The following is a 144179-nucleotide window of genomic DNA, read 5'->3' as shown; positions in this document are numbered from 1 at the left end:
CCGTCTACTTTTTCTCCTCTCCCCCCCCCCCCCCTCTCTCTATTTCTGCCTCTCTTAACCATTAAACCTAGTGATAACATAACCTGTTTTGCAGCTCTTTATTCTTACTTTTTCCTTCCTTATTCTTAAGTAGTTAAATTTTGTGATTTGTTTTGGCACATAATAGTGTACCTATCAGTGTTATCAGACATGAAAGGGTAATATTTCGAAGGGGCTATAAACAATGATCTCAATTTACATCCCTGCACATCCGATTACACATGTTTGGGGGAAATCATGTTAAGAAAATTATCAAAGGTACACGTACATAGTAAAAAATGATTATACAATACATGAATGCTTGAATAGAGAGAGAAGGAATGAAATGCCCCACCCTATGCACCCCAACATAGCCCTTCAAAGAATTTATATTTGGAATAATATAAACTTTGTCATCCAGACTTTTTTAATAAATACAGAATTTATTGAGATGATAAATAGGCCTATAATTATGATTATCAAAATGAGCCTCAAGTATAATTAAAAAAGAATATAATGTAAGAAGTATTAGACAGACGTTAACATATCAAATAGGGAAGTTATATGCTTTAAATTTTACGGTTTCGAATCAACAAAATGAAAGTACCAATATCAATTACATACACATTTTAAGTTTACACTTGTTGTTTTACAAACTGCTTCAATTACGAAGATGATAAGGTTAAAGACATCATACGGACAAAAACATATCAAACCAACAAATGAAAGTACTAAATGCTACTATCAATGCATACAAATTTATTTGGCATTTGATGTTTTACAAACTGCTTTAATTATAAAGAAGAAATGTGGGAAATAACAAACGGACATACATCTTTGCTTTAGATGTTTATAGTTTTGAATCCAACATATGAAAGTACTATTATGTTGTTAATTATGTACACACCTGTAAATATATTCCGCACACTGTAATCTTAATTGGCACGAGTTATACAATTTGCTTACACAATTTGATAGAGTACACACAGGTCTACAAACATAAAAAATGATTAATACCTAATATATTTACTATATTGTATCCATTACGATATTATATCCATATTCTAAAGTGCCTAAATTATTACATCAATATTTTTTTTTCGATTCACAACTAAACGGGCGCTACACTTGACAAGAAACAAAGCAGGCTTAAATAAACGATTTATACAATCTATTTCCATAAGTCTTTTTCGTGTTTATCCCAAATGGTATTTCAACACTATTCACTATGGCGGTCTGTCTGATTCACCGAGGCCATTTTCGTCTAGATGAAATATAATATACCTGCATGGAACCTATATTTTTTAAGCAAATAGTACATTGACATGTTCTATTTTTCATAGTAAACAGAAGTAATCTGTCCGTGATTGCAGGGTTAACACATTAAGTTTCACAACAATTCACCAACTATAACCGTATCACCAAGGTAAACATGCTAAAAAAATATTTCCTTATGAAATTAATTCCTTTTTATTTGCTTTTTGTTTCATTTTTTTACTTATGAGCAATGAGCAATTAAAAAACAACCAGGAACTCAGTTGCACGCATCTCTATCAAATAGAAATTGTGATTTTTTTTCTTTTGGTTACAGGACCCCATAACATAAAACTGAGAGGTTGATTGTAGGGCTGGTTTATACGATTGATTGCATTGATTATTGCATAATGATCTATTTTAAAGACAAGCCCCGCGATTGATCGCTAATCTTTATATTACATGACCTAGAAAAAAGTCCTATTCATTTTCCCACGGATACAGATGGTAATTCATCCTGGTTATAACAAAAATAGTCATTTATAGTCATGATTGTCATTGCCAATATCATGCAAAATAACAATATACATAGATTTATTTATCAGTAAACTCTGTATGGGTGTTGTGAGGGTGTGTTTGTGTGGATGTGTTGGTTCGGGTGTAATGTGTATGTGTGTGGGATATATGTGAAATGTATGTAGGATTTATGTGTGTGTAAGGGTGTGTTTGGATGTATGTTTGGGTAAATGGATGAGAAATAGATGTGTGTATGGGATTTTTTTGTTTGTTTTGTGGGTGTGTATGTGCATGTGCGTTTGGATTGGGAGTGACAAATTAAACTTATTACTCAGCTTAAAAAGTAAAGATAATTCACCTTACAAAATTCAATTTCTTTGTTTAGTATTTTTTACCCTAATCGGCAAGATTAAGATCGAAAGACTCAGCACCTGCAATATTTATCTTTGAGACCAATGACAGTTGCCTTGCAATCTTTTCTGAATCGTTTGTTGATGAACCCGTACACGAATGGGTTGATGATGTGATTTATGGTGATTAGGCTTCGAACGAAGGCGAAGACTTCGTAGCCAGTCTTATGATTGATTTTGAACTTTATCAAGCTGGCTTTGGGGGTGAGGATGGTGGCGAACTGAGGCAAGAATGAGACAAAGTACACCACGGTAACAATAAGCAACATCTTCGTCGTACTGTCCATCGAACTGGACTTGGATTTCGAGCTGGATTTCCTTTTCTTCCTTGACACTTTCTCGACGCCATCTTTAGCTAGCTGTCCCTTTACAGATGAAATGTTCTTATTGTTGTCAGTTTCCATCTTTGGTTGGGCAGCAACCACACCCTCATTTCCTATTTCTGTAAGGACTATCCCTTCTTTTCGTAGGCCACTGCTTGTGTCTTCACTCTCCTGGGATCGACTGGGAAACGATGTCTTAGCGGTTACACGGTTTGACGATGAAGTCGTAGTTGCATCTTCGGTAGACAGGATGACAGCAGACTGCCCTCCCTGCATTCGTTCTCGAAGGCGCATCTGTCTCCTGATGACCAGATATATTTTGGCATAACAGACGACAACGACAAGAAGACCTCCGAGGAATGTGATCGGAAAGCTCACCTTCAATGTCCATTTGATAGCGGGATCGGACTTGTCGGGGGAGCAGATCGTACGTTCACCGGGTAGTTCTTTGGTACGGAAGGCAACAGCGATTGGAATCGTCAGGATGTACCCGATGGGAACACACAACGCCGCGATCACGACAGCGTACTTCGGCGGAATTCTCCTCGACATCGGCTTGCAGACGGCGAGGTATCGCTCGATAGCCACGGCGATCGTAAGAAACCGCGAAACGTAAATCAACCCATGGTTGGTGTAGTAGCGAAACTTGCAGAAGGAATTGCTGGGGTAGTTGTAGTACTCTACGTAGTTGTAGATGACGACGGGGCTCATAAGACACACGCCGAGATCGGCTAAAGCCAGGGCGATGATAAAGACCCCGCTGCTGGTTCGTTGCGGTCTTTTCCAGTATGTTAATATAATGAGGAGATTGCCAGGAACACCGACCACGAACAAGATTGATTGATAACAAATCGAAATAATATGTGCGGTTGATATTATAGTTATCGTCATGATGTCCGAGATATATGCTGCACAAGATGTTTCAGTAAAGCAAATTTGTTAGCAAGGTAACAGAATGACGATCACAAGCACGTTTATACCAACCAACTATAGGCTAAACCAATTTTTCGTAGCTGTCAAGATTTCGATAAATGAGAGAGAATGTGTGAATTTCCTTGCTTATATATAAAATAAAATACGTAGGAGGAAGTTCGTTTTTAGGTATTGCATTACCACGTGACTTCGGTTGGGTGTTATGTTTGTATGAACCTCTTTCGTGTCATAAATCAGAATCGGTATTTTCATAACTTTTTGTCTAAATCCCCGTTGGGGATGACAAGCAGAATATACAAAGCGACCTCTTGCTTCCCGTGTCAACAAATTATCGTATTCCATTTGTCGGCTTGATGCATGATGAAGTAATTCATTTCGCTATTAGGGTGAATAAACAAAATTGTTGTTTTCAATATTTTTGTTTAATCCAAAATTTATCCCAGTTTTCATGAAGTACATGACGGCTACTAAGAATGGCCGGCCTCGGTCACATATACCTATCCCACAAAAAAAAATACAGCCAGGGACGCCAAATCCAGGAATTTCTATATTGAAAGGCACCCCAGTGGCGAAATTAACCAAAGATGAGGAAGCCAGGGGCCCGTTTGATAAAGAGTTTAAACTGCTATAACTTTGCCATTATGGCAACTATCATGATGACCTTGAGTTTGATTGGCTGCTGAGCCCCGTTGCCACGGTAGTTGCCTAATGACAAAGTTACAACAGTTTTAACTCTTTATGAAACAGGCCCCAGATATGGCGTGTCAGGTGAAATTTATAAAAAAAAAAGTTGTGAGTGAGCGACATTTTAGTTACAAAAATCAAATTTTGTGAAATATCTTGACATAATTATTCAATATTCAGAAAATAATACATTTCACCTTTCTTTCTTTCCTTGGTCGTTATTTTATCTTTTATTATTATTATTATTTTTTGGGGGGAGGGTAGCAAGCACGAAATTATTATCTCTTCTTCTGCTTTCAACAGGTGATTTTCCAAACTTTAGTTTCACCTCCCCAAGATGTGCACCCCCCCCCCCGCATTATTTAGTTCCACCTCCCCAGGATGTCCACCTCCCCATGCTCAATCCAGCCTAGCTACGCTCTTGTGACAAGACCTTTCCTAAAACGTTCCTCCTCGTGTTCCTACAAAGTCTGATCAATACACTCTGTGGCCATAACCACTTGAATATTTTTTTTTGCGTTTGTTTATGTTGTGACCCTCCCCCCCCCTCCTGAACATAACAAATACATGTCAATAAATTTTACCACCTCACTCAGCAACTAAAAATACTAATGTCATAATGTCTCTTCAAGGAACATATATCATTCCTTGGAGATGTAAACATCCAGTTTAGGCATACATCGATGATGAGGTCATGACGATCAGCTGACAGATCGTATGATTCAGAATTTCAGATCAATGTCATTTTTAAAGGACCATGGAACCTTGTAAATTCCCGTGACAAAATATGCATCGATCGTCACACACAAACTCAATATATTTCGCTCGGCCGCATATTCAACTAACACATCACCCCCACGCACAAGAAAGTGACCATGGGTCGTGTGGTTTAGTGGTTAGAGCATTGAACTCAAAATCGCAAGGTTGTGTGTTCGAATCCCCACTCTGCCATTGTCTCCACTTTGATGAAAATACCCGAGAGTAGTATCTGTCGTCTATGACGTCAGCCCCTATGAATGATTAACCTGGATGTAAAATGTTTCCTATAATCATGATAATTGGTTATATACCAGCTTGGCGTTTACCAGCAAAACGCAGTCCTGTCGAGTTCCTACGGAAGTTACCATGAACAGAAACAGACCAGTCAAATTGTTGAAGATAAAATCTGTGAAAATATGATCCATATTTTGCTGCACTAAGCACAGGGGGTGGATTACTTGAATCGATCTGTTGTTGCAAGTAATGTAATATGTCCGACCCATAAAAAATGGTCAATATCGATGGAAAATATGCAAGTTCTTAACAATAAATAACATTGGTCGATTTTGACCATTTATGTCGGCCAAACACAATCATGTCAACCAAACACTTTGTTAACTTTGACAAATCCTTTATATTAAGTGTGAGATAAAATGGCCGGATGTTTATCGTGTACCATTAAACAGGCAACTGGATAATCGGCGCCCTATAAAATGCTTTACATAATTATCCTATCGCATTTTAGATACAGTTGACAATAAATGAAATCTATGCAAGAATTTTATTATTGTAGAAAAGAGAGAGAGAGAGAGAGAGAGAGAGAGAGATGAACAGTCTCCGGTGATGAGAAGGTCGTTGAGTTGTTGCCTACACAGATCGACATTTGAGTCTGGGTAAGCAAAAAGGCAGTTTATAATCACTCGCGTCGCGTGCGGGTTCGTAATCACTCGCGTTTTGAATTTTTGGCGATTTTTTTTTATTTCGGTGCGATTTTTTTTAACGGTGTCTTCAATGGGACAGACATGCAGGGAAAATAAAATGAAATTGAAATTCGAGTTTCGTTTTAAGCCGGCAATTAAGTGCCTTAAAATAAAATGTACTCGACTACTGTTTTAACATAACAAACAAGCAAATCAGCCATGTGGCTCAACTAACTTAGAATAGATCCGGACTTCTACTGTGTCTTATACGAGGACTCCGAGTCGGAACTTGCCATATCTGCCACATCGATATTACATCGTATCATTCCCATATGCGGACATGCCTGCATGCAATGGCCCCAAGGTGGCCGGACTCGGCCGCGGTCGAACACGACGTGCATCGGTAGCATGGAGCAAGCTAACGTGAGTCGAGCTGAGTTAGATCCCACGTTATATATGAGGCGCCGATTGTACCAATATTATATAGAACAATTATTTGTTATATAATCATTATTCATTAAATAATAACTATTATTTATATATAATTTACATTCTATTTATAAATAATTACTATTATATAAAATAACATTTCTAGTTATTTATATATAATTCCAAGTAATACTTCATTACTTGTAAATAATAATAGTTCGACATTCCATTATTTATAAATAATGATTATTTGTTTTTCATTATCTATGAATAATAATTTTTGTGTTTCATTATTTATAAATAATGACACTGCATACTTCATTATTTATGAATAATTGCAATTCGTTTTTTTATTATTTATAAATAAGTTTGTCGAGTTTTCTATTATTTGTAAATGATAATTATCTATTAACAATGCCAGTGCACATTTCTTTATTTATAAATAATTTGTTGAGTTTCCCATTATTTATAAATAATGAAAATTCATCGTGTTTCATTATTTATAAATAACATTTTTGTTTGAATATCCCATTATTTATAAATATTCATTATTTATAAACGATTTTTACAGTTTGCCATTATATACAAATAATCGTTGTTTATATACAAATAACCATTATTTATAAATAATGAAAAAAAAATCATTACTTATAAATAATGAAAAACAAATTATCATCATTCATAAATAATGAAAAAAAATAATCATTATTTACAAATAATTAAAAAGAAATAATCATTATTTATAAATAATGAAAAACAAATAATAAGTATTTATAAATAATGAAAAACAAATAATCATTATTTATAAATAATAGAATGTCGAACTATTATTATTTACAAATAATGAAGTATTACTTGGAATTACATATAAATAATTAGAAATGTTATTTTATATAATAGTAATTGCGAGAATAAATACAGATCGAACATGAAATTGCCGTTTCTCAACTTTATTGCCTCTGGGGGATTTTACCAGAATCATTAAAACGACATTTACAATATTTTAACAAGTACACAGTTTCTAAACAATATTCATCAAGCCACAATCAACCAGATTTTAAGGGGGAAACCGGGTCACGTGACCTCCCAGAAGGAAGAGATCCAACGGGATCCCAGGACAGGTATTTCCTGGGGTGCGGATTCCCCTCTTTACATTTATCATCTATTCAATACAAGATTATCTCATGTGTGAAATAAAATTGGGGGAGAGGCTTCAAGACCAGAACGTGAATTCTTGGAAGGGGAACCTGCCGGAAGACATCCAGCCGGACTTCCAAACCAGGAGACTTTGGAAAGTTGGGTTCCCCTGTCCCGATTTTCTTGACATAATTAGTATACAGTGCCTCCCCCTGGTGTTGAAATTTGACCGATATAAGAAAAAATACTCAGTAATCAGGCCAAACACCAAAACAAGCCCATCCTACCAGCCAAAACAAGCCCATCCAACCAACCATATCAAGCCCGACCAACCAACCATAACAAGCCCGACCAACCAACCATAACAAGCCCGACCAACCAACCATAACAAGCCCATCCAACCATCCAACCATGTAAAGCCAATCTAACTAGCCAAACGAGTTTAAGTTCACCTTGTACATCATTACCACATACAAACATAAATCAATTATAAATGATGATGCATAAACAATGACAATACATATCAATTGTAATTACAAGTCAACTACGGACACAAATTCAATATTTGTACAATAGTATTATCAGCTTGGTTGAAACTGAGGGGATCTTTCTAAAGGATCTGCTGATAGAGCGTGGATCGATATGATCATAACCAATCAACTAATCATAACAAGCCCAAACATCCAACCAATGTTAGCCCATCCAACCAAACAAAACAAGTTCCTTTTGAACTTCCGTCATGTACATCACAAAAAATTACGGTACCAATCAATATGCATCAAATGCATTAACACAAATACACATCAATTATAATTCCAAATCAACTGCAAATTATGAAAATTTGTGCAATTGTAGTCAACCAGAACAAGCCCAGCCAACCAACCATATAAAGCCACCAAACAAATTTCAGTTCATCTTGTACATCATTACCAAATACAAACACGAATTAAATATGCATCATAGTGCGCATAAACAATTTGCAAATACATATAAATTGTAATTGCCGGTCCACTACAGACAAAATTTTAAAATTTGTACAAAAGTATTAATAGCTTGGTTGGAAATGAGGGGATCCACTAAAATAACTACTTGGAGAGCGTGAATCCCTATGATCATTATAACCAACCAACCAATCATAGCAAGCCCATCCACCCAACCAGCGCAAGCACATCCAACCGAATAAAAACGAGTTCATTTTGAACTTCCGTCATGTACATCATAAAAAATCACGGTACAAATCAAATATGCACTAAATGCATAAACACAAATACACAACAATTGTAATTACAAATCAACTATAGACAAATTATGAAAATTTGGGCAATTGTATTAACAAGAACTTGTTTGGAAATGAGGGGATCCACTAAAAGCCTTGCTTGTAGAGCGTGGATCCTGGCTTATGATAATAAACAACCAAACATATCGCCCAACCAACCAATGCAAGTCTATCCGACCAACAAGCCAATCAAGCCCATTCAGTCAACTAATACAAGCCTATGCAACCAATGCAATTCTATCCAAACACATGCCCAGCCAACCAACCAAAATAAATCCATGTTATCTATCAACAGTATAACCAACCAAAATATAAGGTTATTTCAATCAACTGTAACCGGCACAACTTGCACTTAAACAGGCTCATTGAGCAATCTCGAGCCCCGTCTTTAAAATTCGCTATTACCACATTTAGATTAATTAGCACAATCGCCTTTGACAGATTTGAGTATAAACAAAAATCACGACAGAATTATTAACAACCATGTATTATATCATCCAATCTTTTTTCATAACATGTGTACCACATTTTTGGAGGCAGAAACAATACCCTCCGACCCTGACAATATTATAACCAACCACTCACAACCATTATTAAGGACGTTCCACAGTTAAAGTGAAATCCATGTCATTTTCACCAAACTTTGCACATAGATACTCTAGAACCTTAATATTCGAAATATGCAAAAATTAACATAGGTCCATGTGCTTGATTTTTTGCTATAGAACTTCAGAGTTCACCCAAATTGATGTTCTTAAGAATTGCGCATTCAAAAGAATTTGGCATTTTTAGACCGCCCAAGATTACTACAATGAGTTTAAACCTGTATTACTCAATCAAAATACAAGAAAAAGTCATCAAATTTCGCAAGAGAGTTAATAATTGTATCGTTAGAATGGAGAATATATTTATAGTGCTATTTGTTTGCAATTTTAAGTTTAACAGCACTGTCAGCTTTAAAAAATGGCGTAAGAGATAACAAAATCCCAATCTAAAAAATGTGAAATTTCAGTAACAAACTACAAAAGTACAATAAATGCTGGACTTTATTCAAAATCCATGTCATTTTCACCAAAATTTGTAGAGTTGTAGAGGAAGGTATACCTTAGAGGAACAAACATTAAAAAATAGGGGTTCATGTGCTTGTTTTTAAACTATCCGTATTTTTATTAGAGCAAATGTGCTTTTTAAAACACAAAAAATGCGCCGAATGCTTTGTATCTATGTGAAGAAAAAATCAAAACCACTCTACCATTTATTCAAACTCGGGGTAATATTCGTGATTCTTGGCAGCACTGCAGAGTAAAGTATTTTGAAATTGTAGAGAATCTTTTTTTGAATGGTCCATGGAATAATTCAATTTTTTAGCTTCATGAAATAACGCATCGGATCTGCAGTTAAAGTGCACAAGATGAGAAAAGTCAGCACATACCCGCAGCTAATTAATCACCTGTTCATCAATTGTGACGTCAGCGCGCAGAGTGTAAACTATGCGCAGATCATAATGCGCACAAACATAACTGTGGAACGTCCTTAAATGGGCGGGAGGGAGGGCAAATTAACGTCTTGCATCCCCCAGAGCTTAGTTGAGAATGAACATGTGCTTCCAAATCTGTCGCGTATTGCGCACGTCCCTGAATTCTTTCAATGCATTTCATTGGTTCTTTTTAGCGTAGAGGCTGTGCCCCCGTTGCCGTTGCCTGGCTGTCACCAAGGGCGCTGTGTAACGGCGCCATCCATGACATGCCCAGCCAATCACAGACATGTTGCTGGGGGCGTGTCCTTGGAGAATTCCCGCGGAATCGCAGGGGCGCGCTTTGTTTTCGCGGGCCGTGTATGGCTTGCCAATAATTGGTTTTTTGAGAAGACCTGTCTTCTCTCGCAAACTATCTTCTTCGCTTATTCGAATAATCTTATTGCGAGAATAAATACAGATCGAACATGAAATTGCCGTTTCTCAACTTTATTGCCTCTGGGGGATTTTACCAGAATCATTAAAACGACATTTACAATATTTTAACAAGTACACAGTTTCTAAACAATATTCATCAAGCCACAATCAACCAGATTTTAAGGGGGAAACCGGGTCACGTGACCTCCCAGAAGGAAGAGATCCAACGGGATCCCAGGACAGGTATTTCCTGGGGTGCGGATTCCCCTCTTTACATTTATCATCTATTCAATACAAGATTATCTCATGTGTGAAATAAAATTGGGGGAGAGGCTTCAAGACCAGAACGTGAATTCTTGGAAGGGGAACCTGCCGGAAGACATCCAGCCGGACTTCCAAACCAGGAGACTTTGGAAAGTTGGGTTCCCCTGTCCCGATTTTCTTGACATAATTAGTATACAGTGCCTCCCCCTGGTGTTGAAATTTGACCGATATAAGAAAAAATACCCACAAAAAAGCGAAAGCCCCAAATAATCATTTTTTTTTTTTTTTTTTTTTTTTTTTTGCCGTGACACTTGGCAAACACTATTGGATTTTGGGAGTCCCTTCATGTCAAGGCCATCCCTCCCAAACCATCGCGTCTGGTTTCCTGGTTGCAACTCATGGTTTCGGAAACCCATAAATTATGCTCTCTCTCCCTTGTCCTCTGCACTAGGACCAAAATATATACTATGAGCGTCATCTTCTTTTGTCATGTAATTATACTCGTACTTCAATAATGTCGCCATTATACTAGTATGAGAATTCTATTCTCTTCCAAAGCACCCCCGATATCATGACTAAGGTAGGATTTGGTCCCATATTCTGCCTCCTCGGCGGCGACCCTAAATGGTAGAATAGAGGGCCGTGCATCGGTGCCGTCGACTTTAAATTATCAAACCATTGCCTCCCCTGGAAAGCTGATGTCAAAGCTACCGATAATAATCAGTCGGTAATTCTGTAACCAAGCCCAACCAAGCCATAAGTTCAAAAGTGAGTTTTCACGCTCGACAACCCAGCCAATTCAATAATCAAGGACAACAACAACTAAGTTAATGATCAATAAACCATGCCAGCCATCGGAATGGATAGTCAACAATCAAAAAATTATTCCATACAAAGCAATCTCATGCGATCAACGAATGGACGCATCATATACCATACTCTTCGTCTACACCTCCAAGTTGTTATAAATATCTCTACATCAATTGGACATTGGCCAACCATTCTCACTCTAAACCATTAACAAGCTTGACAACATCGCATCCTTGCTTATTTCATTCCCCCTGCGAGTGAATGTTGTTCGCAAGTTTAAGCCCTCGTTGCACTAAACATAACTCATGCAACGAGAGCTGAAACCAATTCCACGTCAAGTAGGTCCAGGGTAAAAAACCAGAGATAAAACTCGGTGAGAAGAAACTCTGGAAAACCTTCGGATCCACTTTTGCGGAAATGTGAAACAACAAATCAACAAATGTCTTGGCACACCTTAAAAAGGAGTACCCTTCTTTCAACTAATTTCAACTTAATGTCAATTAGGGGGTCATCGAAGTGACTCTAACATGAAATAATTTGAGGCCAAAGATATATCAAATTAATGTATAGCCAAACCATGCTAGTAATTCTATCATTATTGTACAACTCAACTGTTTGATGAAATGCCATACAAAATCAATCTCCACAACTATTTGATAAATGTGTATTTCTTTTCAAGTGAACAAACTGTGGCCTCCATAACCGTTAAATAAGACCATTGAATTTCATCATCCCTGGTAACAGTTCATGCATTAGGAAATTTTGCATGATTTTCTCATGTGTAATGTTTATGTAGGAATGCCTTCCTTCAAGCTAAGAACCGGGATTTTTTTTTTTTTTTTTTTTTTTTTTTTTTTTTTTTTCGTTTTTGGTCACCAGTGTGAATCGAAACAAATAATATCCATTCCACATCGATTAATGAAGTTAAATGGGGGCATAAAAATCAAGGCGTGCATTCCCACATTCAAGTTGGCTTCATATATGAGATCGCCTCTTACAACAGGTGAGGTTATGTCTTAAAGGAAGAGACATATATAAGCACATAAATGCACCAGAGGGACATGCCTCACAGTTTTTGTTTATATTCTTGGTTATCGATGCTTCAACCGACTTTGCTGGCTGCCCAGAATTGCAAATAGATACGAACTGAAGGTGTTCCCATAATGCCCCTTTTTTCCAAGGTTTTTTAGTTTTCTCCGAAAGGGTTATACTTCTCAACAACTTCGAGATTATTCATGTTTCCTCTTCAAGTCTGGACTTAAGGATCTTGATCACTGCATTTCTCAACCTCTCGTCTATTTAGAGCATTACGTTAAACCATAAATCCGGCATCTTCAAATAAATCCGGATTTCTCATCTTGCAGTGTGAAAACCTTTGCAACCACTGTCATCCAATGTGAACCATAGTAAGCCAAGTCTAAGCCCTGTCCCTTCGTACACCAGTCCAGGTCAAGCTTAGCTAAGTCTCCTCGTACATCAGTCTGGGTCTAGGCTTGATCATTTGTGCCCTGGCCAATTAACTTCAGACTCCACGTCCCTGGAGAGGTAAAAAACAAACAAATCTTCCGGCAGAGTATTGTTCAACACAACGTGACAAGAATGTGTGCAAGGAATTCCATACCTGTTCCCTTATACTTTCCACAACTAATCGCCTTAACTTGCAACGCTCCAGAATTGCAATAAAAGGGGATTTTCCAAGGCGCCCTTTTAAAAAGTATGCCAATGAACTTGTGAATCCCGCACTCGTTCCCTTCACTTTTCACAACTAGGGGCCGAACCTACAGCGTTGGATAAGCTTTAACATGGCAATAAATGGGGTTTTCCAGGGCTCTTTTGAGCATTTCGGGGGGGGGGGGAACAAACGCCCTCAACTTCCCCTCCTCACCCGGAATGATACAATCGACGTATATTTTATTGTGGTTATGTTTTATCTTTACGCCATCTTATAAACTCGAGGCCGGCGAGAAGGGATAAGTGGTACGGACACTGGGCATACATTGACTACATTTCCGAACTGAAATTTGGTAATAGAGGTCTATAAAAATGACGTATCTTAGCATTCCCCAACCTCATCAAGCAACTAAGCTGCCAGTTAATTCATGTAGGTCCAGAACAGGATGAAGTTGACCAAGCAAATAACTATTATTACACACGCCCAATGGACAGCAAAATACGGATTACGGTACATCGACCTATACCTCTACCATCTATCTCAATGAATAATATCGTTTTAGTACCGGTAGGCGAATGCAGTTTATTTCATCATATTTATCGTATCCCTGTTCACACCAAAGGCAGCCACCCCAGTTTCATTTATAGCCCCTATCCTGTTCATTTTAGGGAATTTGGTTACAAAATGCCAGCTGATCAATGGGCTCAAATTATCGTGGGATCCAGCTTGGTGTATGGAGCATCGTTTATTTCTTTTTTGTTTATTTTGTAGCATGAGCCGGGACTCAGCTGGCGAAACAGAATGTTGATCCTTTAATTAGATCCAATACAAAAAACTCATATTGTGATAGGTTTTGACCTAATATTTGATAATTCAACTCAGTCCACTGTTCAACGCTGCCTTTCCGAGTGGGGCGCGACGCCAAGCCCTCTGATTCGACCCTTACCAACGCTCTCATAAAGTCATATTGAATCAACTTAACTCATGGAGCAACTCAACTCCAGTCGCAAACCAAGCCGAGTCGAAGCTAGCCTAGGTCCTTCAGTTTCCATTTATCCTGCATTCCCGCAACCACATTAGAAATATATTGAAAAATGTTCGGTCCTATTAGGCCCTAGATCGATATCGTATATCATAGTTGGCCCTAGAACCAAAGCCAAAGGGGTTATAGGGATAGATCCAGGCCCAGAGAACATTTAGTCTGAGTTGGAACTTTGAATTTGGTCAATAGATATAGGCCTAGATCTAGTATCACAAGTTATAACGTTAGAGTTCCGGGCCCCAAGTTAAGTAATAGCTATACTATAGCGGCCGGTTCAGGCCAAATTCATTTAAGGTCTAGGTCCAGATGTGCAACTACAAGTACAAACATGGATCCAAACACTCACCGGGTCAATATACACTGTGGTCCGGGCCCTAACTCCACTCCATTCGCATCAACAATCAATTAGATCCAGCTCCATCGAACTCGAAGCATCGCCGGCAGTTTTATCACAGGCACAGCCTCAAAAGACAATCGGCCTAGTTGTACTCATAGGAGAACAACTCCGGCAAATATCCTCATTCACGGCATTGGTCAGAGCTTCCGTTTGACTGAAAGTACTTATTATTCCTGTGGAAGCTGATGTATATTCCAACTCTGCAGTCTCACCGATAGACCGTGGCAAAATAGCGGTCGATCTAACGTTAGACCTCTAACGAGAACGGTGATCCCGGCCTAACTGAGATAGTCCCTGTAGGGGTTCGGTAATTCAGCGTTGTATCCGTCCATCCCTTCACTGCACTCTGCAGCTCCACCAGCGTGTCGTCAGCGAGATCTGGACGGCTAGCCATTCATAATGTTGATAAAAACGCTGAGAATTAATTTTCCCGGGATCCATTTTATCCTGACATCCCTGTGACCTGGGATGAGCAATACTAGTACTTGAATTGTTTGTATTAGCCTGCTAAAGTGAGGCCTAAACTATGATGATCTAAGAACGGTTTCATAGCGAACTACGAATTAACGTCTTGCATCCCCCAGAGCTTAGTTGAGAATGAACATGTGCTTCCAAATCTGTCGCGTATTGCGCACGTCCCTGAATTCTTTCAATGCATTTCATTGGTTCTTTTTAGCGTAGAGGCTGTGCCCCCGTTGCCGTTGCCTGGCTGTCACCAAGGGCGCTGTGTAACGGCGCCATCCATGACATGCCCAGCCAATCACAGACATGTTGCTGGGGGCGTGTCCTTGGAGAATTCCCGCGGAATCGCAGGGGCGCGCTTTGTTTTCGCGGGCCGTGTATGGCTTGCCAATAATTGGTTTTTTGAGAAGACCTGTCTTCTCTCGCAAACTATCTTCTTCGCTTATTCGAATAATCTTATTATTTACAAATAGAATGTAAATTATATATAAATAATAGTTATTATTAATAGTTATTATTTAATGAATAATGATTATGTAACAAATAATTGTTCTATATAATATTGGTACAATCGGCGCCTCATATATAACGTGGGATCTAACTCAGCTCGACTCACGTTAGCTTGCTCCATGCTACCGATGCACGTCGTGTCCGACCGCGGCCGGGTCCGGCCGCCTTGGGGCCATTGCATGCAGGCATGTCCGCATATGGGAATGATACGATGTAATATCGACGTGGCAGATATGGCAAGTTCCGACTCGGAGTCCTCGTATAAGACATAGTAGAAGTCCGGATCTATTCTAAGTTAGTTGAGCCACATGGCTGATTTGCTTGTTTGTTATGTTAAAACAGTAGTCGAGTACATCTTATTTAAGGCACTTGCCGGCTTAAAACGAAACTCGAATTTCAATTTCATTTTATTTTCCCCAGCGTGTTTGTCCCATTGAAGACACCGTTAGAAAAAAAATCGCACCGAAATGAAAAAAAAATCGCCATAAATCAAAAACGCGTGTGATTACCAACGCGACGCGAGAGATTACGAACGCGAGTGAATATAATAAGCCAGCAAAAATGATAAATGAAAAAAAATTATACGTCCAGAATAACTCAAAATTTCAATAATGATAGCACGAAGCTGAAATCGAGTTTAATGAGAGTTTTTTGCCAGGAGTGGCTATCTGTTTAAAAAAAGCTAAACAGGTACTAAAACACACGTCTAAAACCAAATTAAATTGATTAATTAAATTAATAACATTATAAATTCATATAGATTGTAAGGGTTGTTATAAATACATCGCTTGTAAATACCACACCAAAACAATATGTCCTTAGCGGTCACCACCCATCCCATCGTTATTTTTTTTCATGCAAGCGCGTGCATTGTTGCGTCACTCCCTATACGCGCATGCGTTATCAGCTCACTGTTTGATAGTCAATGCGTTGCTATCAACTAATCACAATTTTTTCAAGCTTCTCATCGATCGGAACAAGGAACAAACGTTGAGTTCAGCATGTAAATTCGCTAGAAAATCAAGTGAATAAAGCTGATTTACCGGAAGATCGACTATGGAACTTGGAAAATTCTTCGTGCTGGTTTTGGCCTGCATTTTGCTCGTTTCGGGCAATGCAGATGCCAAATTCAAACGCGGGGAAATCTCTACGGAACAGGTGAATTACAAAAGAAATATGATTGAGGAAGAAGGGAAGGGGGGTAGTTTTGAGGTGGGTAGGATGATCGTTCTGAATACTAGGATGAGTTTAGATGCTTGCCTGGACACTTATGAAAGGAAACAACAACAAATCAATCTTCTCTGTTTGGATTTAATAATAAAAATAATGATGTGACTTGATGTGTGATTTTACAAAATCATTAAAAAGTCTGATGATTATTATTTTTTGTCTTGTATAACCCAAACCCAGAATCTAAATCGTAAATAATATCGATTGCAAGTAGAATTCATCAAAATGCCAACTTTTTACGACGTACCTTCTGTTTAGAAAAACATACATACATCGACTATAATATTTTCTTATGAAGAATGTTAGTAGCCAGGAATACCTGGCCTTTTTTTTCGATATATATACTTCTCGTATTATTAAATTATTTGAAATATGAATGAAATGAAAATCTTAATGAATGAATAATAATATTATAATAAAAAAGAATAATCAAGAGAATGAGATACATAGAGAAAGGGTCAAAGAGTCTATGAGAGACCGATGTACATGATGAACCTGAAACCGGGCATGAACAACGTGTTCTTTTTTCTGAACATCCCCTTTCCAAACAGTATATATTTTGAACTTCACCAAAAAAAAACCTTTTTGAGAGTTATGCCTCCAAAGTAATTACCTTTCAAACTTATATAAGATTTTTAATGAATTATGAACTTACTAAAACAAATCAAGGTAAACTTATTTCAAATTCATTTTTTTTTAATGACAAAAATACAATAACGAATCGATCGATATGTAAAACATTAGCATAAAAAACAGAAACCAAAGTGTAAAGAATTGCAATGTATTTTTATATAAAAGAAAGAAGGTGAATAATGCAATTTAACACAAATATTTGGAAAGCATTGAATTGAAAATAACATCATCTCATAATGAAGAAAACTATAATCGTCCCATTTACATTATTTACAGTAGGGCCTATTATGTACAGTCCTATTTGCCTATAGTAGTGTTTGAAATAGAAAAATATCGATTTTTGAACATTTCCTAAATAATTTATATTTCTCTTCTGCATTGAATTTTATACGCTTTTTAATGTCTTCCCTCTCTCCCCCTCCCTCCCCCTCCCTCCCCCTCTCTTTCTCCCCCCCCCCCCATATCCAATAGGACATTGCCTTCATGGATAGTTTTTACTTCCGAAACAGTGAAGACAACGTTCTAAACTTTACAATTATGTATCCTGCTGTAAGTAATTCCCTTTTCAAAAAAGAATACTAGATTAATCTCAATTTTAGATTCATGTAAATTCATTTATTTTTCTAAGGAACGCTTTTAGCATTCCTGGTCTCAAAATTTAGATAGATCGAAGAAATTTTAAATATCATTTTTATTTTGATAGATAATATTTATATCTTCCTTTTAATATATAATACAGCCTTGAGTTGATGATTGCAAACTCATTGTCTTGTTTTTACTTACGTTTTGTTTTAAAGTTTGTATGTTGAATGTTCTAGAGGTTAATCAAACATTCAAAATCAACCGAGGAATGGTATAATCGCAAATTATCTATCATATATCATTTTTTATCATAAATTGTTTTACCATTTCATATGAAAATATAACCTCTTTATCGGACCAATACTGTTATCAACTCCTCATATTCGATTTAACACCAACCGAGGAATGGTGAAATTACTAAATTACTATTGTCTATTTTTTTTAATAAATTGTTTTGATATTTCATACTTATGAAATTATATCATTTTTATTTATAGGACCAATGCTGCTATCGACTCGTCATATTCGATGAAAGCTATGGACAGTGGGGAAGCATACGACCGAACGAAGATAGACTGGTAATTAAGCATTTAATTTGTTTGGGGTTTTTTTGGTTAAAAATCTGAATTCTTATCACTTTGATTGATTTAATATTTTACCTGTGTACAATGATAAAACAGTATAATTATTGCATTCATGATCCGAAGGCTCTAAAGCTATCTGTTTGTGTTTTCTTATCTCATTTTTCTTCTTTACATTCAATAAATATTGAAATGATTAACAAGAGTCAGTATGAACCTGTTATCTTTTGTTGTTAGATGATATTTTGATATCCTCCTTTTTATCTTGAAAAGATTACACGAATGTCTAAGTTGTAAAAAAGGAATATCACATTTTCAAACGGAGAAACAATGAAACAATCATGGTTATTTACACTAATATTTTATGGTAAGCCCGTAAAGAAAAAATTAAAACGCGTTGCAATAAACTATTCAATAAACCGTATAAGTTTAAGTAAAATATCCTTCAACTTGCCCCCTCCCCCGGAAAAAAACTCGGAATATCTTATTTGGTTTTTAAGTATTATGTATATGGTACATTGCAGAAAACGTACTAGATCTTATTTCATCTTACTTATTTGGATCCTTCGTTAACTTTGCACTATATTTTCAACGTAAAATTGGGCCGGAAAATCACTGCTTCCATTATAAAATACGATCTTTTTTTTTTTTTTACATTTTTTCGTTTCTTTTCTTATAGACCTGTCGGGGGAAGATCGATAAGGTTAAAGATCTTGAGTTTAAAATCAAATTGACTGGTCTTGATCCTGTTTGTCACGTGACTACTGATGACAATGGTTTCAAAGTGAGTATACGGCGTAACACTCTTAAAAATTGAGTAAATTCTATTGGGCAACATATCTTGGTAGAATTGCACCCTACATGGTAAAAAACCACTGACCAATGTAAATGAAATGATGCTCAAGTGAGAAAGAACACAGGTTGGTCAATTCAGGCCCTATCTTATCATTACTATAGTAGAAGTATAGTAGTAGTAGTAGTAGTAGTAGTAGTAGTAGTAGTAGTAGTAGTAGAAGTAGTTAGTACTAGTAATAGCAGCATGGTAGTAATAGTGGTATGGTGGTAGTAGTAATATAGTAGTAGTAGTAGTAGTAGTAGTAGTAGTAGTAGTAGTAGTAGTAGTAGAGGTAGTAGTAGTATAGTTAGTACTAGTAATAGCAGCATGGTAGTAATAATGGTATGGTGGTAGTAGTAGTAGTATAGTAGTAGTAGTAGTATAGTAGTCGCAGTCATAGGAGTAGTAGTAGTAGTAGTAGTAGTAGTAGTAGTAGTAGCAGCAGCAGCAGCAGTAGTAATAGTATTACGATTAATTGTGGTAATATAGTTCCTACTTATAGTCCTTTTCTAATCAATCCATAATGACACCATTGTGATGGGACATATAAAATCAGACCATTTTTTAGAATTAATTATTCATATCCTTCTAAGATTTCAGCTTATGATGCTCCACTCATGTATGAATGATTATACTAATATGATATGTAATGTTTAAAATGATGTATGTATATATATATGAATAAAAGCAAAATCAAATCAAATCACATATAAAAGCAGACTAGATTTTTAAAATTATTTTAGATATCCTTCTAAGATTTCAGTAGGTTGTTATTTCTATTATAATTTTGGATACTAATTGCCTCATAAATAATTTCATATATCTTTCTACTCTCTTCATTCAGTGGCTGGTTTGTCAAGGTACCATCGACTTCGAATCCCGACAGCGCCCACAGTACTATTTCGTTCACCTGACTAATTGCAGATCCAACCGGAAAGGGTTGAGGAATGTCTCGTTTTCTTTGCACATGACAAATGGAAACAATCGTCTCAAAGAATTCGCTGAAAATCAGAAATGTAAGATTTTGCGTTATTGTACTAAAATATGTATATCCTTTTTATTAAATGGTACAGAGGAATGGAAATATAATGAACGAGCTTAACAAGTTTAGTAATCAGCATGACAATAAAAAGAAAAGCCACATGTCTGATTTTGGATTTGATTTGATAGAATAATCCTAATTACTGAAAGGATATCAACGTAAACAGCTACAGAGTTATTGATAGCTTGGTAGGTGTATCGTCGATTAATTGCTCGAGGTTCATTTGGATGTACATAATTGTCTTTTAAAGAAATAAAAATTAAATTAATGTATTTCCTCTTATAATATAGATATATATATATTATTTCTTAATTTGTACCTTCCCTTTAGTCATGATGGAGACTGACTTGGCCTTCTTTCTTGGATACGTGGTGATGACTATCGTGGCTTCTCGATTCAGATGTAAGTTTGTAATTTTCAATCCGTTATTCATTAATCATGCTAAATATAATTCATTCATCCCGTTGAAGTTTTGCTTATATATATATATTTCTTATACTAAACCTTGAGAGTTTGAGGATTTCTTTTTTTTCACTTTCAAAGTTTATAATTATCTTTACAAAACATTTATAACTACGGAGGCATTTAGCTATTTTTCTTTTATGTTACAAGTTTTTTTTTCATTCTCTTTTAAAAAGGCACCGACTTTTAACATAATTTTTCAAGAAGAAAATAGAATATCTGACTTTGAAATGTATCAAATATCTTGTTCAACCCTTCTATTTATAAATTAATGTTGTTTTACTTTTATTTTAGACGTCTTGTCGCTGAGGAAACTACTGCACCTAACATATCGGTTATTCTATAGCAGTCTGTTCTTCAAGACAGTGTGCCTTCTACTCCTAAACATCGATTTATCGAGGTTTGCCCGGACCGGACTTGAAATGACTAAGATGCAAGACGCTGGTAAATTTAAATTTTATTTCAATTATGAAAACATTTCCAATCTTAAAATCCTCAATTTGCACTCTTCCAAAAACAACAAATTTATTGACATATAGGGTAATACATGTACTTTCTTAACCAAACACACGTAAATAATATGACCAACAAAAGTGTAATACTATATTGTAACATTATTATTGATGATATTGGGCAGATTTAAATGGTCGAGTAATCGTGTGCTACCTATCATAGTCTGAAATGAAAACTCTATTCATTTCATATGTTTTATTTCTGTTAATTATTTCAGCTGAGGTATTCTCGTGGCTGTCTACGGTTTTCTTTGTGTGTGTTCTGCTGCTTGTGTCAAAGGGGTTCTCTATCACCAGGTAAGTACTACCTCACACAATGCCGAAACTAATGATAGTGATTTCAAGTTATGTGGTGGTGATGATGATGATGATAATGATGATTTCGAAAACGATGATGCTGATGATGAGTGATAATGATGGTTTCGAAGATGATGATAATAAAGCATGACTATGATTTCACGATTCCTTTCTACAGAGCTCAGATAAGCCTTCCTGGAACAGTGAAAACGATATGTTTTGGTTTCATCTACTTGACCTTCTACACTATCGTCTTCTTTGACCAACGTGTGCTCCTGGACCCCCAAGACATCATTGTTAGTATGACGTCACTATCAGCAAGCGGTTTGATTGGCCTAAAGTTTACTGGTAAGAAATGTTGATTGATATTAAGATTGATTTAAGTCCTGAAATGGTATGGTTTCATGAAATTGTTCGCACTTGTAACTAATTCAACTCTACATGGGTGATATTAGTAAGTTACTTGAAAAGTGTTTGATTTGATTGGCTGAAAAGCCAATATGGGGGGGGGGGGGGCAAGTGTCAGAAAATGACACATTGTCAATATGAACTTTAATGAAAACGTGCCCATATGAGATGAGTCCTTTCATAATCGGCCTACAACATTTAAGGGCCTATCTCCATAGTTTTATTCTACAGATTAAGCCAAGTGGATCAAACCGCACAAAAGTTAACAATGGAAATTAGGGACAAATTAGATTTTTTTTCACTCGATATATGATCAATATTTTGCCAGATAAAAGTACGTTCTAAAGTAAGTCTATAAAGAGTCTCCAAGCGCTTTAAGGTTACGCTCGTTTTATTACTTTCTAGTATGAAAATTACAACAGGTTGTGTCCCGCCCTCCCTCTCTCTCTCTTTCATTCTCAATCTTTCTGTATTATCAGGTGCTATCATTTTCGTATACGGCTGTTTCGTGACGATCAAGAACCACCCAAGAAAGGTGCCCTTCTATTTACCATTCACTATCTTCTTTAGTGCTTGGTTTGTAGCTGAGCCTACCTATCGACTTCTATCCTTGTACGTCTATCCAGTTCTGAAAAGGTATTACATAATTTTTGTTATTATCTATCACTTTGAATAATTATAAAGAATATGTATCACTTAAATATATCAAAAGGAAGTTAATCTTCTTAAAAACTCTTAAGTTATTAACGATCTTCTGTGTTCATTAGAAACTGATCGATTCAAAACCTTAACCATACCCCTTTTTTAATGACTTTCTGCACACACAAAATGAAATAGATTAACTTAATAGTAGAATTATATACCAATTTTGTAAGCACACGGGGAGCTATCCTGAATATTGACCTGTTTTGAAGAACTTAATTCCTACATGTAAATGTAAAGTTTATGCCTAGGTTATATTCTTTCCAATAAAATAGTACTATTTGGAAGCAGGTGTGCAAACCGAATTGTGATATGTCAGGTAAAGCTCGGGGATCTTCCTTTCTGTCACCCATTGCACTTTATTTAAAAAAAGATATCCCAAGCTATGTGCTTCAACAGTTCAACCATGTCTTTTAAATTTACATACAGTGATAAAACGCAATTACCCAAGTATGCAACTGCTTGAACCTCGACCGAATAATCAATATATTACAAATGATTCCTGTTAATCACAATCTGACCTGAATTAAATCTCATCTCCTTTTCATTACAGTCCTAATATCTGGAATGGGATCGACCTGGCTTTGTGTTTTACTGGACATGCCTATTTCCTGTACATAACGCGACCGGACCGTCTTAATAAACGGTTCCCTTTCCATCTGCGAGCAGGCAAGGTATGAAGACTGATGCATTTTTTTTCTAATATTCCCATAACATCAAGTATCTACGAATCTTAAACTGATGTATTGAGTTTACATAAATTCATAGTTCTACATACCCTTGTCAAGGCCTATATAAACCTTTCTTGAATATGTCTCTTGAAGACTTGAAGAGAAATCTTGAGAAAATTATTAATACTTTTCTGTTGAAATAAAAGAAAAGACTAAACCAAAGCGTAATGATAGAATATACACATGTCGGCCTATATATTAGCATGTTTTTTATTTTTTTTATTCATAGGTTTCATTCCGTGATATCGATGAGGACGTAGAAGATCTCTATATTCCATCGAAGGACTTCTATTCCATTTTCCAAACTGGAAAGAAATCGGATATCAGAACTGGAACGACATTGACTATCCCCGAAGGACCCCAGCACTTTCAAACACCAGTGGTAGGTCTTTGATTGATTTAGATTCTAATATGCTTTTATAATCATTATCAAGGTAGATAACATGAATGACAACAAAAATAACATCAAGTAAAATCAACTTTTTTTCATGTTCATGTGGACAACATCTCAATAGTAAGAAATTAATCTTTAATTGGAACATGACATGCCATTTAACGATAAACGGAATAGATTTTGTTATGTATAAAATGTAGACGAGGAGTCAGATCTCAATTAAAGACAAATGAAAGTGATTTTCTTTATTGTATTCTTCTTAATTTAGTTGCCTTTCAACGCACCATCGGAAGAGTGCCTGGCTGTCCTTTCTCGACCATCCTTACCGGAGATACCAACCGTGTCTGCTACTGTCGACCTATCATACCGAACACCGTCACCGGTTATACCAACGGTATCTGGTACTGTCCAGAAACAGACACCTGCAACGTCATCGGTATTTGTTTCCATGCCTTCTGTAGTGGCTATGCAGTCGATGAAGATCACTCCTGCTGGGTCACCAAGCGGTCAGAAACAATTTCCGATGGATGACGGCGCGGCAGTTGAGATCTCCACGGTAAGTTGTAAGAGATTGTTGAATAAAGATATGTTAATAAAAACTACTTGCGTGCCCAACAATATTTTAGATATGTATTGTCTGATTGTTAATAACTTAATACCCCAATCATCAACATCAGTTGCAAATGGTTCAACTCTTTCAGCCGAAGATGAAGTTGTGTTTTAATCAATCGAATAGTTACAACATGCCTGGATGAGTGAAGAATTATTCATTTTCCCTCTCATTTTTAATAGGCTTCTGTTCCCAAGGGAGGGTTCTCTATATTCTCCGTCCAGAAACAACCGGTGAGTACCATCAGATGTATAGATAACAATGTTTACAAATAATTTCAAATAAAGTAAACGGGTTTTTTGGCAATTAATACTCTTTTTAATTCATATTGGTGTGATTTTTGCTAGAAAAAAATAGATCAGTCCTATAAAAAAATGTTTCACCTGTGTATCAAGTATATATATATTATATGAAATAACTAGATTATGTCCAAAAATGGTGAAATGCATTGTGAATTCATGAGAACTTCCAGCTGATCAGCAATCAAACTATACAGAGCTATCTAATAAAGATGTTAACCTCGTGTACTTCTTACAGGATACTGGAACGTCTCCTGTATATGAGTACATGAAGACAGAAGACAAAGAGACATTAGCTTGTGAAGAGAAGGTATTGATCTGAAATGTATTTTACTTTAATCATCATATTCAATGCCAAGAAATAAAGTGATGATGGCCGGCGTAGTGAATAATTTGACTTTATCGGTGAAACATCAATAATATTGGGTCATTACAGTGCACATATCTGTACTGTCATGCCGTTCAAAAAATGGTATCAGTTTACCTCACTTGGGTCGAGTGTGGCATGCAAGCTGACAAATAATTCTTTACTGGAAATTTGAATAAATCGTTTAATACGTTGAGATGTGATGATAAACCATTTAAGAATTACTGCATAACACTGTTTTAGATCGAGGAATACTGTCTTCAATCTTTACATTTCTAAAGTGATTGATATAAGTTTTATTAAGTTAAAAGTTAACCTTTTACTTTATTTTCTTTATCTCAAAGCTTGCTGCTCCGAAAGGAGGATATTCTATCTTCTCTGTGAACAAGCAACCGGTATGTATCTCAAAATGAATTATCGTAATTAGTGTGAGGTGGATTTGGAATCTCGATAATGAAAACTATCATCACAGTTTAAAAGAAGTTTAATTAGCCCGTTTGTGACTTATACTGAACATTATGTGATTTGTACCTAAACAGGAAATACTTCCCATAAATAGACAATTTTTCCTTTTGAATTGCTGTTGTAATGTAATATACTTTACTTGGTTTCATTTAATCAGGAAACCCTGACTTCGCCCAAGAATTCTGGCATGGATGTGAAAGATCAGACAGAGGATTACACCTCTGTGAATAAGGTACGTAACCAATATTGCAAATTGAATACGACATCAATATATTTTAAGTTTCCCCGCGTTTCCTTGAATATATTAGAGCTGATGTACCAAGATTATGTTTTGTCTGCACAGTTTTCAGTTTTAGTTTAAGTTTTGTAAATGATAAATAGCAGTATCTCCTCCGTTACTGACCATTTTTCAATAATAATTTAGGGGCTTTTGCATGGTTGAGTTCAATTGCTTTACCAGAAATGTAATTTTGCATAAACGTACAGGATATTCAAAACAACTATGAGAGACATGAATTTAACATTAACATCTTATGATATTCAATTGGTTTCTTGTATTAGGAACAACCCAGTCGTAACAATGACTACAGCTTCCTGCCAAAGATCACACCATCCATCGAATCCACTGTGTCATCTTCTCCGAAGACTACCAAAGGATCCGGATCTGATGTCCAACTGACCCATCTTCCTCTGGAGATCCTTCCAGCGACATGCAAACCCAATCAAGAGCCTTTGAAGACCAAGGCTCCATGGGACTCTATATCTGATGAGAAGGTGCATGAGACCAGAGTTGCTGAAAATCTGAAACAGATTGTCATCAAACCAGTGGATGACTCTAACCTGGACAAAGACATTGATGAATCCCTATGTTACACAGAGAGCATAAGCCAGGTCAACGGCGTCGCTTCTAAAGCGAGGATCATTAATGTTCTACCAGCTCAAGAGCCTACATTGCAGATAATGACCACTGAGGAATCCGAATCCGATACTGCTTTGCCTGACATCCAAAGCCAGAATAACGGCGGCAATCCAAACGTGAGGGTCATCAATGTTAAACCACTGAATGAGCCTTACCTAAAGCTCACTTCTACAAGGGAATCCAGATCTGCCAAGCAGGCGGTCAGGAATGACAGTTCGACTGATGCATCGAGCAAGGCACGCTTGATTACCGTGAGACCAACCAGTGAGCCTCTTAAAAACATGGTCAATGTGGTTTCTGCTGCTCGAATCCAGAAAGTCCTTGATGCTACAAACGAGGCCGTTCGAGATATCAAATCTCTTTCTGATGTCATCACGGTCGTCGCATCAAAGCCATCTTCTTTGGCAACAAATGACGTGCTCGGGATCAAGAACACTGGACCTCTTATAGATCCATTGAAGAGGGAGTTCCCGGTCCCTCGTCCCAAGATCCAGAACTGGACCACCGAGCCCCTAAAGCAGTCAAATGACCTTCTCACCAACGTCGGCCAAGGAGAAGTATTTGAGAATAATATATTCGATCCAGATCACGGACGTCCATCTTGTCCAAAAGAGCCAGATAATGACGCTTCAAGATCTGAAGATATCGTCACTGTTCCTGCTGTTAATGGAGGGGATTTTGCAAAGGTGATTCATAATAACAATATATTAAAAACAACCTTTCATTTCGGGGTTTCTACCAAACTTACTTTTAATAGTACCGTTAACTAAGAAATAAATTCTTACTAGTTTAAATGATAACCCTTACTTTTGTTTTGTTAACTTGAAATTATATTATATGCTTTAGAGTTGTCAAAGAATTTTGGAACTTAACAGTTATTTTATTTTTCTTATAACCTCTATCTAGCCTTCTAAAAAGACCCGGAAGGAGCCTTCCCAGAGACGATTTCCAAAATCAACCAACCTGGGAATGACTCTGGATACCTCTTCTGATAACCAACATATGGTAATTAAACAATCTTACTCTAATCATTAGGGTGATTTCATTTTAATTTATTTCTTTATTCGTATGTTCTGACTCCAAACGATACATTTCATTACCTGATTGAAGTGCAAGTGAAATTATACCGAAAATATTTTAATCGATAGAGGTCATTAAAACCTTAACTTTACATGCTTCACAAGGGTTTTAAATACTTATGTACATACAATGCTAATGATTATAAATAACATAATCATGACAATGACGATCTTTCATGCACTTAATGCATGAACCACGCAAATCATAACTAAATTATTTTTTTAATCAGCCTTGTATCATGTCTATACCATTTTCTCTTTTAATCATTTATCATCTCCTTTAAACACTATTCCGATTTATCTTCATTTTATTGTATTCCTTTTCATATTTTCCCTTTCTTAAGGCAATGGATCCAAATGCAAAGAAGAAGAAGCTCAAACGATTCCTAAAGCTCGCACGCAGGCTCAAGAACAAGCCTGCGAAGGCGGAATAGGAACAAATCGCTTCAACTATACGATAACTACTTCAAAACAAACCGGATACTTTTTGAGCCATAAACAAACCTTCAAAGGACTTAACATATTCTTCAATAAGAAACAACGGGATATTTGGATCATGAAACAAACCTGCAATAAGATAGAAAATTGACTGTAACTGCTAATGTCAAGCAATATACGGAAGCTGAAATCAATCGAATTCGCCCGAATCACGGAAATCTAAATTGTGTTTTTTAAAGAAAAATAAATAAATATGCGCTAGAAGGTAGATAATATAGCCATCGTGAACTTAAGCAAATAAGAGGTATCACTTTTATCAAATTTGCAAGAGTTCTGAAATCGTGATTATAAACTAATATATTTTTTTCTCCAAAAGATGAATTGAATGACGTAGAGAACCTAACTTTCAGTGTATCATTTTGAAAACACTGTTTTGGTCTTATGCTGTATTCCGTAGAGCTCATTACCAAAGAAGATTCTTCGACCATTGATTATAGCAACTAAAGTATTGATGCCACTGCACTTTGAAAAAAATGGACATCTTGTTGTTATTTCTACTTGATTATAGTAGAGTTGAAGTTCTTCACAATCTATCTACTAAACAATCGATACAATATTGAAGTATTTGAATCTTTAAAAATGAAATATGCCCGAAATAACAAAATATAATTTTAAAAAGCAATCCATACCTTGAAACTTGAAATACAGCTTTAAAAACTGCATTACTCTGTAGATTTTAACATATGAAACAATGCACGAACTACGCATAACAATAAAAATGCCAAGTCATTTTGTAAGTCTGGCTTTCAATAAAAAAAATCTATAAGAAATAATCCAGTCTACAACCGTTCTTTGTTCTTCTTCGTCTAGATATTCGCAGTATGAGCGTAATGTAGACGTGTGTGTCCAGTGACTGATCTACGGGGGGGGCACATCCGGCCCTTGTATCCCCCACCCTAGAAAATATTTGTGGTAGGAAATATCGGGAATACGCAAGCGAAGACCTTTTTGTTGTTGTTGCTTGCTTGTCGGCTTTTTCTGAACGAAAAATGTCCCTCCTTTTGGAAAATCTTGGATTTGCCCCTGTCTGTGTGTGTGAGGGTAGATGTGTGGGTGAGGATGAATTATCAGGAAGTAGTAACTATAGGCGATGACGTCGATAGGCGGTACAGCGTGGTCGTCAAATTGACTTGCATGATGATGACCTCTACGAGTATGATGTCACTCCGACACTCGGACTTAACATCGAAGAGAGATGTAATGAGAACGGTCGTACATTATTAGAAAATTTATCCTTAAAATAAAAGAAGTTCCTGCAGCAGTCTCGAGAACACTGTAATTTTACCATATTGCGTAATCTTACATTATATCATGTAAAATTACAGAAAATTGGTATTTGGTGTATGGAACCTTACAAATTTCCTTAAATAAAACACCATTCTTTCTTTTTCAAACATACCTGTTCTGTTAAATTGTAGAAAAATTCCTCAGAATGATTCTGTTATTGCTTTCTGCAAAATATTGGGGTTTTTTTAACAGTGTACTCGACCGTTCTCATTTCACGTTAAACTAGTTTCCAGTAAACTAGTTTTAGGAAGGTAGTGAGAACGGTGTCCTAGAAATCTATGACAACATTTTCTTCGATGATATTGTGATAAACAAGGGCGGAGTGACAGTGTTTACTAGCCTTACAGAAACACTGTCACTCCTCGGCTCTTTCATAGGGTGATTTACCCCTTTCCACCCTTTCATTTTGTAGAGTGTAACTGATTTTATATTCATAAATTTCATTGCTCTATAGATCCAAGGCTCGAAAATTTATACAAAGTTCGACCTTCAAAATATCATTAACAAATAACAAGAATCGATATCGTGTATGAATTTCAATCAAACACAATATTGGCAAAACCATCGCACAAATGTAAATTCTCGAATTGATGAGAAAAGAGAAAAATTGCAAATACAAACTCATTGCGGTCTGAACTGATTCTCGTTTTGGCGCCCTCTATATCTTACGGCATGGGGGAAGATAACCGTCCCCGTATTTTTCATACTTTGTATTGAATCTTTTGCATGTGAGATAAGGCAAAGGGATGATATTAAAGGTATTCTTATAAATGAAAATATGATTAAACTGGCCCAATATGCCGATGACACGACATTGATTTTAGCGGACAAAAAGTCCGCAGAGAAAGCATTTTCAGTAATAGATAAATTTTCCTCTTATTCTGGTTTGAAAATAAACAGAGATAAGTGTAAAGCCAATGCATGTGGTTGGGCTCGTTTAGAGAATCTCAAGATAAATATTTTGATATTGAGTGGTCAGAAAACCCCATTAAGGGTCTTGGAAAAAAAAAATTCTTATGATACTGATTTAGCTTTAAAGCTTGATTTTGACAGATGTATCAAGGATGTAGAGGTATTGCTAAATATTTGGCGAAAACGTAATCTTACTCTGATAGGAAAGATACAAATTTTAAAAACTTTTGCATTGTCAAATATTTTGTGCCTCAGTTTTGTCTGTCCCTGAATATGTGGTGGAAGAACTTGAGAAAATTATACATACCTTTTTATGGAATGGAAAAAATAACTATATAAAGAAGTCAACACTGATTGTCCTTTATTCTAAAGGGGGACTGAATATGATCGATATTCGTTCAATGTTTAAGGCACTCAAAATAAAATGGGTAGTAATATTTTTTGATGAAGGACTTTCTTCATGGAAAATGTATTTTAATCATTTTATAAGAACATATGGTGGGCACTTTTTACTCTATTGTAATTTTGATAAAAAAGATTGTTTAAAACTAAGATTTGTACCCTCTTTTTATAAAGAGGTCTTATATGCCTATTTTGAGTTAAGAGATCTGAGTAACAATGATGCATTTTTTCATGAAAGTATTATTTGGAATAATAGACAAATAAAAATAGCTGGTGTGAGTTGTTTTGTGAAGGAATTGTTCAATATTGGTATTTGGTTTTAAAAAAAAAACACTTTGAGAAAAATTAGAGTGATAACAAAAATGTATAACTCGTAAAACGAAGAAAATAACATAAAAGAAAACAAAATTTAAAATAAAAAAGAGAAAAGAACAAAATAAAGGAGAAAGAAAGAAAAAGATAACAAAAAAATATGAGCATGGTGAAATAAGCTATGAAATTATTGTTAAAAGGTTTGGCAAAAAAAAATAGTCATTTCTGACTGATTGCCATCAAAACATCAAAACTAAATAAAGAAGAAGAAAACATGATATCCATCTCTCAAGTAGATATTCTTACCATAAACTTGATTTCCTGCTTAAATGTCTTTGTAATTTGATATTAGTTTTAAGATAATATTTTTCAAACGATTTCACATACATTGTCAGTTTGTCTGAGTCCGAAATAATAAATAAAATAATCCGAGCGCCAGGCTGCCCACCTTATATCAATACACCCCCCCCCCCCCCCCCGGTTCATGAGCTATTATCAGTCAGGCGTAACCAATGAAAGTCATCTCTATAACAACCGTCTATTATCTTGTATTTATCAAAGAGTTACACATCACTACATCTCTGTTCTTTTTTGCTGATAAACTATTGTACTCCATATCGATTTTAAATATTCAAGGCCAGGCTACATTGTAAAGGCAAACCCCTGTGTGATAATGAATGCATGTACCGAGCAGCGTGAGTCGTTCGTGTGCAGTGATGTACACACCGCGAAAAGCGTCTGGTCGCCCTGGTTACGCGGAAGTCCCGTATGTTTAACACGACAGCGGTCGTCTGCTAGCGACGTTCGTTTCATCGCTATGTAATTCCCACAGGTGTGAGTTTTCAGCGCGACGCCGTATCACATGTGGTTGTTGATATCGAATTCACCAGTGTGTGTTGAACTGGTTTCACATCCGAACGACATAGTCATGATCCATCTTCTCTGAGAACGGAAAGACTTAACAATCCCCTGCTTGACCTGCAAGCTTGGAAATATTCTTAAATACCGTGGAAACGTCTCTAGTGGAAAGTTATAATTGGTATATTATTCGGATGATCTTGAATATTCATCTTTTAGGATTTCACTGCCGTTCACATCTCACCGGAATATTCTTTTGATTTTGTGTGGATTATCATACATGGGTACATTGTAAACTTGTTTCCATCAATTAATTGCTATTGATAAGTCTGATTTGACATTAACATTTGTGAAACTAACGAAAGTCGTGACTGGTTACCAAACTTATAGGGAACCAACTTCCATTCCTTCTTGTTCGTAATTCTCCAGTACTGTGTGCATAGTCTGGTTCGAGGTATATCATCTCTAGAGCCGAGGCTATTGTTACGAAAGTATGGAGTAACATATTGGATTCATATTGGAAAAAATATTAATCAGCAAAGTCTTCAATATCACATTTTGACCCCTTCAACAAAGATTGACTATAATTAACGCGACATGACGGCCGCTATTAGCATGACCAACCCCGCCTCAGCGGGCCCGCTGGGAGTGGCCCATTATTACCGTGAGCCACAGGGACTTGATACTTTATCAAGGAAATTTCAGTCAAGTGAACTTTTTACGCCATTTCAAGTTCCCCAGAGATCAACAATATCAGTTAGCCGGTAAGCAACAATCCTTTTTACTACGCCCAATAATGTTCATGAATATATGATTATAACAATAAGTGAACATATAAGTGAGTATATACACTTTGTATATAAGTTATAAACTAGAACACGGTGAAGCCTTTGCCAAACCACCGTTAGTATGTAGTAGGTGTAACCTACCTTACATGTAAATAATTTACAACAGTGTCATTTAATTATTCCGTTTCTCGATGTAACAGTCGTGATTCCAATGACCAATCATATCCGAAGTTCAACTTTTGCAAACAAAAATCTGAAGACAAACGATTGTTTTTACAGTTATTAGGACTTTGTTCTTAGATACAGTGTATATAGTTCATTAGTTGCTATGTTCTGGAACCCTTCCACATTAAAAATAATTCGTTATTCAATGAGTTTATTATCATAAACTCCATTAAGTGTATGTTAACTTTCATCAGGCCCTGTATCCCGATCAGTTTGATGCAAGTGTTAATATATTATGAAATATCGTGTTTTCTTCCGAAATTTATTTAATACAAAGTTATTTTTTGAGCAGTTCTTCAAATAGTTTGAATATTTACTTTTGTAATTAATGTAATATTTTTTTGAATGAATTCTATTTGTGTTGGTGTGCCGATCAGTAGGTTAAAATTGCATGTTTTGAAAAAAATAAGTCACATGCAATTTCGTAATTTGTAAGTAAATAATATGGTGTTATAAGGTGGAAACATAAAATAAATTTGATAACATAGTTAATGAAGTTTAAGTTTTCAAATGCTGATATATACCTTGTCCGATTGTAAATAATATCGTGGCTCAATGCCAGAGCCAGACACTGCCTAAAACTTAAACAAAACATTCAAATTTTGAACTACATGAACAATGTTTGATTTCATATTTATTGCTCAAAACTTTGTAAATGTTTCAATGTAACTTTGAAATCTCTTTAAACTCTTTAAAGTACAAACGTAAGTTTATATCGGAAACCCTGTGTAGTATCATTAAAGTCAGTTATTGAATTAAAATGTCACATGCATGCTGAGCAGAGCTGTATCTAATCAATATCATTTCATGTATATAGATCTGATAATTACGATTATCATGAGTTGAGATCTGGAGACAAGAACTCAACAAGCATCATGAAGATATTTGTTGATCAGATACATACATTAACCTCAATTTGACATATTGCCTTGAGTTTGTGTGCAGCTCAAGGACAGGCCCGCAGGCAACACACGCGGCTCAAACAAAACTTTCTTTACACAAGATTACAATTAAATATCGATTGCTATCTCAATTCACGAATCAAGCGCAAAACGGAGAAATTGTGATGTCATTTCGTAGCTATATTTCCCCCACTTCTGAAAATGCTGGTTTATATTAATGATATTATACGCTGTGGTGTGCTTATTCTTTGTAATAATAAGTGGAATTGATATAGGGCGGCTGTAAATGGGGCTATAATTGTGATTATTGCTTGGAGACGCCATCCATAATTGGTTAATATACATTAGATGTGAGTGGTATAGTTGCTTAGCACCGCAGCGACCGGTGCATGTATTATGCAGGAATAAAGATCGAGTTCTCTATATCGAAATGCTCTTCTGCTATCGGATGTGAACAGAACATTAGTTAAAATAACTGGACTGAATTAAAGGCAGAATGCCATATTTTATGTATTATGAACCGTATTTCTGTTCAATTTATATGTTTCTTGCTATTTTCCCCTTAAATTCACTCTTACATAGTATTGGTCAAAAAATGACTGAACTGTTTGTTAGTGAATATAGGCGTCTAAGCTCCCACCGCTCCCCTTTTGAAAATTGTTGAAATTGAAAGAGTATATTCTTTAAACCAATACCTTAGTCCTTGGTCTGACACATGTTATTAACAAAACAATTGTTATTTTTATAAATCCTCGGAGTGTATCCTTAAAGGATTGTTCAAAGTAACCAACATGTTGGTAAATATGATCATGATGATTGTGTCCGATAGATAATAATGGTCAATATCAGCCAAAACTTATTGTAGATTTCAAACAATAATTATACACTTTCCCTCTGGACATTTATACAAACGTTTTAATCAACTGGGAAATGGAAATAATAAGTCTATGGCTGGACGAAGTGGATGATAAACTCGATAATACTAGGAACATGATGTTTTCTGCTTTAAATTTTATTCTTTTTTCACTTGTCTCTCACTTTCCGTTCCATTTGTGTTGTCTTGGAGTAAGTCATACTCAACTTTACATCAAGAAGATATCTTAAAAAACTGTCTTGCATATGTATGTTAATGTATTTTTGAAAATTACTTATCTATTGTGATTACCAAAACACAAGACTGTGCTTTGGTTAATCAAAATTTTGTAAATATTTTTGTTTTATTATACATGTACTTTGTCAACTTTAATTGTTAAAGGTTGTCTTAAAAGTTCACCAGTTCGTAACCATATTCGGTTCCAATAAATTCGTGCAGAGAAATATAATGATGTAATAACAACTTATTAACTACAGGTCGTCTGGTCGTAGGTTTCTTCTTTTAATGATAAGTGGCTAAATTTGCACATACTTTTAGATTTCTGATTTCTAGGAACATTTTCTGAAGCGTACCCGATTCATCAGAAACTCAATTCAATTCAATGTTCAATTCAATTCAATGTTTTATTAAATTCAATGTTCAATTCAATTCAATGTTTTATTCAATTCCAATAAAATCAATACAGAGTATAGAATACAGTAAGAACAAATAAAATGTACAATAATAAGGCAAGAAAATGTAAGGTACATGTAAAACAAATTATACACAGATACAAATGACAATAAAAAGATACAATATTGGAATTGGGTGGTCATAAAAACCTAACAAGGTTTGTTGAGATAACCACCCTTATAAAAATGATATAAGCCACATTGAAATAACAAATTTAGTAAAATGCTAATTTAAGATTAAATTAAATAATTGAAATCCTTTGATAATACATGTACAATTAATATTATAAATATATATAAGTTAAATCACGTTTAACCCGACAAACCCAACACATAAACACACAAAGTCTAATGGTTAAGTCATTTTAGAATTATAATTTTGTATACTATATTAATTTTTATTCGATAACCTTTTCAAAACATGATTTTGCTAGTGTCCTTTACTTTGTAGAGTGCTATTGGAAGGTAAAGGGTTTGTAGATAATTGTGTTTCTATCACAAGAGAATCTACTACCAGATGGCGGTAAATTATGGGCTATAAATTAAGAATTTACTGAAATGATGGGTAAAATGTCTCTTCCGTTTTATGATTACAAATTAAGATAATATTTACTTAGTATATGTTTGACAGGAAAGCTAAACAAGTGATGCAGATGGCATGTTTGTTTTATAATATTATATCTGGTCTACAGACAGTTGGTCTATATATCTGTAGGATGTCTTATACCAAATCGGCTAACACATTCGGTCTAATAACCATTCGGCCTAACTGTCATTCGGTCTACACTCGGTCTAATAGCCACTTAGCATAGTTCTTATTTAGTTTACTGCAATTGTCGGTTCATGAATAGCTCACCTAACCATTAGTGGTGACGAAATTTTTTCTTATGTTTTGAGAAACTTTGTATAAGTACAAATGCCAAAATTCCAAAATATGTTGTAAAATATGGACAGGTAAAATAAAATAAAAATTCAAAAAGATTTTATTTTTATTTACCAATAAATTGAGGAAACACATGTGAGACACATTGACTCGGTCAGCATAATGTTGTCCTTACATTTCAACCTAGTATGCCTATAGGCCCATACATTTGTAGTTTTTTTTTAGTCCCAACTATGTTTTTGTTTACAATGTACGAAGTAATCAAAATTTGGCTAAATCTGTAATTATTTTATAAGTTATATTCACTAGTTATGATTTCAGACAAAAAACACTGTCAAATTTCAATTCGCAATTCACAGAAAACATCATCTGAATTTATTGTGACTATGCATAGTGTTTTTGTCTTTATTCGCTTTTGGACGATGTCATGTTGGTCAGTTGGAGACCCAAGGGGCATTAGTTATAAAGTGCCAAAATCAGTCTCCAAAGAAATCGATAGGTCCCTTTAGTTGGGCAGTGAAGCGATTTATAACAAGACGCAAACATCATAAAGATCCCTATTACGATAATGTTTCTTCTACCTGAAAGAATAGTCTTCTACTACATGGCAACAAGAAAATAAAGGGTGTTTTTCTAGTTGGGTGATTGGTGTCTTAAATAGCCTTGATTGAACATTGGTCAGCGTCTTGTTATTGCGGATAGAGTGTGGTTAGTGCCTCTGAGATGAGACAACGAACGATGAGGTTTGGGGGTCGAGAAGATACCCCAGCAAATGAGAATATTGATCTGAACTGATTTTCTAGATTTCGAACAACATCAAAATGACAATCGAGGCCGAGAGAGACGTAAAAATATGTTGTTATTAGTAAGAGTTACAAAATGGAAAATGTCATTTTCATTTCATTTTCTTCATAGTTTTTATTTTATAAAACCAGCAAACCAGAATAAGATCTAAACTGCATATAGCAGATTGTTGACAACTATTGTGATAAGCTCGGTCGTTTCGCTCTTGTATTTCGAGCATTTTACGTAATCCTGCCCCGATAGAAAAGAAGAAGTCCGAACGGCCTTGTTTGCGTATTGGGTCGCAGAACCGGGGCTGGGGACCGAAGCATCCCTCACCCCTCCACACACACTTTCAAAACCTTTTCCCCGACCCCTGTATATTGTACATAAGTTATAAGGAAATAAATCAAGGTAAATTGTATCGAATGTGTATTGTACTTCATTTCATTGTATATCACCACAAATCCTTATTAAAATATACACTGATAAGAAGATTTACAAGGACAATCGCGAAAATAGTAAGAAACTTACGTTAAGCATTCGATACAGTATATCGTGACAATTGCAAACAGAATCTTAAAAAGAAGGAGAAGACCTCTTTTTAAGATGTATGCAATCGTGATAAGTGTTTTGTATCGGTGTTATTAGTATGACTGAAAGTGGTGAATCTATAATTAATCGGATAACAAGGTATTTGAGTCCCCGCATCTAACACGAGTATTATTATCCCTGTAACTGTTTTGAGTAAAAATATGACATCCAACAAGATATCCTGTCGTTGCCTACATTGTAGATGCCACATGTAATATTGCAAATGAAAAAGGCGATGACGTCACACACTTTACTTTGTATTCTATCGTAATGAAATCTGAAATATTTCGATTTGTAGACTTGACAATAAAAAACTGTCATTTGAACCATAATAGGTCGAAAGAATGACAATCCACATGAATACATTGTGGAATAAAATAATTGAACTTCATATCATTTCATAGGGTGAGAGTGTGACGTCATTGGTTCCTTATGGTTTGCAAACATCCTCTGTTGTGCATAACGGGGGGGGGAGTAAGCGAAACGGGGGGGGGGTAAGCGAAACTTTGAAATGCCAAAATTTTCTTTCTTGACATCCGATTTACATCCGAATTTTCAGTATCATATTTTATCTACTTGCTCATGGGATTTACTTACCGTTATAAGTGTGCTTGATTATTTTTACTCCGTCTAAATAATTTCTCCCGGGTCAAACTCTGTACGATATGATATGGTCATGCAGAATAGTTATTGAGCAATCGTGACGACTAATTAGTAGACCGACAAAGCATGTTCAATTGATCTCTGTAGAGTTCAAAATGCAATCATATTAAACCGATGGTAATGACCATAATTTGGGGCCATTACACAAATTAAGAACGATATTTGTTCCAAAGTGCATATATTGCAAAAACATAGCAACATAACTGAGCTGATTATATGACCCGTGTGCCAATCCTTACGGGTATTTTTGTTTTCTAAACTTGTGATTATTTTAATGTGTTAATCTTAGTCATTTTCATTAAATATCATTCTATATCCGTTTTCCCTTTCTTCATTGCTACATCGTTATATTATAATGGCAATTTGAGCAACCTTGATTAGCCAAATAAAAAATCTTAATGATAACAATGATCATGATATTTATAGCGCATTTCAGATTTGAAAGGGGTCTCAACGCGCTTTACATTTCGAAAAGACTTCTTCTGTATTTCCGATTTTTTTTTTTGGGGGGTGTAGTTTTCTGTTAGATTTAGATTTGTTTATTTCCGTTAAAAAATCGAAGTAACCGTGTAAATACATGTCCAAAATAATACATACTCAAATTAATACATACAGTTCAATGACATTTCATAACAAATATTGAAGATATTGATATTACCTGCTTTCTCCCTTGTCTTTGCAGGAGCCCTGCCTCTAAAAGGTCTATCGTCTATGCTGGCTCCCCCAAATTCTTATTTTCTCCCGTTAATGTTTTTCTGTATTTGTACCTTAATTACTCATGAAAATATACTTGTACCTATTACTTGATATAAGGTGATTTCTTGTTTATGTGTTTTCAATGACAATTTGAAATGAATAGCATTTAAGAGCAGATGAACCATTCTTAAATTGGGGTGTTGTATTCTTTCGGTTGCGAATAACAATAAAGCCCGTATTTTAATAAAAGCTGTGTGCAGTCAAAAATCCATCTACATTTTTTTTTCTTTTGCGAAGATGGAATCTGGTCTTGTAAAATCTTTTTATGTTCTTGTGAAGAGTAAAATCTGTATGGCAAACTCAAACACTTCTTGAGCAAACACTTACATGTCTTCCCTGACAATAAAAAACACTTGAGTGGATTCTTGTTGTTAATTCCACTGTACCTGTTGTATATTGCAAGTCAACAGCATCTTCAAAAGTGCAAATAAGATCGGGTGACGACCTGTCTCTTTGATTGTGTCTCCGTTTTATTTGCGCGCCAATTAGAAAGCTTTAGCTACATGTGTAGTGGTCCCAGAGTAATTCTAAATATTTGCGTAGCTGTCATTCCGAGGTGAAGGTATTTCTTATTGTTTTAATAAGTTGATTTTTCATTTGAATTCTTTTTATTATTATTATTTCTAGATATTCACATTATCGGGACGCTCTTGACAAGCACCCCCGTGTCCCGTGGGGTACAGCCCGTGAGTATGGAGGCGAGGGGCCCATCAACCTACCGGATGATCACAGACCGAACAGTGAACCGCCCCCAGCGGTAGAGAAGGGACATCGTCATTTTGGAGCAGGAGTGAATCCGTATCCGAGGTAAGAACTAGAGCTGGATATCGATAGATGTTTTCAAGATAAATCCTTTAGATGATAATTTCTAAAATATTCAAAAAATGTGATATACAAAATACTTCACATTTCATTAGCAGAGATGATTAATGATACAAAATTAATTATTTGAAACAAGGTTCTCCTAAAAATATCGCGAAAATTCGGCTAAACTCGGCAGACAATAACGATGGTCGCATTGATCTAATCCCATTGAATGTGGTTACAAAAACAATCATATGACAAAGAGATCTTATGAAAATTGTTGTGATTGGCATAAGCACTGAAATGGAACGGAGAAAAGTTGAAATTTCTCCAGAAGTGCTGAATTCTAAAGGATTTTTTTTAATTTGATTTTGATGTCACAAAAAGGATACTACCAACTCTAGTTTGCTAATGATGCAATGAAATATTGTCGTGTTTTCCACTCTTAATTGATGTCATGTGCATGATAATCACTAACCATAACGAGCTCGTATCGCAGATCTTCATACTGAATGGTAAGTAATATTGATCTATGAAATCACAGTCATCCTCTCTGTTGCCATGGTTACCTTACTCTACCACTTAATTTACATTTATCCGATTTCCTTTACTACAAATTGAAATAGTTTTTTATGAACGTGAGTTAAAAAAATCAAATACCATGACGCAATTTCTAAAGCCGGGGTGCATCAACTAACACATGCTAACATTTTTTCAGGATATCAAATCAGTTTTACAGAAAGCAATAAATTGTCCTAAGTCAAATCATTCATAAACTCATTCTTTAAACTCAAATTATTCATAAACATATTTTGAAATAAAATAAACATGCCTTTCATGCAAGTTGATACAAGGGTTCTTAGAAAAATGGAAGTATTGTTAAAATGTTCTGAAAATAAAGTTGGCCTATTGTTTGGAAGGTTGAATTAATAATATTGAAATATATGTCTTCTTAAATAATGATTGTGTACATCTTCAACAGTGTTCAATAGTATATTAATTTAGTACGGTGCGATTAAAATTCTTTCGACAAAATTCAAAGGAGCTCTCAATATCTAAGTATTGCGTCGATTCCGTTGCACCGAAATCACTCCATCTTTATTTATTTGCCACAGTATAGGTGTAAAATTATCGTAGAAACCTATTGATTTTTGCGAAGAATTATAAAGTTAAACTCATGAATTTCGTAGATAACGTAAGAGAAAATAAGAATTTAGACGTAACTCGAAAGGGGTGACTGTTTATCAACCATTTTTTAAATTCCCTTTTGCCTCTTTTTACTTTTATTGAAGGTCATTTTAACATTTATTATCTCTTCGTTCCTGGTTTCGTTTTGTTTTAATCGAAATTTCAATTAATGTGATATGGTAAATGTTCTTTTGGTACTGGTTACAGTTTCGAGAAGACATGCACACGATCTAGGTCTTGGTATAATTATTCCAGCGGCCCATCTCCATGGTCAGTCAGATCAAAATTAAAGTGATAAAGTGTTCCACGATGATAGATGCAGTGGCTTGTAATCATTTGTCATTTCAATAAATTCTGTCCAGAAAAAAGAACAATTATTTGTGTTTGCATTTTCATAAATTTGATAAATCATTCACGTTGATTTTTATCCGACTGTTTCTATGCGGTTATTTAGCAGGTGGCTCAGTTCCTTCGTTAATATTATATTACATTATCTTACTGTAAACATCAATAATTTTGTAGTTGACGCTCCCTAATACGCCTACTGTCCTCCTCTTAACGATAAAAGCTCGCTTAGACATCTTTCAATATTGATTTCTATTCAGTCTTCCCATTCTTGGGAGTCACCCATCCTATACACGACAATACCAAATCGAAGTCATGACCCCCTGCTTGATCGCATGCAGGGGGTATTATACAGCCGGCTGTTTTGCATATCTCCCTAGCGATATTCATGAGCGTCACCGGCTTCCGTGTTTCGAGACCGTCAACAAAAAGAAATCTGTGCGTGCGGTCGGGATCGGAGGCGAGGCGAGGGGTAATGCTGTTACCCCTACGTTCGTCCCACAAACTGGTAGTGGTGGTAGCAGAATAAACGTGGACGGTTCGAAGTGTACACTTTTGTGTTGTTGAATCCTGTTAAGTTGATATTGTCGATCTGATGTAGTTTGATTTGGATTAATGGCCGATTTATGGCCATCATAAACCACTATTGACCGTTTCTACAGTGATTGTCAAGTTTGTTGTGAAATTTTCTGCCAGTTTTTCTTGGACTTTGCTCTCTTTCCGCTTGTGGTATTTGACCATCTTGTCACCATGACTTCATTACTACCAGCACTCCCGAGGACCTACCCTCATCTTCAACAAGTTAAAATGAAAGAAGAGATCGAGAAGAAAAAATTATTTGTTAAACTGCACCCTCTCTACTACACGTAAGAAATGTCATTTTGACTCAATTAAGTTACTGGGAATGTATCTATCAAGGGTTATATAAAAAAACGTTTCACAGTTTGGTTAAATTGCACCTTTGTTTACAAATAGGAGAGGTTATGTTTGTACAAGACCTCTTGATTAGATTTCAATTGTGACTTCCATTTGTAATCATTTGACACTAATCTAATAATAGTAAGGACTAGTAGAAAATTATTGCAAACATAAAAACCAGTGTCAACAGGGTATTTTTTTTTTAATAATCAACGTCTTATATGGGATTCGCCTGACGTAAAGTTTATGTAGATGAACTCAACCTCAGAGAATTGTAACTTTTAGCGGCCATAACTTAGGGGTGCTTCCAAAGAATAATAAAATCATAAGAAAATGTAATGAAAAGACTTACTGGAATTTAATCAAGTACGTTGCCGTGTCAGTGTATATGTATATTATATTTTGCTATCGGCGTATGTAATTACACACAGTAAAAACGCTGTTTAAGATTTTATACAACGCTGTTTACTATATGAACCTTACAGTATTTGTTTAACCGTTTAAACAATCATGTTTAATTTATTGACGATTAGATATTGAAAATTAAAATTTGTTGCTTAAGATTTAAACACTTGTTTAAACTTTTTAAACAATTACTGTAAGGTTCATATAGTAAACAGCGTTGTATAATTTTTTTTTTACTGTGTAGGAGGCCCCTTGGTACCATACAAGACAGTCTCCAAACCAATTTGGTCCATATAGGCTACATATATTAAGATAAACACGTGTTCATATACTGAAAGTGAATTCACAAATAATAAAAACAAACCAAACTACATTCATGTTTTGGATTGTAAATATCAACATAATAAATTATGAACATACACACAAAAAAATTATTCTTCATAAATCATAATAGGACAAAATTAATTATGTAATTTTGACGACCAGGTAATTGCATCATGGTATTTTCACTTTCCAACCTATGTTTACTATCCCGACACAATATAATTTTGAAAAAATAGTGGTAAAAGAGATTGTTTCCATGGCAACTGAGGGTGCGTGTGCATTGTATATGTTTGTTTTCTATCTTTCATTTCCTTCATATCTATATATCTAGAGGGATCCCCATCGACCAATACTACGACCTTACACTGCTCAAGAGAAGTAACATCAGATCAAACGATCAATTGTAAGTATTTATTTTTTATTATACTTTTGTAATCCCATAGCTGCATTTCCCCTTTTGTCAACCATTTCAAGACATAGGACAATTTTACTGAGATTGATATAGATAAAAGAAATGGAAATATTTGAATGTATAAAAGACTCGGAAGATGCCGAATAAAACGTAATTTTATCAGCAATTGGTATAATTATTCACTTTCATTCCCTTTTTTCATTTTGTTACTTGAAACGAGATTCTTTATAAAATCATTCACAAAAGTTCTTTTGAAATAATTGATAACTCAATATTTTTTTATAATCAAATGAAATGATTAAAGTTGATGTTAATTGAGTTGATGTTAATTGAGAAAAAAATGAAGTATCTCTAAATTCATTCATATTTCACTCTTATTTTTCATAGATTACCAAGGCCAACAGAGGTTGATATGACGTAAGTATCTGAACATAATTTATGAACGTTTTTCTCCTACTTTCCCTACTGCCCCTGAGAATATAAACCTTTATCATAAAAGTGTCATATTGATATTCTGACAAATAACCTGATAGATTTTACTGTGTAATTCTTGTTTATGTATACATCTGCTTATACTGGATATGACGCTGTAATTAGATTACGAGACTAAATTTATTCTGAAAATATATACGTTAGAATTTTACTCCTTTCAATGTCTGATCATAAACATTTCTTAGAAAGATTCCAAGAGTCTAAAATGAATATTCTTTAAAAACGAACTTTGGGGAGAAATATTAAGCTCATATTACTTCAAAATAGTTTGCTTGTTATTTGGTCAATATTCTTAAAAATATATGGTTCTCGCAGAGACATTGATATTTTTTCCACTGTCTATTGATTCTTATTCTCCCCTTTTCTTTAAATATATCCAGCAAGCTTTCGATAGACAAGCCATTCCCTGCCGAACACCCCTACAGTTCTCACATGTCTCGATTCGCTATGTTCCCAAGCTTCGCATCTACCCCTGACGACTATAAGACAGGGGAAGCTGCCAGACAGCAGCAGCCTCTTCACCCAGAGATCCCTGCCAATCCAAACGATATCACCATCAACTACAAGAGCAAGGGTAAGTTCATCTTTAGCAGCAATCAAATTTTTATATGAATTAATAAAAACTTGTGAAAAGATGAGTATCTGTTATGGGCACACTCACACCGTCGAAACTGACTTCAGGCAGACCAAAGCTACTTTACGTTATTATCAATGTCAACACCATCGGTCGGTTGGGGGGGGGGGGAGGGGGTTAGACAGTAGCATAAAAGTAGTGGTACCTACGATTTTGAGTTCGAAAATAAACAGCTCACGGTTTCTTATGGAATCAGATACATGACTTAGTGTGCCACTAATATTATCCAAGTTACATAATGCACTCGTAATCTATACACTTTCATTCATATATGAAGCATTTATTTATGGTACATATTGGTACTAAACTTCTATCTTCTATTTTTTTAATACAGGAGCCCGCGATCGAGTTGAAACCGAACACATTCCTCTAGACTCACAGAAGAAAGCCCTCTCCTGGCCTGGTGATACATTCTTCCAGGTAAATAATTTAATCATTTTTTCAGAACATACCATTTCACAAATTATCTCGATTTAGCTCATGATTAATCGAAACAATTTGGGGATGAAACTATGATGGATTTTTCATTGAATTTGGTTAACTGTAACCATCTAATCTTCAAAATTATATTGTCTCTTTTTAATGATTGCAGAACAAGAAAACGCCTACCAGTGGACAGCAGCAGTTCTATCCAATCCCCCCGAAGGCGGTCCTCCCAAACCACGCCCCTCGTAAGCTAGACCACACCCTCAACCCACGTACAGCCAACGCCCTTCGAAACGTGGAAAGATCTCAGTGGACGACGACGTATAACCGCGCCCATACCGGCTACGGCCCCGCCAACGCCCTCGCCCTGGATAACCTCGAAGATAAACTAGAGATGGAGAAGAAACTTAGAATTGAAGATCATAGTTTGGTAGGTATCTGAGAGATTTTTGGGGGGAATTACAAATTGAAACATAAAAAAAAAAACATGAATAATTCATATAAAATAATATGAAGATGTAAGGGCAGAAGAGAACAAACTTATACCATGATGATGACTAAATTATTAAAAATTATGATTGCTAATGTCATCAAATTTCATATAAGTAAGAACTTTTAAAAATATTTGACAGTTCCATAACAATGTAAACTATGTATCATAAAGTTAACACTGTAATGTTGCCATATTTTTGTTGTAATATAAGTTTCAATTATCTGTTGAAAGTTATATTGACATAATGAGTTGAATGATAATAATGATATCACCGCATGGTATTTTTATTAATTATCTGTTTTTATTCATGTTCTTGATTTCTTTTTAATCGATGTCGATGATCAACATAATTATGTGTAGCCTTCACATTTGAATTCAACTAATTATCTCATTTCAGTTTCATGTATTTTATGTTGTATAATTCATGTAACCAAAGTTTCTTGATCTCATGATGACATGAAATCAGGAAAGTTTGGTGATATATTTTATGTTTTGATATATTCATGTTTTTATATACTATGCTTTCATGAATGTTCTGATATGCTAACAGTTAACACTTCGTAATTATCACCACAAGTATATTAAATCAATTTTTAAATCCCTCTCCTTCTCAACAGCCCGTCCAGCGATGCCTACCTTTATTACGTCACGGAGTTCAGAGGTCACATTGGAATAAAGAATTCCTTCCGCCTTCCCCAAGATGAACATTTAAAAAAATTATATGTTGTTAAGATATAGTTATATCCATGCCATGTGAAGTATTGCCCACAGTTATTTATTCGAACCATTGTTTTGATATAAACATTATATCGTAACTGGGAAAGTGTAGAGGAAAATTACGCTATTCCATTGTATTCCATTCCACTGCTGAAGCAGGGGTAATAATATCCAATGTCATTATTATATTGTGATGTACGCTATGCAAGAATAGTATATTCATATTTCTATAATAATCATTAGGTTCGTTCATTGAAACTAATATTAGTCTTAATTGGACTATACTAAACAGACGACTAAACCTTCCAAAAAAGAAGTAACAATATATCTTTGTTCATGTTTTCTCAAAAAGTGAGGGGGCAGACCGATACCCCCTCAGTCCCCCAATTCCGCTGCCCCTACATAGTACTGCGCTGGTCTCGTATCCACTGTGTTTCAAACTATTGTACAAAAATGTTAACTTGTTTCGTGCTTGCAATAAATGATGAAAATCAAGCTGCAAGATTTGAAGTCATTTGGGTATCAAAGAAAAAGGCAAAATGTGCTGCAATTTATTGATTTATACCGGTAGAAGAAAGCAGGTGTGATCCGTCCATAGCTTATTATAACCTGCATGCTTGAAAAGGACTTTGTTATAAATAATGTTTTCAGTATTATGATTTTAGAAAATAATATTATATTAGTGTTTGAGGATTCCGTCCAGAAGCAATAAAGTGTGATAATTATTTTACTTAATTCTTAAAAGATAAATAGTTTTTTTTTGCTTATTTGTTTTTGATTAGTTTTGATAACTAATTTTATTCATGATAACTGATATGTGACGGTTTATTTTTAAACTAGATTAGTTTTAAATTTTATTATGTTCTGGTTGTTATACCAGTTTTATCTCACCAAAGCAATGTCTTTCAATTGTAAAATAAATTAGAAAATTGATTCGGTATTCAAGTTTTATCAGACGATTACCAGTTTCAAGTTTGAATATAGAAATTAGATTAATATTTTGGAAGTTTTGGTTTCTTTACTAATTCTATTTAGTCATTATACGTTTAGATTTTGGATTCTGGTGACTTTCTGGTATTTTGGTGGTATTTGGTACTGTCTATCGGCTGTTTAGTGGCCCGTTTGTCATTTTCCTTTTTTACTAAAATATTCTATGCTATTGAATAATATTAAGGTTTCCTGTACACATCTGTATGCATTCTTTATAGGATTCTTTTTATCTATTCATATTTATTTAATTGCGCTATAAACATGATAAACAGAAGTTTGAATTCATGTTACTGTTCGTGAAATGTGAATTCTTCATTAGCTGTCGATCAAAGCTCAATACCAATAGTATTCCAAGATGATTAATATTCCATTCTGTTGACACTGTGACAATCAGGATATTAATTAATTTGAGAATATTGGTTACCCTTTTTTAAAGTGCGATTTACAATGTGCTTTTATTTGTAGTTAGAATAATGTATATGTTTATTGCAATAAAGTTTGTTTACTCCGTCATCACATTTCTATTACTCATTTTCATATATTGTAGATCAGATTAAGGATGTTTTATTTATTATGCAAATATTTTCAAAATTTAATAAGCATGAATAATATAGATTCGCCAAGTCAGGACATAACAATATTGATTAATATGCATATAAGTTGTATAAAAATATGGACAAAGAAACTCAAGATTAATGAAGATTGTGAGAAAGAATGAAGAACACGTAGCTTGTGTATCATTAGAGTCCCTGGTTGGGTTAAATTTATCTTGTAATTTTTCAAAAGTAGAAAGGGAAATATATGAGGGCAATCTGAATAGAACACCATAGAGGGGGTTGGTATTAATTGCAGGGGCGGAAATCTCTCCCAAAAGGTAGGGGGACAAGGGAAAATTTGACAAGCAAAAAAAAAATGAAAGGTCATTTAGACCAAAATAAATTTGACAAGCAAAAAAAAAAAAAAGGTTATCACCCCAAAAGTAACGTCATCTCGTCCAAAATACATGTTTCATTTCGATTTTGAATGATGTATTTCTTTTCATTACAAATACCAAAAATAGTAGGGGGACATTTGATATTGTGTCCCCCCTACTATTTTGAGTAAGGGGGGGGCCTAATAAAATCAGTGTAAACGATATTGGAGAAAGATAGAGATGACACAAGGACGACAGAGAAATTAGAATACGAGGTAGCCAACAATAAACAGCTTATCAACAACAAACGATGGAATTTTCATTCATAAAAACCCTTACAAATATAAAAATTGTTTAGTAAGTTTTTGTGTGAGAGATGCGAAAATAAAGTTAACATACAATAAACAAATACCTATCTAAAATAGAACATAGGATGGTTATCCAAGTAAGAAATAACGTACAAATTCATGTCTTACTTTTTTATTATTGGAATAATTTCATACAGAATATAAATCATATTTTGCATAATGTGCTAATACTAGGGGAGAACACAAAATATTGATGTTATTTCAATTATTTATACATCAAGATAAAGATGATTGAATATAGCACCATTCTACATTATTTGAGAAAAATCATATGTTTTCGTACTCTTACACCATGTACACCAATGAGACAGGCCGGCCTTTCTATCTTCATAACAGGAAAAATGAATGACTTTAATGCCTGCCGACATCACTCCCTATTGAAAAATCAAAATATAATGGCTACTTTATTGGAAATCGATAATTGTCCATTGTGTATGTCATGTTAACACTTTCACATACATGACAGTCTTTATCAATTCAGACGATAGATCCGTACCGAAATCGATCATGCTTTGGTTGCTAAGTGCCGTTTCTTGGCAACTGCAGCGGTGGTTCATTTTAGCCACGCTCACTATGGGAGCTGTGTGCAGCTGGCCTGTCGAAATGCTTAATATTCTACCGAGGATTTTATCATAATACACTGAAACGAATATAAAAAAATATAAAAGTAGTATTTCTATCATTCTTATCCTCATTTTGAAATATTAGCAAGGAGGGAAGACGAAATATTTTGAAAATGCGATACAATTTCACTAAAACATCACACTCTTAAAAAAAAAACAATATCAAAGAAAAATGTATTGTTATATTAGTATATGCTCATGCATAGAGGCATTTAAGAATATCATATCTATAACACGGGATGTTACTATTGTACAATTTACAGCATGTGAGACATTAAATCGTGCACTAAACTCCGACAAACATTATAAATTACAGTGGTTTGAAATGAATCAAGATCCAGGCTGTGAATTAATATTTCCCAGTTGAATCTTGAATCTTTATCTTAAATATAAATCTAAAAATTATCATTCAAATCATTCAAATATTGAAACTTTGGATTAATTTCTTTAAGGATTTGATAGTTAAATCTAATTCAGGTATTGAGCTGCATGGTCACATCCAATCTGAATTCATTATATGTCTATTTACTGTATATAAAATTAAAGTGTAGGATAGGAGGCTGGCTATTGCTGTATTCACACCAACGAAACTGACTTCAGACCGATCAAATCTATTACGATATTCATGATATTACCAATGGCACGCCATCGGTCAGTTTGGAGTCAGCTTCGATTAGAAAGGTGCAGTACTATACTAGTACTAAAGACGGGATAGTGTTTGCTTAAAGTATTTCTCCTCGAACGAGAGGAAAGCAAATAGAAGTGAAGATGTTTATTATTTGTTTTGGAATGTGTGATAAAGTTGAAATCACCTAAAGGCCTGCTTCAACTGAACTGAAGATGAATATCAAACATGGGACATGGGAATCTGTGGTTTTTTTTTTTTTTTACGTGGGAAAGAGACTGAAAAACTTGACGATGTATTAGATTGCAGTAATATATATTTTGTTTTTCATGAAAATTATATCGATTACAAGTCATTACAGTCATTATTTCTTCTTTCTACATTATATGATAATAAGGATATAATATCATAGATTTACAGAGCGCATATATATTTTTGAACTGCGCCCCGCTAATCTAAAAACATTTTTTTTGGACAAGTGATTTTTTTTTTACCGCAAATCGTATCCTATTTCACATGTGGATTCATTGTCATAGTTATTTTACATCAGTGATACATGAACATGAAATATGAAATTATAATTTCATTTAAAATTATGATGATATACATCTAGCCATTGATAGATATGACATGAGATCAGGAATGGATTCAGAATTGACTAGAGACAGAGAGGGGAGTGTCCATGAATCCAATTTGACAAGCAAAAAAGATGTTATTACCACTAACGGAGAACATTATTTTCAAAGTTTAAAAAGCAAAGGAAATACTGTAGGGGGAGGAAATGCCCGGAGACTCCCCCCCCCCCATGCAGATCCGCACCAGTATGAAAGCCAGCATAACACATTATTATGAAACATGGAACACAAACTTTATCGGCTCACACATTGATTTTTTTTTAAGAAAGCGAATGATTTACCTCACTGATCAAAACAACTTATTTAGGCCTACTGAAGTTTTTTTTCCTGAGGGGCTTTTCCTAAAAGGACATTTCGGATATTTCATATCGACAAATTATCCTTTATCCGGCAGTTAATATAGCAACAATGCTTTTTAGCCAATAAAAATAGAGGAAAGTTGTCGGGTCCTAAAGCTTTAAGAACGGCTGGTGAACCCTTCTTACGCGCTAAACAATTGCCAATTCAATATACCATTTACAACAAGAAAGGATCACCAGTCGTTCTTAAGTCGCTCTTAACTTACCAACAGCTTTATGAAACGGCCCCTGCATGGAGACATAGTGTGAAGGTATTGCATACTGATATGAAACTTATGAATTGAACTACGGTTAAATAATAATTCGTTGCTATATCAGGTCAACACTTTACAAGCCTTTGTTGTGTTAACAATAATTATAATAATGATTATTTTGAATTTCTCGTATTCTAGAGCTTTATTCGTTTACTTAATTTACTGTCAACATGATTTTAAAACCGAAAATTCTGTTCGCAGATATTTTCTGGGAGGGGGCAAGACGCAAATAAATTTTCAAAGAAAGACGGAAGCGAGAGCGCCTTTGCATTTTCTTAAGTGAAATTAAAGGATTTCGTGCACACTTAAGGTGAATTTATTGAAAGTTTTCATTTACAAAATGTTAGTTTTCAAAATTTCTCGGGGCAACTGCCCCCTTCCCCCGATGCGCAGAACCAGTATGGAACCTACACTGTATTGTGTGTTCTTGCTTTTCAGATGTAAGAAGAAATCACATCGTGGGCAATTAAAATATGCCATTTATTTTATTAATTCTGACTGCTTTTATCCTTTACATCTTAACAGGGTATTTGCAAGAATGAGCAGTCATAGTTTTCATCATCTATTTTTTTAACATCATGTTTTTTAATAAGCGTGACGGGACAATTTGTTAGCATCATTTAATCATTCAATTTCTTTCCCAAGTGCAGAAGATACTGCTGGAAGTTGAAAGGTCTTTCTTCGAGTATATGTTTCTTTGGAAGACGCAACATAATCACCTAAATGACTTAATGAAGTTATTTTTTCGTATAATATTGTTTTACAGATACAGGTTGGCAGGGAGCATCATTCACTTCAGATAATGAATAAACATTGGAGAAATAGCCATAAAATCTTAATCTTGATTGCTTACGCGACAGCAGAGAATAATTCCCATGATGCTATGGGATGCAGACTTTTCTTGCTTACTTAATTTAGAAGGCATTTTTAAAGCCCTGATACCCGAGTTCTGTGTCAATGCGGAAATGTTAATAATTTGTTCTTTTTATTAATGTTTGATTTATTTTCTGCTTTAATCTGTATACAGAAACCTCGGAGCTACCCCACCTTCATGCCACCACGCCCGCTAGAAGGTCGAATCTCTCGTCTTATTGGACCTAATCAGATGGTACGATGTGTGGTCAAAGATGGAAGGATCCTCTACGTCCCCTACTACCCCAAGATTGACATCGAAATGGACAAGGTGAGACTCTCAAAGTTTCTCGAATTATTCATTAACATTTTTATTTTTACATCTTTGGAATAAAATCTGCCCTTTTTGGAACTTAACATGCATAAAATGGCAAAATATTTCCCCAGTAAATATTTAGATAAAACACCAATAGATTTTGCGTCACGGAAGAGAAACCATCTAAAGCGAATTCAATCTCCGTCACTTTATACTGAGTAGTCTTATTCAGGAGAGGTGCTACAGGGGGCAGAGGCAGTCGCCCCTATGATTTTTTTCTTCATGTGAAGAGAGGGAGAGAAATGGGAAGAAAATGGAAAGAAAAAAAGGAAGATAGCAAAAATGGTAGCCATCTGCTTTAATTCAGTCGCTTTATCGCATTGACCGATTGATTTCAATTCTATTTTGTGCAGGTTCGTGAGCATGAAAACCTACCAACAGAGACAACAGAACAGTTCCAGGATCCAGCCTTGACGCAGCAATGGAAACGTCTTCAGGCTGCCCAGCATCCTGATGGCCACATCAGCAAGATCGAGGAGAAGAAACGTGAGGCGGCCGAGAATGCAGACCCAGCCAATACTCTACCAATCGGCGACAACAGCTACAAACCAGTAGAGAAGGTCAAAGAATCCACCTACCTACAGGAAATGGCTGTTAACCGCCGAGCAGAGATCGAAGATATGGCGCAGAAGTCTCGTTGGAAGCAAGCGGAACTCCAAGAGCATCACCACGACCTGTCTGAACTGAAGAGAAAGGTGGACTACACGACGCCCTCTCTGCAGAAGTCCGTCTATTATGACAATCTGCACAAGATCTACACCACCAAGCCACCATTCTACTACGACGGTGATAATCCGTATGAATATGACTATGTAACGCCATGGGACTATCACAAGACGTCAGCCATGACCGATCAATATAAGATCGAGTCCCATGTTGCTAAGATCCGAGAGAAGGTGCAGGAGAAGATGGACGCGCAGTTCCCTGGTATTCCCGGGCGCAATCCCTACGTCATGCCCAAGTACACGCAAGAACAGCTGATGAATGGTCGACCTCGGACTGTTGAAGGTGAGAAGGTTCAGAAGCCTATTCCTCAATCTACCTACGTCTACAGCTACACACCGGAGAATATGAAGACCATCGTGACCCCCGATCAGCCGAGGTTTGATCTCTGGGACGCCACCCGTCCCCTTCCTCAGATCTACAACAGCAACACAACCACGTCATCCTCTGATGACAAGATCGGTAGTCCCTCGAAGCAGGTCTCCATATCGAACACTGTCAAGGTAGCCAATGGCGGGAACGAAGAGCCTCTACGGACGCATGAACAGCAACTGACGAGTCACGAGCAGATGCTACGGACCAGCACAAATGCTCCCACCGAACCCGCCGCCCTCAACCCAGGAAGCAATCCTGTGGTTGATGCACGCCATACCAATCCTGAAGGAAACCGTGATTGGAGGTTTGACTGGTCACCGGGATACCCCTTAGGACCAAGACCCCAAACGACACTCCTGAATCAACAGAACTCTTTCACCAAGACAGGTACCCGCAGGGAATTCAACAACACGTTTCCAGAGACAAACCCTGATCTCCGCGATAACATCTTTGATGGAAAGAAACACGAGTTTCAAGGAGAGAATGCCTTCTCCTGGCACTGAAGGACAAAACCTAACATTAGGAAAAGTGAAATAAAATGAAAGTCAGGGACCTACTCTAGACGATGAAAGCATGTTGGCCTGCGAACGGTTCACAAGATAAAGGCACTTAGAACCTGTATCCTAGTTGCAGAAGGTTTTATTAAACTATGACTCTAGATCTTGGTTTGTGCCTTACGTGACACGTTGGTTAATAGGCTTTCTCAATGTCATCTGAATACGAATACGAAATGTTATAACGACTTTTGAAGTGGATTTTTTTATATTTATAATAAAAGGCAAATAATCATGAAGTGAGTTGATGTGAACTTGGTATATTTCCACAACTCGGCCTGAGCAGATATTACGTATAGGTTGTGAATTATAATGGTTTGTTATGATCAGCCAAAGTAATTACTAAGTGCTAAATTCTTATCAATTTTGCTACAATAACCATATTTGTATCCTCTTACTTTTATTTCCCTCTCTTTCTACCTCATGTTTCTTTGTATATCCTATATCATCATCATCTCCCTGTCTGTCTTTCTAGTTCCTATAATTTATAAGAGTAAATAAATATATTCAAATCCTAAACACTTAATCAATGTAAGACTCTATGCAATAGTAAATAGTATTATCTCACCTATTGAATTGTATGAGGTTATTGTATATCTATCGAGTTCCGTCCACTATTTTGCAAATATTTTCGAGCAGCTTTTTTCACTTTTAAGTGCATCTTATACTGTATACTATGCATGTATTTATATTTTAAGTTTAACTGCAAATAGATCGTTAAAGTGATTTCTTGCATAGTATACGTTTTTATGTGTATTTCAATTCTTGCAGTCACATGATATCATTCATTGATTATTTACTTGTATATAAAATGAAAATATGATATATAACTAAAGTGATTATAGTCCTTAGATTTTAGTGATCGGAAAGAATGATTACATTATAAAATATCATGTTGATGATTTTTTTTTGCCAATGTAAATTTGATTTAGAAATGTTTAATCAATATTATTGATGAACAGTGTTTTCCTTCTATGGCATTGATCTATGGAATGATTACTATAATTCATTACAAGTCGTGCCAATTGTTTGCAATTATTGTTTTTTAGAAGCTGATCATTGTGCAATGTCACCTCAAGATCTCGTTTTCATGCTTCTTCCGAAATATGCAAAGCGCACTTAAAATCAAATTGACATGAATTAATAATCTTACTTACATTTGATGTGCTATATATTTCTATCAATGTGATAACAGTATTTTAAACTATTGTGTCTTTAGAAACACGATAAATTATTGAATTGGGTTGTTGTGTGCTGAATGCATTATCTTTTTGTGTGGCCAACATCGCATAAATGTAAACGCATGCGAGATTTCAACAAATTCTATCATTTCATCATTGGTTAATTATGTTCGTGTTTTGGAAATCTGCTGACATCATTATATCATTAAAATGATTAATAACATGTTTTAACATGATTCTATTGTGTGTGCCATTTGATTAAATCACGATTTGGTCAATGATGTTGAATAATACCTCATTACCGTCACTTTTCAGCAAAGTGAGCCGTGGAGATACTGATTTCATCATTACAATTTGATTTTGAACGAAAAATCGAACAGACCCTAGCATATGAATCATTGGATAAAATTAATCGTCATCTTCTTTTACATGAAAGAACTAATATTAAACGTCACAAACATCATCCCCAAACTGAATGATTTCACTTCAAATGGGGCAAATGGTCTGAAAAATAAAGTGTCTACATTAATAAGCCCTGTATTAAATGATTGAAAGCCCTCTATGAAAATCACTGAGATCTTGCATAAGATATATTGCAAATATATTCTAAACAATATAAATGAAAAGCGCACTTGAAGCATACTGTACATAACAGTAGAGTGTCTATAAACTGAAAATTGTAGAAAGTCGACAAACCAACTGTTAGAGTACACAATGCAAAATTCCATTTTATGTCCTTGTATTTGCGTTTAAGGTACTGCTTCATGATACTCGTTGAAATACATATTTTACTGTGAAAAGGTAATTAATTCGTAACGTTTGATTCACCGAAGGTATTTTTTTATTCAAATGCAAGACATGTTTTATAACACGCAGCCCAGGTCGAGGCTTTTAAGTATCCCATGGTACTATTTGCTAGGTATATCATCTGTAAATGTTTATCACTTTCTGTACTGCATGCACGACTACACAAATTCACTTCCTTTGATTATGGGATTTCAATAATGTTTAATCTTGTACATGATCTTATGCAATATCTTGTTTTCCTGCACCGATTTGAGCTGCATTAAAATATATCATTGAACGATTCATTTTGGTACGCGTGTCTCTTTGTTGGTTGAAATTCCGACTTTTGTTTTCAAACAATATGTATATCCCCAAAGCAAAATATTATTACAGAGATGAATGAATCTATAAACGAATGAAATAAACCATTCAATTGATTAAAACGAAATAAAGGTGATTGATTCATCAAAATAATGATAAGAAAGATAAAATATGATAGATTGAATGAATCTTATAGAATTATGAATTAAATCTTTTTAGATTATGACAATGGTGGTGGTTGGTGATGGTCGTGGTGATACTGGTGGTGATGATTATGGTAACGGTGGTGGTGATGATTAACGCGATGGTGGTGGTGATGACTATGACGATGGTGATGATTGTCACGGTGGTGATGACGATGGTGATGATTATGATGATGGTAGTGGTGATGATTATGATGATGGTAGTGTTGATGATTATGATGATGATTATGATAATGGTGATGATTATGATAATGGTGATGATTATGGCGATGGAAGTGGTGATGATTATGATTATGGCGATGGTGGTGATGATAGTGATGGTGGAGGTAATGTTTTTTGCGATAGTGGAGGTGATGTTAATGACGATGGTGGTGTTTATGGTGGAGGCGATGATAATGACGATGGTGGTAATCACTGGCGGAAAGTGAAGACTTTTTATTCTTGTCAATTTACTCGTGGACAAATGTCCTTAATTTTTGGTTGGTTGAACCTTTTTTGGTGCCCCCTCCCCCTTTGGAAAATCCTGGATCCGCCCCTGGTGGTGGTGATAATTACGATGGTGATGATTACGGTGATGATTATGACGATGGTGGTGGTGACGATGATAGTACTTATAGTGATGATTAAAATAATGATGGTAATTATGGTGATAATATTTATGGTGATGATGCTTCACTGATAATTGCAATAACTGATTTGAATGTTAGACAATTGTAAATGATATGGTAATGGTGATGATAATAATATGACAATAGCTTTAGTGATAGCTGATTTTCCTCTTTTTTCGCTGTGGGGGGGGGGGCAAGTCCTCGCACCCCTCCGATCCTTTCACAGACGAATTTCCTCTTATCCATTCTTTTTAACTTCCATTTCTTATAAAAATAAATAGGAGAAAATAATCTAATAAGTGATAACACCTGTTACCTTAACCTAAGCTCGAGGAAAGAGGCTGTGCTTTTTATTAATTTATCTTTTCCCTTTCTATTTTCCCTCTCTTCAATTACCTTTTTTCTTTTCTTTACGCTCTTTCCTCATGCATTTTCTATCCCTTCTCCTTCCTTATCCCCCTTCTATTTCTTTTCCCACTCCGTTTCGATCCTTTTCATGTTCTTTCTTTTCTTTCCATCTTCGTATTCTTTCCACTCGCCACATTTTTTTTGGGGGGGGGGGCGTGGGGGTGGAGACAAGCAAGTACCCCTCGCCAACGTGGAATGACAAGCGCTGTTGATAAATCAATAGCCAAGTAACAAGACAAACAAACACACTGTCAACGTGAAATTCTCTTCCTCACGATTCTCAAAAAATTACATATTCATACATTTTTTTATTGATTTTGTTTTGTTTAATATATATTCTTAAAATCTTTTGAATGCATGAATGCTATTTGGATAAAACCTTCTTTTTTTAAACAATGTATTTTTTTATATTTAACAACCTTGCCTGTATGCTACATGTTGTTACTAGGCTGAAGAGTGACAGTAAAGGCGACTTATTACACATATATATAGCAGTGGTAACAATTCGCAACAAATACCATGAAATGTGAAAAAGAACTTTCCTTCAAATCATTGCACAAATTTTAGTAAATTGAAGTGATAACATCACTTGATGCATATCTTATAATTATTATAAAACAAAATAATCATTTGTCCTGCAAACAGCGATAATCATTAACGCAACTTCTTCCAATTATTTCACCCTTACACATTGACGTTACTCTACAATCAATACTGCACAGAAGTCGTTGTATTGTGGGGGTATAATAAATGCCCTAAATTAAAAACTTGAATAAATGCATAGTATTTTGTTCATATATCAAGCCATCACTTATTTGTGTACAAAAGTTACATTACCTAAAGACCCATATCAACATAGATAACACATACATGAACATGATGGAATGAGGAAAAAAATATTATAACTATACAGTAATCAAACAGTACATAATCGGAATTCATAATCAAGACATTTCAAAGGTGATACGAAACCCCAAAACAAATACATATTTTCCTTTTTTTTTCATAAATATCGTTTGGATCATTAAAGTGTATATCAAGGTTCTCATGTACCCAATGAGATTAATAATGATAATATTATTTCACTTTAACATATTGCTTACTACATCACAACAATATCTCTAAGCACCTTCATCCCGGTGGTTGGATCCTGGCTTGTCCGCAAACCTTTTATGCACTTTCTCCGCTCCCTGGAGGAGCACTTTAACAAGAGTGTCCAACCTCAATTAACTTCTGATCCACTCTATTTCTTTCACACAAGAACACTACCAAAGTAATAAATATCATAAATGGAAATTCATTGATTTTAACATCTGAAATGTTCATATGAGCAGACAATAACATGTGTTGACTTGACGAACAAATAAATGTTTTCATGATGAGAACAATGAGTACATAATGTACTAAAAATTACATATTTAAGAACAAGAAAAGAATCATATACATAGACACTATTTTCCAAATTAAATAGCTTTTCTGCAGAAGGAAGCTGAGATTCATACCAACAAATTATGATTACAAACAGGTTCATGAAACAACTGCTCATTGTAAATTTCATTTGTTGGTAATTGTTAGTTCACACACTTTATTTCCAAGTAATGTTGTGCTTCAAAACATAAAAAAAAACATTTTCCTCCCTAAATATCCATATATAATACTTCATATGATTTCTCAATATGCTTGTCAAGATAAAACCAAATCAATTAAAAAAATGTTCTTTCAGTACTCTTAGGGGTGCATTTTCTAATCCAGGACCTCAGACTTTGGACCTCTCGGTTCCAGATATTACCATTCTGTCATGGTTGACCACATATCATGCGCCTTAAACAGAGGTTTGTCCACATTCCGTTATTTATTTTGTTCTATGTAAATGTCGGGGAAAGGGGTAAGACGCTTCTGGGATTCCTGCATGAAAGATGTGACTACAGACATGAAGGTATATACAGACCTGCCAACCTTCTACAACAACAAAAAGTATTCTTAGAAGGAAAAAATTATCTTTGACAAAAAAGGAGTATTTTTAAAAATTTGTCTCAAAGTAACAATCAACAGCCTGTTGTAGTGAGATCGGTGAAAAAACATGACATGACTCTACTTGAAAACTTGATAATTCACCATTTTAAACATGTGCTCGTAGGCAGAAATTTACTTGTTCTTTACATGCAACAAGTTACTAGCCAGACAGTGATTTTTACCGGTCTGGGACCGTCGGACCGGCGCTAGTCTCGCGCGCTGTGTATAATGATATTCCATGATCGGAAATTTAAAAAAAAAGTAACAAATCGTACAAAAAAAGTATTGGCGTATTCATAGCAAAAAAAGAGGAACAAATACTCTAAACAGGGAATGGTTGGCATGTCTGTATACCATCACACTCTCAGCACCGAGACATGGATCCCAATCCAGCAGGTGCTCAATAGAAAGAGGCATTGAGGACAAGTAGATATGTCTTTGGACTATGCACCACAGGGTCAGGGATTCAAGACCAACAGCCACACTTCTGTCCTTTGGCAAGCAGTCTCCAGCCAAGTGTAGAAAATGGGGACCCGGTCTACAGGAAGAAATTCCTTGAATTCTTGAGAGCCTAGGCAGTCCAGCTAAAGCCAGGGTAATGACATCATTGTCATGTTAAGCAGGACCCGATAGGTAAACAGTTTTGGGAAATGAAGGGGCTACTCTGGGAAAATATGGCGTTACTTTTATTATTATCATTATCATCATAAAGCAGAGGAAGACATTATCAACAAAAAGTTTGAAACAAATGCAGAAAAAAAAATCTGTAAAAGTTCCCTTTTATTTGATGACAGGTTTAATATACCAAGGGCAGCCACCACAATTACAATCGCCAATATGACAAGCGATGAATCAAAATCAACTATCCATAATCTATCCAATAATTTTGGTTGCAAACTGCCAACCAGGGAGCCTGTTTCATAAAGCTCTTTGTAATTTATGCTCAAAATTGTGAAAATCTGGTGACCTTTCTTGTAGAAACTGATACAAAATTTTCATTGGAGTTGATTTAGCTGAAGATAGGTTCATCTGTATTTTGTAAAGATGCTTGTAACTTACAAAACAGCTGATCAGTCAGCCATTGGGTGAAATGTTATCGAGGAAATCAATGCTATGACATAATCATCAGTCACCCTTTAGAAAGGTAATTTACGATTTTCTTGGATGAATCATAAAAACTCCTGCCAATAGCACACTGTAGGTCACTATGATTTATAATTATTACTTCTAGTTTGCTTGTTTGTTTGTTTATTTCCCCTATATTAGCCCATTGTTTCGTTTTACTCTATCTATCTTTCTTTTTTTTCAATGTTATTTGTTGTTCACTCTTTATGTATGTCTTATATTTACTTGTATCATGGTGGTGCCCCACCCACAAGTTTTTTAAATGAAAACTTCCAGGGGCTCCCACTCCCATGTTTTTATCTAATTTGTATATACCTGTATTTTTATGATTGATTGATTGAAATAAATTTTGAATTGAATTGAATTTTTCTTTTTAATTGAAATCAGTATTTACCTCAGTTTATCACTCTCCATACGATGTTTTTTTTTCCTTTTGCTAAGACAGCATGAATGATTATAAACAAGCAACCAGATGACTAATGATTTAACGTCCTGTGGATAAATGCCTTCACACCAAATGGCAATCAAATCCAGGTTACTGGAGTAGATTATGAATTCATCGCTCTACCAATTGAGCAATCACACCGCCCTGAGATTGCAATATGGAACAGACTTATGCTTTTTTTAAAACTGTACATCATTATAATGCTTCATTTGGAATATTTTCAAGTAAATGTACATGAATGATGACTACGGTCTTTCATAGAAATCTTGATAGAATGTCAAAAACAGACAGATTGTCAAAAACACAATTATTACTACAAAATAGTATTCTTTTCATTTGAAAATATATGTACAACATACCTTTCTTTGTTTTTGACAAAATAAAAAATATCTTCTTCACAGAGATGCATCCTTTTAACTCTTATCTACATCATTTTCACACATATAGAGCTTTGTATTCTATCACAGTCCAACATTTTTGAGGGGGTTAATTTCAAAGTGACTGTTATGAGTCAAATAAGGGGTGACTATTGCACTTTATATTTCCATTTTCTTTGTCTTCTTCATCAAGTCCTCCAGACAAAAATTCCCCTTCTTTCACTTCATTTGTGTTGAATGGATTCACCCTTACACTCCTCTGACCAATCACAGAAGCCTTATCCTGTAGCTCCGCCCCCTCTGTGCCTAGACTGACTGTGGTTGGCTGCTGGGAGCTGTCACTCACACGTGAATCTTTAGAGTGATTATCAGGCCCTGCCCCTGAACTTTCATGGATGGATCTCATTGGCGCATCACTGTTGCTGTTGTTATTGGTACTGTGAAAGATGGACTCTGATTGGTTATCCTGAGTGAATGACTCCGCCCCTTGTGAGTAGTGATCATCATTGATGTTGATTTCATCAGGTTCTATGAGGCCTTGGGTGAATTTTAACTTGCCATTCAAAATATCTTTCACCTTTGAGAGACAAAGAAAAGAAAAACTGAGAAATTAATCCAAGAATAATCTACTTATTCATTTTTTATTATTTATTTTTCTGCAGGGTTGGCCTGCTGTTTTATGAAGTGCTCTTTAAAGGTGTCCTGCAGTTAAACAAACACCATCCTACATCATAATACAAAATAGCTAACAATAAGGTAACATCATACACAACAAACATTAAGCATTGATCATAGATAAATAATTTACAAAATGGCAATGATCCAAGAAAATATGAATGATTTTAGTAACAAATAAATGATGTAGTAAACTAACTGAGCTTTGTAACTTGCAAAAAAAAAGTCATAACACATAGTGACATCATTCACACCAATTCTTGCATTCGGCACTCATAGTCACAGCCGAAATATGAAATGATACTTTATTATGCTCCAGTTTCAGGCATGAAATATGATGGTATTTGTAATTGTATCTATAACTTCTTGGTTTACCAAATGAGACAGATGATAACAAATATGCACAGCTCTCCAACACAACTCTTTTCATACAGACAATTAATTCTCCTTGCACTTGAATAGAATTACTTACAAGCAATGTACAAGTTTGCAGGCATAGAACAAAAGGGACAATTTCTATTCTATAAATGTTGAAATACTGATTGTGTAATTGTACCTATATCTTCTTAGTTTACCAAATGAGACAGATGATAACAAATATGCACAGCTTTCCAACACAACTCTTCATATAGACAATTAATTCTCCTTGCACTTGAATAGAATTACTTACAAGCAATGTACAAGTTTGCAGGCATAGAACAAAAGGGACAATTTCTATTCAGTATGTATGTATTTGCATTTTTTATTCATTCATTTTCTGTTCACAAAAATACAAACAAAGTGACATAACATGAAAATCCAAATATACCACAACGCATATCAATCATAATAATTCATGGCAAAATAAAAGGGATAAACTTGAACTTAGCTACACAGAAGTGACTTTGTCAAAGTAAAAAAAAAAACACAGAATGGAGGTGCTTTCCAAGAACAGCCTTGCTTGAATGTGAGGCAAGCCCTTGAGAAGTAGTTTCAGTACAAAGATGATACATTTTAACAAACCTGATATGGAAAATGACGGAGAGGGACGGAAGACAATCTTATAAAAAAGGCTATATACAAAATCTATACGTATAATCTTACAGATAATTATTTGCGTGAAACATGAAGTCAATGGAAGACACCTTCATACCTGTTTAAGTCCAGCTAATGAAACAAAGAGTTCATCATCTGTCTCAAGATTAAGCTGCAGCAAACCATCTTGCATTTGGACTAAAGTAAAAGGAAAATAGTGATAAAAATGAATACACAAAAACAAAGGTTTTAGGCAAGACAAATAATATATGAGAGATTCAAATATTATCTTCATCTAACTGCTCAATCAGCTCCCTTCCTGCTGATGTATCACAAAAGTTCCTCTTTTTCTTCTTTTTAAAATATAAATATGAGTGTTTATTTAGTTTCATGATTAAGATAACAACAACAACAAATAATAAGAATCACTAAAACTATAGATGACTCTGCCAAAGTCAAACATCTTGGGACCATAAAAATATGTGTGAATTAGGCAAAAGTTGTCTCAGGCAAAATTTGACTTAGTAGATGTTATTAACACATGGTTCATAAATTTTGGTCCAAAATAATACTTTGAGTAGCCAATCAAATGGAAGGTTGATTGCTGCAGAGTCAACTGTCATTATGATACTACAAGTCAATGAGTACAAATTACATAAATATACTACTACAAATACTACTACTACTGCTGTTAGGAGACCAAATGGATGTAGAAAAATTAGAATTAGACCATGCAGGATGAGACCAAATGGAAAGTAGATAAAGCGGGTGTAGAGCAATCAGCAATTAACTGTACATATCACAATGTCATCTTATCAATAAAGGATACATTGATTGATGAAAATTCAAATGATTACATTTTCAGCTGGAGAGCATTCTAAGGAATAAAACCTACCTCTAAACTGGAGAAATGATTTTAAACTTACAAATATGAGCTTCCATCTTAGACGCACAATATCTACACAACGTTTGCAATTCATTGAATCTACTCTGTAATACTGCTAGCTGCTGTTCAGTCTCTGGATCAGGCTAAGCATAGGATTAGAAGAAAAAACAAAAAAGAGTTAAATATCTACGAATACTTGCATGGTAACAAAGGCCATGCAAAGGACAGTCATTCCTAATGACAGACAGTCAAGCCGCCAGAACATCAAGACTCCTACTCACATCCATGCTCTACTGCCAATCTATTCATTGACCGTTTCCACTCCTAGGACTTCTAAACTCATCTCCACTCATCTACTCTTATATCCTTAAAGTCATCAATTCCCATCTTCACCTTATATCAATCTCGCATTCACCTTTCTCTTTCTCGCCTTTCAACTTACATCTTTATCACGGCATGGTGACCCATCAACCTCCTCTTCATTAAGAGTGAATACGGTAATGATTTTTTAAATTTCATAATCACATAAAATAACTCACTACATATAATTCATTCAGGTCATTAAACAGCAATGTCTCCTCAGAAAATATCTTTCTCACAAATAACAATCTGCATATGGATGTCACACCATTCATAAGTCCAGATTCTAGCTTAAACTTGAAGTTTACAAGCCAGTATCACAAAGGACACTCTAAACAGCACCATCTCTAAAACTAAACTGCACATCTAGACCCTGGATTTTTACCTTAGGATGCATCATGATTATAATGTAGTATTATATTACATACCTACTAAAATGATCAATATTTTCCACTTGTCTACAAAACATTCATATCATATATTCACCAAGAAATAATCTTGCATGCTTCAAAGCATAATTATTCTTCAATACAGACTGAATTAACACCATGATTTATTTCACCACACATTTACAATAACCACCCAACCGTACAGTCGATTTCTTTATACCCCTTCAAACTTTGTATGACAGGGGCTACAATTACACTTCCTTATGGAGCACTTAATACTTTCTTTATCAGACTAGGTGCTCTACACTAAAATAAATAAAATTGTAAATGCAAGCAAAACATTTCCACTGTGGAAAATAAAAATGAATTGAACTGAATTGAAGAATGCAGCATAATCTAATTATCCTGGTTATATCTAGAATAACCGCTGAAACAAACTCTAAAGTTTTTTTATATTTGTACATCATAAAATACTACTGTATGGTCCGTAAAAAAGAAAGATTATTGACTACAAACTCACTTTTTTGCTTGCACTCCTTGGCTTAGTAAAGATCTTTGGTTGTACAGGTGCTTGTTTCTCTACCTTCGTAAGACCCTCTGTACTGGAGCTCAGTGTCTCCATACTAGCAATACTAGGTTTGGTTAGCACCTTGAGATCTCGCTTCTGAATGTCGGTCACGAGATCAGAGGGCTGGGCCAAAGGATGGGGTAGATCTTTCAAAATAAACATTAAAGATAAATGCAAGTTGTGGTAAGGATTTCAAAACGAGTTTTCACAAAATCAAATGACCACTTAAGTGTTTCTATGTACAAGTATACATTGTAAACATAAGTAATATTTGCCAAAAGATTCTGGAAGAAAACGTGTAATTTGCTGAGAAATGAGCAAGATACAATTAGCATTCCAGAAAGATGTTGGGTCTTTTTCTAAACATTAATAATACACTGTCCCACATGTGCTTATCAGTGATGGCAATCTTCAGTATGACTGTTTTAACTGGTTTAAACCTATGTTAATATATCAGAGCTACATCTATTGTGACAATGGAACTTAATCTATGGTGAGTTTCTCCTGAAATATCTGTTTACTGCAAACTTCTCTCTTTTAACTTTTACAGACATTGCCTTTTTTGTATCAAGACAAAGTACAGAACACTATATAGCAAGTGATTTATTATGATCCTTTTAGCTTATTTTCATTCATATTCAGTTCAAAAGGTCTGAAGAATAACAATATCGGATTCCAAGTAAAATACTGGAAATATGATTCCAAAAGAAACAAAAGAAAACAAGTCATTGCATTTCTTGAAGTGTCTTCTTGTTTATGTTATATTCAATTTTTATCAACATTATAAGGATTAAATTTTCCTTCAGATGTAACATAAATAACTGTGGCATTGCCCATAGAATAGCTACCTGATTATAAAAACTCCACTAAATCCATTTACCATTGTTTGCAAACGTTTAAGACCAACAAAAAATGTGTGTGTACAGGCTCATGTATTTATTGTAATATACTGTAATAGTTTCATGAAATCTGGCCTTTGTTGGAGTTCATTCTGTGTCAGTGTTGTAGTGCCTTGATGCTCGGCCTTGGCCTTAAGGCGACTTAAGGCCTACTTTTTCAAAGCCTTGGCCTTGAACATTCAAGCCTTGGCCTTGAGAGGGCCTTGGCCTTGGCCTTGAGGATTTCGAGCCTTGAAATTTAAAGGCATTTTCAAGGCATTTTCAAGGCTTTTTCAAGGTATTTTGTACTTTCATTTGTTTTTATATAAGTAATTATATAAATGTTTCAATTGTTCTGTATATCTTACGACCCTTAATACTACCAGTCAGCAGTAGCAGCAACAGTAGTAAGTGTATTTAGCAGTGCCATCCATTGCAATTATCAATAATTATCATCACATAATTATGTATCAAAGAGAAGTGATGAAAATTACCATTATTTATTGGTAATATGTTGTAATCATGACTAATGATGATAATGACAATATCAATAATAATGATAATAATAATTATGATAAGGATTATAGTGATTTTATGACAGGAATAATTCTGACAGATCTGACTGCAATTTTGACAACAATTTTCATACTTTAAAAATAGCTTACTCTTAAGAATGATAACAAGGTTGATTTCTATTCCAATAGGGTTTTCCTTGTATTATTTTATTTGACCAATAAGAATGTTTTAAGTCTTAATGATATTCTGAAAAGATTTGGTAAACTTGAACACAATCTTCAATTTTGTCATTTCCAAATGGGCTATGTCAATGGCATGATGAGCCAAAAAAATTGAGGGGCTAAGCATGGCATACAGAGCAAAATTTCTGCCCCCAAAAAGTTGAGAGTGATTGAAGCGAGCAAGTGAGCATAATTTTCACCCGTTTACTATTAGAAAAGCTAATTTTGTGATATATTGTGAAGATATGTTAAGATAATGATATCACATTTAAACATATCAAACGTATTAAAAACAATACATTTTAGATTCCAAAATCACAAAATTTTGGATCACGCTCTCATAAATTATTGTCCAGTAAGGTTCTCATTCCATTTACACAAAAGAAAATGCTTAGAATGTCCAGATTTCAGGTTGGAATATCACAAATTTTTGAGCTCGCACTTTGCGCTTGCATTATTTGATTGGTGAGGTACATGTATATCCTATAAAAAAATATGAGTCACTAAATGCAGTATATCCTATAAAAAAATATGAGTCACTAAATGCAGTCCAGAACAGCTTCCTTTTCTGGTCAGTAAAACTTTCAGCTCGCGCTCGCGTTAATTCTTTAGTAAGATGCAAATCTTTTTCATGAGTACAAAAACAGCTCGGAATATTTAAATTTCATTTCTTATTACACAAAATGTCCAGAAGTTTGAGCTCGTGATTCGTGCTGGCAACATCTCGCAAGGATGCCCTTTTAACAGTGATTAGCACCATAATTGACAAACAAGTGGAATGCCTCTGGCCGTCTCACCTGCATCACGCGATTCAATATAGCAGCAGTGCTGATTTTGAAACTACTATAACTCGCACAAGATGTTCAGTGATACTTGGTTACTCTTATTTCCACGTTTTATGAACTAGACCAATACACTTATAGAGATATGATGGCAATTCAACAAATACTCCCAACATGGCCAAAGTTCTTTGACCTTACATGACCTTTGACCTTGATCATGTGACCTGAAACTCGCACAGGATGTTCAGTGATACTTGATTACTATTATGTCCAAGTTTTATGAACTAGACCAACACACTTTCAAATTTATGGCTGTAATTCAACAAATACCCCAATTTGGCCAAAGTTCATTGACCCTAAATGACCTTTGACCTTGATCATGTGACCTGAAACTTGCACAGGATGTTCAGTAATACTTGATTATTATTATGTCCAAGTTTCATGAATCAGATCCATAAACTTTCAAAGTTATGATGGTAATTCAACAGATACCCCCAATTCGGCCAAAGTTCATTGACCCTAAATGACCTTTGACCTTGGTCATGTGATGTGAAACTCAAGCAGGATGTTCAGTGATACTTGATTAACCTTATGTATAAGTTTCATGAACTAGGTCCATATATTTTCTAAGTTATGATGACATTTCAAAAACTTAACCTTAGGTTAAGATTTTGATGTTGATTCCCCCAACATGGTCTAAGTTCATTGACCCTAAATGACCTTTGACCTTGGTCATGTGACATGAAACTCAGGCAGGATGTTCAGTAATACTTGATTAACCTTATGGCCAAGTTTCATGAACTAGGTCCATATACTTTCTAAGTTATGCTGTCATTTCAAAAACTTAACCTCAGGTTAAGATTTGGTGTTGACGCCGCCGCCGCCGTCGCCGTCGCCGTCGCCGCCGCCGCCGCCGCCGTCGGAAAAGCGGCGCCTATAGTCTCACTCTGCTATGCAGGTGAGACAAAAATCGAGTTTTTACAACTTCAGAATTGATTTTTTTTTCAAAACCGCTTGCTCGCTACACTTTCTAGCAGAAAATTAAAGCCTAATTCAAAATATCTGTCTTATCAATTAGAAATCACTTAAAAAAGGCTTTGCTGAATTTAATTTCTACAAAACACACAACTTCTTCCACAGTTTATAATCTCATTTTGAAAATATCTGTTTGCACCAAAATGCTCATTTATACAATGTACTTATACTGTAAGTGCATTTTTAGGCTTTGACCCCCCCAAACCAAAATACATTCTGCCTCTCCTATCCCAGGGAATGGAGAAAGACATACATTGAGAATGGGCATGCCAGGATCAGATCACCTTGGTAATAATAATTATTGCAATGTGAATCACCTAGAAAAATAATTAAATGTACAAAGGTAACTATATATTTATTTCAATATTATGTCTAAATCTACATGATCTATCATGAAATTATTTTTGTTTTGAATGTACAAATGTCAAAATTTTTGCTCGCTCACACCTTTTATACATTTTGTCCGGTGTGTCATGTCTGCCGCCTACGCATTGTTGTCTACTCTCAATGTTCCATATATTGAAAGATTGAAATGCCTTGGCCTTGGCCTTGGCCTTGAGGTTTTCAGGCCTTGGCCTTGGCCTTGGGTTACACCATGCCTTGGCCTCGGCCTTGGGTATTGAAGCCTTGGCCTTGGGTATTAAAGCCTTGGCCTTGGAGGTTTGAGCCTTGACTACAACACTGTTCTGTGTTAGACTTGAATGGTTAAAGGGAAATTAGTTAAGACATTTTCCACTAGCTTGACTAATCCTTTTGTTTTAAAAAGTGTTTTTATGTCAAAACGTTTTTTGTAAAAAAGCAAAAGGATTAGTCCAGCTATTGGACAATTCCTTTAAACTAATTTCCCTTTAACCATTCAAATCAAATATGGAATCAACATGAACAATATATATATATATATATATATATATATATATATATATAGGCAAGTCTTTAATGAAACTATCTATTTCAGTAAAATAGAATTATATACATGTGCCATATACACACAAATTTTCAGGTGGTCTTAAACTTTTGCAAATAATGGTAAAATACCTACCTTCTGTTGTCTTAGATTTAGACCCCTTATCCTTGGTACCATTGGCCCCCTTCCCGATCCTCCTCAGACTATTAAACCCCTGACTGACTGCCGATGAAGTTTTTTTGGCCACACCCACCCCACCAGCCGGTGTTGGTTTCTTGGAGACGGTGACGTTCCCTCGTGTGGTGGAGATGACGTTACCTGTTTTCATCTGGGCGTAGATTTGGAACTGGTAGTTTGCCTGCCTGGGGTTGTTCTTTATATATAAAAAAAAGAAAGTATATGATATATCAAAAGAAAGTTGTTAATACATAAATCAGTCTCCAGACTATTTTACAATGTTTTTCATGCAATAAACCAAAATGAATTGATATTAATTGAATCAGTTCCTTTAATGCATCTGATAAACCCCATCACTGTGATCATAAGCCATGTCTGGGGAGTATTTCATCAAGAGTTTTGCCAGCGGGTTTCAGTTGCTCTCAGCCTCAGCCAATAAGATGCAAGGATTTCAAGTAGCTTATTTAAAACATTTGTCAGTGATAATCATTCAATCAGTTGTGGCAATTTTGTGTAATGTGGGGGGAGAGACATATCAGACCATGTGAGTTCTTTCAAAATAAATCGAAATAAAGTCAAGTATGTACTTTATACGACGCACAACTTCTTGTTCGTTCCAGGGTGGTGATTGACGGTTATGTGTCATAAACGAAATGTCTTCTAAAAAAGTGGAATTGTCCCTCCAGCACTAAGAACTTCAATAGTTTATTTTCCGAACATAATCAGTTCATTTTCACATTTATCTTTCGGACAGGTGGGCAAATACAATATCAATTTTAAAAAATGGGAAAATAAAAGGGGAAATATATACTTTAAAAGTCGAGAGGGGGTGGGTATGCCCCCAGGACTGCCACCTATGTGTGAAACACGCTCCAGGTGATAAAGGCTATATCCTGGTGTTAATTAGATGACTTAATACCCTACAGAAATCATTATGCACTTATTGGAGGTGGTCCATTCATAAAGCCTATTGTGCATTTATCCCTGCAATCAATTTACACCTTGCACTTGCAGTATACTCCGCAAAAGGGGCAAATTGTAAAGAAATTCCAGAGGTCTTTGACTACAACAGTAGGAGTCAGCTGGCTCCATAATGGGTAAATACAAGATTACCTGGTAAATTAATTATACAGGGTGGTTTTTCTCATCAAACAAAAAAGATAAGGATTTAGAGAGCCATTGAACTTGGTAGAAGGTGATAGATGAATAAAGCTTTATTGGGTTAGATTAGAGGTCTATGGAATTGATCCAAAATCACTGGAAGTTTGAATAGATGCAATGGATCTATTGAAGTGAGTTGACATTGGGTTTGGTTTGTTTTCATATATGTATTACATTGAAAGCTAACTGATGGCGGGTGGGGAGGGGGGGAATGTTCCCCAATTTACACCATCTTGCAGTGAAAAAAAATGTGACAAATCTGAGAATGAGAAATTCCTGAGGTCTTAGTAACAAATTTAGGAGTCTAAATTGTTATTTTTAATGAAATTGAGGAGTTGTACAACTGACATATAAGTTGCATTGCCAATAGGAGGATGTCCATATCATTAGTGATCTAAATATTTAGATCCTCATAATTTGCTTATCTTTTTGTTCCATTTTTCTCAAACTTTCATTCTGGATTTGTTTGTTTCATTTTTCTGTTTTCACACAAGCTAACTTTGTTTCAAGCTCCTGTAATGAATGGTATAGCAAATTATAAATGATGTTTTTTTTCACTTTGAAATCGTATGAAAACAATGACAACAATGTCACCAAAGATGGTGTTAAATTCTAGGGTTTCCTAGGTGCAAGTAGTTATCATAGGTGACCAGTCACCCAAAATCAACAATAAGTCACCTTTTTTCTCTTTTCTTACAGCTGAAATTAAAGATTCTCAGCTTTTCAGCGATACATGACTCATCCCGATTGCTCTGCAATAGCTCCCTCAAAAACCCTGAAGATAATTAGGAATCAATAATTCTCTTTCCTTTAAAAGAGCCTCTGAAGTTGAGAACAAAAGAACGATAAGCCATAACAGTCTTTGTATTAAGCCCAATGCTCAGCAGGTGATTCAAAACAAGAAAGCAAATGGAATGAAGGTATCATCAGATTCAGGTCAAAGTTTGCACCTCTTGGGATTGGGTCTATTCTTTAGTGTCTCTAAAAACTCAGTTCAATGCATTTTCTTGACTTCCAGGGTATCAATAGGGTATTAGTAAAGGGGTAACAAATTTGATCTTGGGATTGGTGATCTTGAAAGAACCTGGTGAAATTAAGTCATTTTCCATGAAAAAAAAAACACAATCTGGAGGCAAATTAAATCCTCAAACTTTTGACATGATAGAATGATAATGAGACCAAATCTTTTTTTTTTTGCAAAAAAGAGAAAAGATATCTAATGACACAACCCTATTGACAATTTTTTGACTGTTTTTGTTTTTAGTTTGGGTGCCTGCTACTTCATTGGTATTTCCAAGATGTGGGGTGGGTGTGGGTGTTCACAAACAATGGCCAACATTATGAGCTATGGTTTAATATAAACTCTGGTTTATAATTGTGGTCTAACTATGGATAGCCAGTTGTGACACTAGCCTCTAAAAGTCAAGCTTCAGTTTGTTAGCACATATCATTCATAACTGTCTGGGAAGAATGACTAAAATAGTTTTGCTCTTGAAGAGCACATGGAAAGCTTGACAAACACAAAATACATACAATATTAAAAAAATTACACTTCCAGCTTCCAACAATATTAGCACCGAGTATGACAATGACCCAAAACTGGACTTCTAATAGGCCTAGAAGTCCAAGAAATGTTCTTTATATCAATATGCCATCCTGCCACACATGCCACTGGCCTGCAAGTTTGTGTCAAATCATATGCTAGTCTCTTTTTTAGTCTTGCGCTATTATAGCTATATATGGTAAGATGGTAAATCATGGTAATCATGCAGCAATTGTACTTTACCTTACAGAAACTTCATACACTTACCTACTGATGAAGGGACCACATTATTTTTTTACCCAACTTAAATCTAGTGATCTTACCTTTGGATCTCTGAGATGTAAAGCCTTATTGACAAGGTAATGAATGTCATCTACTGTAGGATATCTCATTAGTAGCATCAGGCAGTCGGCATATTCCGCTGTTAGTACTGAAAAATACAACCAACATGAAAATAAAAATCATTGTTAAATTCTGAGCAGGATTTAAAAAAAAATAATAATATGTCACAACTAGATCTCACGCCTATGGCAGATTGAATTGCGGATAAATGCAATTCCAATGATAATCAAACATAATTTTACCACTCAGAAGCATGCATTGGATTTTTTTATCTTTTATATCTATCTCTGTGTTGGCCTTAGGCCTATTGTTTTTTTATTTTTTTTATTCTAAATAGTCTAAAATCATTCAAAAGACAGTCTAAATTAATTGAATAAAAAAATTTAAACAAATGCTTTTAATTGTCAACCCCACATGCAAGGATGAAAACATCTTGACTCAATATGCCACATTAATAAAACTAAAATCTAAACGTGTTTGTGCTTCAGCCAGTGGAAAGTGATAGCTGATAGTGTTCCCCTCTGAAAAAGCACCGTGTGTTCACTGAAACATGTGATTCACATAATTAAAACGCTCAAATTTAACAAATTGAAGATAATTTCCCAATGAAGACACCTCCACAGTGGAAGTGCTCAAATAGAGGAATAGACCTGTGTTATGAATTTCTTTGCCCAAGATATGAAGCAATGCCTAACCTTAAGTAACTTTAAAAGGAAATATAAAATATTGTTATTGAAGTGTTACATTAATAGGTAAATTCAACTCTTTGCATGTTGCCCCCTTCTCCACCCCCCCCCCCCCCCAATCAAATTCATTTTTTATTTCTATTTTGGTACAGGGTCTTTTTTGTTTTGTTTTTTTTTTCTTTTCTTTTCTATTTCTATTAAATCCTTATCTGTTTAATCTTTTTTTGCAGTATACAAGGGATCAGCCTAGACAGGCCAATGGCTTATTGCTGATCCCCCACATCCACTGCTACTTAATGTTATTCACTCCTATCCGTCCACTTTTTTACAATTCATTTATCGTGTACTTTTCTTCTTTCTTTTTTTTATAAAGCCAAACCTTTTATTCATTATCTATTGTGTATATTTGTATGAATATGTTTATACATTGTGTCTGTTATTTGAATGTTTTTATGAGAGATGTGAAATAAATGAAACTGAACTGAAACTGATATTAGATGTGATTCATCCTATTAAAATGCTCAAATTAAACATTGTGCAGATAATCCTCATATGCTCAAATTCTACAGGGTGAAGATGGTTTATCATTGCCTTCCACACTGTGAACACAATGTGGGACACTGTTCTTTCAACCAGGGATGCTTGAATTCCGTATACCTTGTTTCTAAAAATGTGGCTTAAAAAAAACACATAACCATATTAATGACTTTTAAACAACCAGTTTTACTTACGAAGTTCCCTGATTTTGATGAGCATAGCAACAAAAATGTAATCAACCAAGTCTAACATAGGTGAATCAGCAAAGATAGCATCCCATAATACTATCAGATCCTGGAATGTGAACTCACGGCCGAACAACAACCTCAACCATCGTCTGTTGAACAAAATTGAGAATAAGAAGTCATTATCATTATTCATTATTATAATACCAAAAATACTACAGAAAAAGTAGCAAAAACACTGCAGACAAAATAGGAAATATACAGCAGCAAAAACAGCATCCTATAAAACTATCAGGTCATGAAAATGAAAACTCACGACCCCAAAATGACCATACCCATTGTTTGTCAAACACATCAAACATATGAAGTCATTGTTTTAATTATCATAATACAACAACAAAAATACTACAGCCATATAAACTGCAGCAAAAATAACACCCCATAATACTATCAGGTCCTGGAATGTGAACTCACAATCAAACGATTACTGCAACCATCTGTACACACAACCAAAAATATGAAGCCATTGTCATTATTTATGTAATACTATGACTGTTGATTTACCAGTAAAATAAATTGATGGGTAAAAACTGACTGGCTGTCCAGGTATCTAATGCATACTAAAGTTTAAAAGAAAAAAAAATATTTAGGTAAAATCAATAAAATATAATTCAATGGTTTTTACATAAAATATGAACAGAATAATCAAATTCTTCTTGTATTCATGTCAGGCATTCTTGATTTAATGTACAACACTTCAAACACTACAGGAAGGAGGGGGGATGTTTCACCAAAAGATAAACATGACTGTGTGTGTGCCATTGTACAATATAACACCCAATCCCAATCATTATAGACAATGGTTGACATGACAAATATCTTGTTTTTTAAGATCCTGACCTCTGATGTGCGTTGTGTTTAATGTTGTTCGTATGGATAAGAAGACACCAAGAAAGAAAGAAAAAAATCATGTTCGCACAGACACTTTTGAGATATCTGTGACTTAAAAATCATTGTTTAATTTCTCTGCTGGTGCCAATTGTGGTTTCCATGACATTTGCTCCGGCGACAATTGCTCCGCTGTAAATTCTACACACTAAAGGAATGACAAACTTCAACCCTGGATTTAACAATCTTCCCTATCCTAAACCTAACATAAAACCCTATTGCAACCCTAACCCTATATCTTAGACGAAATAAAGCCCAGAGCAATTGTCACCAGAGCAAATGTTGCATCACCCTAATTGTACTCATCAAATTTGATACAAATGACTTACATGCCATATATCTGAGGCTGTATATCTAGCCTATTGAGGTGAGTGTAGAGCTCAAAATCGTGCTTCTTGAGGATGACCTCTCTTATCCTGTTGAGTTTCTTGACCAACGGAGAGGACGGGTTGCACTCCTCCGGCTTGGAGAAGGGCTCTGATTGGACGAAACCACCCTGAGGGGGCGGGAAGTCATGGCCATGATGGAACCACGGCTCGGCCGTCTCCATCAGATGACAAAAGAGGGTGCTGTAGTCAAATAAAAACAAAATATCAGGAATTAAACCGTAATAGTAATAATAATTATACTCCACTTTTATATAGCGCTTAATAAATCGGAACAATGTCTCTAAGCACTTTACAGAAATATTACCCCGGTCATCGGATCCTTGCATGCCTGCACACAATGTATGCACATTATCCACTCCCTGGGAAGCATTCTCTTGAGTTCCAAGACTCAAGGCATACTATACATAGGCTTTCTCATCCTACTGGGTACCCATTTAACACCTGGATGAAGAGTGGCAGAGTGTGGATTGACGCCTTGGACTTTTATTCATTGAATACAGGGTTTTGGCAAAAGAGGATGCCAAACGATGCCAAACACAAAGTATTTATACTTCAAACCTTTATAGACTTTACTCAATAAAATGTTTTTGTAATTGAACATGTGAATGTTTATTGAGAGAATTTTATTACATCCGAAATAGAAGTGATAAAAAACAACACACATATATTAACAAACATACTACTTAAACTTGTTATTTCACATTATTTATTCAAAAGTGGTTAAAAATCGCATTCATTTCAAAATTAGACAAAGAGGAAATAATGAACTGATAAAAATATATTATTGATGCGTGAAGAAAGAGTTTGAAATACTTTGCCTGATCGACAAATATACAGATGTGTAAAAAATATCATTAGTAATATCAAAACTGAGAATGTTGTCACTTGATAAAGTCAATACAATAAGGGCATATCAGTTCTAAAAGTCAATTATGAAATCAAATCTCTTTTTACTTATATTGAACAAAGGATTATAGTTTTGCTTTCGTTTAAAATAAAGTTTTAAGTTACTTATCCTTACTATGAGTCGTGCTCCAAGTACTCAGGATTCATTAGTTCCGAAACTATATCTCTGCAAAGGAAAGGATAAATAACAAAAGTAAGAATGACATTCAGGATCTTTTGAAGTACCAGTACTTGTAAGTGTACAGATACTGCCCAAATTCGTGCAAATTGTACATATATATATATAATTGTGAGAAGCAGGGACCTATACATTGCAAGGGTGATTTGGAGTATATTTGAGAGGATGCTATAAGGAATTAAACCATAATAGTAATAATGACAAATATACTCCACTTTTATATATATATATTCATTTAAAAAAAAAATATCAAAGACTTTCAAAGAATAGAATTAATCTCATGGAGAGCAATGTACTCAATAAATAATTTAATGATACTCAATTATTTGCATGTACCGGTATATATTTATAATCATTCAATTGTAATGGGTGACAAGAAACTCCAAACAGATATTCAAATAAAATAAATTTTATGTTTCTGCATATGTAGCTTGATAATGATATTTTATATTTGAAGCTACAATTAGCAGAGCAACAACTCTTGATACAAAGTACAGTAGCATTCTTCTCGCATTGGACTGATATAACTCATTAAAAAAATATTGATTTATACAGGCAATCTGAACGTTTTTAATGTATACGCACATTATAGCTGATTGTGAAGGATTTACGTGTTTATGCAAAATGTACATAGCATTAAAACAATTCTAAAAGATGGCTTTTTAAGACAGAAACTGTTACCTATGAACCAAAGTAAAATATGAATAGTTATTTGAGAGAATACAGTGTGTGTATGGGGGGGGGGGTTGGATGGGGGCAGCAATACAGAAATTATATGATTTTGATGTTTGATGGGTCCCAACATACCGCAGAAGGTATAAAGTACATGAAATGACTAAAAGTTGCATTGTAACTTTCTTGAGACAGATAACTAAATGGTGAATAATTTGAATTTATGTAAACATATGAATGGTTGCCTGCAAGAATAGAATGAATTGTGAAACTGTATCAGTATACAAGTACCATGAACACAGTGTCTACAATATAAACGCAAGGGCTTAAATCTAAAAATAAAAGATTGCTTCTATTGTACCATGGTACAGAGCCATGGACTATTTCATTGCATACACTAAAACAAAGTCCAATTAAAATGCACACTTTTGGCAATGGGCACTAAATTCATGCTTGAATGAAGCGTGATAGTACAAAAAAGCTGGATAGTCCATGCTTTGTACCATGGTACAATTTTTAAATCAACTATGTGAATTTGGGGCAAGAAGTTAATCATAGTGCAAGTAGTCCCACAGGGTGTTTTAATATAGATGAAAATAGATTCACTGTTTCCTAGATGTAATAGTTTTACAAACAGAACATTGTTTACTTTAATAATACCACAGATGTAAGAATCCTAAGACATACCATACTCAAATATATCTTGAAAACATCTTTTTCAAAAGCATATAGGATAGGGAAAGGAATTATGTACTTTAGCGAAATCAACTATCCTGTAATGGTCATAGTGCTTTAGATAACCCAACATTCCAAATCAACCATCTTGATTGACATCTACCAATACTTTTTTGAATTTCACCATAAATACCATATTGTAATGTAGAAAATGAGTGGACTTTAATATCACCAGTCATGATAGATATCGCTATCAATCGCCATTGGTGATCAGTAACATGTCATCCAAACATTATCACCACTCGCAGTGAATAGCGCCATCACTCACCAGTGGTGATCTCTATCAATCACCATTGATGATCAGTAACATGTCATCCAAACATTATCACCACTCGCAGTGGATAGCACTATCACTCTCCAGTGGTGATCACTATCAATCACCACTAATGATCAGTAACATGTCATCCAAACATTATCATCACTCGCAGTGGATAGCACTATCACTCACCAGCGGGTAATCACTATCAATCACCATTGGTAATCAGTAACATGTCATCCAAACATTATCACCACTCGCAGTGGATAGCGCCATCACTCACCAGTGGGGATCGCTATCAATCACCACTGGTGACCAGAAACATGTCATCCAAACAGTATCACCACTCGCAGTGGTTTGGATGTCATGTTACTGACATGTTACTGATGACATGTTACTGATCATATCACTCACCAGTGGTGATCGTTATCAATCACCATTGGTGATCAGTAACATGTCATCCAAACATTATCACCACTCGCAGTGGATAGCGCCATCACTCACCAGTAGGGATCGCTATCAATCACCACTGGTGACCAGTAACATGTCATCCAAAGTTCCAAACAGTATTACCACTCGCAGTGGTTTGGATGTCATGTTACTGATGACATGTTACTGATCATATCACTCACCAGTGGTGATCGCTATAAATCACCATTGGTGATCAGTAACTTGTCATCCAAACATTATCACCACTCGCAGTGGATAGCGCCATCACTCACCAGTGAGGATCGCTATCAATCACCACTGGTGACCAGAAACATGTATTCCAAACAGTATCACCACTCGCAGTGGTTTGGATGACATGTTACTGAAATGTTACTGATGACATGTTACTGATCATATCACTCACCAGTGGTGATCGCTATCAATCACCATTGGTGATCAGTAACTTGTCATCCAAACATTATCACCACTCGCAGTGGATAGCGCCATCACTCACCAGTGAGGATCGCTATCAATCACCACTGGTGACCAGAAACATGTCATCCAAACAGTATCACCACTCGCAGTGGTTTGGATGACATGTTACTGAAATGTTACTGATGACATGTTACTGATCATATCACTCACCAGTGGTGATCGCTATCAATCACCATTGGTGATCAGTAACTTGTCATCCAAACATTATCACCACTCGCAGTGGATAGCGCCATCACTCACCAGTGAGGATCGCTATCAATCACCACTGGTGACCAGAAACATGTCATCCAAACAGTATCACCACTCGCAGTGGTTTGGATGACATGTTACTGAAATGTTACTGATGACATGTTACTGATCATATCACTCACCAGTGGTGATCGCTATCAATCACCATTGGTGATCAGTAACTTGTCATCCAAACATTATCACCACTCGCAGTGGATAGCGCCATCACTCACCAGTGAGGATCGCTATCAATCACCACTGGTGACCAGAAACATGTCATCCAAACAGTATCACCACTCGCAGTGGTTTGGATGACATGTTACTGAAATGTTACTGATGACATGTTACTGATCATATCACTCACCAGTGGTGATCGCTATAAATCACCATTGGTGATCAGTAACTTGTCATCCAAACATTATAACCACTCGCAGTGAATAGCGCCATCACTCACCAATGGTGATCGCTATCAATCACCATTGGTGATCAGTAACATGTCATCCAAACAATTGTCACAACTCATATTGGATAGCGCTATCAATAATCATTCACCAGAGGTGATAAGGAACATGTGATCCATTTTCACCACTTGCAAGAGATCGCAATAGGCAGTCAGTAATAAGCCATTCAGGTACTATTATGAATTGCGATATATAACACATTTTACACTCCTTATCAACGCTTTGTTATATGTCAGTGACACAACATTTGCTCCTGTGACAATCATTCCTGGGCCCCGTCTTACAAAGATTTACAATTGATCCAACCAGGCGTTATTCTATGGAAATCCAGCAGTGTCATAATTTTTTCTACAGGAAATTTGCAAAATGTCCTTTGTTAACAAAGGAGAACACACCAAATTGTCAAGAAATCAATTAATTTATGGATATGCATTCATATCTAGAAAAAATTTTGAACAAACATTCATTTTATATGTTGACTTTGCTGGCTTTCCATAGTTGCGATTGATCGGATCAATCGGATCAATCGCAACTCATTGTAAGACGGGCACTTGGCCTTATTTTGCCTAAGATGTAGGTTTAGGGACCTAGAGTTAGGGGGTGGCAATAGGGTTTTATGTTAAAGGCATAGGCCCGTATTCTGAAGTCGGGTTTAACTTAAACTCAGGTTTAAAGTTGTGGTGTAAGTATGGACAGCCAATTGTTACATAATCACTAACAGTAGAGATAGCATACTTTCAGCTCATTCAGCTCTCAAATCATTCATAATTGTGTAGGAAGTATAAATAGATGATTGTCTTCACCATCGATGAATCAGGAAAGAGCACACTAAACATAAGAAACATACAACTTAATAAAAATTTTGATACTTTTGGCTTCCCATACTTAAACCACAACTTTAAACCTGAGTTTAAGTTAAACCTGACTTCAGAATACGGGCCATAGTGGTTAGGTTTAAGGGAGGGTATAGTGTTAAATACAGGGTGGAAGCTGGACACTCAGTTAGTGTGTGGAAGTTATAGCGGGGTAATTGTCACTGGAACACACGTCATGGAATCAATGCAAATTAATGAACTTTTCAAGAAAAAGATGAGAAAAATGAGACTCTTTCCCAATGAATATGAACACCATGAAGCAGAAAAAACATTTTTGATTTAAAAACCACGTCCAAATGTTTGCTTTAAAAAGCAGAATATATTCTCTGTGATTAATCATCATCTAATATTTACTAATAGAATGAAATGGAAATGGAAATAGGTTAATGTTGAATGGGCAATTCCATGAATTATTGAAAAGACATTTCCTGAAACTTTATTTTTGCTTTATTATCTAAAATTCAAGTCAATATTTTTGGTTAAAATGCATATAGAGGTTGTGAACACAAAGTGGTCTTTCTTCAAGCCCCAAAATAAATTGGCTCCAAATGTTTTTTTGTTAAGAAAAATAAAAAACATTCAAGAAATAGATATATGGGTCTAACCCAGTTTTCAAATGTGGGCAGAAAACTTTTGTCTTCTTTGAATTTATTTAGATAAACTTAAGTTCACTATGTCACATCTAATTTAAAAGAAATCAATAGTAAATGGGGGAACATCTTAAATTTGTAGTGCAGGACAAAATTTAACAACTCACCGTAATGTTATTTAAGCATTTTTTTTTAAGGCAAAACTTATCAAGCTATTCCTAACATGTTACATGTACATATCAAATGAATTGCAGCAATAACATGAATACCACAGTTTGTATTGTTTGAACAAAATTTGAAGAGATAAGAGCACAAACTTGTGTCTTGATTTTTCATGTCCCTTTTGCAAAATGTAACTTACCAAATATCAAGTTCTTATCATCCATTACTGAAATGTGTTTCAGGATTTAATTTGATACAGTGAATAGGGTTTGTCTAGATGTAATGACACTAAATACATTATCATATAAATATTATCAAAGCAACTTGACCTACATGTGTAAGCCAAGCTTAGAGTAAAAATAACCATAAAGTGTATCTAAACTAATCATGGAATTGCCCAATCGATGTATCCAATAAACCAGATGAAGGAAGGTTGCTCAATGTTCACACAGCAAAAATAGAATCCTTGGATTTAGTGAAAATGTGAGGAATGTCACATGGAAAAGGTGAATATCATGAATTAATTTGTAACATGTGAAATAGAATAATAATATAACAACCTTTCATTTGGACCAACAACTCTGTGCATTGCAGCGTTGGCGTGGTATGAAGAAAACATATGATATATAACAATTACATACACATACACATTTATTACAATAATCATAATTCAAAATACTATTAGATAACAGAGAGCTCAACACATCACATATTACTTCAAAGCAAAGAAAAGAGAGGAATGTAAATTAGTATCATGCAATTTATCTCTACTCATGCACACTCATGCAGTGATCTACAAACTGTTATATTATCTGCCTTTAAAGCTAAATGAACGTAGTTGCAGTAAAACACTGATTTCGTGAAAAAGTCTGTAAAACCAAGGTAAAGTATTGATATATCATCGTGGATCTAGATCTGGTACAGTTACATAAACTGAACTTTGTGAAATCATAATATCTAGCTAAAAAACGATCACACCGAAGATCGCCAACACAGATAGGCACACGTGGGACAGTGTATTGTTATTGCTGGAATAAAGACCCGACGGAAGTGACCGAATCCGCGCTTATTTTGCTTATTTCTCAGCAATTACACAATTTCTTCCAGAATCCTTTGGCACATATTTTTTATTCATACAAACAGACACTTTGGTGATCATTATATTAAATTCTGTAAAAAGTCATTTTGAGATCGTTCCCAAAACTGGAATTTATCTTTAAAGATCATATCGAAAGCCAAATCAACTATGCGTTATTACTGGAAGGCCATGAGGAAACCGAATATAACGATGCTATTTTCATGGAATTTCATGTGGACTCTCATAATCTTAATCTGAATAGCACCTCTTAATTGCCTGGATTATATGATGTCATTGTATGAGAGTGGAGTCCAGATTACATTTTTCTTTATGTACAAAATATTTTTTGTTTTCTTTGCAAATTTACAATTTAAAACAAATAGGCAAAAATAAAATGAAATTGTTGTAGTCCCTCCCATTAACCAAGGGTTTCTTACTTTCAATGTAATAATAATAATAATAATAATAATAATAATAATAGCTGGATTTATTAAGTGCTTTCGCCTGAGGACACAAAGCGCTGCTATTATTACCCCAATATTATTATTATAACATTATCATTATTACAACAATATGAAGATTTATGTCAGAACAGATAGAGATGAACTATTACTGGTCTGTAGAATATAATTGATTGTAATAAATAATTACTGGGGAAAATTAAAGGGTGGGTGTAGAAAAGTGGTCTTTGTGGTATTAAAATGGCCACTCCATCAATATTGAATAGGAGTGAAGCATGTAGTAGGTACTTACAGTTGGGATTCCATTTCTTTGGCATGTAAGAACGCTTGTTGGTCACAATGTATAACAAACATCAGTGGAGCTAGTAGTTCATGCATTCCCTGAATGGAAAAAAAAGAAGAAAAAAATGGGCTCATCGGAGGGACCTTCAGGTCACAGTGATTAAGTTTGCTATCCTCTTCCCAGGCTGGCAACTGATGCACTGGGAGGACTGCTAATAAATATTGCATTAGTATATATGATATTCTATGTAATCATTTTGTGTTAAAGTGTCATATAAATACATGAATGAATATAAATAAATAAATAAGCAAACAAACACATAAATAAATAAATACATTTTAAAGGTTAATAATAATAACAATACACAGAATTAAGGTTTTAATCAAGTTCCCTATCAAAATTAACACTATATATTACCCCAGATTAATCTGTTGCTGCTGTTTGTAAACTGAGTTATTTAAAGGAAAAAAATCATATGACAATTTAGAACAAATATTATTTGAAAGCTCATCACTGTTAACTTTTTATAAAAACCTAACAAATAAACTTTTTAAGTAGTCAAACAAGGAAATAACTAACAGCACATTTCAATAGGACTTGGAAACAAAAGCAATCATTTGTAATGAATATATCTGGTAATGGTAAGTTGTATTCTTACCCTATCCCCACCCACGTCTACCTTCAAATAACACCTTCATTATTGTATGGAAATCTAGAAAATTATTATACAAACATAAGAGGTGGATATCTTGTCTCTGAATTTTTACCAGTGGTACTTAACTGACCATCTATTTCCTTCAACTGACCACTTGACATTACATCCGTCATTGGATGGCGAACTGACCTGTTTGTATAGCACGTGACTATTTTCCTTGGCGAAACAGAATAGGATATCCACCATCATCTCCCGGATCTTCTCGCTCTTGAAGAAAGCTATCTCCGGAAAGCATCTGACCACGTCTTGCCTGATCTCGGTCCGGCAATCCTTGTCTTGGAAGAATTTATTCCAAGGGCTCTAAAAAATAACAAAAGCAGGAAATGGATAAACATCATTTTGATTCAGGTTGTTTTAATCTTCAATTGAATAACTTCAAGTATTTAAATGACTTGTGTAAACAAACACAGATCTTGTTATTGATTTTAATCTGTTATCGTTAACATAAAATACCTGATAGCCCTCTTCACTCGACATATCATATATTTCAAAATATTTGTCAATTTTGCTGACTACCAAATGAATTCATATTTTAATTCAATTTTAGTTCAACAGTTATTTCAATTCAATTTCAATTCAATATATGTTGTCCAGAATGGATATTTGTTTTGTTTACAAGTCAATACAAAAATACAGGATTATCAACATGAAATAAATAGAAAATGGATGTAGATACTATGAAATAGGATATTTGTTGACTGATAATTCAATTCATAATTTGTGATATTTTGTACTTCTTTGTGATTGTAAATTATTTTGATTTTGATCTTAATGATTAAAAAATGTCATATAATTCAGCTGAATATTCAAATTGGAATTCAGAACATAATTCAGATTGATTTTAGTCATCATACAGAAGAAATTAAAATTTTATAAACAAGTAATTCATATTCAAGTAATCAAATAGTATCATATAAACAATCCCTTTTTATTAAATATTTTTTATTATCATTTTTTTTACCATAAATTTTCACCTAGTCGCACATCTTCTATCAAACCTCAACAAGAAACCACTTTAACCTCACTTTATCTAAAGTGTAAAATATTTTCTAAATTTCCCTTTCTCACCCACTCCTGATTTTCCCTTTTCTTCTGCCTCTTATTATTTCCTTGTGTGGATTCAAGGAACTGATCCTGCAGGAGGAGGCACGATAGCTCAGTCGGTAGAGCGGGGGATTCGTATTCCGGTGACCCGTGTTCGATTTACACTTGGTGCGCTATTGCCCTTTGGTAAGGCATTAATCCTCATTACCAGGTCCTTCGGAGAGGACCTTAAGCCGTCGGTCCTCTGGTTGCTTGCTTACAAGCATTCATGCTTTCTTAGCAATCAGGTAAAAAAATCCCAACCAATTAATCAATCAACCAATCAAGGGTGCCCATTCACCTCACCTGGGTTAAGAGCAGCACAATGTGGATTAATGCATGAAATTATGCCATAGCTGGGAATTTGAAACCATGACCACCTGTTTCAAAGTTCAGAGACTAATCTACTTTGCCACAACATTCACTTCATCATGCTCGAAAAAAGTATTGAACTTTCAACTTGAAAAAAAAAGACTTAAAGCACAGGTTTTCCACTTCCACACCATTTCTCTTGGATCTGAAAAATGTTGTAGTATGTAATGCACTATAGCACTGCAGATGTGGGATATATTTCAAATTATATCCCTTACTTAAGATTGTTGTATTGAGAGTGTACACAAGGATAAAAATAATAGTTTTACTACGAAAAACGTTTGCTGTGAAATAGTTCATTTTCCTTGCTGACGTCACGCATAGTCCATTTTTTCCCTAGGGAAAAAGTGAACTATACGTTTTTTTTCCCCCCCCCCTACCTCGTGATTCGCGAGCTGTGCGACGCGATGCGAGCAGAGCGCTGCTCAGCCAAACGGCACTCTCCACTGCATGCCACAGGAAACTTTCGGCGAGTTGCACTAACCAGGTGCCGGGCCAGGTGCGCTCGCTGAACAGACGATCCATACGGCGAGACCTATTATTTTCTCAACTTCTCAACGATTGTTCTACATCGACTTACTAAAAATCGTTTCGCTGTAAAATGGTATGAGTGGAAGAGATATAAAACAAATATACAATGACCCATTCTCGGAACAGGCTAAAACTATTCGCACTCAGGAACATCACATAGTACTATTCTCCCGAGGGCCATCGGCCCGAGGGAGAATAGTACTATGTGATGTTCCTTCGATCGATGCGAATAGTTTTAGCCAGATCCTCGAGTGTCATTGTATATTTGTATAATATTTGTCAATTTTGCTGACTACCAAATGAATTCATATTTTAATTCAATTTTAGTTCAACAGTTACATGTATTTCAATTCAATATATGTTGTCCAGAATGGAAATTTTTTTTGTTTACAAGTCAATACAAAAATACAGGATTATCAACATGAAATAAATAGAAAATGGATACAGATACTATGAAATAGGATATTTGTTGACTGATAATTCAATTCATAAATTGTGATATTTTCTACTTATTTGTGATTGTAAATTATTTTTATGTTGATCTTAATGATTAAGAAATGTCATATAATTCAGCTGAATATTCAAATTGGAATTCAGAACATAATTCAGATAGATTTTAGTCATCATACAGAAGAAATTAAAATTTTATAAACAAGTAATTCATATTCAAGTAATCAAATAGTATCATATAAACAATCCCTTTTTATTAAATATTTTTTATTATCATTTTTTTTACCATAAATTTTCACCTAGTCGCACATCTTCTATCAAACCTCAACAAGAAACCACTTTAACCTCACTTTATCTAAAGTGTAAAATATTTTCTAAATTTCCCTTTCTCACCCACTCCTGATTTTCCCTTTTCTTCTGCCTCTTATTATTTCCTTGTGTGGATTCAAGGAACTGATCCTGCAGGAGGAGGCACGATAGCTCAGTCGGTAGAGCGGGGGATTCGTATTCCGGTGACCCGTGTTCGATTTACACTTGGTGCGCTATTGCCCTTTGGTAAGGCATTAATCCTCATTACCAGGTCCTTCGGAGAGGACCTTAAGCCGTCGGTCCTCTGGTTGCTTGCTTACAAGCATTCATGCTTTCTTAGCAATCAGGTAAAAAAATCCCAACCAATTAATCAATCAACCAATCAAGGGTGCCCATTCACCTCACCTGGGTTAAGAGCAGCACAATGTGGATTAATGCATGAAATTATGCCATAGCTGGGAATTTGAAACCATGACCACCTGTTTCAAAGTTCAGAGACTAATCTACTTTGCCACAACATTCACTTCATCATGCTCGAAAAAAGTATTGAACTTTCAACTTGAAAAAAAAAGACTTAAAGCACAGGTTTTCCACTTCCACACCATTTCTCTTGGATCTGAAAAATGTTGTAGTATGTAATGCACTATAGCACTGCAGATGTGGGATATATTTCAAATTATATCCCTTACTTAAGATTGTTGTATTGAGAGTGTACACAAGGATAAAAATAATAGTTTTACTACGAAAAACGTTTGCTGTGAAATAGTTCATTTTCCTTGCTGACGTCACGCATAGTCCATTTTTTCCCTAGGGAAAAAGTGAACTATAGGTTTTTTTTCCCCCCCCCCTACCTCGTGATTCGCGAGCTGTGCGACGCGATGCGAGCAGAGCGCTGCTCAGCCAAACGGCACTCTCCACTGCATGCCACAGGAAACTTTCGGCGAGTTGCACTAACCAGGTGCCGGGCCAGGTGCGCTCGCTGAACAGACGATCCATACGGCGAGACCTATTATTTTCTCAACTTCTCAACGATTGTTCTACATCGACTTACTAAAAATCGTTTCGCTGTAAAATGGTATGAGTGGAAGAGATATAAAACAAATATACAATGACCCATTCTCGGAACAGGCTAAAACTATTCGCACTCAGGAACATCACATAGTACTATTCTCCCTCGGGCCGATGGCCCTCGGGAGAATAGTACTATGTGATGTTCCTTCGATCGATGCGAATAGTTTTAGCCAGATCCTCGAGTGTCATTGTATATTTGTATAATATTTGTCAATTTTGCTGACTACCAAATGAATTCATATTTTAATTCAATTTTAGTTCAACAGTTACATGTATTTCAATTCAATATATGTTGTCCAGAATGGAAATTTTTTTTGTTTACAAGTCAATACAAAAATACAGGATTATCAACATGAAATAAATAGAAAATGGATACAGATACTATGAAATAGGATATTTGTTGACTGATAATTCAATTCATAAATTGTGATATTTTCTACTTATTTGTGATTGTAAATTATTTTTATGTTGATCTTAATGATTAAGAAATGTCATATAATTCAGCTGAATATTCAAATTGGAATTCAGAACATAATTCAGATAGATTTTAGTCATCATACAGAAGAAATTAAAATTTTATAAACAAGTAATTCATATTCAAGTAATCAAATAGTATCATATAAACAATCCCTTTTTATTAAATATTTTTTATTATCATTTTTTTTACCATAAATTTTCACCTAGTCGCACATCTTCTATCAAACCTCAACAAGAAACCACTTTAACCTCACTTTATCTAAAGTGTAAAATATTTTCTAAATTTCCCTTTCTCACCCACTCTTGATTTTCCCTTTTCTTCTGCCTCTTATTATTTCCTTGTGTGGATTCAAGGAACTGATCCTGCAGGAGGAGGCACGATAGCTCAGTCGGTAGAGCGGGGGATTCGTATTCCGGTGACCCGTGTTCGATTTACACTTGGTGCGCTATTGCCCTTTGGTAAGGCATTAATCCTCATTACCAGGTCCTTCGGAGAGGACCTTAAGCCGTCGGTCCTCTGGTTGCTTGCTTACAAGCATTCATGCTTTCTTAGCAATCAGGTAAAAAAATCCCAACCAATTAATCAATCAACCAATCAAGGGTGCCCATTCACCTCACCTGGGTTAAGAGCAGCACAATGTGGATTAATGCATGAAATTATGCCATGGCTGGGATTTGAAACCATGACCACCTGTTTCAAAGTTCAGAGACTAATCTACTTTGCCACAACGTTCACTTTATCATGCTCGAAAAAAGTATTGAACTTTCAACTTGAAAAAAAAAGACTTACAGCACAGGTTTTCCACTTCCACACCATTTCTCTTGGATCTGAAAATGTTGTAGTATGTAATGCACTATAGCACTGCAGATGTGGGATATATTTCTTACTATTACCTCTTCCATCTGAGATAGTGGGTTATTGAGTGTAGGGTCCAGTGCACTACCCATCAGTCATTTTACGCTCTATAAAAATACTATAATATAGAAATGGTATATATTTATTACTATTACCTCTTCCATCTGCGGCAGTGGCTTATTGAGTGAAGGGTCCAGTGCACTATCCATCAGTCATTTTACGCTCTATAAAAATACTATAATATAGAAATGGTATATATCTATTACTATTACCTCTTCCATCTGCGACAGTGGGATATTGAGTGTAGGGTAAAGCGCACTATCCATATATATTTTGCACTCTATAAATACTATATACAATTGGTATATATTTATTAATATTACCTCTTCCATCTGCGATAGTGGGTTATTGAGAGTAGGGTCCAGCACTCTATAAATACTATATACAATTGGTATATATTTATTAATATTACCTCTTCCATCTGCGATAGTGGGTTATTGAGAGTAGGGTCCAGTGCACTATCCATCAGTCCTTCTTTTGTGCTCTGTATATACTTTTCCCTGAAGCCATCATATTTCTTTCTATTGGCCCTCACAGACTTCTGCCAAGTCGTTCTGTCATCAGGTAAGCATTCTAGGTAGATCTGGGGAGAGGGAAATCATTTGTAATTTGTATATGAAAAATATTAGTAAAGCTGTTTTGAAATGCAGTTTCCACAATGAACTACAAAGTTGCAGTCTTCAGTGACTGACTAAAGCATGATTTTACACATGACTGATGACCCTCTCCTGTGCTAAAGGATATAAAATCGTGCACAAAGTTGAGCATAAAGTCATGGTAGTTACAATAATGACATTATATGCCCAGTTTTCTCAAATCCAAACAGTATGTTGGCTGTGTTGACTGCCTTCTGCTGTGTGTATCTCCTTACAATGTTAACTCCACTCTACATTCAGTGTACCTTGTACACACTGTATGTAGGTCATACTGGGTTCATCTAAAGTTATGTGGTGTAGTGTACAGATTCGCTCTATAAACATAGTCATTGACACCAACCCCCAGTTATTTTCGAACTTTGGTTTACATCTCCTAGGTTTTAATATAGTTCCTGTACGTATGATACTTTTAAACTTTTGGGCTGGTATTTTTTTACGTGATAAGCCTAATGTTTAGCCCATTTCCAAGAACCAAAATGAGAATTGTTTAATTCAGAGCAAAGGGAAATGATCACTTTAATATCACAACTGTTTTGGGGGCACATGCATGAATATGATCTAGCAATGGAATAGAATAGTGACATGCACTTTTTGGGAGGATTTCCATAACTAAAGGATAGGCTTTAAAGTGAAGATGTTTGGCAATATTTGTAAAGCTCACCTTCCAGCAGATACTTCGGAATCTACTGCTCCTTAATCTGCCTTTCTTACCCTCTTGTTTAACTACCTGTAGATAGTCATCACGCTCAAACAGGCGAAACCATTCATCCCTGAGGTATGAGTAGAAATAAAAGTTGTAGTATAATCAGAAATTCTAACAGAATATTACAAGATTAGCTGTATTAAAGCAAGTACCAACCAGGAGCACAAACTTAAAGACCTTAAGTCCTTAACTACTCACATCTGGGCCCTGTCTTACAAAGAGTATGATTGATCCAATCAATCGTAACTCTAAGAAAATGGGAATTTAAATTGTGTTCATTAAACTTTGTGTTTGTCATGGTCTGTAGAACAATGTCATTTTACGTTTTTAGCGTATAGAAGTTTACAAGAGTTCAAGATGACTGTCATCATATTAGGTTGTAATATGTATTCGTATATCTTTACATGAATATAAGCTGCTTTTTTGCATGAATTATGTTAATGTCATGTTTTATTTTTGTTGTTGTTGATTTTTATCATTATTATTGTTAAAATAATTGATATTTTTTGTTTATGTTTTTTATTATGCTGATTCAATAAAACACATGAAAAAAAGTCAATCGTAACTCTATGGATATCCATCAGTGTCATAATTTTTTCTACATGAAATTTGCAAAGTGTCCTTTGTAAACAAAGGCGAACTCACAAAATTGTCAAGAAAACAATGATTTTATGCAATATACATCATATCTAGAAAATATTTTGCACAAACACGCATTTTAGATATGGGCGTTTCTGGCTTTCCATAATTGAGGTTGATCAGATCAATCGCAACTCTTTGTAAGATGGGGCCCTGGCAAGGTTTCTAACCCATAGTGCAACATTGTGAGCAGTGTAGTCTGGTAACATAGGCCCATTTGAATGATAACACTGCTCAATACTTTCATACTACAATACTTATGTCACCAAACTAAGAGCAAAACAAGCACTTTTCCTCTTAAAATATTTTAGTTTCTAAATAAGATTCATGCAAATGCATTATCTGTATCATTAACAGTAAATCTCAAAAGGTTTATTTTGAGACAAGCTAATATAACATACATTCATTGGCAGACCACAAATAGTATTGGTCCGTTCACTTTCCCTATTAAGTGTTTGTTTAGCCCTAGTAGTCTTGGGGTATTTTCAGTCAGTCATTCCCAGGTAGCCTCAACCCCTAAGGCCTCAGGTTGCTTAATCACAACCAAAATTTGCATAATGGAAGAAAATGACACAATATATGGGGTTGCATAGCTGAATTTCACTCCACCTTTTTATTCTATTTTATAACGTAGAAACTTTTATGAACAAATAATGCTAATTCATGGATGAAATTCAAACTATCAAAATGTTTTCTCATTTATCTTATTATTTCTTAATTTTCTTGAATTGTAGTTCTGTATTTAAAAACTTTGCGTTTTTTCTTGTTTATTTTTACTTGAATTGTAGTTCTGTATTTAAAAACTTTTCGGTTTTTCTTGTTTATTTTAAAGGAAATTGTCAGTGATACTATTTTAATCACAAACAATATGAAATTGATTGCTGTTATTTAGCTAGCTTAATTAAAAATAAGGAAATTAATTTTCGACTAGAAACAAACTTTGCACTGGATTTGTATGCGAAATCTTTCTGAACAAATTGGGGTCTGACATGCACTTACAAATGTTGAGAAACTCGAAACTACATACACGGCCATCTCGAATTTGGTCTCAAAATTTTTGCAAGACTTAAAAAGAAAAATTCCTGAATTGATGTGGTGTAATATTTTAATGTTATGAATTCATCATACAACATTTTGAGGAAGGCATAATGGGAAAAAAATCTGTCATTGATATATAGAAATAAATACTGTTCATCCTTACAATCTCAAAGACCCAAATTCTTAAGGCAAGGAAATCTGATTTTTTTGGGGGGCTACTTTTTGGAGAGGGGATTCTTTTTATAAAATAGAAACCTTTAAAAATATTCCTTTTATGCATCATGATAACAGTGATAATAATAACAGGCATTCAATTTTTTCCGTCTATCTCAAAATTTTCAATTCCGAGACATACACATAGTGCAATGACTGTATGAAGTTGGACATAAACTTACTCTCCATTTATAAAATTACATAAATGGTCGGCCAGGCTTCCTCAGGCTGACTTCATGTAGGTGTCAGTTAACAGGAAATAAATTAGGTCATAAAGTGTTAATGAGAAACCTACAACAGGATGTTGATAGATGTACATTTCATGCAAACCACAACATCAATGCAGAAGATACATGCTCTATAAAAGATTTGTTGCTGATAGGTATACACCTGCTTCGTCTATTCACCATTGGGTCGCACCCCATATGGTTTCATCCTAGTTTGTTTACAACCAGTTCATCTACTAACCATTTGGTCTTATTGCCATTTAGTCTAATTTCCAGGCTATACTTATTTCTTTTACTATCCACTTGGTCTAACTTTTAGATCCACTTGATCTGTTAGACCAGCAATTAGACCAATTGGATATCCACTTGGCCTGTTAGACCAACTTTTAGATCCACTTGATCTGTTAGACCAGCAATTAGACCAATTGGATATAAGACGAAATGGGTACAGCCTAATTGGAAATTTGACTAAATGGTAAAAGGGCTATATGGCAATTAGACCAAACATGGTTAGACGATGAACTGCTTATGGACAAACTGTGATTAGACCATCTGGGATTAGATGAAACACAGGAGTAGACGAACCCGAAATTTACTTCATAACTTACCTATAAGAGTTTGTAGTACTGCTACTGTGGTATGTGTCTTCTTCATTGTCAACTTCCCTGGCTACGATCTGGGCATCCCTGCCTTGTCCTGGTTTTTCTTGGATTTCTTTAGATGTGGAACCCTCCTTGATCTCTGACTGCTGAAACTCAGACAGCGGGTCCTGTGATGCTGCAAAGCAATTCAAGAAAATATAACTCTACTCATGATTTTACATATAATATTGGATGCAAAACATTTCAATTTTAAAAGCAACATCCTTTTTCTCATCCCTTTGCCTTTACTTTTTTCATTTCTAATTGAGTTACCTTTTTTTTTTGCTCAACTTCCAACATCTGAAACCAGTGAAAAAAGATTTCTGTAGTACAAGAAATACATGAGGTCAACAAGCGATTTCACCCTCAGGACGGGTCGTGTGGTCCAGTGGTTAGAGCATTGGACTCATAATCGCAAGGTTGTGAGTTCGAATCCCAACTCTGCCATTGTCTCCACTTTGATAACAAGTGGAATGCCTCTGGCCGTCTCACCTGCATCACGCGATTCAATATAGCAGCAGTGCTGATTTTGAAAACTACTATAACTCGCACAAGATGTTCAGTGATACTTGGTTACTCTTATTTCCACGTTTTATGAACTAGACCCATACACTTATAGAGATATGATGGTAATTCAACAAATACCCCCAACGTGGCCAAAGTTCATTGACCTTACATGACCTTTGACCTTGATCATGTGACCTGAAACTCGCACAGGATGTTCAGTGATACTTGATTACTCTTATGTCCAAGTTTCAAGAGAAAGATCCATCAACTTTCCAAGTTATGATGGTAATTCAACAGATACCCCCATTATGGCCAAAGTTCATTGACCTTTGACCTTGGTCATGTGACCTAAAATGCGCAAAGGATGTTCAGTGATACTTCATTACTCTTATGTCCAAGTTTTATGAACTAGACCAACACACTTTCAAAGTTATGGCGGTAATTCAACAAATACCCCAATTTGACCAAAGTTCATTGACCCTAAATGACCTTTGACCTTGATCATGTGACCTGAAACTTGCACAGGATGTTCAGTAATACTTGATTACTATTATGTCCAAGTTTCATGAATCAGATCCATAAACTTTTAAAGTTATGATGGTAAATCTATAGATACCCCCAATTCGGCCAAAGTTCATTGACCCTAAATGACCATTGACCTTGGTCATGTGACGTGAAACTCATGCAGGATGTTCAGTGATACTTGATTAACCTTATGTATAAGTTTCATGAACTAGGTCCATATATTTTCTAAGTTATGATGACATTTCAAAAACTTAACCTTAGGTTAAGATTTTGATGTTGATTCCCCCAACATGGTCTAAGTTCATTGACCCTAAATGACCATTGACCATGGTCATGTGACATGAAACTCAGGCAGGATGTTCAGTAATACTTGATTAACCTTATGGCCAAGTTTCATGAACTAGGTCCATATACTTTCTAAGTTATGCTGTCATTTCAAAAACTTAACCTCAGGTTAAGATTTGGTGTTGACGCCGCCGCCGTCGCCGCCGTCGGAAAAGCGGCGCCTATAGTCTCACTCTGCTATGCAGGTGAGACAAAAAGGCCCAAGAGTGATATCTGTCGTCTATTACGTTAGGCACTATGACTGATTAACCTAGACGTAAAATGTTTCCAAGGTAATTGGTTATATATATACCAGCTTGGCGTTTACCAGCAAAAAATGCTGTCCTACCGAGTTCCTACGGGAGTTACCACAAACAGAAAACAGAAACAGAAAACCAAAAATCCAACCTAAAATTTGCAAAATGCAATGCTCAGGTGTGACCATCTTATCTCGTAAACTTGCCCCAAGATCTGCCACAAACAATATTCAAGAAATTAGAAAATCAATATTCTTTATACAGCAGAATAATGAGATACTTTTACAGCATGATGACTCGTTCAGCAAAAAGCAGCCTTTAAACTGAAAGAAATAGCTCATAAAACTCATCAATCACCCAAATGTGGCAAAGAAATAGCCTCTAAACATTAAATTATTTCCTCTCCTGGACTTATGGGTAGTAATATAAACATCTAGGTATAAGTACTTACTCTGCATTCCTCTAACTGGTGTTGACTTTGTAATTTGTGAAAGGGTGTTGGACATCTAACCAACCATGAAGGTCAGACACAGGTGAGGTCATGGGATGATATGGCCAAGTTTCAGCAAACGTCAGTTCTGTTCTGCTGAAAGTACCTTGGTGAAAAAACTACTTGTCTCTCCTCAGAAACGTAAGGTGTGGTTTTTTTTTCCTCCCAGACTAGTCTTGCTAACAAACAGATCTGATAATGAGATTATACACTACTCAAAAAAAGTTAAGGACCACTTTTTAAAACGTACATAAAGATTTTATACAAGGTGTTTTATTTCTGGAAATACCTCAGTACAACTGTCCTAAATGTCCTTAAACACGCTGTAATCAATTTCACGCATGGGTGGTTTCAGTTGTTGCACAATGTCTCTCGCATCACTGCACATCCTGAAAAGTGGGCCCCGAGGGGTATCAGCTACCGACATGAAGTGGTAAAAACGAATGTCTGAGTGTCTTTCAGGCAGTTCAGTAACGAGTGTGACCACCTCCTGCAGCAATAACGGCTTCACAGCGCTGTCTCATGGAGCTGATGAGGCGATTGATGTCTCTGACGTCCAGTGCATCCCATGCAGCCTCCAGAGCCACACCCAGCTGCTGCAGTCCAAGTGGATGGGCTTCGAGCTGCTCGAGACTCCTCCCCATCATGTCCCAGACGTGCTCTATCGGGTTTAAGTCCGGGGACCTCGCTGGCCACTCCATACGCTCAATCCCCTGGCCCTCAAGGAACTCGGTCACCACCCTAGCTCGGTGGGCACGGGCATTGTCATCCATGAAAATGATGTTTTGTCCCACATTTTCTGCAAATGGCACCACTATAGGTTCAAGGACCTCATCCCTGTACCTCACTCCTGTCATTGCTCCCACTGGGACCACGTAGAGACGAGTACGGTTGGCGTAGGTGATGCCTCCCCACACCATGACGCTGCCTCCCCCATAACGGTCATGTTCTGCAATACAGGGGTCTGCAAATCTATCTCCTGGTCGCCTCCAGACTCTCGAACGTCCATCATTGTGGTCAAGGGAAAATCTGCTCTCATCTGTGAACAGAACTCTACGCCATTGCTGTCTGGTCCATCTGACATGCTCCCGGGCCCAAGTTGAGACGAATTCTTCTGTGAGCAGGGGTGAGTGGGACACACTGAGCTGGCCGTCTGGCATGCATATTGGCTCTGTGAAGTCGGTTACGGATTGTTTGAGTGGAAACAATCACTCCAGTTGCTGCAGCGAAGTCATTGTTGAGGCGGCGTGCACTGTGAAAGCGGTTGCGGAGGCTGAGATTCGTCAAGTAGCGATCATCTCTAGGGGTTGTCGAAACTGGTTGGCCACTGCGGGGTCTCTCGGAGTATAGCCCTGTCTCTCGGTGTCTTTGATTTGCTCTGCTAATGACACTGTGTGACACGCCCATCATTCTGGCTACTCTTCGCTGACTGAGGCCAGCTTCCAGCATCCCTAGGGCTCTGGCTACATCTGTTTCACTTAGGTGGTGTCTTGGCATTGCTATCCAGCTGTCCAGGATGCCATCAAACACAATGAAATCAATTTCACTCATGCAGTTCTTTCATGTCTCTTGCATCATTGCAATGTGCCCGTACAAAAGTGGCTTCCAAATCATTTTCTGTCTTTAGTCTCTACAATCAACAACTTGCTGACAATAGCAATACCAAGATACAGCTGTCCAGAATGCCATCAAATACAATGACATCAATTTCACACATGCAGTTCTTTCATGATGTCTCTGGCATCATTGCAGTGGGCCATAAGACAAGTGTCTTCCAAAGCATTTTCCGTCTTTAGTCTGTACAATCAACAACTTGCCTACAACAGCAATGCCAAGACACCACCTAAGTGAAACAGATGTAGCCAGAGCCCTAGGGATGCTGGAAGCTGGCCTCAGTCAGCGAAGAGTAGCCAGAATGATGGGCGTGTCACACAGTGTCATTAGCAGAGCAAATCAAAGACACCGAGAGACAGGGCTATACTCCGAGAGACCCCGCAGTGGCCGACCAGTTTCGACAACCCCTAGAGATGATCGCTACTTGACGAATCTCAGCCTCCGCAACCGCTTTCACAGTGCACGCCGCCTCAACAATGACTTCGCTGCAGCAACTGGAGTGATTGTTTCCACTCAAACAATCCGTAACCGACTTCACAGAGCCAATATGCATGCCAGACGGCCAGCTCAGTGTGTCCCACTCACCCCTGCTCACAGAAGAATTCGTCTCAACTGGGCCCGGGAGCATGTCAGATGGACCAGACAGCAATGGCGTAGAGTTCTGTTCACAGATGAGAGCAGATTTTCCCTTGACCACAATGATGGACGTTCGAGAGTCTGGAGGCGACCAGGAGAGAGATTTGCAGACCCCTGTATTGCAGAACATGACCGTTATGGGGGAGGCAGCGTCATGGTGTGGGGAGGCATCACCTACGCCAACCGTACTCGTCTCTACGTGGTCCCAGTGGGAGCAATGACAGGAGTGAGGTACAGGGATGAGGTCCTTGAACCTATAGTGGTGCCATTTGCAGAAAATGTGGGACAAAACATCATTTTCATGGATGACAATGCCCGTGCCCACCGAGCTAGGGTGGTGACCGAGTTCCTTGAGGGCCAGGGGATTGAGCGTATGGAGTGGCCAGCGAGGTCCCCGGACTTAAACCCGATAGAGCACGTCTGGGACATGATGGGGAGGAGTCTCGAGCAGCTCGAAGCCCATCCACTTGGACTGCAGCAGCTGGGTGTGGCTCTGGAGGCTGCATGGGATGCACTGGACGTCAGAGACATCAATCGCCTCATCAGCTCCATGAGACAGCGCTGTGAAGCCGTTATTGCTGCAGGAGGTGGTCACACTCGTTACTGAACTGCCTGAAAGACACTCAGACATTCGTTTTTACCACTTCATGTCGGTAGCTGATACCCCTCGGGGCCCACTTTTCAGGATGTGCAGTGATGCGAGAGACATTGTGCAACAACTGAAACCACCCATGCGTGAAATTGATTACAGCGTGTTTAAGGACATTTAGGACAGTTGTACTGAGGTATTTCCAGAAATAAAACACCTTGTATAAAATCTTTATGTACGTTTTAACAAGTGGTCCTTAACTTTTTTTGAGTAGTGTATAAAGAAACAAAGTGATGACTGATGACGAAACAATTTTTTTGTTTTAGCATTTCAGCATGTTTGAGAGTTGGTATGATTGGCAGAGCGTGATGAAAAACATCCACAACCCAAATTCGGTGTTTATCAGCCCATTGGAACCCAAGATCTGTGGCAGTATGAATCCTACTTACTCACATGTACCAGTTACCAATATACATGTGAATAGGACTGGTTCTAAAGATTTGTGAACCAGGCCTAGAGCTACACTTGATTTCAATGGGGTGTATTAGGGATTAATTTGGCCTTACCTTGGGCTATTATAAACACATTTGGGCTATCAATAAACAGATTTATCCAAAATCTGAAATGTGGCAATTTTTCATCTGGCTCCAAAAAATTATGATCATGAAAATGCTGAAATGCACACAAATAAACGATGCTACTCTTCAGTACTCTACTTACAGATAGAAGAATCTGATTACAGAGCGCAGACTGGAGAGACTATTCCAAACAGCAAAGGCAAATAAATGTTTACTTGAAATGTAATGTTTACAAGGTATCAACCTTAACAAAGGAGTAGGGCTGCTTATTAAGGCCAGGTGAGACTATTCCAAACAGCAAAGCCAAAGAAATATTTACTTGTAATGTTTACAAGGTATCAACCTTAACATACATGTAGGGGTATGGCTGCTTATCCAGGTGATATATTATCACCTACACCTACCCATTATGGCTAACTATCATCTTCCTATGTCACATGTACAATGGATCACCCTAAATTACTGGACAAGTACATTTACCAATTTTCTATGCAAAGGAAAATGCTTGATTCTCCATTTTAAAAAAAAAATCAAAATTTGATAAAAAATAAATTTTCATCTAAAAAAAAGGGTCTATTTAATAGCAGGATTAAATTATAACAAGAAAAAAAAAAGGCAAGTATTAGTACTGGTACATGTACCTTTAAAAAGAAGACCTTTGTGTGAGTTTAAATGTTTAAATCAATTAATTTAAATCACTATACCGGTACTTGAATAAAGATAATTTTCTCTGGCATTATAATTTTATGTTACAATGAAGAACAAATTTTGATGTATAAAAACAATAACTAACGTTAGATCTAAAGGCCTGGTCACACCGCCCGAGCGTTGTTGGAGCGGAGAGAAAAAATCATCACCGCTCGCTACCGTTCACCACTGTTTAACCAAAGTTGGCCTCCGTTAAGGCAACGCCGAATACGCTCGGCCACCGCTGATGGTCCCTCCTACCGCTCCGAAAGTTTTGAGCTGCTCAAAATATTGCGAGCGGTGAGCAGCGGGTAAATTTCCGCTCCAGCAAAGTTGACTACCGCTCTAACAATGCCCAGTCAAAGTTTGGCACCGCTAGACGAAAGTTCGTGAACGCTTGGGTCCGCTAGAAATCGCAGAAATCTTGAACGCTGGACAATCGCTGCTTCGCCAGCGTTGCCCGGCCGGTGATTAAACGGTTCACAAACTTTGGTGGAGCGGTTGTAAGCGTTTTCCGAGCGGACACGGGATTGCTGGAACGGTGCTGGGCGTTAAAGTAGTTTAGTGGTTTAGCGTTGGTATGGAGGTGTCAGAGCGGTACCAGACTTTGGCTATAAATACGGGGAGAAATGAATAAGGAGCTCATTTGGAATCGAAATGAGCTGATAATCCATTTTTTTGGCATTTACATGAGAAACGTTTTGATTTCCGTTTAAATTCTATCATCATCATTTTGCCCGATGTCTAACCTTTAAAACCTGTTCAAAAACGGTCATTTTTATACCGTGCAGTCATCGCAGCGCACCGTGTGGGGTGTACATTGCCGTTCATTTTTGCAATTTTGCACGGCGGGGACGATTCCCCTTCTATTCCATGAAATTCCGGGCATAATGTAAACAAAATGAAGGTTGATAACGCATATAAGGGCTACCCAGCCCTCTTCCAGAGATAACAGTACTTGTAGAATAATTTCAGCCAAAAACCCTCATCATAGTAAAACAGTCGTTGTGTTATATACTCTGCGTTTTAACCAAGTCTACACAGCTTGATAAAGCACAGTTAATATTTTCCAGATTTTAAAGTATTTTTTTAATCTAATGATCATTTTGATGCCATAAATTATTTTCAGGATCTCATACACACTTTTTAGGCAATGTGAGAAGCATAAACCAACATTCACTCTGATCAATCTTAAAGTAACACATAACACAAAGTTTATATACTTCACATTGTTTAGCGTAATTTTTCTTTAAGCAGCCAATCAAAATTTGGTATCAAAGTGACGTCATATGGGCTTTAAATTATGTTCAGTTGATTCTACGCCCAAAATTACCCTTAATCTACATGTTAAAGTAAAAATATAACACGGAAAATAATTTTGGCGCACTTTCAACTCATTCTGGCCCACTGTGCGATGCCCGCATGCGCAGAACTCCGCTCTATCAACGCTCGAGTCACCGTTAAACCAATGCTAAAGCTACGCTGGCTTCAGCGGTGCACCGCTAAGGCAACACCCATGTTTTCGTTTTTTCCCCAATTTTGTGAGCGGTGACGAGCGTTGTCGAAATTCGACCCTCTCTCCCTACCGCTCCATGACCGCTCCAACAACGCTCGGGCGGTGTGTGACCAGGCCTTAATATTCTTACATTTCACAAAGACAAAGTTTCACTTCTTTTCCACACTTCTTTCAGTCTCAAAATTGGTGATTTAGAGCCAGTAACATTTTCCTCACACGTATTAATTTACTGCCAATTCCAAAACATTGCAAACGAAAATTGCACATGCACGGAAATCGCAGCTCAATTCATGAATATTCATAATAGGACTATAGATCGGGATCGTTTTGCTTTTGCATCAGATCTCGATGTATAGTCCTACTCACGAATATTCCTGAATTGAACTGCGATTCCTAGTGTAGCGGTGGTGAAGTGGAGTGGAGCCTACATGAACATCACTTGAGGTTTGGCAGTGTATCCTATTGCTGGACACCTTTTTTTTTCATGAGTTTTATTGAATCAACATAATAAAAAAACACCTTTATTTCAGTGCTTTAAAAATGACAACTAGAGGGAATACAATCAAGAAAAATTTGCACTTGCTATTCCAAATATTCGGAAAATTATGAATATGATAAAATTATTTTACATTTACCAACAGTTTTCTTTGCATTGCACTTGCCGCATACCCCTCCACCAGGGAATTTTTTTTTTTTTTTTGGTGGGGGGCTCCAATTTCAATTTTTTGTAAAATTTCGGAGGCTCCTTTTTGCAATTCGAGGGCTCTTTTCAAATGACACTTTTTTGTATTTTGAGGAATACCTGTTCACTTATTCCTTATTGTTAATATCGTATGATTTTTGAAAAAAATATTTTTTTAAAGAATAATTTTAAAGTTATTTTTTTCATGCTTAGAATATTGGATGTGGGTGTGTTTGTGTGGGTGTGACTGTGAGTTGGACTTGGTTATACATGCAAGTCAAAGAAATGAATTCAATATCTAATTTCTACTCCGTCTATTCCAGTATAATTACTCGGCCATGTAGTAACTAATATGTACTGTAGGCCCACATACCCTAACTTTTCCTGAAGTTCTTTGAAAACACAGATCTCCATGAAAATTGCATTTCTCTATGGGGAAGTCTAAATTCGGTGAGAATGTGTTCATTAATAACTTAAATATACATGACAATGAAGAAATCATCAAACTTTATTGGCAGTTTTAAATAATATACCTGAAATGTAAACTCTAGATATCTGAAACAGAAAATCACCATCATTGAGGCCTTTACAGAGCGAATTGTCCCCCAGAGCTCAGACTGGCTAGCTAGTACATGAGCCAATGCGTGCGTGCGTGAGCCTCCCGCCGGCCTTGTAAAATATCTATGGAACTTTGTTTGATAATTTGTCTGATATTTACCTCATCCCCTAGAACAATAAAACAAATGATTTTTAAGTTATGATTCACAAATAAGGTAAGTTATTTTGGATGTTAATACATGTAGGCTCCGTTTAGACAAGCAAAGCCGAATGACAACTCACCAATGCCATGCGTGGTTACTGGACTCTGGGATTTATCTCCTGTGTAATTTAAATTATTATTTTATCACAGGATTGTGATATCTGTAGCGGGAATATGTGCATTAGAAATTGCACATGGTAGTAGTCATAATGGACCCCTATAGTTGCAACTGTTTCCGGACTGTTGCGTTGATTTTTTTTCCATACCATGTGTATGGAAAAACTTGGTACAGAAAAAAAGACGCAACTTGGGAATATGAAACTGTGTCCTAGCTATTTTCAAGGCTTGTTCATGACTGCGGAGTTTTGATGATTTTTAAATGGCAAACGGAGCTCGAGCATATGGCGCTAGGGGCCCGCTGAGTTATCGCTCGGCAATAATTTTGGGGGCGACTTCCAGATTTTATGTCACCCCCGAAAGCATGATTTTTGGTGATTTCGAGGGCGACTTTAGGCATTTCCGGGGAGAATTCGCCCGCCGCCCCCGTGTATTTTTTTCCCTGCCCTCCACGAAAAACAGTTATTTTCGTGCGTGACAAATTACATCATGATTCTGGACGCGCGCCGTACGGGTAAAGATATTCTTGATTATAATGATGTAAGAAAGAATTGGTGTGAATTTTTCTTCATATATAATTATGAGTAAATTCTAATTTTTTTGTTTGCTTTTTTTATATCGAATCTAAGCAGATGTTGGTAATAAATTTGTGTTTGCTAACTAATTTTTTTTTTTAAAGTTCTGCGTGTTCCATGGCACTTTCCAATATTATGCTCGTTTGTATTGTGACGCTCATTGCATAAAGTTCTATCGACGCGCTGTCGATCGTCGACGGCTCTAATCACAGTAAACCTCGCGCACGGTACCTTGAGAACTAGCCGTCGACTATCACCAACAATACACCACACCTCAACATTCGATCGAAGGAGCAGACAAGATTGAAATTCGGCAAATCAGGCCCATATTTCCGTCAGAAAATATATTAATTGTTAATGCAAAACTATGATATTTTAAGCATTTTATCATTCATTAGAATCTAGAGATAAATAAGGTAAAACTAAAACTTTGATTTTTTTTTCGCCTTGTTTTTGCAATCTTAATGTATTGCTCTGTGAAATTGAACTGCGGAAGTCCTATGGTAAAATATTTTTTTTACGCACTAATAACATGCGTGTCCGGAATCATGATAGTGTCCGGTAATACAATACGTGACTATAGTGTGTGTGTATTTGAGTTTTGTCAGACGTGTATCAATCAGATATGATTATTTACGTCTGGGACCGACCTTTAACGTCACCATCCGAAAGACGTGACCAAGGCTCGAACCTCGAACCTCTGCATCAATTTGTAACTTCCCCACATAGCTTGGATTACAGGCGCACACCACAACTAGCCTGGAGACTTAATTCTGGGGAGTAAAAGTCATCTACTATAAAAGTAGAAGAGAGTTTACTTACATCTGTTGTCGTCGCCATCTTGACTCCATTGTTATTGCAACCTAGTTACGTGACGCGTATAGAGGGCGGCAAAATCATGAGCGGTGCTAGATTAAAAAGTGCTAAAATGTCCCGCTAGCACTTCAACTTGCGAGTTGAAGCAAACTCTCTTCTACTTTTATTATTTTATCGCATTTTAGTGTCATTTTATAACCATAACTATCAATTTTTTTGCCAAACGTCGCCAACCAATATTTTTACCCATGATGTACAGAAGTGTTGCTGTTAATTTTGTTATTAACCTCAGATTCTAAACATAACTAGCAGTTTGGCGCATTTTTATAGTTGCCTTTTTGGTTGGTGCGTGGGAGCCAATACATAGCCGTGCCAGGCTTCATGGGGGAGTAAGCCTACGTATAGTAGATGACTTTTACTCCCAGAAGCCTCCAGGCTAGCCACAACGCCCAGTTTGCGAGGTTAGGATATGCTATACGAACCTCGCACAACCAACGTGTTTTTGTAGTGGATTTTAGAGTTGTCATTAACATCGCTTCATAACATGAATGATGTTAGCCGAAACCCATTCCGCTACTCACCAGGGCTTTTTCTGGTAGAAAGCGTTCCATTATCAATTTTTAACATATTTTTTTAATTTAAAAAGGACACAAAAAAGAGCAAAATCACTTACCTCCGCCTGGAAAGTGGCTTCGCACGTCTCTTCCACGGAAATAAAAGGAAGGTCGTTGGTGGCGCTAATACAGTTCGCAACCTTAATTCAGCTTGGTGGTATTTTTAAAACTAGATTCATGATTCATTGTATGCACAATTCCAATAATTGTTTGATAAAATAGAGACCCCAATAAATGCAATAACTTTTTTTTTAAACTTTATTTTTGCTGACGATAATACTTTTTGGAAAATATTCAAAACGATGACAAATTAAACAAAAAATATAGAAAATTCTATGTACCTTGTCCTTGAACAAAGCCCCGCAAGTGCTACCGTTCGTTTGTCAATTAACGTTCCACCAAAGTCTTACAGTTTTGCATCGATTTACGTGTAAGATAATTTCTGTGTCTAGTCTTTCAATTGTACTTTTGTAGTGTCTTTGATATGAAGATAAATCGCGCGCCCTCTTTCGCTCATTAGACGAAAAATTTGAGAGCTAGAAAGGTAGCTCTCGTATTTTGTCAACGAGAAGAAAAATCAACGCTTAAAAGTTAAAATACTTAAATGACGCATTTTGTCTTTTTTGAGGGATATTCATCAAATTATGAGGAATTGACTTCACATCGTTTCGTAAGTTTCGTAGGACTTCATTCTATAAGTCCTCGTATTAATTTTTTGTAAATTAACGTTATTTGTTGAATGCGCCGTGCCTTCAATTATTCTGTAGTCGGCGGCTGAGATGTAGTAGGGTGTCTGAAGCCACACTGAAAAGTGTCAGCATAAAACAGGCTAATTTAGGGGAAAATATGGCACATTTTTTCAGGGAAGTTCAGGCTACTAGAAAAATGTGATCTGAATTGATTATTAACTTGTGTTTGGCATGTATGAAAAGAGAAAATTCAGGGGCATCTTTTGACAGTAAGGACAAGTTTATATGATCATTTTAAATAAGGATTTAGAGATAAATTGTAAACCCTTATTTTTGTGTGTGTTGAGATTGCCATTTCTCCATACGTTTTCTATGGGAAAATGAAATTTCTGTTTTGCACAATTTTTTTCACTTTGTCGCAATTTTTCATTGTGATCTGGTTTCCAAATCTTTATGAAAATCATACCATCAGATAGAGCATAAAAAATCCTATTGGACTCTTTATGGACAAGTTTTTGGCATTAATAATAAATTTATAACAGCTCTCGGAAGCTAAAAATTTGGATTTGTGTGTGTCCATTTCTTAACTACACAGTCTATGGCAGAGAAATGCTGAAAATTTACCTAATTTCATTCTTCTTTTTTGCAGCCAATAATTGGATTTTTTTCAAAATTTTTACATTTCTGTCAGTCTGAAGGTCATTTCTCTTCAAATTCACAAAGAAAATGTGATATTTTCTTGAAATAAGAAAAATAATTTTTTTCTCCAGACACCCTAGATGTAGCCGTGGGTGAGTTAGATCTACAGTATACCCAGTTGTTGTGTGTCCGGACAGGTTGTGTGTCCGGACGATCAATTTTATTTTTAGAAAGTAGGCCCTAATTTGGAAAAATTTACAAGCGAAGTTTCATCAATTTTTAGTTCAAAATGTTAGGAAATATTAGAGAGAACAAAATTGAAGATGATTATAACTATTGAATTAATATTTTTAGTGTAATCCAAAGACAAAAAAGAAGGCTTCAAAAATATAAAGTGTCCGGACCCGATCCCCCATCCTACACTCCAGACTAATCTAACCTAACCAGCACAAAACCTAGCGAATGGGACTGCACTGAATATTGCTTACAACAACCCTTAATTTCGATTTGTCTCATGGCAAGAGTCAATATAAATATACTGCTTTTACAATAACGCATGTCTGCAACGTTACAATATCCATGAGAACAGTATAATCAAAACATGTCTCTAAAGAAAATATAAAAAACTTTCATACCCGGAATTACGTTCCTCCCCTGCGAATTAGCACTTCTCTGGGGTGTTGCAAGAAAGTTACGTTGCAATTGATTGCAAATCGACTGCAACTTTGCAGCCGATCCCGATCGACTGCAACTAGCAATCAATCGCCAATTTGCGTTGCAAGAAAAAGGCTTGCGATTGAACGCAAGTTGCAGCTGATTTGCAGCTGTAAACAGGGTCTGCAGCACAAGACTAGCTGATGAAGCAAAATAATCCTTGCAATAATCGTGATTGTGGAAGAGAGTAAGTAGAAAATATTCATTTTTCACTGCTTTCTTTCTCCATTATGTATGTTTTCAGAGAATTTATATGTTTTAGACCTATGCCAGGGAAAAAATTATTTTGTAAAATGTGAAAATGTATCTTTATCGCCAGTCGAAATTTCACCTTCAAATTTTTTTTTACCACACAGTTTAAACCCAGTCCCACACTTGACTTTTTGTGTCGGTAATGCACTGTTGTACCAACAACACGGCAGGACATTCCCGGTGCAGTGCTGTTAAAAATCACCCTGAAGCAAGTAAATTTGTAGGCTCTAATTATGTATGAAACATCGAAAATGACCTTAAAAGATTATCATTGTTCATATTTGAAATGATTTTTAAGTTATATAAGTTTCAACGGCTAATAACCATCCAGTAAATGGATTCAATGCAGTCGAATGGCCACAACTTGAGAAACACTCGACAGAAAGCAATTTTTTGTTTTTAACTTAAAGGATTTTTAATCTAACGTTAGGCTTTAAAGCTAAATGATAGTAGTTGCAGTAAACACTGATTTCGTGAGACAGTCTGTAAAACCAAGTTTAAATATTACTATATCATCGTGGATCTAGATCTGGTACAGTTACATAAACTGAACTCTGTGAAATCATAAAATCTAAGCTGAAAAACGATCACACTGAAGATCGCCAACACAGATAGGCACACGTGGGACAGTGTATTATTATTGCTGGAATAAAGACCCGACGGAAGTGCCCGAATCCGCGCTTATTTTGCTTATTTCTCAGCAATTACACTATTTCTTCCAGAATCCTTTTGCACATATTTTTTATTCATACAAACAGACACTTGGGTGGTCATTATATTGGATTCTGTAAAAAGTCATTTTGAGATCGTTACCAAAACTGGAATTTACCTTTAAATCAAAGACTTCCATTATTAGATCCTCTCCATTAGTCTCTCTTTTTTAAGAGTCTGTCTAACCTCCCTTTTTATGACTTTCCTTTGCCTGGCCTGGGACAGAATGAAAATTTTGCTCTTGACTTTGGAGGAATTGTTTAGATTTATTTAATATTATTTTATTTATTTATTCCTTTATTTTTAATTTTTTGGAGGGGGGGGGGGGTTCTCCACATTTTTCGCCAGGCCAAAAAAAAAAAAAAAAGGTATAGGGGGTCTACATGTAGGCCTATATTATTAATTATTTTTAAAGATGTTATTGGGCTATTAAACCTATTGGCCACATCTGCCACATTCTTTGGGAAGTTTTAACATTGAACAGGGAGTTGCCCGCCCGGGGCTCTTTTTAAAATTTCTTACGGGCAGATTGCACAAGAGGTTCTTTGCAAGGACAGTCTATTTGTGTCGTTGATTTGTAATGATGTGCCGTATGAGTCACATTTTTAATATCCATCACATATAAATATAAAAAGATATAGGGCCTACATGTAAGCCTAAATTTATCTATTTTTTAGATTCAATATGTAGGTCTACTATGCCGGGGGGAAGGTACTTAGATTTGGTTTGGACAAAGGTGTTCGGCTGAAGGTTTGAAACCCGTACCCATATTTACAGGTCATTTCGGCTAAAAAGGTACCCATTATTAGGGATTCATTACAGGGGCGGATCCAGGATTTCCACAAGGGGGGGGGGGGCACATTTTCGCCTGGAAAACTTGACAAGCAAAAAAAAAAAGAAAAAAGTTATCGCCCAAAATGTAAGGTAATTTTGTATTTGCACCAAAGACAAGAGTAGAATATGGACCCATGTTTAAGGCCAGTATCTAAAAATTGGGCCATGTTTAGGGATTTTCCAGCATAAAATCATACCCCATGTTTAGGGATTTCTTCCAAAAAGGCGACCCATTCCAGCGGCACATCCCCATATGCATTATTTTGTGAGTCCCCCCCCCCCCCCCGGGCTACTATTTAACTGACTCTAGTCTTAACTTGATTTTTATGCAAGCACATGAGGTGCTATATAGATGACAGATTTTTTTTCACTTTAAATTGTTTAATGGATGATTACAATGCTTTTCCAGGTGCTTACAGTAAAAGGGTGTCTCATATGGTGCATCATCATTTTATTAATATTGAATGCATAATCATGATTTTTTTTTTACATCCTTTTACATCAAGCACAATACTCGGGGGGGGGGGGGGGCATATGGTCCCCCTTCACATTTTTCAGAATAAATCTGCCACTCAAAATTTTATTACCGCACCACTGACTGGCGTTTTACTTTCAAGTCTCGCGCAACTTTTGAGACCAAATTTGCAATTCCCAGGTACAGGGTCAGGAAATTTTGCAACATTGTGTTTGTTTAAGTACATGTCAGACAAAAACATGATTACATGTAAAAAGTTAATTGGGTAATTTTTTTTTATTGACAATAGTAATTTAATGTCACTGATGAACTTTGTCTTGAAAATAACCAAAAAAAAAAATACATTTAAGAAGTTAAGAAAAAATATTTAAAAAAAAACATGAAAGGATTTTTTTTTTATACCAGATTTTTTAAAGTAAAGTTGTTAGGAATGCTCTAGAAAGGAATATGTACACCAAAGTTTAGCATTCTATTACAAGCTTTTTTTAGTAAATTAAAGCAAAAGGTATGATTCATAATTTTTTTATTGCGCCGCCCATAGCTGAGGAACCATAGTACCCCTCCCCAGGACAGAAGTGACTTTAATCAAAACACCCTGGGACTACTATAATGATTAACACACTGGCAACTGAGCTTAACTTGTATATTAATTTCATGAACATGTATTATCTCTTTGCTTTTTGCTTTTAATTGCTTACTACAGTTATGACAAGGAAGTCTGGAATAAACCGAACCACCATAACTGTGTCTGCTACCATGTGTGTTCTTGCAACCAGCTGATTGATTCATTTTATCAACTCTTGAATGGTAGGTTACATGTAAACTGTATTATTATTAATAATTCACCATGATTGTAATGCGGATGGGGTGAAATCTGTACACATTGACCAAAGGATAATGCAAAATGAAAAAAAGGCAAACACAAATCTCTATCTTGACTGGACTTCTCAGCAATGAAGACATCCCATTGATGGGGGGGGGGGGAGGGGAGGGGGTGGTTGTTGTGCTCATCCAAGGTGTACTGTATGAAAGTGTGTATTTTGCTTTCATTGATTTGATTTATTGCATATTTTAATTTCCATGATTCATTTATTTGGGGAAAAACAATCAGTTCACACTTTTTTAGATTACATCATGGCAAATTGCCAATTACTATGGTCTCAGGAGTAAGCCACTTTCCCTCTATCATATCATCATGTCGGTGCAAACAACGCCCTTACCAGCAGGCATAGGGGCATTTCTGCACCAATGGGGTGCACAAAAATGTTTTGCTAAGGGCGTTTTTGCACTGAAAGGACAAAATTTGAACTAACCCAAGCTACATGTATGTATAGTTATGGGCTTGCATTATTTCCTATATTATTATTTTTTTATGGACAGGTTGATTATCAGAACTGAATTCAGAGCTGCTCCTGTCTGTAGTAAGATCATTTAGAGTGGACTTCAGAATGAGGGCGTTGCTTGTTTAAAATCTTCACTCCATGAAGCTCTCCAAATTCATCTCAAATTAGACTGCTTCTGGAAACCAGATTTGTTCCTTCAAGCAGAGACGCTTGTGGCTTTCCTGACTGGACTTCTATGGATTCTTCATGCCAACCTTAAGGACTGTGGTCTTCTGCATGATAGGTCAATTTCAAACAAGACATTCTGTGGTGAAACACTTGATGTAGATGATATGAAATTTTATTTCATATAACTGAATCTCAGAAGTAATTCCTCGGGAGCAAGAAACATTGAAAAATAAAAATAAAAGGTCCATCAATAATGAATGTCTTGAGCAGTGTTCTTTTTTTTGTGCACAGATCAATGGATCTTTTCAAGTCCAAGCAGGGATGTAGTCAATGCTGACCTCGAGGCAACATTTTGCTGGCCTTGGTCCGAGTCACTGTACAGAATCTATGGGAAGTTCTCTCAAGCTGCCTCATGACTCGGAAGAATCAGCCTCGACCTCATCCCTGTATGCAAGTGTGATATATATCTACGATGCAATCTTATGATTAAAGAGAGCTTCAGATTTTGAAGTGTAGCAATCTCCTGAAATGTATGTTTTATTTGAAAATCAAACTAAAATAACTTAATTGGGCATGTTATTCATTATGATATGTATGAATGAAAGCATTTAAGCAATTTAGTGCTCTTGCAAAATAAATTCTGAGTTGTATTTCCTGCAAACCCTCAGATATATTTATAAGCATTTGCCAGTGCATGAAGTGTTTTAATAAAGAGTGGCTTTTGTGCCTATGGAGAGTTATTATTTCTTCAACATTTCTTCATACAAATTATTTCAGAAATCACAATTTGAATATTCCATGACCTCTGATAACAAGAGCAGAATATTTTTGGTGATTGACACACTTTAAAATGATATTAGGAGAGAATGTACTGAAATTGTGTGAAAATAATGGCATAATTGCTGAAGAGGCCTATAAAGATTGAAAATAACATTATTTCAAGTTTTTCTTGAAAAAAACCCATGGAAAATTGAAAATGGCATAATTTACACAAGTTTTCAAAACAAAATACAAAAAAAAAATTTTTTTGCAGAATTTTTAGTACACAAGCCTATGGACAATCAATTGAACGTAAATCGAACGCAAATTTTGCGCGTCCTCCAAAATCTCACATAAGTTACGTTCGATTTGCAATCAATCGCAAAGCTTGCGCTTGATCTACGTTCAATTGATCAAACGCAACTTCTTCTTGCAACAGGATTGAACGTAACTTGCGTTCAATTGCAGATTTGCGTTTAATCGGAGGACTTACGCTCAATTTTGGGAGTTGCGTTCGATTTGCGTTCAATCGCAAGTTTCTTGCAACACCCCACTTATGACAGATTGGTATCATTTTTCTGAATTTGAGTCGCGTGCGTGGCCGAGAGAATACTAAGGAAAAGTATGGTAGTAGCCAGTAGACCAAAGAACCGTTATCTTTCTCTAAGTTCAATGACTTGACACCCCCCCCCCCCCCCCCAAAAAAAAAAAAAAAAAAAAACACTTGGCTCTTCTCCTTCGCTATCTTCTCTACTCCTCTCATTCCCTCCGATTCTCCCTCCTCCTCTTTATATAGGCGCGGCTCGAAGGCGGGGGCTGCCCGTAGAGTTTCCGGAAAAAGGGGGAATATAGGAGAAAAAGAGGCCGAGAAAGAGAAATGTAGTGGGGCAAGAAGAAATAATTATTGTATAATATTGTATTATATAATATATCATATTATGTTATATTATATTGTATGATATTATATACATTTAATTGTATCATATTACATAAGATATATTTTTTTCATAACTTTATGGAACATAATTTGCTTAGGGCCTATTGTGTTCGTCACTCACATTGTCTGAGATAAATAATCCTGTTCAAGGGGATTCAGTGGCGCAAAAACATCCCGTTTGCAAGTCAACACCAAATATCTTTCCTCGCACTTCAAGCTTTTATTATTTAATGTAGTGATATATGGGGATATATGCTTCTTTTTCATGATTGTCCCCTTGTAAGTTCTGAACATAAAACATTTCCGGTCCGTTCGCATTAGACCCTGTTACACCGGATTTCCTACCCGAGACGGCAGTCTCGGGCCGGGGTCTCGGTGCGCCCCGAGACTGGTTTCCAAAAAGTTGACAGCTCCTTTGAAGTAAAGAGATGTTCAAGCCCTTGTGGATGATGCATCACAAGGGAGTCCAGATAGGATGGGTTTGGATCAGGGACGTGAGAGGAGGTTTGATTCAGAGCCTGTGCAGAGCTGGATTCAGAGGGGGTGGCAAGATCCTGGAAGTGCCGAGTCCTGCCCTGGATGATCATCGGGCCCAGAGTAGGCGAGACTAACCTCCAATGTTGAGGTGGCGCACATCAGAGTTAGGACCTCATTCTTTCACTATATAGTATCCTCCTCTGCCTCGTCATTATTATCATCATCACCATCCTCATCCTCCTCATCATCATTATCATCATCATAATCATCATCATCACCACCACCATCATCATCACCATCATCATCACCAGCATCATATTCATCATCATCATCTTAATCATCATCAATTTATTAAAACCTAACTAACATAATCCTTCCTTATTAAAAAAATGCCCAAAGGTAATATATAGTATTTATATGCCTCTCTTTTCCCTATCGCTTTAAATTCTTTTAAACGGTTTTTTTATGGTAAATTTTATTTTTGTTCTTTTTGACCATATCATTATAGTCGAATCAAAACGAAAGTACATGGTTTCAGTCACCTGAAATGAATGAATGAATAAATAAATGAATAAATAAATAAGTAAAAATAATGAATAACTTTTGGGACTACCTGTTTGTTTTCCAAACGAGAGGCCGCGGAAGAGCCGGGTCGGAAGGGGTCACCCCCGCTAATTTTCAATAAGTGTGTCCAAAAACGTAAAAATTACCATCTTAATGAGATTATTTTGGATGGGCATCCTCATCCCCCCCCCCCCCCCCCATTTCGAATAAAAAAATTGCAGCCCCTGTAAACACCAGCGCCTCTATCTACCTGTTCATTTAATGGTTCAGGTATATGGGTGTGGAAATGAAATTGCGCCATCTACACGTTTACGCAGACGTCAAATGTGAACTAAATTATATTCAGCAATTTGTGTAACATCCATCCTTATCATATCTTACATTTCATGATCCTATTCTTGATTAATTTTCGAACATTTCAGTTTAATCCGCTATCGCAACTTATCTCAATATTGGTTCCATTCTTTTCGTCTTGCAATTTAGTTGATTGCGTCTAAAAGTTGCATTAAAAAGAAATCGTATATAATTATTATCATGTATTTTTTACCTGGATTTTTGCCCAATGTTATACGCTTCTCTTCTGCCGATTACCCGACCTCTTTAGCTATGACATTTCAGCCCTAAATTTTAAATTCAATATCAGATTATAGAATCCACTGATGTACTGAGGGGGGGGGGGGGGCTCGGTGGCATGCCCTCTTAAAGTTCAAAGACCAAGAAAAGAAAAGGAATTTAAAAAAAATATATAGGCCTAACTTCATATAATTCGGCCTAACCTTACTCTAATTCCATGCCCTAATGTATACATTTTAACTTTAACTGACAAGAAACACACTACATAGCTGAGGTGGAAAAGCGGGCTTAGAGAAAGGGTGAAAGAAACAAAGGAGAACTGCGCTATTGTCATTTAGCCGCGCGAAGCGTGGAAGCAAAAATTATGAATTTAGAGCAAGAGTGAAGAAGTTTTGTTAACATGGTTAAGGTAATTCTTTTGAAAAAACTCAAGAATAAAAAGACAAACCAACAAAACTACCTTTCTTCCCTTTTCTCCCTTCGCTTTTTCTTTTCTCCTCTCTTTCCCCCTTCTTTTTTTCCCTTTGGGGACTTGTTTTTTTGTGAGGGGGGGGGGGGGCGACTGCTCCCTGGCTACGCGCCTGCCGAATGGCCGGTTGTCCTCACTGACCAGATAATCCTGGGATCGCACCGGGAACCTTCTGGTCAGACAAGAGTTTTGATGGACTAGTTAACATTTAATGTTCAACTCTTCAGCCCTGTTGTCTGATCATAAGGTATCGGCACGGTTTGTATTCATCTCATTTTTTCTAGTCCTATTCATAACTCCAAGTCACCGAGAGTTGTGCCCAATGTAAGAGCCATTTCAGGCGTTGTTAATTTATGTTCCTGTAATAAAATATAAATATCTAGTCACTATGATCACAAGCCTCCCCCCTAATTTATGTGTTATATTCAAATGGCCCGTATTCTGAAGTCAGGTTTAACTTAGACCATGGTCTAACTCTGTGCTGAAATTATGGGAAGCCATAACTGTCAAAATTTGTATTAAGTTGTATGTTTCTTATGTTTACTGTGCTCTTCCCTGATTCATCGATGGTAAAGACAATCATCTATTTATACTTCCTAGACAATTATGAATGATTTGAGAGCCAAATGAGCTTAAATATAATCCCTCTACCGTTTTATGTAACAATTGGCTATCAATACTTAAACCACAACTTTAAACCTGAGTTGAAGTTAAACCCGACTTCAGAATACTGGACATTTTCTCCACACCTTACATCAATTCCCATTCCCAACATTATAGGACCAACGTTGTTTTTCTTTGGAGCTTATTCATTTTCCCCAAGTCGTATCTTCATTCTCAGCATTATATGAATGAAATTATGGCTTGGATAAAGAAAATAGGGGTTGGGTCGCGCCTGTTATCAACTCAATCATCTCTATCATCACTCTGATTACCATCACCACGTCATAATCATCATCATCACTGGCGTACAAATTGGAGGGGGGGTGCTTTGGGGCGCTTGCCAACCCCCCCCCCCAAAAAAAAAAATAATAATAATAAATTCCACGACCATGAAAGAAAAAGAGAAAGGGGAGAGAAAAGGATGAAATATGGTATTATTTTCTGAATATTATGTCAAAATATATCAAAACCTGGATTTAAAAAATAAAAATGTCGAAAAATTTGCTCGCTCGCTCACAACTTTCAATAATTTTTGCGCGATATGCCATATCTGGCCCCCTCATTTTTTCTCACTACGCCACTGATCGTCAAAAAAAAAATCACCATCGTGATATCTTCATCATCACGAAGTTCAACATTTCCACCATCGTTGTCAATCATTACTACCACCAATATCATCGTGCATCATTACCACCACCGCCATCACGATCACAACCACCATCATCATCATGAATACCATCATCAATATCATCATAACCAACATCATCCACACCACCATATTACTATCATGCACGATCTTCAACATTTCCACCATCATCATCACACTACCACCAACATAACCATGTATTACCACCACATCATCATCATCGTCGTCCCCGTCGTCGTCATCATCATCATCACATCATCATCGTCATCATCATCATCCCCAGCACCACCACCACCACTTGTGGCATCATTACTCAATCATATTACAGGTAGTACTTTAACAATGCTATAAATGTCATGAGAGATTAATATTTTTTTTAACTTTATTTTTGTTTCAAAATAGCAACATTGCTACAATACATAAATAGGTCGGACCACCTATAAAAGAAAATCAGAGGCCCACTCAATTTTTCTTGACCAATATCTTACATTTTTGAATAAATAGTTACACATCAACAAGAATAAATAAGTTTATACACAACTCCATGTACATCATTAATTCATAACCCAAAATACCCACTGGCAAATTCCGACATGAAAAGAAAATACAGAAAAGGGCCAACAAAAATATTAAAAGAAACATAAGTGTATGGAAGATATGAAGTATTTAGTTTGTAATTTATCATCTGTAAGAAATAAAACCAAACTAAACAAGCTACATATAAAAAAATACTAAACATTTCTTACATTGGAGACAAACTAGACAACAGAATGAGTGAAAAAATAAATAAATAAACAATAACGTTGCGAATTGTAAAAGATATTGAATTGAATGGGATCCTTTTATCTCTTTGGAGTATTTCACATACATGATTTCTTTGATTTCATTTATCACAAGAAGTGAAGTCGGAGCAGAAGAAAAAAATAGGGAAAGAGAAGTAGAGAAAGAGATAGAGAGAAGGGGGATGGAATTAAACTATTTCTTTGAGGAATGAGAATTTGTGAGCAAACAAAAATTAATGGCACTTTAAACGACATTTTAACAAAAAATATTATGAACAATAGTATTTCCCCACATATCATTTCCGTGCAAGATAATATATTTTGCGTAGGAACAGGTGCCATGGTATAAACAGCGCCTTATCTGTCGGTCTTATCGAGATTGCACAAGATTTGGTGAGTAGGTTATGATGCTACCCCTACATTAAATTGACAGACTTAATTTCAGTGTCAAAGTGAGCTATATAAATAATAATATAAATGCCATCTTCTATTCAATGTCCTTCTCAAAGGACAGTATCAACAATTATTCCGGTCCAGTACGACTCCAATTCAACAATTGGCTTACTCCCATCCTTTCCATGTTAAAGTGTGGAAGAATATGTGTTTGGTGGAATCTTAAATCACCAAGTGATTTCCTGTTAGATAAATAATGCTCAAATTGCAAAAATACTCAAGTCTCTATCATTGTACTGATCATATATACATTACATAGAAGGAAGAGTAGTACAAACATTTGCAACATACTTCGCCTTTGTACTCTAACTTGCTCCCTCTTCACAATTAGGTCTCAAGTCCCTTTAATTTCCTTATTCTTTTTTTTTTAATAAAAAATATGTCTTAGATTTCCTCTTTCTTAAGCTTAGGACAATTATGTAAATTATGAGTTCTTTCAATTACAGAACTGATAAATCTCATTTCCGTATTTTTTTTTCATTTCACAAAAAAATTATCTTCCTAAATTATTACTCAAAATAGATACCATAATTTTCTCTTAATTTATTTGAAGACAAAATTTAGACAAATTGAAAAACAGACACTGATTAAATACACATCATGTTATTTACTTAAAGTAGAAAATATTTTTTTCTCTTTCTTCATTTGAAGAATAAATCAAGAAAACTCAAAATTACGAGACCTTTGTTACTTGATTATATCACGTTACTGTTTATTATAATTATTCAATTTTTTTACTGTAAAATCGCACCAATCATTTTTAAAACCTGAACTGGAATAATGAATAAACCAAAATTTATTTTTCTCACTGATAATTCACTTGTTTAAACAGGGATCAGTGAAGACCTCAATGAGAACACAAACTTACTTCTTCACAAAATGAGTGTCGATTTAATTTCTTCAACACACTAATCTGAGGTACCTTCCCAGTCGAAACATTCCCCATCCTTTCTGCATCATATGAAAATATATGATTCCCGATCATAACGAGTCATGATCCTAAATCTCCTTGGTTTGGAATCCAATGTCAATCTTATACCCCAGCAATTTGTTTGTCCTCCATCCTCCGTATCATAGCACCTGTACTCTCCAAACCGATCTCCATCTCATCGCCCCCACCCTGGTGATGGTCCATCATCATTGGTTCCTTCCCGTCACCCAACATCTCCTTCTCCGCACCGTCCAGGTGGGGTCCACCGGCAGCGCCCAAGGCATCGCGCCTGCAGTAGCTGTAGCGGTGATTCATGTGCTGGCTGTAAGAGCCCGAGTGGGAGAACTTCTTGAGACACCGGTCGCACTGGTAGGGTTTCTCGCCGGAGTGGAGCCGCGAATGCTCCATCAGGTGGTGTTTGTGCTTGAAAGCCTTGCCACATTCCTTGCACTGGTGAGGACGCTTGCCTGGAGAGGTAACATACAAGATAACAATCTACAATGAGTATTTGGAGTGCTTTTACAAAGCTTTAGCAATATTAAACAAAAAAGAGAAGAATAAAGCCATCCTAGAAAAATATTGTATAAATTGATGAATAAATGAAGAAATTATTTTGTTCTTCCTTAAACCAGACACTATTTGTGTTTTAAATAAAACAATGACATGCATTTCTTAACTTTCTTCATTTCTTTCTACCTTGCTAATGGTGCAATTCCCATTTTCTTGAAGTATGATGAATGATTGTAAATCTGATCTTAAAAGTAAAAATATGACATTTGCAACACTTTGAATGAACTTGAAAAAGTGCCCCATCTGTTACCCCCTGACAAAGGAACAGTGCATGGTTGGGTTAAGGTCATAGACTGCGTTATCGGAATCATAACCCTGACTATTCTCACTGCTCGGGAAAGAGCAGATCTTGAGTTAGGCTTTGCATCCAAGGTATAGACAAAGTGACTTGCACTTTGATTTCCTACAGATCATAGCAACCTACAATTGTGACATATACAACATCTGTTCTTCCCCTCACTGCTAATAAAATTGATTCTCAGGATACTAAGAGATATTATCTCAAATAGAGCATTAGCATATTGTTTTGTTCGTCACTATCATTAGTCTGTACTTAAAAGGGATTTTCTTCATGATAGATAACAATGAACTTTGCATTAGTCATGCAGAGGGAAGGTCTGTTGCCAAAACACTCATTAGCATTTTGCACAAGTATTGTCTCAAACCATTTTTCTATCATCATTTTCTTCAATCAAACCCTTGGTGCCCATTGTAAGGCTTTTTGTGGGTTTTACCCGTGTATTCAATCATTTTGAAGATTTATTTAGTGTTTGTTCATTAATTACCAAAATTCATGCGGAAAAATTAGAATTTGGCTGTACATTGATGATTTCATTAAAAAAAAAGTTTATATTGTATTTGAGATGATTTTGTGCAGTCTTTTTGAAAAAAAAATGACTGCAGGTATTTTTTTCACGAAAATATTACATTCAAAGTGAAAGGAAGAGAAGATTTTGTTATAATTATACAGTCTCAGATTTTCAAACCTCAAGCCAGAATATGTCTTCAAGAAAATCAACGCTTGAATTACATCTGAAATGTGGGTTATGGTGATGAAGAAGATGATACTTTCAAGTCTAGAAAATGGCTTACTTCTTGTTAAGTACCTGAGTGCTCGTAGACGTGTCGGAGTAATGAGCTGTGTTTCTGGAAGGTCTTGGGGCACTGTGAACAGGCGTACTGTCCCGAGGAGGTCCTGGATGGCTTGTCCGATCTCCTGCGTCTTCCAGGACCAATACCAATGTCGCTCATTGAATCTTCTGACGCGATGTCAGATGAATTGTCGGCTGCGGCTGTAAAAATGATGACAAGGAAATATGGCCCATTGATATTGATTGACAGAAATGTATTATACAAAAGGTCAAATAGCATTTTCTTTTACAGCATAAAATAGAACAAATCATTCTCATTATGCATTTCGATTTCCCATCACTTTCAGGTGCAAACAATATCACATTTTTAATTACTGAATTCTGTGAAAAAGTTATACGACCATTGCTATTTCATTTTAAATAAACATTGAAATTTACAATTTTTTTTATTTTAAACTTAATAAAAATTTGATATCATTTGTAGGAAGTTATACTTTTAGTTAAAATGCATAATCAACTAGAACTCAATTCACTTACCATGGTTTTGATGAAGTCCACCTCCATTGAGCATAGCAGGTAGGAAAGGATTGGTTGGTCCATAGGCAGCACCTAGGTGGGCCATGGTACTGGGCATGAAACCAGTCTTGGCAAGAGCACTGTAGACATCTGGCACCTGAAGATGAGAACTGTACACCGGAGGTGGGGCCACAGGGTAATCTACTCCATCAGCAAATCTCATCCTCTTGGCGGCATAGCCACCCATGGTGGGAAGGTAAGCATACAGAGGCTCAGGGTATGACCGCTTCAGGAGCATGCTGGCGTCTGATACCGACGAGGTGTTGTTGGTGGCTGTGGACGAGGGGGTGCTGGTCTTGCCAGGGATTGGGCTTGTCCTGCTCTTGTGAGCTTTGATGCTGTTCTCGTAAAGGCTGGAAGTGAGCGGCTCAGATGGTGCATATGCTGGAGGAAGAAGGTAACCGTTGGCAGCGGCAGCTGCAGCAGCAGAATAGAGTGCCGAGTAGTTGTAGCCATAGACAAGCTTTGGTGGGATGGAAGACCTGCTCAAAGAAGGTGGAGGTGTCGCTTTCCGCTTTGGCAGAGAAAGATCAAGTGGAGAAGTGTCTGTTGTTTCCTTGGTTGGTGTAACAGATCGGGCGGGGGATCGAGTATCTCTATCCATGGGCTCTAATCGCTCACGCACTCTGGGTTCAGTTTCACTGCCTGTCGGGCTGACATCCATTCTCTTGTATTTATGAAAGGTGTTTCTGGTGGAGTCTTTAGGTAAGGAATTAATACTGCTGCTTGGGGAAGGAGGGAGGCTGTCTGAATCACCCAATCTCTCACCACTGCTGCTGCTGACTGAAGCCGTTTCCAAATCGCAGTTCTCTGTCGGGGATTTCAAACAAGCCTCCTTGCTATCGATAGCTTGAGCTCCCGGGTGTTCTTTGATGTGCTGTGTGGGTGGAACAACTGTCACAACTGGGGATTGCCTCATTAAGCTCAAGCTCTTAAGCGATGGATCCGAGCCCTCCTCCTCGAGCTTACGTGTGCGCTGGAACCACTTGTTGACAAGCTGCATAGGCAAATTTAGTGCTACTGAAATTTTTTCAATACCGTCCTCAGAAGGCTTAGCTTGCATGGCATAGAATGCACGTAGAGCCTGTTCTTGGGCCTTTGAAATGGTCTCAAGCAACTTTGATATATCAGTTGTCTCGGTAGCCTCGGGTTCAAAGCTCTCAGCTTTACGAGGGGAAATCTCACTTCCTGAATTGGGGCTAGCTTTTGGAGACAGGTGCTGTTCCCTCACCCTTTCACTCTCTCTTGGTGATGACAACATCTCCTGAGGACTTTCAATATCTTCTTCATCATTCTCCTTTTCTTTGTCATGGTTAGAACTCTCATCATTCTTGTGTTGGGCTAAGAATTCTTGTTGCATCTCGTAATAGCGATCTAAAGTGAAATTACCAATGTTTTGTTGAGGCTGTGGATTGCCACTGAAGAGCTTCATCTTCAGCACATCCTCATTGAGGTCACAGAGATAACGCTCATGCTGATGAAGATCGATAGGACTGTGGAACTCTCGTCCACAATACTTACATCCTGTTCTGTCTGGATTTAGGTTAATCTGAGAAGGAAAGCGCGTTTCCAAACAGCGATTAATTGCTTGAGCTTCATGCACTTTCTTTAGGGTATAGTCCACAATGTTATAACTCTTCTTCTCTTGATGAACACCATTTCCATTCAAGAAAGTTTTTGGTTTTTCTGGTTCTTCAGGTGTCTTTTGAGAAGGTGTTGCCTTTGGCAAGGGAGTAACAGCTGCCATTTTTTCAAGCTTGAAAGGTCTGATTTCAAAGGGACTTGCAACAACTGGGGCTGTGTCGCTTGTTGTCTTTGTTTTCTTTAATTTTGAGATGTCAGTTTTTTGCCCGTCTTTCTGTTGTTTGCACACAGTAGATGCCACAATTTGAAGCACCTTCTTTACAGCATCATTTGCAGGACTTGTTAAAGGAGTAGTGCTTCCATTGTCCTCTGTATCGCTGCTTGGGAGACCCTGAACAGAACCATCAGCATTGGGAATCTTGATGTGGAGAGGAGTCATGAAAGCTGGGGCACTACCCTTCGGCTCACTTAATGGTCTTGATTCACAAGTGTCTATATCGCTATGAGGTGATTGCAAAACAGGCGAGGGAAGGCTATTGATTACTTTGACTGGAGGAACTCCTGCTATCCTGCTGAGGGCCGGAGGTTGCTCCTTGACCGGTGAACACTTTTTGCTGCTTATGTGAGAGCTGTAGGATCCAGAATGTGAGAAACGTTTGAGGCAAGTTGGACATTCATACGGTTTCTCTCCACTATGAATACGCAAGTGCTCCTTGAGATGATGTTTGTACTTGAAAGCCTTACCACACTCTCCACACTTGAACTTGCGATTCCCAGATGTGTGGGTCAGCATGTGTCGTTGGAGTCTGTAAATGTTCACGAAGGCTTTATTGCAGATATCACAAATTTGGTTGCGCCCTGGCATATGCGTGGCCATATGACGCTCCAACTGGGACTTGTAGGCAAAGCAGTAGTTGCATTCCGGGCAAGAAAAATTGTTGAAAGTCTTCTCGTGTCTGTACTTGATGTGCTCTTTCAGGGAGGTGAGGCGTTTATATGAGCGATCACAGTACGGGCAGTCTTCAGGTTTTCCAAGCTCGCCCTCGATTTCAGTTTCATTGTCATTTCCTCCTATAAGTGAAGAGAAAAGAAGAACACAAAAGATAATGAGTGACATTTCCTGATTATTCGCATTGTCACACCTCTTATAAACAATCCCCTAAATTCACCATAAAAACTAAGTTACACATCTGGAGTAGCGATATTTTTTTTTCTTTCACTTCCACCTTTGGTTAAAAGATACCCATCAAAATGCCTTTATTACAAATATAAAATGATATAATGGCACTTTCACTTTTTAAGCCCACTTGACTTATAGCATGTAAAAACACATTTAATTCACCTCATTGAAAATAATTCAAGTACCTAGGAATAAATGGGTATTCACCTTTCAATTCCTTTCACTTACTAAGACTTATCTAAACATCTCAACTTTGTAGTACCCAGTGGTTTCAATTGTAACAAATAACTATAGAAGATAGTAAGATGGGATCGGAGTGGGATTTTGTTTCAAATCAAATCTACTTTTCACAAACCTTCAAAAATAAGAGAACTTTAGACAATTGATCAGTTTCACATGATATAAGTGGCAAATATTGTCTCTGGAATTCTAATAGTGTGGATAATAAAGAGTTTTCTCGCTTCTGGGTTTAAACTTGCACTTAAACCAGCCAACAATTCAATCAATAAAGGGAAACTTTTTTAATAATTTCTTTGACATCCCAAACAAACCCCACAAAAGTGAGAAATGATATCAAATTTCCATCGTATTATTGTCTAATTACCAATCATGTCACAAATACTCATTTCCAGGTACTAACAAGGGAACATTCTCATTTTTCATCTGTCATGCACATCTGTCACTAACCCCTAATCCCTGAAATGCAATGATTCTACATACAAAATGACAGGAACTCGCCACTTAGCTCCTATTTGTACATATTATGACAAAAGTGAATTTTTGCTGGCCTCCCCCTCCATTCGTCACATGACACTTTAGATCCCTTCCCTTGATCCTTTTGGTGACTATGTTTGAGGCCATTCTATGTATTCTGTTTCTTTGTTTTCTTGATTTGTAGCGGTATAATTGAGATAAAACTGATAGAGAGCCACGGGTAACCTCGATAGGCTAGTGCTTAGTCTATTCAGAGTACTTTGATCAGGATGCGTTCACACTCGCACTTTGATACATTCTGCGAGACTGCAAGCATGTCTTGATTCCCAGTATTTAGTATTGAAAGTCTGCAAAACTGTAGACAAAATATGAATTGAACATCTTTCGAAATCAGTTTAAAGCAACGCTCCTCAGTTGCCTCCATTTAAAAAGGGCTTTTTAAAGTTTGAACATCTTTTCTTCAAAAAATCTGCACAGAATTTGCAACTACAGCAAGCCGATACAGTGCCACATATAGCGAAAAGAGGACCACAAGCTTCCAACTCCCTGAAAATGTTGACCCAATTTATCTGTCTTAATCGCTAAGCAAGTATTGCAAGTGTGAACACCCCTGAAAAAAAGAGGAACAAGGGGATTAGTGAGAACTTGATCTCTTGTGGGGGTTAAGGTACTTCAAAGACTGATCCCATCCACCTATATACTGATACTGATCTCACAGTCTATATCTATAAGGATGCTGGAGATGATTATTATCAAACACAATCTATCCCCCAAAATCCATGCAGAACGTGAGGAATCATTGACAAAGAAGGGAGAGGAAGGGGAGATTTGATAACATAAAGAGACAAACACTGATTAGAGTCACCAAAAAGTAACTTTTCAAGAGTTTGCTCTTTTAAGTGTCTGAACTGAAACAAAATTGATTTTATAGACAGGTCAGTGCCAAAATGTATTATGCAGAAGGGGAGGGGGGACTACATGTAGAAAGTGGGTATGTTAATTGAGGACGGGGAAGGGTATGAAAGTTTATGTATTTTGTTTCTACCCATTCAGGAGAAGAAACATACACACCTGGGGTATCAGGGTCGTCTGTGTCGCCATTGACTCCATCCATGTCTTCTACAGGTTCAGGATAGATGATGGCAGTGTCGCTGCGGTTCATGTAATCCTCCAAGTTGATGACACCATCTACTCCTGTCTCCCCATTCCTGAACTGATGAGGAGGGGGGTGAGGAGAGGGATGAGGATGGTGGTGATGCATTCCATTCTTCTGATGGAACTCCTTATCTGGTTCCATGTCGTCCACCCCATCGTCCTTGTCCCCATCGCTCGTTTCCTTGTCCATCTCGACCTCATCTTCATCATCCATGAAGCTTCCTTTGTCATCTCCATCACTGTCCTCGATTGTAGAGCTGTTGCTATGGTAACCATTCTCTGGGCTGGGAGATATAGGGTCGTTACCATCTGTGAGGATTGCCTGAGTCATGCCTTTTGGGTTTCCATCGATGTCAACTGTGGAAATATAAAAACGAAAATAAATTTAGATTCAAATAAATAACTAATACATCTATAGTATAGGAATAGGAATTTTAAATATCCTCCTCCCCCTCCAATAAATGAGTTTAAACCTTAGTTTCACCAAGCAATGACCAAAAATGACCAAAGCCAGAAAACCAAATTGATTATCTATAGGAAATTAACCTCAAGTCCTCCATATTATTTCGTTTTGTAATAGTAATTGTAATTCAGTTCAAAATCATACAAGTAATAGTACATCAACAAACACTGTTCACAAAGTCAAATAATTATTCATAATACACAAAAATTATAACAATACAGACACAATAGGCGTGATCGCCGAGTAATGACCAACAAAATAAAACAGTTAAAAAACACTTTCTTTTTTTTGCAAAAAGAAATAAATACGTTGTAACAAACTTCGGTTAAAATTGCAATTGATGCGGTCCAGCTTATCATAAAGGAAAACAGATGACAATCCTATCATTCTAGCTATGTTTCTTTCAAGTTTCAGCGACAAGAACAAATCGCGCAAGTCTTTTTTTACCGGTTGCGTGTGCTTCCGCGGATAGGCAGAGAGAAAATGGGAATTGCGAGTCGAGAAAGAAAAATCGGCCATACCTGAGGCATGCAAAAGCCGCCTGTACTGGAGGTAGTGATACTTCATCACCATGTCACTTTCGGGGTGCCGACAAGCTTCTCCAAAATCACGCACACCACAAAATAATATGAGGGATATCTCCACTCATTTGAAGCAAAAATATAGCAATCAGTTGCGAACAAAAAACTGTTTTCAGCCCTAATTCACAGGTAAGTCAATACAGATCAATGTCGAAGCGATTATTTTTATCACAAATATCAGGTCACCGATGGTTGCTAAAAGTGCAAAGCAGTCCGTAAGACATGAACATGATGAAGAAGAAAATAGTTTATATCAACGAATACATGTACATCGATATCTAAAAGTCCTTTGAACTTGAGGTAATTATCCAATGTCTTGAATTTTCCAATGAGTCGAGATGATTAACACGAAAGCTGAACTGAAGCCACATATATCTCTCCTTTTTGGTGGTATATTCCAAAGGAGAGATACAAAATATATTCGATGTAATATGTTCCGCTTGAATCTCGGGATGATTGGAATAAAATATCCACTGCTCGATGTCTAAAAACATCTAGATGAGAAGAAAACCCCAGCTTTCTCTAAATGGGTGGCTCTTGTTGGACAGAAGACAAGATAAATAGAGAGGAGAGAGCGGTGGAGTTGTTGTCGCGCCGGTGACTTGAGGACAGATTGAGAAAGATTGGCGGAGCGCTCGACGAGGGCAGAGACACGAAGTCTGGGGTTTTGTCCTCGAGAACAAGAGAAGGACAAAAGCCATTCAGTGGTACTATTAAAATGCGGAGGTGATCACTTCTCCCGGTCATCAACACAAGATGCTCGACTCTTTTCTGTTCCACCCCTCTTGAGAATCAGGAAGCTTTTTTTGAATGAGGTCACTCAAGCAAGATGAACACTATCTCCTCCAAACACCTAGAACAGCAATTCAGTATTTAATTCGCGGAGAAAAGAGGATCAAATCCAAAAGGTGTGTGTTAACATCACAATCAGCTCTTGAATAAAAAGCTTCGTTAGGATTTTTTTTAGCAGCGATGAAACACAAGGGCTTAGAGTCAACCAAGTGGAAAAGTCTAGTAGCGGAAAGTCAATTGATGTACTACTATTGAAGTATAATAGATGCAAACAAAAGGTACTAACTTCAGATTAACAAAATAGAACACACTGCATTACCTCGCATGCATGGGTTATGAAAGTTCGATAAAGCCATTTCGATGCCTCGCTTGTTACGCGTATTACATGCTATCAAATTATTGTTCCCAATTCCAATAGCAATTTTCCCTCTTCTCCCTTTTCAGTATGACAATGTCTTTTTAAAAATATTGTTAGCCAACCCCTAAAGTGTTAGAAAAAGGGAATCTTGTTTGTCATGCCTTAGCGGCGGAAACAATGAGAAGAAAATTCGTTGGCTCCAGTCTGGTGCGGTCCACAAAGCACCTGCACATATAGGCTGAGGAATGAAGAAAAGACCCACCTTGCAGAGCGGCGCCACTCTGTCTGAGTGGCCGAGCTGAGCCCCATTCAAGCCGTCTGCGAGATCGCTATACCCTACGCCTCATGAATTATTAACCTGATAAAGCTCCAACACCTGACTCGCCTCCACAAAGGCAGTGCTATTAGCCGTCACATGTGAGCTCAGCGAATACATAGTAGGCAGGTGATTGGCTCGGCTGTTTTCCTCACGAAATTATTTTTCACTCCTTCCCATTTTTTTTTTTTTTTTTTTTTTTAAGAAAACATGCACATTCAACAATTTTAATTAACCGTCGAGTGAGTCTCCCTCCTCTCCAGGTCAGTCGAACAGAATTACAGAAAATAGAGACCACTTCTCGCGACCATCCCTTTCAATGATTAAAACAATCAGAGTAAAACTTATAATCATTGTGCAAAAACCAAACTGAAATAATAGAATTTGACAGATTCCACCTGAAATATCGTAATGCTGTTTGTAAGTTGTGTATAAAATGACAGAAGAAACACTCTATGTAAATCAACAGGGGCACGAGACATCAACATCGGACCTTTTCAAGAAGGTATGATCATGATTTGACTATTTTAATTCATAGTTTTTTCGAATATATTGTATGCAAGGCACAATGTGTGTTTCTGAACATATTAAGCCTACAAATGACTTTTGTTACACACATTTTTCAATCGAGTACAGGAAAAAAAAGGAAGAGAAGATAAAGGTCTGGCGAAATAGTAGTTTTCCTGTCACTACTGTTGGTGCTGTGTACATTGTAAACAGGATAACCAAACATGATTGCCTATCGGTGGAGATCCCCCAGACTGTGCGGCGCCGTGTCACCATGGCAACTGGCTCCTCCTCCAGCTAGATAAACGACGGAAGCCCGCGACGCATTCCCAGAGGATGTGTGAGTTTCAGCACATGGATCCTCGTTAGGGCCCGAATATTTTCCTTTAGTTACTCGTACCGTTTGCTCGGTATATGGACAAAATGACATCCACCACTGTGGTGATATTATGAATTAAAATTACGACCTTTAAGCATTCTAATTACTTCTTCGTATGGACATTCAAATAACAATATAAATTCATTCAAAAATCTATTTGAATACAAAATAATACTGCTTAGAAATCTTGAGCGAACTTTTTTTTATGAAGTATGCAAAGTTTGATAGTAGCACATACCTCTCTTTGTCACCCTCATGTCTTATATTCCAATCAATATGGCACAACTATTTCGTCTTAACCCTGGACAAAGACAGCAACTTTTATAATTAATTATATCAACACCCAGATCCTGTTCTTTTCTTGCATTTCTATCACAAAATCAGGTGGGTCGCTATTCCTATTCCCTTTGTCTTGCCAATATGACCCTCCACCAAACATTCTTTCGTCTTGTTCGAAAGAGGTATCTTATTGTTTGGAGTCTGTTGTTCCCGATATTGGGGATTATAGTGTAAGATCAGTGACTAATGACTTCAAGGAGGCAATTAAGACCCTAATTGACCACCAATTGACAGGTGTCTGATCATAGAGAAGCGGAGGGATTATCGTTGACTTAATAGGACAAAGGGAAGAATACTATCCCCTTATTTTTGTCACGCAAAGCCAAGGGCATAATTAAGTTCTTTTAATTGTTAAGGGATTGCTATTGCCGAGATTATTGTACCATACTGTAACGCAGGTGATTGCAAACAAAAAAGGGCCACATACACAATTTTCATTATACGAAGACCAATGTTGTCAGGGTTAATGAAAATTTTAAATCACTTTTTGCAAATATGGAGTATTTTAGTAAATGAAAATATGTGGCATTTGAGAAATACAAAGATAGGTGAAGCTCATACATTATCTCTATTGCAAAGACGATAGCACAGAAAATGCCACAGAGACCATAGTTTTTCTTTAGAATCTATGGGGCCACTGCATGCATAATCAAAGAGAGTGATTTGTGAGTCACGGACGAACATTTTTGCAAAATAATAACTTTGGAGGCCTAAAGATAATTGAAGAAAAAAAAATGCATAAAATCTAGGCTTCATAATAAAGGGTATGAACATGGAAGTGATGTAACCCCGTAGTGGTATATTTCTATATAGTGTTCTGAAAAAATACTGAGCTAGATTGTCAGTTTCCGATTCATATACGAATTAATTATGACTATCGAGAACGGACACAATAAAAGTTAGCTGCCTAAAGGTCTCCTTTGCAATATAGGCGCGGATCCAGCGATGTTTTTTTTTTAGGGGGGGGGGGCTCAAATGTTAGAACTGTCCAAATCGAGATGTATATTCCTATCCTTTATGTTCTAATCAATTAATTCCAAAATAACACTTATTGAAAGTGGATGAATATAGTATTGCCTAACGCTATAAATACTGGAAAATGACAAAATGCACATTGAAGAGGGCCCGATTTATAAGACCTGTTATAACTAATTTGCAATGACAATTTTAGCGACTGAAATCATCTAATTTGATTGGCCTATCGTAAATTTGTTACAGAATTTGCGCATGAAACGGACTGATTTGTATCTGAAAATGTACACGGGAAGGAAAATACAGCGACTGGAATATCATGAGCCAAATAATGCAAAAGTTGGACGCAACGAGAAACAGAATGTTACCTTTGAGTGTCCCGAGCGGGGCTCACTTTGTGCTGGTACACCTGGATTATTTGAGAAATATTCACAATAGCCAGCTGGCGCCGAGGTGTCGCCAGTCGAGAATCAATATGCGACACGGCGCCGCCCGCAGTCACCGTAAATCGAGCTCTCGGAGTAAAACCTGTCCTCGTTACCTGGGATTTTTGCCCCACATTTTGATTACCCTATACCGTTTGGCAGAAGTCATATAAATCGTGCGAGATGTTCAAAAGATCGCGAGTTCATGCCTTTTTGACGTTCATTTAGCCGAATTTATAATTGTATCTTCTCGTGAATATAAATCCCTGAAAAAGACCCTTTGAATAGAAAGAAAGGAATTTATTATAAATTTTATTTCAACTTCAAATGCACCTGGTCTAACTGAAGTTGTTTTAATAAGTGACGTTCGACATTGGAAAAAAAAAAACCAAATCAGTGAGTCCCATTCTCGAGAAATATCGATGGAAATTTGTTTTTAAACACAACTTGAACTTCATCATACCTATGTCATCACGGTGCGGTGTACGGTCACTTCTCGAACTCGACGCACTTTCACCGAGAGACCGGACACCTTTCGAGCCGTGTCACACGAATTGATGCGACACTGGCTCCACGATTCCATCTGGTGAAATGAACGAGCGCGAGACAGGCGGGCAGGGGAACGAAGAAAATAAATACATACACACAAGTGCGCTTTGTGGCGGGTAGTCATACCGTCAAGTGCCTTTTGATAGGTATTTCATGTTGTTGCTTCCAAATAGCCCGCTCGCAAGATTTTTTTTGGAATGATTTTCCTCTCAATTTTTCGAATAAAATCATGTATTCAAATGAAAAATAGGTCCATTTTTAAAAGAAGAAACAAGTTGAGGATCCGCGATAGCTTCTGTTTGATTCGGGCTTATTAAAAAGGAGAAATAAAATAACAGCACTGGGGGAGGTAATATGACAGCAATCACTAATCACTCATTAGGGAGCTTAGCTTGTGGAAACATTTTTTTTTTAACGAAATCTCAATTTTGATCTCTAAAATCATATATATCTGAATAGTTTAGGAATTATTGATCACAGATAATAATGGTTTCGGCAGTTGAGGAATAGATCTGCAATGACCCAAATTTATATGTCTGTAAGTCTATTTACACAAGATGATTATCACAATGATAAATAGAGCTATTTATGTCTATGACAGTTTATTCAAATCGTTATTTTAGTTGTATAATTGATATTTGTATAGCGCTTGAGGGGGCATGATATGAAGTCACTGGCTTTTCAAACGATTAATAAAAAGTCGACAATTTCGATAAAATATGGACAAAAGAAAACTTCTTGACCTCTCCGTGGATACTTCTTTTTAATATTTATCTATTTAATCGTTATCATCATTTTTCATCACGGCGTATCAAAAAGTAAAATATAGTTAGACTTGAAGAAAGTCTTCTGTCATGTCCGTTGCAACTAAGCAAAGCAACGTAGAATATTAAAATATATATTTCATTTTTGTATTCTATTCCTTGGTTTAAACAAAATAAAAAACAAAAACGTTCAATAGCCTCCACATTTCTCCGTGGATAGAATATTCTTAAGTCGATGATTCCGAACGAATAATGAAGTTGAATTGAAGTAAATTAGCGAGGTATAAAAATAAGCCAGGTATGAGAGATAACTAGCAACGTGTGAACGGTTTCCTATGCTTTCCAATCAGTGCTACTGGCGCCAGACAGGCTCCACCCCCAGTCTTCGCCCAGACTTTTTCCAACAATATCAATTCAGTTCCCGACGCATAATATCGGTTAATGATTTCAATAAGTGATATATAGCTTATAATTACGGATTTGAATATCATATACTTTATTCTATACGCAGACACTTCACTATATTCAAACCATCGCAGTGGTTTTCCGATTTTAATCCAATTGTTGGCGAGTGTGAGGTCTGAAGTTATAGACTAATGGTGTGGCGCCGCGATGTCCGCAGTGAGGTGAATTGAGGCAAGTCTCAAGCAGCGATTGACATACATGGTGATTCCACCTTGTTGTCAGTGTACTACACCTATCTTATCACTCACAATAAACAGGTTTAAACCAAGTAATGGCATATTTAGGTGATAATTACTCGCTGCCGGCAACATGATTACGAACAGAATCACTTCGACTGACTGTGTTTTTTCTCTCAGTTCAATTTCTTTCCACTAAAATGTGTGTGTGTGTGTGTGTGGGGGGGGGGGGTTATTGATCATGATGGCATATAAAATAATTATCTCCATTATTTTGTTTTACTAAGAAAAAAAAAAATCATAATTTAATTTAAGCAACTCAGGGTCGCTATTGTTTCCTAAATTTCGTACAGGCCTATAAGGCTATATTATCACTCACTTCAATTGTTAGGGCCTATATTTTCTGTGGCTATATATAAAAATTAAGAGGATTTCACAAAAAATGTTTTTTGAAAAATCAGGGGTTACTAAATATACTTGAACTTTTGGCACCTTCTATATTTAACCACTAATGTAGAGTGATCCCGGAGACGATTTAAGGGTATCTGGATAAAGTATTTGACACTTTGAAGGAAGTATTGAGGAAGAGTTTAAAGGGAATGATTTAGATCCGATATTTCCTGTCTTTGGTACATCCTAAACCTATAGAGCCAGACGTTCGTCATAGGATGGAAACACACACCTTGTTATCAATGATGAAAATTGATAAATGAGAATAATGCGGAAAGGTATACATGAAATAATTACATACATAAACAAATTAATGCATAAATAAACGAATAAATACGTAAATACATACAGAATTTTATGAATGAATTAATAAAATATACAAATCATTTGATTGATTGATTAATTAATTAATAGGCCTATAAAGAAAAAAATAAAACTGTGAAATGATCAAATAACTCCAATCACAGTATATCACGCCAATATTCGTCTTATGCTCTAAAATATTAGATACATGTAGCATAATGGGCAATTTTGCTAAATTGTTTCCGGGTGAGGCGTAAACAATAAATTTAAGGGATTCTTTTAACCAACTTTTTACAGAAAATCGCGTGTGCATTCGTTATGTGTGATGATAGTCTATTTCAATAGGGTTGACCCTTTACATAATAAGCTTCAGAATTATTTTAACAAGCATTATCGACAGCAATAGTCTGTGCATTCAATGGGGAATAAAATTCACAGACTTCTCAAATTAGTACACTTTATTTATTATTTCAATCAGAGCTCCAACGCATAAATCATTTGTAAACAAATTTTACATGTTTCCCATTTAAATTCGAGAAGAAGGAACAGCAGCATGTAACCGTCATTCTTTATTTTCAAGGATGCGAGAGGAAGGTCTTAACTCTTAACTGTGGCGCCATTGGTTTCTCAAACTCTTCTTATACCTTTGACGATATGTATTGATTTCAAGGAGACTAGACGTACATCCGGGAGATTCGAATTTCGTTTTATGTCTGCTTCGCGGTCATGTTCTGTCCTAAAGGGTCCGTTGGTTGTCCGCGAATGTCTGTTCGTATTTCAATGTCCCATCGATTTTTTATTATTATTTTTTTTATATTTATTTATTATTTTTTTGGGGGGTGGGGGAGGGCAATTTCATATTTGCTTATTTTGGAAGGAAATCACCTTTTTCTGTAATTGCCCCTAAATGGTGTCGGTAACATTTTGCTCAACATAATGATTATTAAGAATAGATAACAAGAATTAATATTATTGACGAAGGCATAAAGTATGAGTGTCTTCAACGACAAAAATAATATCAAATGATAGACGATTATTTGCAAACAAACAGAATTTCCACTTATTTTTTTCTCGAAATTTAGATGGAAATTCTTTTCGATTGAAATTCGCGATTGAAAAAAACATAGGCCTATCTGCGCCCCCTCTATTTTTAAAATTTCCATTTTGTGCCCCTCTATTTCAAACTCCCGGAACCACCACTGCAAATTCAGTGATGAAATACAACAGCTTAATTATCAGCAATCATCAATTATTTTGTTTCAAAAGGGAAATCCTTATCATATCAACTTTCAAAAGTGAAACATGTCTTCCGTCCTTGGCCAGAGCCTAACATTGTCTTTGCCTTTCAGACATCAGAATTGTTATTCTGATACAATTCGAAACTGCTAAATGGTCAGCTTCACTGCAAGAAGTGTTGCTTTTCAAGTAAAGTTAATAGGCCTATATACTGAAACAATTGAATTGAAATTTTGCTCACGCGACGTCAGTTCAGATCCTTACAACCTCTTTAAAATAATAATCTTCTTTAGGCAAAAAAAAAGAAAAAAAGAATGACAACTTCACTACGTGTCATCTTTTTTTTTTTTTACAAAGAGCAAAAATAATAAGTCCATACTGCTCCTCATGAATAGAATTAAGTGTATATATATAGGGTATCTATCATGAATAGCTCCATACATGGTATCATAAAGCAGGCCTATGAACGATACGTCATGTACGTTATGACAATTGTGTCAGGAATTATTGCAAATATGAGGTTTGGGCAATAATAATCCCCAAAAACTTTCAAATGAAGAGTTTGAAAGGATGAAGTATTATTTGCACAAAACAAAGATAATGTGCTTCACAAATTCAGTAGTTTGAAGTACCAATAGGAGAATGACAATTGTATTTCAAGCCTGAAAAAATGCAAGTATATAAGCTCGCATCTCCAGTTTTCTTTATTATACAAGTCGTTTTTCAAGAGGAATAGACTCTTGAAATATCACGCGACTTCAGATATTCCGGCATTTTTGTATCGAATTCAAGTGCACCATTCTTACGCCTGCGTCAACAACACGAAATTATATATCTTATTTTATAAGTACGTTTATATAGGAGTTGTGCAAAGTATCTAATTTCTTTCTTTTGCTTTCGATTCATTTGAATAGCTACAGGCAGCTACTACAACTAATAATACCATAAAAATAGTCTTACTTTTTTTTATATTCCTCTTGAAATTCAGCAACGTCGATACACTGAGTGAGGGGATTGTGAGGGATTTCACAAAGAATAATGTAAATCTATAGCTGGCATGCAGGTGAAATAATCAAATAATTTTCAAAATATAGCCATTATTAGTCTCTTCAAAAGCTCATTTTCCAATCTAAAACGACAGGTCTATTTGTATTAGAATCGTGAAGTTCATTTCAATTTGACATTAAGACGCAGATTGGACAAACATGATAAGTATAATCTTAATGCAAAGAAAAGCCATTTTGCAATATAATAAACGTGTCAGGCAGAAGATGCAAACCATATAGAGAGACAATAACGATAAAGCCCTCCGATAAAACAGATCAAGGAATTTAGCTGGCGACATCTTGCGGAGGATACAAGAAGTCATGGTCATTTCCAACCCGGCACACAGGCGAGGGATCATGCCTCTAAGCGCCGCTGGCTCCATAACTCTAAATAAACATCGTTTATAATATTGATATCATATCCCAGTGGAACATTGTGAGTTGGTATGGTTCAGCTCGAGAAAATATTGCTCCCCATGCCATGCCGCCACCTTGTCTGAGCACGCAGCTCTCAGCCAGGCCGGCGCCAGCCCGCGATGGGCAAGGGGGCGACATGACCAGGTACTAATAGCTTACCCCCTTTCACAGCTAGAGGAATTCAATGTAAATCGATACTGTGTCAATGTTATACGTGACATACCAATCTTCAAATTGTAAACTCCTCTCTCTAAACGTATCTTTCATCGTGATATACAAAGAGAAAACATGAAAAGCAGTGGCGTATTGAGCCAAAACTTTGTGAGGGACCCAACACGGTCCGCGTGAAATTGCTTACAACTCCCGAGCGAGCAAACAGTTCGAGCGTTTTACATTAAAAATCAATTTATTGAGATAAAATCATGGAAATAGCAGTATCCTACCCCCTTTCATTTTCTGTCCCCTTTTCTCCTTCTTGTTCCTCCCTTTTTCTTGGTCGAGAGGCATTTTTAGGGGAGGGGATATGGTCCCCAAGGCCAAGCCCCCATTCCCATCTGTACGCCAATGACGGAAAGTGAAGGTAACTGTTTAAGTACTAGTGTTCCATTAATAAAAAAAAACTTACATGAAACATGCATGTATTTTAGTTCTTCATTTTATTGTAAAACAATAGTCATTGTCTCGGTTTGTGATGTTGAATATGAGTTGAGGGTCTGGATTCTAGACTAGAAGTGTAAGAAAGAGAGAACTACCAAATCCCCCAGTGAGGTAAAGGGTTCCGACTTCTTGTCGCCGTTTGAATGGCGTCAGGTATAAACAGCCCAATTTCTATTTTCATTAGCAGACTGCCACGTCTTGTTTTCGAAACGGTGAAAGCAAGCAGGGCAAACGATTCCTCACATTTAGGATATTTTTACGTGTATTTTGTCAGAAGTCTCGAGGGTAGATGAGAGTTTGACGATCTACGGGATGTGGGGGTCCAAATGTCGCCCCCCCCCCCAAAAAAAAAAAAAAAAAAAAACATATTCGAGATTGTGGAAATGGAATGCAACATGAATGATTACATTTTTTTTGCAATAATGAGAGTAAGAAAATGTCACTTTAACTATAGCTTTAACTTGCATCAATAGCCTAAGCCAATTCAAAAATAAATATTGTATTCCGAGAACCCAATTAATCGTCACTCCTTATTGGCAGTATAAGGCACACAAACCTGTCTCGCACACAAATCCATTGCTTTTTTTATTTTTTCTGAAGAAAACTACCTTGGAAGTTTGTTATTCTTTTTTAAAATACCCAAACCCGGGACCCAAACAGACATTCAGATAAAGATGGCACACGTCTGAAATGGAGGCTGTATGAGAAAAAAAGTAAACCCTTCTGAGATAAAAGCGCGTAAAATGAATTAGGCGGCTCCAGTCGTCTGACTCGATTGACAGAACTTGTAAATAAAAATGGCGCGAAAAGTAATCAATCTACAGCTCACCGATAACATTTATTGAGAACGTTGACTTGAAGACGGAGAGAGAATACTCATATTTGTCTCGTCATGCGAGCATTATTTCATTCGGTAAAATCTGTTAAGTACAGAAGGCGATCGATGAGCTCGACATCGGATCCAGAGTGTGTTTCTGTTGAAGTGACGATGATATTTGTATACTGAAAGATTTATGATTATAGACCACCACCACTCTTTGATGAAAAATGTTCGATTTTCCTTGCTTGGTTTCATTAAATTTTACTCATTAACCAATATTCTTGATACGGTTGAAAGGAATTGTTTTTTTTTTCATATTTAGATAATGATTTGTCAATTTCATGACGTAAACTACGTTTAATAACACTTTCGTTCCAAAAAAAAATTATTCACTAACAATCCGAAAATGTGGTATATTTTGTTCTACCATAAACAGGTCCATGGTTCTACCATACCAGCCTGTTACAAATTCATACTTCGCAAAAGCAAATAGCAGTTCACCTTTGATCTGTCCATATACAGGCGACGAAAAACATAAAGATAGGAGGAAAATAGATTTCACTTTCCACTTAATGACTGATCTGCATCTTTAGACACCGTACCACTTTAAGTTAATTGGCGATCAAAGGACCGGCTATAGCACGGTATAATGATTCAAAGGATTGTCCGACACCCATCAGACATTAGCCCTGATTGAAGTAATTTTATTTTAGACCCCCCCCCCCCTCCCCCGCCCCCATGCTATAGAGCTGTACGCATGCACGTTGTCTATATTTTCCGGATATAGGGTAAGCTCACAGGTACAAGAAGCCGTTTTTTTTTTGGGGGGGGTGTTGTTTTATGTTTTCAATCTATATTCTTTGTAATAAGCAATATAATAAAATATTAGGAGATACAACACTACACCCAATGAAGGGACACCATGCATCATAAATATATACGTCTCTTTGCTATCGCCTCGATAAAAGCAAAAAGTTTTCACATGAAACTTAACTCAAATGAGCATTAGTCTATTTAAAAAAAAAACAGAATGTAAATGCCACGCCCTGCGTGAGAGTCGATTTGGCGCCAAACTGACACATTCAGAACACTCGTGGGAGAAGATCATTGATCGAAAGTATTTCGCATCGCCATCCTCCAATAAACACATTTCATCAACTTGAAAATCTTGGGCACATCTTCTCACATCGGGTGTTTCAAAAACCTAACTGAGTACGGTTCTAAGGCAAAGTTCATCCTCTGAACAAAATAGAAAGAAAGTCCGACCGACGAGCAGGCTTCAAATTTTCAGAGAAAATTTCACAAAACTCTGATGGCAAAATAAGAAAGTTATTGCATTTTTAGGTTTCGCCTATTACACAAAACAGTTCTAATTTGAATTTTATTCAAATTAACATCATTCTATTTTCTTCCCTTTTACATGAAAATATCAACAATTCATATTTTTAAATTTGATGATAAAGAGGATCCCACCGCATAATTGTGATATAATAAAGTAATAATGATGACGTTACTTATCCCATGGGGATTTAAATAGCATTTTAGAAAACTAATACAGTTATTTGACATCATTGATTCCCTCGTTTGCACACGACTGATTTTTACCATATTCTCTGCAAAGGCGTAAACTGGCCTTTCCTGCAAATCTAAAAAAATTGTTTAGAAAATAAAATATTCCACATTCATTATTGATGGGAGTAAACATAGTGATTTTTTAAAACCAAATTTTCCTTGACAACATTGACCCTTAATAAAATTTGTCAGCAGGCTCCCTCACGACTTTCCCTCTACTCTAATCTACGAGTTAAGATTAAGACCAATCTCGCGCAACCAAATCCACACACGTCAACCAAGGCGACTGAAAGTCCTCCTTATCCCACACAGTGAAATCAAACATTTCCGCGTATTTATACGTATTTATCACCCAAAAATATTTTAACAAGTTTGTATGTTTTTTAATTGCATTCATCTGTCCGTCCGGTGGATTAGCGTTATTGGAATGATATGAGGGTTATTCTCCGGGGAATATCGCGTTTCAAAACTGGGGACATGAAAGGGCTAAAGGATTTGCGGGATCTCGAAAGTTGGCAAGGATGCGAGTGCGAAATATCTCATTTTTATCCTGCCTGTCTCCCGTCCATGCATTCAGTAAAACCAAAGAACTTATCATGATATCTCTGTAAAATTTGAAGTGACTGCTTTATCTAGTTTCAGGTGCAAGTTTTTCTAACTAAAAATAAGAATAATCCTAATGATACAATTCAGAATTGTTAGTGTCGCGATGGCCAACAAATAATTTTACGGCGCTGTTCAACGCGAGTGCCATAGCGCCCCCTGCGTCATATTGACGAACAATGTCGAAGGGAATTCCTCGTTTTCCAGACCTGCATTACTTGATTAGGTATGGTCCATAAGACTCCATATAGACCATTGCCTCCCTTTTCCCGGTTGGTTTGGATCTTGGTACATGGAGTATTGGTTCAAGCATGGACCTATTACATGGTTCAAGAGTACATTCAGAAAGCATAAGTTTAATTCATTAGTACATCATTCTGACTTATATGTGAAATCTGCATGTTTTCATCTCTCATAATCATGTCATATAGTGGATTGTGTTTAATTACAATATTAAGTTCTATCTCCTTCATAAAAGCACCTAAATGTGTTTTGGTATTTACATGTATGATGCAAGGAAACCAACCATGACATCTTGCGGAACTTTTTTTTCCGTTACACAGTCAGAACATTTGGGAAAGAATCTCAGTGTTTCAAATAATTCTGATGTAACGAAGTGTATACAGTCCATGCACAAGCTTCTGTGCATGAGGAAAATAAATCGCAACCACATTGTTTCTGTACATTTTACCTTCTATTTTTATATTGAAATAAACTACATTCATGAAGATGCTATGTGGATTTTCATATTAATAATGAACCACGAGAATGCAGTCATTGTCGAGAAACAATGCAAGATATCTGATTCTTAATTACACGACGAGCAATGATTTTCTAACCGTTGCAAAATTGCCTCGCTCGTGTATCCCATGACTTTTCTTAGCAGGTCCCTTGTTTACTCTACTAATGCACCCAACCCGATTATTCGCATAAAGCAAACAACGTGTGCGCGTGTACTCTCGTGTCGCTTCAAACTTGAATGAACTCGCCGAACAAAGGCACCCACAGCGCGAGCTTGGGAGGAGCATCCCGAGTACCTCAGGACCGTACCTTCGCTCCTGATAACCCCAAGGTGTTGCCACGGCTGAAGATTGCCTATTTTCCACCGATCTGTGACGATTTGGGATTCATGAGAGAAGAAAAAAGAGAGGACAGAGAGTAGGAAGAAGGTGAGGATAAAGGACGATGGTCCATTGGCCATCTGTCCACGGTTCGACCACCTTTGGTCCTATTGTGCGGACCTAACAAAAGGACCGACACGCGTGTGTCGCGCTTCACCTCCGCCAATCAAAAGACTCCCTGTCGTGCGCCCCTTGTGAAAAACCACCAAGCCTTGACGAAACAACAAGGTGCACGCGAGCTGGCCAAAATTTAAGCTTATTTTTTAATCTTTCCCCACATTCATCCCATTTTCTTTAATTCTCTGTCGTATCCATCCCATTTCTACCGTAATTATCGTCATTATTCAAGATGGTTGGCCAGTCCCCCCGAGGGTGGTTGATCGGATTTGCATGAGGTTCGCAGGGGCTAACAAAATGTAACAAAGTTGCGCAGGAAATAGCTCCAATTTCCATACTAATGAATTGACGGCATGAGGTGCGGCTGCTACCTGAGCGAGATGCGTTTTTCTTAGACAAAGAACATCTTGATCATCATCTGCTGTCCCAGTTAGACATCACTTAATTAACAAAAATTTAGCTAAATCAAATAGTTACGTAATTTTTTTATCAAGTGACATTCTACTGCCCATTAATTCCCTAAAATATCAATCTTGAAAAAACTTCGTAAAGTAAACTTGTTCGAAATTATTATATTGAACTTCAGCGAGCAGTCGAGATTCATACTTTTGTTATAGGGTTTTACCCACATTTACCATACAGTAATGATGTAGCATGAATCCATGCACGCCTCTACAAAATAAATGCACTATAATAATAATGTACTTGCTTTTGAAGTTGCAGTCTCGTCAAGTCATTAATATTCATGGGTTTGCAACATGCAAGCTTCCAAAACATAATTGCAAATCAGGGCTTTCTGGTAATGTGCGCTTAATCCTCCCTCTAGGGAACTCTACATGATTTCGGGTTCTGTTTCCATCATTCTATGGCACGTCATGTGACGAATGAACAGTGACGATTTTTTTTTCGGTCTCTAAAATCGTGCGGTTTTACAAAGAACGCCTCTCTTCGATGATGTTCCGAGCAACGAAATTAGCGAAAACTTTTTGCACCTATCTCCACCTGCCAACGGCTAATCTAATGAGCACATATGCGAACAGACAAAAATGTATTGTGGTGCCGACATGATCATTATCAGAAAGAACTGATGAATGTGAAAAACAAACATCAGCTGCTTCTAAACAAACTACCATCAACAAACAATTTGCCCCATCTCATTATTTTCCCGATTTGTTGACCGATTGCGAGGAATTAATTATTTATGAATAAATATTTGAGGAAAAAAATAATATACAATGAAAAACAATCATAAAATTATAGTTTTTCGATCGCTAATAATTATTGATACTGAATGTTTTTCCTCATTAAATGCTTATAGGCCCTACTATATTTAGTAATCAATGCTCAAAGGGTTTTCAGTATTAGGGCTATTTTTTGTTCGATATCTATTAATTTTGTTTTCTGCACTTTTTATTGAAATTACATCTGCAGTCTACCAGTATAAAAATAATTCACACCCACTGTTAAGATATGAATTCATAGATTTATTTCCATGTCCGAAAAGCTTCATACACTCACGTTGGTGCCAAAGTTCGCGACAGAGCTTATGAATATTCATAAACCATCTTCAGTTTGAGACGAGTCAAGTGGGTCTCTGCTTTATCGACCCACTTATAGCCGCAGTTTGTAAAGGATCATTTCAACATACAAAGTTCTTCTGGAAGTTATCTCAAATACAGTGTAAGCACATCAATAGAAATCAATTTAGAATTTCGATTTAAATTACTTATCATAGTAACTTATCATAAGGAATAGGCCTATGCTGAAGGATAAATTCAAATTCAGAAGACATGACGCAACAGATCGTTGTTACATTATAGTTGATTATTTTGATTCCTACCCTATATTGCATTATTTTAATTCTTCGTTTTAATTTCTCCGACCATTAAGAATGCATGTATGTTTCAAGAAGAGTATATAGTTAAAGAAAATGCAATGATTAAGTACTCTCAGTTGAGCTTAATTACTTCCTTATAATAATGAAAAAATAATACAACGATCGACAACTTGAAAAAAAGGGAAAAGTTGAACTTTTGTTCTCAACACAGAACTTCCATGATCACACCATGGAGCTCTATGATCGGACCCACAACTTGAATGTTGTCAGATTTTGGGGAGGAAGGTGTCAACCCATTAGATTGTTTTAAAGAAGGTAATTAAGAACCTCATTAAGAAAATATAAGTGAAACCTTCATAACATCCGTATAAGGGCAGGGGGAGGTAAACAAAATAGCAAAAGCTCCTTAGTGAATAAAAAAAAAATAAGAAGTGTAATGCTTTATGGATTATTATTAAAATAACCCGATGTAGTGATTTTCATTATGTATAATATTTATAGTTAATTATATAGGCCATCACATCGCTCACTATTTTGGACATCCAATTTCTTCGAAAGAAATCGATATCGGCGCTATGAGCAGATGAGTGGATATTGGAGGGAGAAGTGATTCGGCCGTCTCTGCACCTTTAATCGAAATCCATGTTGAACACGAGAAAGACGTCGCGGGCTATTATCAGAAGGCCTTAACGATTTTAGGAGTATGAGAGATGACGATCGAACGAAAGTCACGTGCGATGACCGGGGAGAGAGAAATCAAGAGTGACAAAGGTATTGGGTTTGTGATGATTTTTTACAGGTAAAGAAGATTAAATGAATTCTGAAATAATATTGGAAGTCTAAGTACATGCATGTGGTCAAAATAATGAACGTGTTGTCAGTGGATGGAATGCTTGAACCAAATTAACGGAATGGTATTTTCTGCAATTTCACTGAAAAAAGGGGGAATATGACGTTCTTCAACAAATTGATATGGGGATATATACGTGGGTAGAAACAATAACTTCTCATGTAGAAAGATGAGAGAAATCAAAACGCCAGGGTCTCGCAGAATCAAAACCTTGAGTTCTTCCAGTCTGACATGAATTCATCCCAAGACCAATTGCTTTCTCTTCCTCTCCCATCTTTCTCCCCCTAATAGTAATTCCGTCGGCGGCAGGGGCTGTGAAGAGCCTAAACGGAACGTGAAAAGACAAAAGGCCAATCGCACGGGGCACGAAAGATGCCGTCCAGGCGGATGAGAGCAGACTCGCCGGCGCCACCTCGCCACGCGCGCGGAGGCCCGTCGTCTCGCATGCACATCAACACACGGGTAGCACGCAGCCAGCGACGCACCAGCCGGCGTCGTCCACTATTTCGTCCTCGTTGGGTAAAATGCGTCCCATAATACCAATGGCAGTCTTCTGGCGCCAGCCTGGGTTAAAGGTGTCTTACCTATCTCGTGAAATGCACAGATCATACATCGTAACAAAAATCACGCACTATTATCGTTTTACTAGTATCCGGTGAGATGAACCATAAATCCCCACTCTATTCCTTGAACGAAGAAAAAAATGTCACAACTGATTATATAAATATTAATGACAATCGTTGAATCTAATTGTTTCTTCGTCATTGCCACACACTCTATAGACCAAAATTACACAAAAACTCCTTTTTTTAGGCCCAGAGACTGCCGAAAAATGCGTAGGCCTATATTCAAGCGTATAGTAGTAACACTTCATTTTCATATACATGTATGTATGTACCTTTGCATCAACAATCGAAACATCCTTTTATAAATTTTAATCAAATCTGTAATACTTTGTCATTATACTAATTTTCTTATCTTGAAATGATAAAAAGGACCTTTATTCTATACCTTTATCAATAACGTCACGCCTTTTTATGTGAACTATAAACTTTGAAATATAGCAAATGAGCCGTACAAAAAGTGAAAGCAAGATCCAAGATTTTACAGATCTTAATTTACCACAGGTACATGTATAGCTTGATTGAGCCTATCTACATTCGTATCTAATGACGTCTTTTTATGAAACGAATAATTTGACGAGATACATCCAACAAAAGTTGCTAAGAAACGGATAGTAGCATTAA

The 144179-nt window shown here is 36.3% G+C and overlaps 4 protein-coding genes and 2 long non-coding RNA genes across 9 annotated transcripts; 3 read left to right on the top strand and 3 right to left on the bottom strand.

Moving 5' to 3' along the window:
* Window positions 1-453: 453 nt before the first annotated feature.
* Window positions 454-3854, bottom strand: LOC129256363 (cholecystokinin receptor type A-like). Its single transcript, XM_064097874.1, has one exon. The coding sequence runs from the start codon at window positions 3410-3412 to the stop codon at window positions 2213-2215; it is 1200 nt and encodes a 399-aa protein (XP_063953944.1). The 5' UTR covers window positions 3413-3854; the 3' UTR covers window positions 454-2212.
* A 17572-nt stretch (window positions 3855-21426) lies between these two features.
* Window positions 21427-22082, top strand: LOC135153788 (uncharacterized). Its single transcript, XR_010293294.1, has 3 exons — window positions 21427-21516; window positions 21803-21881; window positions 22060-22082. It is a non-coding gene; the product is annotated as an uncharacterized LOC135153788 (long non-coding RNA).
* Window positions 22083-31963: 9881 nt separating this feature from the next.
* On the top strand, window positions 31964-56336 carry LOC129257419 (sperm-associated microtubule inner protein 4-like). 2 transcript variants are annotated; one of them, XM_054895734.2, is made up of 9 exons: window positions 31964-32888; window positions 39891-40070; window positions 43579-43650; window positions 44047-44076; window positions 44532-44725; window positions 45120-45205; window positions 45378-45641; window positions 52216-52371; window positions 52770-56336. In XM_054895734.2, exons 1-9 carry the CDS (start codon window positions 32722-32724, stop codon window positions 54015-54017), a joined length of 2397 nt encoding a protein of 798 aa, XP_054751709.1. In that variant the 5' UTR covers window positions 31964-32721; the 3' UTR covers window positions 54018-56336. The 2 variants fall into 2 exon arrangements, with proteins under 2 accessions (XP_054751709.1, XP_054751710.1); XM_054895735.2 differs by lacking the exons at window positions 31964-32888; window positions 39891-40070 and adding an exon at window positions 41983-42466.
* Window positions 56337-57890: 1554 nt separating this feature from the next.
* Window positions 57891-95823, bottom strand: LOC129257420 (TBC1 domain family member 5-like). Its single transcript, XM_064096849.1, is given in 17 exon segments — window positions 57891-62112; window positions 63343-63422; window positions 64151-64253; window positions 65380-65573; window positions 69899-70136; window positions 72968-73074; window positions 74404-74546; window positions 75672-75911; window positions 76753-76803; window positions 82279-82299; window positions 83550-83638; window positions 84385-84555; window positions 89877-90047; window positions 90782-90890; window positions 93549-93717; window positions 95646-95685; window positions 95687-95823. Coding segments are annotated over 17 exon segments (2427 nt in total). The 5' UTR covers window positions 95738-95823; the 3' UTR covers window positions 57891-61662.
* Window positions 95824-102010: 6187 nt separating this feature from the next.
* LOC135153577 (uncharacterized) lies at window positions 102011-110947 on the top strand. The gene is made up of 3 exons (XR_010293050.1): window positions 102011-107097; window positions 109886-109989; window positions 110563-110947. It is a non-coding gene; the product is annotated as an uncharacterized LOC135153577 (long non-coding RNA).
* Window positions 110948-116145: 5198 nt separating this feature from the next.
* On the bottom strand, window positions 116146-130470 carry LOC129255690 (zinc finger E-box-binding homeobox 1-like). 3 transcript variants are annotated; one of them, XM_064096847.1, is made up of 5 exons: window positions 130413-130470; window positions 124734-125174; window positions 120146-122839; window positions 119624-119809; window positions 116146-118414 (listed from the first exon to the last, which is right to left on the bottom strand). In XM_064096847.1, exons 2-5 carry the CDS (start codon window positions 125146-125148, stop codon window positions 118050-118052), a joined length of 3660 nt encoding a protein of 1219 aa, XP_063952917.1. In that variant the 5' UTR covers window positions 125149-125174; window positions 130413-130470; the 3' UTR covers window positions 116146-118049. The 3 variants fall into 3 exon arrangements, with proteins under 3 accessions (XP_063952917.1, XP_063952918.1, XP_063952916.1); XM_064096848.1 differs by lacking the exon at window positions 130413-130470 and adding an exon at window positions 125802-129797 and having other exon boundaries at window positions 119610-119809; XM_064096846.1 differs by lacking the exon at window positions 130413-130470 and adding an exon at window positions 125802-129797.
* Window positions 130471-144179: the final 13709 nt, after the last annotated feature.

The sequence above is a fragment of the Lytechinus pictus genome, chromosome 3 (assembly GCF_037042905.1).
Source record: "Lytechinus pictus isolate F3 Inbred chromosome 3, Lp3.0, whole genome shotgun sequence".
In the NCBI taxonomy this organism is placed as follows: Eukaryota; Metazoa; Echinodermata; class Echinoidea; order Temnopleuroida; family Toxopneustidae; genus Lytechinus; species Lytechinus pictus.
This window is presented reverse-complemented; position numbering and strand designations above follow the sequence as displayed.

What these genes read in the sequence shown, in the direction of transcription:
- LOC129257419 (XM_054895734.2), top strand. Translation starts at nt 32,722, where the DNA reads ATGACGGCCGCTATTAGCATGACCAACCCCGCCTCAGCGGGCCCGCTG. An exon ending in CATCAACTACAAGAGCAAGG is followed by an intron (nt 44,726 to 45,119) that starts GTAAGTTCATCT and finishes TTTTTAATACAG; the next exon opens with GAGCCCGCGATCGAGTTGAA. An exon ending in GAATTGAAGATCATAGTTTG is followed by an intron (nt 45,642 to 52,215) that starts GTAGGTATCTGA and finishes ATCTGTATACAG; the next exon opens with AAACCTCGGAGCTACCCCAC.
- LOC129255690 (XM_064096846.1), bottom strand. Translation starts at nt 125,853, where the DNA reads ATGGTGATGAAGTATCACTACCTCCAGTACAGGCGGCTTTTGCATGCC. An exon ending in GCGGCTTTTGCATGCCTCAG is followed by an intron (nt 125,175 to 125,801) that starts GTATGGCCGATT and finishes ATATTTCCACAG; the next exon opens with TTGACATCGATGGAAACCCA. An exon ending in ACACGTCTACGAGCACTCAG is followed by an intron (nt 118,415 to 119,623) that starts GTACTTAACAAG and finishes TTACCTCTCCAG; the next exon opens with GCAAGCGTCCTCACCAGTGC.
- LOC129256363 (XM_064097874.1), bottom strand. Translation starts at nt 3,412, where the DNA reads ATGACGATAACTATAATATCAACCGCACATATTATTTCGATTTGTTAT.